The sequence below is a fragment of the Alosa alosa genome, chromosome 14 (genome assembly GCF_017589495.1).
Source record: "Alosa alosa isolate M-15738 ecotype Scorff River chromosome 14, AALO_Geno_1.1, whole genome shotgun sequence".
In the NCBI taxonomy this organism is placed as follows: Eukaryota; Metazoa; Chordata; class Actinopteri; order Clupeiformes; family Clupeidae; genus Alosa; species Alosa alosa.
In genome coordinates, this window is record NC_063202.1 from 21034091 (window position 1) to 21156149 (window position 122059).

General features: G+C 41.8%; 8 protein-coding genes and 1 long non-coding RNA gene across 13 annotated transcripts; 6 read left to right on the plus strand and 3 right to left on the minus strand.

The window, feature by feature from the left end:
- Nucleotides 1–5967: 5967 nt before the first annotated feature.
- LOC125307216 (pre-mRNA-splicing factor RBM22-like) lies at nucleotides 5968–17589 on the plus strand. Its single transcript, XM_048263070.1, has 11 exons — nucleotides 5968–6111; nucleotides 7496–7549; nucleotides 10151–10180; nucleotides 10318–10450; nucleotides 11866–11966; nucleotides 13527–13699; nucleotides 14778–14978; nucleotides 15503–15667; nucleotides 15953–16041; nucleotides 16462–16593; nucleotides 16709–17589. Exons 1-11 carry the CDS (start codon nucleotides 6058–6060, stop codon nucleotides 16846–16848), a joined length of 1272 nt encoding a protein of 423 aa, XP_048119027.1. The 5' UTR covers nucleotides 5968–6057; the 3' UTR covers nucleotides 16849–17589.
- Nucleotides 17527–23848, minus strand: myoz3a (myozenin 3a). The gene is made up of 6 exons (XM_048263072.1): nucleotides 23690–23848; nucleotides 22997–23090; nucleotides 21161–21321; nucleotides 20187–20343; nucleotides 19796–19979; nucleotides 17527–18530 (listed from the first exon to the last, which is right to left on the minus strand). The coding sequence occupies exons 2-6, from the start codon at nucleotides 23082–23084 to the stop codon at nucleotides 18347–18349; spliced, it is 774 nt and encodes a 257-aa protein (XP_048119029.1). The 5' UTR covers nucleotides 23085–23090; nucleotides 23690–23848; the 3' UTR covers nucleotides 17527–18346.
- A 1995-nt stretch (nucleotides 23849–25843) lies between these two features.
- Nucleotides 25844–40629, plus strand: LOC125306720 (soluble guanylate cyclase 88E-like). The gene is made up of 19 exons (XM_048262179.1): nucleotides 25844–25901; nucleotides 26371–26605; nucleotides 27025–27165; nucleotides 27469–27608; nucleotides 28468–28602; nucleotides 28741–28864; nucleotides 28964–29083; nucleotides 29837–29921; nucleotides 30049–30135; nucleotides 30669–30786; nucleotides 31449–31578; nucleotides 32172–32318; nucleotides 32702–32848; nucleotides 33000–33156; nucleotides 33898–34007; nucleotides 34240–34329; nucleotides 35435–35581; nucleotides 36697–36834; nucleotides 39531–40629. Exons 2-19 carry the CDS (start codon nucleotides 26486–26488, stop codon nucleotides 39687–39689), a joined length of 2295 nt encoding a protein of 764 aa, XP_048118136.1. The 5' UTR covers nucleotides 25844–25901; nucleotides 26371–26485; the 3' UTR covers nucleotides 39690–40629.
- A 3919-nt stretch (nucleotides 40630–44548) lies between these two features.
- LOC125307398 (profilin-3-like) lies at nucleotides 44549–45485 on the plus strand. Its single transcript, XM_048263360.1, has 2 exons — nucleotides 44549–44680; nucleotides 45014–45485. The coding sequence occupies exons 1-2, from the start codon at nucleotides 44661–44663 to the stop codon at nucleotides 45432–45434; spliced, it is 441 nt and encodes a 146-aa protein (XP_048119317.1). The 5' UTR covers nucleotides 44549–44660; the 3' UTR covers nucleotides 45435–45485.
- A 221-nt stretch (nucleotides 45486–45706) lies between these two features.
- LOC125307402 (ADP-ribosylation factor-like protein 3) lies at nucleotides 45707–51978 on the minus strand. Its single transcript, XM_048263367.1, has 6 exons — nucleotides 51713–51978; nucleotides 50292–50435; nucleotides 48098–48214; nucleotides 47789–47839; nucleotides 47293–47478; nucleotides 45707–46248 (listed from the first exon to the last, which is right to left on the minus strand). The coding sequence occupies exons 1-6, from the start codon at nucleotides 51728–51730 to the stop codon at nucleotides 46201–46203; spliced, it is 564 nt and encodes a 187-aa protein (XP_048119324.1). The 5' UTR covers nucleotides 51731–51978; the 3' UTR covers nucleotides 45707–46200.
- A 2493-nt stretch (nucleotides 51979–54471) lies between these two features.
- Nucleotides 54472–58258, minus strand: LOC125307401. Its single transcript, XM_048263366.1, has 7 exons — nucleotides 58090–58258; nucleotides 57900–57944; nucleotides 57781–57810; nucleotides 56681–56974; nucleotides 56408–56506; nucleotides 55299–55378; nucleotides 54472–55165 (listed from the first exon to the last, which is right to left on the minus strand). Exons 1-6 carry the CDS (start codon nucleotides 58193–58195, stop codon nucleotides 55302–55304), a joined length of 651 nt encoding a protein of 216 aa, XP_048119323.1. The 5' UTR covers nucleotides 58196–58258; the 3' UTR covers nucleotides 54472–55165; nucleotides 55299–55301.
- A 1898-nt stretch (nucleotides 58259–60156) lies between these two features.
- rgs14a (regulator of G protein signaling 14a) lies at nucleotides 60157–81859 on the plus strand. Of its 5 annotated transcripts, none has more exons than XM_048263363.1 (15): nucleotides 60157–60300; nucleotides 60438–60558; nucleotides 63677–63698; nucleotides 64324–64478; nucleotides 64969–65061; nucleotides 66736–66879; nucleotides 67333–67491; nucleotides 67760–67838; nucleotides 76359–76462; nucleotides 76598–76816; nucleotides 77335–77411; nucleotides 77517–77643; nucleotides 79425–79506; nucleotides 80091–80171; nucleotides 80716–81859. In XM_048263363.1, the coding sequence occupies exons 1-15, from the start codon at nucleotides 60296–60298 to the stop codon at nucleotides 80913–80915; spliced, it is 1668 nt and encodes a 555-aa protein (XP_048119320.1). In that variant the 5' UTR covers nucleotides 60157–60295; the 3' UTR covers nucleotides 80916–81859. The 5 variants fall into 5 exon arrangements, with proteins under 5 accessions (XP_048119320.1, XP_048119321.1, XP_048119318.1 ...); XM_048263364.1 differs by having other exon boundaries at nucleotides 60158–60329; XM_048263361.1 differs by lacking the exon at nucleotides 60157–60300 and having other exon boundaries at nucleotides 60359–60558.
- Nucleotides 81860–82497: 638 nt separating this feature from the next.
- On the plus strand, nucleotides 82498–98341 carry LOC125307413. Its single transcript, XR_007195711.1, has 5 exons — nucleotides 82498–82778; nucleotides 88194–88266; nucleotides 88349–88420; nucleotides 88804–88860; nucleotides 98021–98341. It is a non-coding gene; the product is annotated as an uncharacterized LOC125307413 (long non-coding RNA).
- A 5320-nt stretch (nucleotides 98342–103661) lies between these two features.
- slc34a1a (solute carrier family 34 member 1a) lies at nucleotides 103662–115855 on the plus strand. Its single transcript, XM_048263075.1, has 13 exons — nucleotides 103662–103699; nucleotides 104977–105058; nucleotides 105376–105543; nucleotides 106522–106674; nucleotides 107591–107734; nucleotides 109488–109599; nucleotides 110833–111028; nucleotides 111467–111571; nucleotides 111920–112040; nucleotides 112556–112723; nucleotides 112906–113022; nucleotides 113829–113953; nucleotides 114257–115855. The coding sequence occupies exons 2-13, from the start codon at nucleotides 104998–105000 to the stop codon at nucleotides 114827–114829; spliced, it is 2043 nt and encodes a 680-aa protein (XP_048119032.1). The 5' UTR covers nucleotides 103662–103699; nucleotides 104977–104997; the 3' UTR covers nucleotides 114830–115855.
- Nucleotides 115856–122059: the final 6204 nt, after the last annotated feature.

A 122059-nucleotide genomic window follows, 5' to 3' on the forward strand; every position in this document is an offset into this window, starting at 1 on the left:
TTTTTCTCTCTGACAAACACGCTTTGTTTTACCAGGGGCGGGTTGCTACCACAGATTCTGGAGCCCACGTGCCCAGCTTCTAAATCTTTGAAACATAAGCTTCTAGTCTAGACCAGGCAAAGCGTGAGCTTGTAGCCATCTGCATTCGGTAGGCTATATTCACCAGACCCATGGCTACACTGGACATGCAACTGTGTTCTGTGCCTTTCTCTGTCTGTTATCTGCAGCGTTAGGGCCTCCTCTCCGATGAGATTGCTCTCCGCGAATCAGCAAAGTTACAGGCTATGCCCATGCTTCTGTCACACGTCTGATCATTTGCGGCACAAATGAATGACTGGTGGACTATTATAGAACCGCTGGCCGGAAAAAACGTAGCATTTTCCAGATTAGAAAATATTTCTTAATTGTGTGTGATCACATAAAGATGCATAGCCTACAATTGGGGGGGGGGGGGCTCATTCAATGTCTATGTGCGTCTGCGCAAGTGAAACTGAACCTAATCATAAAGACACCTTTCTCAGCAACTTTTCTGTTCAATCAGCAGAATTGGCATTACGATCCACCCGACGTTTCCCTGGTCTACCCCGTTAAACTTCAGGCTCTCGTGTTTTGCTGAATGATATACTCAGCAGATCACCCTAGTAGATAACCAGAATTACCGTCTCTACAATTGTAGGTCAGAATGTAAACTGGGCCACAGATGGTAAGCACAATTGCATTAGCTTAAAACTATCTAGTCGAATATAGCCTAACCTAAAACTAGCTTAATTAAAATGCCACAGCCCATACTATTTTTTTTTTTTAGAATATAGATATTAAGAGAATAAATCATTATGCAAATACTTTTACTTTTAATACTTAAAGTACATTTAAAAGCAGGTACTTTTTACTTTTACTTGTTGTCATTGTGGTACTTTTACTTTTACTAAAGTAAATATTTCTCTGTGTATTTGTACTTTTACTTAAGTACTGAGATTCAGTACTTCCTCCACCACTGGCCTCCATCACTCAACTAACTCTAATGGTAACATTACCTAGGTCCTTATTGATATTATAAGATTAACGTACCTGCAGTAAAAACCAAGCATGTCCGATAAACATCCTCAGATTTATTTCGGCTTCAAGAAGAGATGGAAATTACATTTCATGTGCACATCATCCTATCCTTATTAGACGTTCTCTGCGGTAAACTACACTCCTTGTATGAAGCGTCTATTGTTTTTCTAACCCACTTTTAACTTCCAACAAAATTACGTCTCACTGCAACGACGCGCCATCTAGTGGACAAACGACTACTTATCGCAAAAAAATGCGAATGGAAATGCAGCCATGATGATGATGATGAATATTTATTTTGGCTTTCTTTTAATCCTACTGAATTTGTAATTATGTATCGGCTGTTCTAATACCGATAGTATGGGGGTGCCTGTGTGTGTGTGTGCATGTGTATATGTGTGCACCGCCATCTATAGGCCAATGAGTGTCCAGTCACTAAATGTACACATAACCTAATTTTTTTAGACCCCCATGGATGAAATTCTACGAAACTTGGCATACCCCCAGAGAATGCCAGGGGGGGGGGTGCAAATCACAAATGAGTGATTATGGGCCAGATTGATGTGGGCCCTTGAGACCAACATACCAGAAAAGATTCTTCATCCTCAGTGCCACGGTTCAGGTAGTTATTTAGGAAAAACTGCTTTTTTTGCGGTTCGGGGGGCCCAGCACGGGGGAGTGGCCCCCGGGGACGAAACAAAATTTTTCCGTAAAAGTCTAGTGGGGCTACATACCCACCAAATTTCATGTGCCCCAGTGGTTCGGTGTCCCGGGTATCGTTGACCAAAAATTCAGGAAGTAGATGACGGAAAAAAAAAAAAAAAAAAAAAAAAAAAAAAAAAACTTTGACAATCCCTATATGACCGCTTCGCTAGCGGCGGTCATAATAATTTAGCAAAAAATGCTTCAGAAATAATCTCATATAAAACCTTTGAATGGAAGTGGAGCAGTGTAATCATAGAAACATGCATATTTCCTTGCATATCTTTCATTAGTACATTAACACATTTGAATAAAAACCCAATAGTTCACCAAGGTTATCACCAAGGATCAAGGATATGCATTTTCAATTGAGCAGTATGCCCTACCACATACCCATAAAATGGCTCTGTCCCAAGATCATGAAGTGTCCTAGATGGTTTAGTTTACAGGCACTGTCTGCAGTCCTCGGAGAATCCCCACCTGAGAAAGGGAGAGAGAGAGAGAGAAAATTCATTCTGTGGACACTGATAATTAGGCCTAGTTGTGAAGAAATTTGGAACATCCAACTGCTGGGAATAAGTGTCACACATGCCCTCTGGTGGCATAAAAAACGCAGACATCCATAAAACATTTAGTGAGCTTCTCCCAATGCAATCCATTTAAAAATCACAGTATATTCAGTTTAAGCTGCATTCAGTGTTGTTCATCAAGCTATACCAGAACTTTGTATCTTAGTGAAAGAGATCAATATGTGAATGACAGCAATATTACCAGGAATATGTTAGAACGAGCTATTCTGCTTTGAGGGGGTTATTATGGTGATGCAGATTCGTTCGTATGGGTTAGGCTTATTGGTCTGCAGTCTGTATGAAACATTTTAGTAGTGGACTGATGGTTTAGCGCAATTTATTACCATACATACAGTAACAGCTAGGCTAGCTGAAGCAGAGCCAAGAAAATCAAGGGGCTATTAATTAGGCCTACATGACTTCCTTGGCTCTGCTAGCTGTTACCAGAGACTTTGTAATGAGGAGAGGACTCAAAAATCCTGCATAGTGCATGGGGTTAGTTTGTAACACCAATATAGGCCTATCCCACCCCTTCAGTGGCAAAAAAGTCGACTTGTGTAGGCCTACATTGTGCCAATCACGTTGCAGGCCTATGTTGTGAAGACATCGTGGCAATCATGTGCTGTGATCTCGCCGCTGGACCAAGGTTGGTGTCGTGAACCCTTACGCACGAGCATTTAAATAAGTGCCCAAAAAGCGTTGCAATATGGCCGCCGAATGGAGGGACTAGCCTAAAAGGACTTTGCCTAGGCTATGTACTGTAACATTACTCAGCACCTGCAAACTACCTGACTAAAACAGCCTACCAAAGCATGCCTTGCTGCCTTAGCCTAAATGACAGGTCAGCTGTCAGATCATTAATTTTGAGTCAGATGGCAGAGAGCCAGGTTGAACAATAGTTGCCTTTCATACAAAATCAAATCACTGACGGCAGTATAAGGCTATGCCCCCTTGGCTACAGTTGCTCAAATGATACATCATTCAACTTTTTTGCTCATTATGACTGTTAAATTGTTATTTTGTCGTTGTCAGAACTGACAACTTACAACTTTGTAAGAAGACACATTCTGGGAAACTGATTCAGCGAGTAGCCTGTTGAATGTAATATAATGCTTACCCAGACAGTAAAAGATATTACCATGCCATTCTGTTTGCTTGTGTAGGCCATAGACATAATATACATAGACGCCGCATCGACCACTACTCCTTACTAGCGCTGACGAGATTTGGAGCCGCCATCTTGGACCGGTCATCCACTCCACTCAGTGTAATCTGTTTGGCCTGTGAGATGAGCTGTCAGCGCACTTAATTAATCATATCTCACTGAATACCGAACAGATTCTCACTCGGTTTTTTTTGCTGCAAAGGTCATACATGTAGCTATGATACAGGACACATGATTTAGCGTATTTTAATATTCATAGTGGGTTTAACAGTAATAGAATATTCTGATATATGATATAAAGTGACCTGACGTCCGATATCAAAACTGGGAACATAATCCATGTTTGACAGCATAGACAAAACTAGTTTGATACAAGTTTAATGAGTTAAATATAGTTCACAGTTGACAGAAAAGTTCCATCAACAGCATTATTCACAGAAAGGTTCTATAAACATTTAAGTGAGATCAGTGCCATTCAGACATCTGAGGGGTATTCCAAGTAGGCCTATGTGGTTTAGTGACAAACTTGGGTAAATTGACAGAATAAGTTGTAAACCTTCCAGTAGAAAAGCTGTATACAGGAAACATGGTTGTGTGTATTTTAATATTCATAGTGGGCTTAATAGTAATAGAATATTCTCATATATGATATATTATAAAGTGATGACATCCAATATAAACACTGGGAACATAACTAATCTATGTTTGACAGCATAGACAGAAACTGGTTTGATACAAGTTTTAATGGGTTAAATTAACAGAAAAAAATCCATTAACATTTTCAGTTCAGTGCCATCAAAAATAAAGTTTGATGAACAGACATTGGTGTGGCATAAGTAAAGGAAATGGAGTAACTGGGTTCAATATCAACAGCATTTGTTAGACAAGTTCCATAAATATTGTCAAGTGCAAGTTTGTAGGTTTGTTTCTGATCCTTAAAAAACAGACATTGGTTTGGCATAGTAAGTGTAACTTCATCAATTCAAGACAAAAAGGTGACTTGTCACTTGTACAGTGTCAATGGGTTCATCAACAGCATCTGTTATTTACAGTTCACAGAAAGCTTTCAGCCCCAATGAAGAGATTAAATAAATAAGAATTAAGAAACATTTTAGAAACTGCTAAGATCAGCCCCGCTTCATTGCAATCAGTAAAGAATCGGGAGTGTCTTCACAGGCTCAGTGAGACAGAGGTTACTGTCATGCAGTTGGTTCTATGATTTCGATAACTGGTGCATGCAATTTTGTATGTTCCCACCTTGCTAAAATTGCTTGGGTACACTTTGGCTAAGAAAAAAGTGCTTCAGACAGCAGGTTGGCAAATAAGATAGCAGTACATAGTGAAACTGGGTAAACTCCCTAAAAGAGGACCGAGTCAACCAGACGATGGGGAAATGGGACACAGAGTGGTGAATACAGGTGATGAAGGTGGAGCTCATAAATCAAATATTCAGTCACAGTGTAGCAGATGCCCTCCAATACTGCAATGAAGAGCTGCACCTTCCTCAGTTCCAGGGATGTGAGGAGACTATTCAGTTCATTCACAGTCTCCTTGAGCAAGGCAGTTGTTCTGGGGAGATATAAAATAAATAAATGAATAAAATGAATAAAGGAATTTGAGAGGCATCTTATTCTTGTTAGGGTAAATGACATGTGAATAATACAGTGTTGGGCAAGCTACTTAGACATTGTAGTGAGCTAAACTATCAGTTACTCTGCTATGAATAAAACACTACACAATACTACCACCCAGTCAAATGTATTATTAACACAAACACAGCAGTAGGCTAGTTCTCTACATAGGAAGCTACTTTAAATTGTGCCAATTACACATGACAAGAAAAGTGTAGCTTGTGTGGCTAAGCCACTTGATAAATAAAGAAGTTAAGCTATTGAAAAGTTACTTTATTCAGAAAATAGTGAAGCTACCAACACGCTTAGGCTACAAGTAGCAGCTAGCGATTGCCCAATAAAATAGGCTACAGTCTGTGTCACTTGTGTAAAATTCGCCAGCCAAATCTAGTATGATTTATTTCTACAATAGGCTTTTTGTGTCAGTTGTAATCTAAGTCAGTGTTATGGAATATGACTTATTAAGTCTCGGTTCATAGCCAGGTGAACACCGAGTAAACAGCCTAGCTAGCTGGCTACGATTCTCATACAGTAAGATCAAAGATCCTTGCTCCTTCTCAACTCTCTGGTAATATTCTATTCACAAAATACAACCATTAGTACGGTAATGTTAAATCTCACTTGAGAAAAGTAAATCCCCCGAGCCCTGTTTGCGATGGTTCGTCGATTTGAGCAGGAACATGCTGCACAGTACTGGCATCTTGTGTCTTCTGCTGCAACGCAACGAGGAGTATGACCGGTCCAAGATGGCGGCCGCATTTCTCGTTTCCAGCAGCCAATGCGGCGTCTATGTATATTATGTCTATGGTGTAGGCTATCATGACCGAAGTATGGGTGGCAGGTTTTTACCACTACGATTTCCCGTAGTGCGCAAGTTGTGCGCAACCATTCTGCAAGTGAGCGGGAGCTCTGAGCGAGTCGAGAGCTGTGGAAGATGGCGACGTCCTTAGGAGCTAACACATATAACCGACAGAATTGGGAAGATGCGGTATGCTGTCTTAATTTGACTGTTTATTCTTCTATTTTACATGGGCATATATGTTGGTACTCAAACATCCCTTTAGATTAAATCATTACGAAATGCCAGCTAGCAGTACAACTGTTCCCGACCGTAGGCAAGCATGGGAACTCCTGCTTATTGACTGGTTAGCAAGCTAGCTATATCGAAATGTTTTGAACATGGTTATAGAGAAACATCATTCCTTTAACTATGTAGTCTGTATGGTTGTTAAATAGCTATTGCTGTGCTTGCCTGACTTTACAGTCAACAGAAGTTCAACAGCACAGATATCGTTAAGCTAAATTGCTAGCTGTGCTAAATAGCTAGCCCCGGCTGATTAGTGATAGCCGTGTAGTGCTAATTAGTGCCTGAACTAACAACGGTGATAACGTTAACCAGGTAGTAGCTAGCTAGCTAATTATGTCTAGCTCTATGGCTAGTTGTGGTCTGATAAATCTAACACCAAGCTTATAGCTTGCTGGTGCAAACTGGAAATAGATGTCATGTGTGTGGTGTGTTGTGATTTGGCGGACAACGTGTCAGTTAAATTCAGGTAGCAGCTAACGTTAACGTTAATCATTCCAGCTGACTTCCAGCAGGGGTGTAACTAGCAGTGAAATCTTGTAAAGGAAGGTTTTAAATGCGGTTGTTTACTCAATTCCAAAGAAATACATGTCCATGCCAGATTAGCAATTGTATTTGCGTGCCCGTGTTTTAGGGTAATTGGAAACGGGCTTTAATGCCATCTTGGCCAGGCGGACCTGCATAGCAAATCCCGAATATGCCAAAAGTTCGTATGGATATATCCAGGCTAGTAGTCTCTCAGTCTACAGGGAGTTACCCGGTTGCAAAGGGTGAGCGATTTGTAATATCTGCATAGTGAGACTGGAGCCCCAAACTCTTGAGTGCAGAGTGATGTAAGGAGACAGATTATATTTAGTCACACTGATGAGATGGATGTTACTGAAGAACCTACCGGGATAGAACTTGGATTGTAGCCATCCTTGTTACCAGTGGGTATATTGCAGTGTTTCCCATACATTTACTTATTTGTGGCGGCCCACCACAAAATCAACATTGACCACCACACAATGATTTTCCAGGTTTTACTAAATTGTGCTAAAATCTGGTTAGCATCATAACCATGTTGTGCTAATTTGTTAAAAACTGTTGCATTGAAGTTAATTCTGCAAACCAACCACCACAAATGGAATTCAATTCTCTGGGAAACACTGTATTGAGTGGTTGATTATTGGATGAAACATGCAATGAGCTGTTGAGTTTATTTCTTGTTGAGACCTCTTTGAATGTGGATATCATAGTCAACACTTGATTTATTTATGGATTTATTTATTATTTTTTTTCCACACAGGACTTCCCTATCCTCTGTCAGACATGCCTTGGTGAAAACCCATACATTCGAATGGTAAGTGGTTTATGTTTAGGGTCATTCCATGTGAAAACAGCCAATATCGGGGTATCATGTACATGACACCTCTCAGATTTTGCTGCAAAGCGGTAAATATATGCCTTATGTTACCAAACAAAGGAATCTGAAGTTTCAGGTCAATATCTCAAACGGTTTGCCTGTGGCGTCCATTTGAATTTCGGGTGCCACGGCCCTAATTGACACATTGGAATTTCACATTTCATCTTTTGCCATTTTTGGAAGCCCATACCGTCTGTTCTAATAGTGGTAGAGGGCTGGAAACTGGTGTGGTAGTTCATTTTAGCCTGTACTACACAATTCTGGAGGCAGAATCAACATTCCTTACTGTTTGGGTGAGAGGTGGGTCACCAAAGTCCTAAAAAATGTTGAAGGCATGTGTGATTTTTCACTTTTTGGGTGGCCCTAGCACCACAATTAATGATCATATTTATTCTAAACAGGATTATTTGTTATATGTGGGAACCTTGCTCTTGCCAAAATGAATTTGAAGGGTATGGTACCACTGGTGGGGGTTTTATGGGGGTCCAAAAACCCTCTCCGGCAGAGGTTACTCTTTTGGAACCCCATATTTGGACCCCCAAATGACCATGTGGGCACTTGATGATCCCAACGGGATTTATACCAGATAAAGATACATATTTGTTCTTTCTTTTAATTAAATAATTTTTTTGACTATGAAGCTCCGTAATATGCATTTTATTCTTCATAATGCATAATTTTGGACATTGTTTCCAGAAGTCTGGAATGTAGATCAGGGAGAATTTAGTGATGATAAAGCATGAAAACTATTGGAAATAACTTAGTATTATCCTCAGTGATGCCAAACAATTAAATACTGAGACTGTCACGGATTAACCCTTTATCCCCCATGAAAGAGACCCGCCATCAAACTTTTAAAGAACTAAATAACAAGAATGTTACATAGTGTAAGAACACTACAAATAAAAGGGAGTTTTTCCTTGCCCCTGTCACTCTCCAAATAAAATTGAAAATTAAATTGAAGAGTGTCTTTAACTATTATGCAAGAAATTGTGGAAGCAGTGGCATCATTTTGTCATTGGCTTTTGTATTGGTGAGCACTGCGTCCATAGATGTCTGGCACACTGACACAACAGATGATATTTTGTAATGGCACCCAACAGGGGATCTGTCTTTGATCCGATGGCCATGTGAGGATGTTGTTGACACACTTCATGAATTTCACAAAAACGTCACCATGTTCATCTAAACGTTCAACAATGTTTCCAATGAACCAGTCATCATCATAGATACAGGCAATGTATTTGCCTGGTTGGAAAATTGAGTTTTGTGGCTGATCTGACTGCGAGTGTGCCTCCGGGTGTTCTGTATCCAAGTGTTCTGAATCCGATTGTTGTCCTGCATCGACATCTGTGAATATTGTATCCATTAAGAACATTACATTTTCCTTTCTTAACGCAGAAGATATTAAAAAACACGAGGAAACGTATGAACTGGAGAGACGTTACGCCTCGGCCAAAATGATCTGTGGAACACGTTCGCATCATTGCTTTATATCAATTTTGAAGTTCGATAGAGGATCTATTTCATGGGGGATAAGGGGTTAATCTGTTACAGTCTCAAAATTTAATTGTTTGTCATCACTGAGTATAATACTTATTTCTACTATTTTAAGTTATTTCTACTATTTTCATGATTTATCATCACTAAATTCTCCCTGATCTACATTCCAGACTTCTAGAAACAATGTCCAAAATGGTGCATTATGAAGAATAAAATTCATATTATGGAGCTTCATAGTCAAAAATGTTATTTCATTAAAAGAATGAACAAATATGTATCTTTATGTGGTATAAATCCTGTTCCCATTCATCAAGTGCCCACATGGTCATTTGGGGGTCCAAATATGGGGTTCCAAAAGAGTCTCCTCTGCCAGAGAGGGTTTTTGGACCCCCATAAAACCCCCACCAGTGGTACCATACCCTTCAAATTAATTTTGGCAAGAGCAAGGTTTCCACATATAACAAATAATCCTGTTTAGAATAAATATGATCATTAATTGTGGTGCTAGGGCCACCCAAAAAGTGAAAAATCACACATGCCTTCAACATTTTTTAGGACTTTGGTGACCCACCTCTCACCCAAACAGTAAGGAATGTTGATTCTCCAGAATTGTGTAGTACAGGCTACAATGAACTACCACACCAGTTTCCAGCCCTCTACCACTATTAGAACTGACGTTATAGGCTTCCAAAAATGGCAAAAGATGAATTGTGAAATTCCAGTGTGTCAATTAGGGCCGTGGCACCCGAAATTCAAATGGACGCCACAGGCAAACCGTTTGAGATATTGACCTGAAACTTCAGATTCCTTTGTTTGGTAACATAAGGCATATATTCACCGCTTTTCAGCAAAATCTGAGAGGTGTCATATACATGGGCGGCAGAGTTGGCGTGGAATGACCCTTTACTTAAAACAAATGTCTAGACTGAAGAGTATCACGTTTATCCCATGCATGCATGCAGTTTATGTTGTGAATGCAGATTTGTGTTGTCTTTGATACATGTATGGTTGTTAATTTGTGTTGTCGTCTGATAGACCAAAGACAAGTATGGCAAAGAATGCAAGGTAAGAACCGAAACCTGAACTACCTGCATAACGATCACTGTCCCCATTTGGCATTTTACTTTGTTTTTCTACACAATGGTGGTCTGTACAATAAGTGAGTTTGCTTTCATTGTCCATATTTTGATATTTCTCGTCAGATCTGTGCTCGTCCTTTCACGGTGTTCCGCTGGTGTCCTGGCGTCCGTATGCGCTTCAAGAAGACCGAAGTTTGTCAGACGTGCAGCAAGATGAAAAATGTCTGCCAGACCTGTCTGCTGGACCTGGAGTATGGTAAGAATTCATTGGGAATGACAGGGTTCCCACGGGTCATGGAATTTCTGGAATAATTATATGCTTGATGTGTGAATGTGCATTGAAATGTGTGAATAGCTGTCATGGCATACATTTATAAGTTGGGTTTTAGTGCCACCTTGTGGATTATTTTAAATTAGGAAATCAGTCACAAATTTCTATGGTACTTTAATTTGACGTCGAGTCAGTTCAAGTAGAGGTTTGCGCAGGACTGATTTTGCTCCCGTCCGCATCTGTAACATGATGTCCCGCTCCCGCCCGCTAAAGCCCGCATGCAGGAGGGATAGCCTATTCAGTTTTTCTTTCTGTCTCACGAAAGGAGCACACACCTGAGAAAGACTCCAGATGTCTGATTTTAAGTTTCTTGGTTCTGAATGTAGGCTAACAACTAAGGTAGGCCTAGTCTAGTGCCCTCTTCCTCTGTCATGTTTTCGATTTCAAGTTTTGACAATGAGCAGCAGGAACGAATTGAACCCACGTAAACGACAATATAGGCTAGGCCTGCTATCCGTCAGTTATGCTTAAACCCTATTTTTTAATGCTGCCTAACAGAACATCCAGCTGAACTATAGTTATGTACACTACTTTAATCATTTCCATATTTAATTTTACGCACATATTTAATTTGTGGGAGTGCGGAAGTTTGTCCCGCACCCGGGAACGCACCTCTCTCATCCCGCCCACCCCCGCAAAGAGCTTTCAAAAGTTGTCCCGCACCCGCGAACGCGCCTCTCTCATCCCGCCCACCCCCGCAGAGAGCTTTCAAAAGTTGTCCCGCACCGGGAACGCGCCTCTCTCATCCCGCCCACCCCCGCAAAGAGCTTTCAAAAGTTGTCCCGCACCGCGCTCTTTTGCGTCACGACCCGCGGGTCCAGACCTCGAAGTTCAAGTTTAAAGTAAACAAGGAAGTAGTAGCTGACAATCGTTCGAACCACGTTAACGTTAGAATTGAAAGGACACATTTTAATGTACATTTTCTTTTGCATTTATTTGCTGTTTTACAAATTGAAAATCACTGAACTGAGGATTTTTTTAGAAGCCATATATCTACTTCTGTCTCAGACGTTATGAATATGTTAGCAGTCTGTCTAGTTGGGCAAACGGTCGCGCAATAAGGACAGAACAATAGCCATCATCAGTTATATCACAACACCACTCAGAAACAGTGACCGCAGCCCCCAAAAAATGTTGTTCTACTTTTAAAATAAGTTCTGTTTTATGAGCTGCTAATGATGTCATATTCCGAGGCCTTTGACACTGTAAGGAACTTCAGCAGCTCCCACAGAATACCAAGCGTGTCATTAGCGCCCCGGCAGGTCTCATTATCTCTGGGATCGTTTGATGGACCCCATCATGACCTGAAGTCATTTAAACATTCTTCTCTTGATTAACAGGCCTGCCAATTCAGGTTCGAGACACTGGCCTGGCCGTTAAGGACGACATGCCGAAGTCGGACGTGAACAAGGAGTATTACACGCAGAACATGGAGCGAGAGGTAACTTGAAACCAAGTACTACTCACCATGATTGTAATTTTGATACCACAGATGAATGAAGACCCAGTCCTACCAATTGTAGGAAAAATCAGGAACAGAGTTTTATTTACAATTGATAAGCATCAGAGTAGAGACAGAATGACTTCACCTAAAGATCTATCAGCTGCTCTAACTAGACAAACAGTTAGGGTTTAAGTATCCTTCCAGGCTGACGGGAGATGCTGTTGGTCATCCCATCTTACGTGGACTACACTGAATCAGACTACGATTAGTGGCTACCTGGCATTCCGGAGCAGGCAGCTACTGACATAGCCATGCAGACATAATATTTCCGCTTATCTCTACTAACACCTATCTCTCTAACACTTACATATACACAGGAACAGTACAGGAACAGAATGAAATAACAACAGTCATCTCATATGTGGTAGAACACATAGCAGAAACATCAGGACATAAACCACTTATGAATATAAAAATCATAAGTTCTGAATCCGGTAATCTCAACCAGCATGTGGTTCTTTGATGGAGCTTGCCTATGCGGTTCTGTGGATGTTCTAACACTTTTAGCAAGCTATTATGTGAGCTATTTTATGTGGTTAAGAATTGTGGAATATTTTTTATCAGAATACTGCCGTGTGTTCTAGTGCAAGCTGCTGTATTGAAGGTGGTATAATTGAGGAATACTCTGTGGAAAATGTAAATGTCTTGATGGTACTGTAGTCAATAGTATCAATGCCAACAGCTTTATTACTTGTAATGGGTGTGTGGTACACCCAAAGCAAGCAGCCACATTGTTGCTAATAGGCATTTGGAATAAGAGGAATACTGCAGTGTCTCTGCAGGCTGCTCCGTTGCCTCTGATGCTTTAACTGGCTCGGCACAGTCCCACGGTCAGTGCTCGGCCATCTCTATTGCAGCTCCACCTGTTCACTGGGATCTGGTTTTATGTGCACGGATTTTCAAGCCTCTCCTCTTGCACCTCTGCAATGTCTTAGATTATTAGCTCTTCAGAAAAGCAGTTTCATTAAGAAGGAGAATGTCTCATGCACTAAGTATAGCACCACTTACAACAAGTCTTGCTGATCCTAGCACTTACCACCCGTCTTGAACTGACACTCAACTGTTTGAAAACAGCACTCACTGATGCACTTGTTCTTACTGTACTCTACCGTTTTTAAATTGTCCTAAAATTGTTGAGAGCATTGCTTTAAAACTTAAACTGTTCACCATGTTGTTAGTCGCTTTGGTTAAAAATGCGTCAGCCAAATGTAATGTAATGTAAAAGTATATCTGTTATGCGTGGGTCAGCTGTTTTTCACTGGACTCAACTTTAGTAGCAGTGTAGGATAGTGTTGACTTTTCAGTAGCCCTTTTTGCCCTGCCTGCTCGAAGTGGGGTTATGGTGAATCTCTATTGCCATGGCATTCCGTAGGAAACATACTCATGCTCGCTCACACTCACTCTCACACTCACTTTACTCTCCTTATATTTTTATCAATGTAAATATATTCATTGATATGAGATAATGTATTCATTACCTATTGGTGCTTCCCTCAGATCCAGGGCTCTGATGGCACCCGTCCGGTGGGCTTGCTGGGCAAGGCCCCGGGCCACAGTGACATGCTGCTGAAGTTGGCGCGCACCACGCCCTACTACAAGAGGAATCGGCCACACATCTGCTCCTTCTGGGTGAAGGGAGAGTGCAAGAGAGGAGAGGAGTGCCCCTACAGGTCAGAGAGGGGAACACTTGGCCCCGCTACAAAATCTGTTTTTTTTTTTTTTTTTTTTTTAATGCCTAGAGTTACTGACACTGAAGATCTGAAATGTTGGGGGCCCCTGTGTCAAAATGAGCCATTTGAGATGAAAGTTAAACGATTGTGTTGTGTTGCATGTATATTCAGTAATCCTAGCTGTGAGTTTTATTGAGGTTGTTCAGAAGCACATGTATTCTTTTACACAAACATACGCCACAGACCACTTGAAGGTGCAAACAATATCAGAGTTTTGGTTGATTTGACCATCCGTTAACTTTGCACCAGGCATTTTAATTTGGATAGACAATAGCAATACATCATAGGAGTAATTAACGTCAAAAAATCTAGACTGGAGTAACTTAACATTTGACACCTCCGATATGTTTAGTGTTCTAAAGATGTCAAATAACCGCTATAGTTACCAAATTCATAGCCAAGGAGCCAGAAGTGAACACGCATGGATGGCTATAAAAACTGTGCTTTCATTATACAACTAAACACGACAAATTACTTTTATAACCCTTGAGCCAGCTCCTTATATGTGATCTCAATGGCAATGCAGCGTTTGTTTGCACCTCCAACAGCATGGCGTACCTGGTTACCGCCCAAAAACGCCCTTAAAGGCCCACAAATACCCGTATGTTTGTGTGAAAGAATATTTGGCCTGTTGAGTTGTAGTTTCCTGGAACATGAGCTAGGTGGCAGACTTGAACAAGATTTGACAGGACTCATAGGGCTATACAGACACAAGTACTATATCAGTATCCTGATTTTCACTGTTACACACAGTATTTACCTCTCACACACCTTACACAGTATTTACCTCTCACACTTGAGAAAAACTTGCATTTTTGTAAGTATGGTATGGTGCCCCACAATCACCCATAAACCCCCTTGTAGGCTGCTGCTGTGATTCATCTGTATTTTTGTAAAAAATAATCTCATATTTGTCCTATGTATACCAAGTGTCATATTTGTCCTATGTATACCAAGTGTTGCACATTTAAATGGTTGCTGGTTCTCATGGGTTTCTGATGTGCTGATGTGTCCTTAGGCACGAGAAACCCACAGATCCAGATGACCCCCTGGCGGATCAGAACATCAAGGACCGCTACTATGGGTTAAACGACCCGGTGGCAGACAAACTCCTGAAGCGAGCGTCTGCCATGCCGAGGCTAGACACGCCAGACGACAAGTCCATCACCACCCTCTACATAGGAGGCCTGGGAGACAACATCACCGACTCCGAGCTCAGGTGGGGAAATTGTTTTGAATTGAATTTTTTCAATATTTATGCCTTGAGGTAATGCATTATGTACAAAGTGATGTATTGAAGGCATATTCTATATTCTTGTATATTTCTTCTGCATGGGCTTTTGAGGATTTAGGTCTTCAATATTCAGAGGGAGATTGATATGCTTACATATTAAGTTTAAAAACAAATCAATTGGGAAGAAAGAGTGAGCAGATGTGTTTTTATGTTGAGATTATCTACAAAAATGTAATACCCTCATCTGTATAATGCTATCTCTCTCTCCTATCTCTTTTTATCTATCTATCTATCTATCTATCTATCTATCTCTATCTATATATCTCTCTCTGTCTCTATCTCTTTCTTGCTCTCTCTATCTATCTATCTATCTATCTATCTATCTATCTATCTATCTCTTTCTCCATCTCTTTCTATCTCTATCTATCTCTTTCTCTATCTCTTTCTGTCTCTCTCTCTATATATAAAATGTTGTGAATCACTCATTCTCTTCCATTGGCCTCCTGCAGGAACCATTTCTACCAGTTTGGCGAGATCCGCACCATCACAGTGGTGCAGAGGCAGCAGTGTGCCTTCATCCAGTTTGCCGCACGGCAGGCAGCAGAGCTCGCTGCGGAGAAGTCCTTCAACAAGCTCATCATTGGTGGACGCAGGCTCACCGTCAAATGGGGCAGGTCAGTTCGGAGCAGCAGAGCAGCCTGTTATGTGCGTTAAATGTGGTGCTTTGTGATGAGTGGAGCCACTATGCTTGTTGATGTGCTTTAAATGTGCTACTTTCTGGGAGTCAATGTGCTGGGGTTGTTTTAATGCGCTATAAATGTGGTGTTTTGTGGAAATAAATCAGTTGGCTTATGTGGCACGTGCCAGTGGGGAGTTCTGCCTCTTAACTGTGTGTGTCACTGTGTGGGTGTGTGTGTCTGTGTGTGTGTGTGTGTGTGTGTGTCGTGCTGCTTATTCAGGTCCCAGGGAGCCAGAGGGAGAGAGAAGGACCAAGATGGGGTCAGCGAGATGGGAAACAGGCTCGAGCCCGTACCAGGACTCCCTGGAGGTAATTGTGTGTTTTTGAGAGAGAGGGAGACCACAAAACAGAGTGTGTGTGTGTGTCTGTCTGTTTGAGAGAGAGAGGGAGACAATGAAACTGCGTGTGTGCGCACCACTGCATCTGTATGAGGATGTTTATATATTTATGTACAGTATGTGTGTTTGTACATTTGTGAGGGCAAGGGTAGAAAAATCATAGTCAAAGTTCAATCAAAGGTTGAATTGCATGTTTGTTTTTGTGTGATCTTTGGAAAACACTTATAAACACAAATAAAAGTGCCTTGCTCTGATTACGACTCACTCGTGGCTGTGCGTGCTCGTGATCAGTTCCACTCTGAGTCTTGAGAGGAAGCACAGAAGCAGTGTCGGATAAGGACACTGACCTCCATATGCATTGGTATTAATGGGGTATTTTGTGCCTCCTCAGCCCTTCCCCCACCCCCTGCCCAGGAGGAGGAGGTGCCTACCAACTACTTCAACCTGGACCCAAATACCTCATCGGCAGTCATGAACATGGCCATGCCCCCTCCCCCTGGCATACCCAACCCCCCACCTCCCGGTGCGCAGCTCCGTCCAGCCTACTATTACCTTTTTATCAGATTTGATCTGCATTTAGATGTGGACAGGGCTGATTTGACCTATTGCTTTGTGTGTGTGTCTGTCTGTCTGTCTAGGTTTCGGACCGCCGTTATTCCATCCCATGGGGCCGCCCCCGCCTCCACCCATGGGCCTCAGACCTCCAGGCCACATCCACTACCCTTCCCAGGATCCTCAGCGCATGGGCACCCATGCCACTCGCCACGCGGCAGAGTAACGCCCTGCTCCATCTACCTCAGCCAGCTCGCTAAGTGCCAGCTTCGCACCGACCTGATCAAAGGAGTGTTCTCAGTCTGGTGCCATTTCTTCAGCTTCGTAGCACTTTCTCTGAGAGTGGAACACTTGGTGAGGGGAAAAATGCTCATCAAAGACTGAGTGGGTTGAGGTGAATCCTCATACTCGTAGTCTCTACTTGCCATATAGTCCATGGATGTGAGCAACACCGGCCAAATGGCTGCTGAATAGACTTCCATAGTAATAACTGTTGCTTACCCGACAGTTATAATGTATTGGTTTAACAAGAGATATCTGTTTTCACTTCTGCCACTGTCATCTTTGGACTGTTATTATTAGTATTAGTATTTTATGTATTATGTTTTATTTTTATTTTTTTTATGTTTACTTAAGTTTTTAATGGTATGTGCAGCTGCTATAAGTTGCTGTATGGATAACCTATGAGTAATTTTTCTTCTCAAATCACATCATGAATTAATACTCAAAATTGAGCAGTTGATCTTTGATGATTTGACCTTCAAATCAGCTCAGAATTGTTTAAGGTCCAAACCATTTTGATCTGTTTTTTTAAGCGAACACAGTACCAACATGTTTCAGCTGATTCACAACATGGATTTCCCCACTGTAAGTCAGGACAACAATTCACAAATGTAGACTCAGATCACACCAGTTACAGTCCATTTTAAACAATAAAATATTCCTTTCTATTTGGCAATCCAGCATATTTTTGTTGTCTCTATTTGGCAATCCATATGTTTGGTGTCTCTTTATCAGGATACTGATATGATATTCTGACAGAATACCATATTTCACAAAAATAAATAATGTAAAATTAAAGTGCCTTATATTCGTGTCGATGACCTGTAATGCATAGCATCAGTCCAGTGTGTCACACTTGCTGCCTCCTTGCTAACAATAAATTATCTCTTGAAACGCAACACAAAGGAAGCTTTAGGCGTCCACCTTGCACGGTGGTCCCAGATAGTGGTAGAGTCCGGAGCAGAACTGGGCATCTGAGCCAAGTGGGAATTCCAAGTGTATGGTTTAGTGACAAATGTGGGTAAGATAAATGTATTAGCTTATTTGCCGTCTACCCCGGAGTTGGATAAGGGTATGCATATCGTTCTGTTCTGTAGGTGCAATAATCAGTCTGTCTGCATTAGCTTACTGTATGCATCCTCATATCATACTCTGAGGATGACGGCAAATAAGCTTCTCAACAAGTTGTCGTGTTAACTTACCCAGCTTTGCCACTAAACCACTTGGAAATGCCCCCCAGATCCGCCCCCGAGTCACATGCTATCTGGTTGGCCTAAACTGATTGCATAGGCCCAGTCTCATCCAACTCACACACATCCAACACATCAGTGGCCAGTAGTGAGAAAATGCAAGCGCAGGTACGAGCCAATCTCAGTCTCTCTCGCCCCAGGACAGACGCCCCCTGGGGGTTGGCTGGCGTATTGTGACTGCTGTCTGGCCCATCACAGATCTGAGGACTCCGGGGTGTAGTCCATGCCCCATCCCCGGGGCGCCCGGTTGAAGTTGGGCCGCGAGGCCATGCGTTCCAGCACGGAGCCTGGCAGGTTCTGAGAGTCAACCTGCTCGAAGTTGATCACGGGGATGACCCGCTTGCTCGCCATTTGGCCGCCAAATGGCATCGCCGCTCTGCAAGAGTGAAAGACAGAGAGAAGATGGAAAACGGAAAAAACCCAAGGTAAGTTTGCATGCCAATACATGTCTTTAATGCCTGTTGCCATGAGCCTACTCCTGGAGGCACAGGCCTCATTGTCAAAGCAAAGACCCTTTGCTTTTCCTTGAGACAATAGCAATGAATGGAGATGCTATGTAAAAAAATAGCATTGACCATTATTTCATAAGAGAAAAATATAGCTTGAGGGTGATATAAGTTGTGTTATGAGTCAATAGTATATGTGTCACAGCACAAGGCCCTTGGTCAGTTGGACTTGAGAAGCCCATCCTCATCCCCAAGTAGCCTATATTGCTTAATATGCTATGCAGAGGAAAAACGGAATGAGTCTCCAAGGCTTCGTTTTATGAATCTCAAAAAAAAAATTGTCAGGGTCTCCTTTTGTGTGGCTGTATTGGGTCACTGGAGTGACGCAATTCGGCGTGTCAGGGAAACTGGATCTGTGTACGCAACCAGACTTGAGGGGCTGACAGGCATGCGATGGGGGCTCCTATGGGTCATCTTTCCACAGTGGCCCCTTGCATAGCTGTGGATGACGCTAGTTGCCAGGACCCAGATCTGCTTTCAAGCAGGAAGAGGGAATGGAAACAGGGCGTGGTGCCACAATGCTAATTTAAGAGATAATGGTGATTATAATATGATAGTCGTATTCGGTCATCATCAGATCTATTTCAGGGGGATGGCCATGAGTGTGTCTTAATATGCCCAGAGCCTGTACTTGAACCATGGCCACGGCACTTAGACCACGACCAGTCTGGCTTTTGTTACTGGAGAGAAGACCCATGCAACTGTGATCATTAGCACTTGTTTTATTATTAGGCTGTCTTCTGAAGCTGATATTAAATGCTTTGACCTTAAATGTCCTTTGCCTTGATCTCCATACTAATGTATTATCAAAGCACTCAAAGGGATTCATGAGTTGGCAAGAAAGGAGGTGCAGGCCGTAGCCACTGCTGTTTAATTTAGCCATCAAGTACAGTACCTTCCCTGAGGACCTCCAGAGCAGCAACTGGACACATCTAAAAGTGTGTCTAAAGCTTTAGCTTTGTTGGCTACACTATTTATCGGATACTAAAATTTTAGTAGTAGGTCATCTAATATTATGCTATGTTATGTATTCTATTGGGTTCATTACTTTTGGAATACTTTTGGAAATTGATGGTTTTAACTTTTGAACAGCACGTAATGTTTTAATGACATGTCTGTTGGCAGTTGCTCTTACCTGTTGAAACACCTGTAGTTGGAGGGTGGGAGTTTCTGTGGGGGCTCTGGGAGCTGGGAGCTTAGGGAGGCCACCAGGTTGTCGGTGCTCCCCAGGGCTTCCCTCCATGGGGAACAGTAGGACTTTGGGATCACAGTGGCGTTGAACTTCTCAGTGGGGATTTCCCTCAGAGGGCCAGAATATCCTGTAGGTAGCACAGTGAAGGTTGGAAAGCTTAGCTTGAGAAGGCGATAAAAAAAAAATTCCCTTTTAAATGTACTGTTGATTTTAATGATGGGGAATGTTGACAGGTTAAGGGAACGTAGAACTTCACTGAATGTGTGTCTATTTCCAACTCTCTGTGGAAAACATGCTCTCCATTATAGGATTCCTCGAGCACACGGTCCAGTACCTGGAGCAAGGACGTTTGGACATCCTTTCTTGGCCACCGTCATCTTGAGGGTGTTGACAAGGCTGGTTTTGCCAGGTATGATGTAGGTGAGATTCTCCTTCCCCATCTCTGGCGGGTTCTGTGTCTGGTTCTCTGCGGGGGTCATTTCAGGCTGGTCCTGCAGAATCAGACAGCTAATGTTGATGAGGCATGTATCTAGTCAGCCTTGCATAATGTTGCCGACACTGAGGTGTGTGTCCTACAGAGAAATATAGAGACGTCTTCATCTCGACACTATATTGACAGTTTCTTCTTAATGAAATGTGTGTTTTCTTTAAAATATTAAATATTTGTGTTCAGTTGCAATGTGAGAAGCTTTAGCAGAATGCTAAGCTCCTGCTTCCTAGCCACTGTGCCACTGTTATCCGTAGGTTTCAGCTCATAAATACATAGTAGGAAAACAGTGAGGGAGGATGGATGTGGAGAGTCTCTCCGCCATTAGTCCCATAAACTGAGGCTGTCATTTCTCCCGTGGGTCCTCTCATTCAGTCCCCCTGAAGGCCCCTACTGTGCTCAGCCATGCAGAGCAGCAGCTCACAGCAGAAAGTGAGAGCACAGGAGTCAGGATTTCATAGCTCGTCACGAGCCATAAAGCCAGTCCTCATAAATCTGGCTGACGTGCTAAGTAGGGGTTACGCAATATGTTCTGACAGGAGTTGACTGGATATCTGTAAGTCATGGTCCAAAAGAGTAATCTGATGAAAATCTACTGCATGTTGTGTCGTTTGCATTGTGTTTATTGTTGTATCAGTAGGATGAAAAAAACCAGCAGGTGCCACACCACAGCTACTCTGTTCATTCTCAGAATTATTAAAGAGTGTGAATTCTAAATTCTCTTTATTAGTGCATACGCAAACTTATTTTTGATTGGCTCTCATTGACACAAGCAAACAGCAAGTCTGTGAAGGGAAATGTGATATAATGTCATATCTTACGTATGTGAAGGGGTTGCTGTTGACAGTATTCTCCAGGGTGAATTTCTCAACTCGTTTTAGTCTCTCTTGAAACATTCGGGATCCTCTGTTTGAATTCAAATGCAGTTCTTCCATCTGAACATCCTTAGGGGTACTAATTTTCTTCCCTAGGTTCAGCCTCTCTGACACACACACACACACACACACACACACACACAGATGTGAAAGTAATTTAAGGTCACAGCATCAGACAGTTTTATTGAGAAGACACTGATATAGATAATGGAGACCACCCAACATGGAGGGCTGTCTCTCTCCTCACCCCTGAGACCACTTATTAGCGGACACTCCTGATATACTCTACCCCTTAAAAAGATCAAAAGTTCATAGCATGTTAAGTGGTGTCCCCCTTGGGTCAGGCCACAGGACTCCTTAAATTTAAAACTGTATGTGTGTTGTAATATTTGGATTAAGAGGTTCAACACTCTGGCACTCTGTTGAAATGAGAGGATGCGGCTGAGTGCTCTTCGAGGTTTGTTGTGGACATCCTACCGCATGGATGACAGACGTGCTTATAAATAGGTTGTTTAGGAAAAAAACAACATCTGAGGAGGAGCTGTCCAGTCCCTGTCTGTAAGTTCCAGTGTCATGCCAGGGCACGTGGCGGGATGGGCCCTGAACTCAGCTGGATAAAATTCCCCCTCCCTTGGGAGAGCGGTCATATTTAGCTGAGTTCGGGTCGCCTCAGTATAACACACACACACACACACACACACACACACACACACACACACACACACACACACACACACACTGGTCACTACATGGTTGAGGTCATTGTAAAATAAACATACAAATAAACAAACACACAAACAAAAAGCCTTGGACGCCATCCGAAGGGAATGCTCAGACGGTGGGCGGTGAGTATGGTCTCTGCTCACTCGGACAGGACGATCCCGGGGTTTTACAGCCTCAGCTGGCAACAGGGGAGAAAGCCTTTGATGTGTCTCCCACGGCTCATGTCACAGGTAATTTTAGACACTCACGGTGGGTGCCAACAAAACCGCTTCAGACCACTACACCACACTGGAAGAAAGGAGCATTCCTTGGACTGATCTCTTCATCAAACATGCTGTGTGTGACTTAGCTAAGGCTATTGTGGGTTTAGTTGTGTATTATGTGTCTTTACTACAGTGGAAGTTGGTAGTGATATGATATTTTCATCACTGAAGTACTGGTAGTTACAATTTCTAAACTTTACTGACTTAAATCCTCACGAATGAAGTAGAATGGCATTCCATTAACAGCTTGCATGCATTAAAATAAGAAGCCGTTTGAAGACCGCAGTTAAAAGCAAATTGCACTTTAAACACACTTAATAAAAGTGATATCCAAGGCAAAGAAGACTTTTTTTCATCACATTTGTTTTTGACAGAATTATCTTGGTATAGCTAATGCCTACTCCAAGCATTTCAACACTACTCATCACTGTTCTTTACTGATATTGCAGCACCATTACCACCAAGTTAGCATGCTGCCTCTATGTCTTTATTATTGAGCCAATAATCATCTGTTGCTATAAAACGTTTGGACCTCCAGTCGTTCTCTCTTCACCAAAGCTACTTTGGTGTTCTTTCTCACACACACACAAACATTTGATTTTAATGTTTGAGTTATTATTACAATTACTTTATTTGTGTTGCTGCCAATACATGAAATGTGACACACCATGACTGTGTAAAAGTGCAAAGCTTAGCAAATATAAAGACATTTTTGACTGTAGATGAGAGTTAGTCATGTAGGATCTAGTCACATTTGTGTGGCTTGTTTAGTCACGTTCGTGTGGCTTGTCCTTACCTCCTCGGACCTCACGGCTCAACGCCATGGCCTGCTGCTGCCGCTGCTTGGCCCAGTCGTCAGGCACTCCGTGCATCATCATCATCATGTTCCTCTGTCAAAACACATTAACACACAAAATGTTAATTTACCCTTTCTGCCCCATATAACGAACGACATAGATAAAAAGAAGTTCTAGGCTAACTGGTGTATCAACTTCCAGTGAGTTATGCTAAGCTCGCTAATGGTCTACAGTCTATATAATGGTTATTGCACACATGATATAAATGGCTTTCCACTATGCATTTGTTGGACACAGCTGCATTCAAACAAGTAAAAAATGTTTGTTTGGGTTTTTCGAGAGGCATTTAAGGTATATGGAGGGACAAACATCCCTTCTGATATTAATTACAGATAAAGAATACTGGCTCATTGTTTCATATTTTTGACTCTGCTTTTGTAATTGACATGACCATACACCTCTGAGTAGTTTGTCACGGTCCCTCACATTTTCCTCTAATCCGTCAGAAATAAACAAGACATATCAGGTCAAGACCAAAGCCCTGGTCTGATGGATTACAGGGGAACAGATACCCCCAACCCTCAACCTCTCCTCTGCGCATAGTCTGTCAACATCCACCCTGGATTAAGTGACTGTCACGTTCACACACTTCCCTCACACAGAAACTCAACTCTGCGCTGTACAGCACTCACCTGTGTGGGAGTCCTGTGGAGCTGATCAACGGGCTGTGGGTCTGGCTGAATCTCTGTGCTTTATCCTGGGCGTGTGTCTCACTGAGCTGTCCCAGAGCCCGTGTCAGAGGTGGCGCTCATCTGCAGCTTGTATAGACAGAGCCTCAGCTCGCCTCTCTTACATCACAAGGGTAATTTTAGCCAAGGGGTGAGGAGGATGACTATGGGGGCTGTGTGTGTGTGTGTGTGGGGGGAGGTTGGATTTACACCCCTGACCCTCCCCTTCATTCCTGATAATAAAAATCTGATCCTGTCACTCTGTGATCTGGCGTGTGTGAATTGCTGAGAACAGCTGCATGCCCAAGCAGGAGTGCAAGACTTTGGGCATCTTGTGTGTGTGTGTGTGTGTGTGTGTGTGTGTGTGTGTTGAGCGTGGAGGAGTGTCTGAGACAGTATGTGCCCAAGAAATCCAAGCAGACAAATGGCAACAGCCATGCACCTTGGCACAGAAGAATGTGTGGAGTGATGTCATGACAAGGTCAAAGGTCTAAACTGGGGTCAGGGGTCACCCATTCTTGTCAATAAGCTCTATCTGAGCCCCACAGCTATAAATTACCTCTAGCCTGAGAGCTATAAACTCGTGCATGCATGCATGCAGTCTTTACAGCAGTCTTGATGCGTGATCTGTTAAAGCCTGTTTTGTTTTCATAGAGGCAAAACAAACATAATTTCAAAATCTATTTCCAACCAGGATGTTTTGCAGACAGACAGATGTATGTCTGTCTCAGTAGCATCTTGAGACAGAATCAGTGCTCTAGCAACAGCAAAACACTCTATAGCAGTGGTACTTAAACCCTTCAAGCTCAGGGCACCCCTATACATAATTATTTTATCCACTGAAGTTAAATTCTTCCTTTTTCACTCTCAGCATCTTAATATACTGTATATCTGCCATATTGAAAATAATTTTAGACTTGACATTTAAACTGATATACAATTGTTTTTCTAAGTGACACTGATGAATTCAAAATATGATGAAAAGACTTCCACAGCACCCCTAGACTGGCGTCACAGCACCCACTTTGAGAAACCCTACTCTATAGATCCAGCAGAGTAGATGATAGATTTATAGTGTAGATTCCTTATATAGTTTATTTTTGCCGATGATCAAAATTACTGCCTAGTCACCATTTGGGTAATATGTCTATGCAAGGCAGCGCTGCGACCATCGACTTCAGGGCACCTAACCCTAACCTTAAGCCTTCCATGCAGCGCTGCCTGGAAGACGACATTGGGGACTTAAAAACCATTGAGCTGAAAGATCATGAAAAGGGGAAAAGTATTATACTTGGCCAGAGAACATTGAACACAAAAGTGGGAGTTCAGTCTTCAAGATGCTTTACTCCAGTTGTCAATATTTAATTTCCCTGTATGATACCCATAAAGGTTATCTTTATTTAGATGCCTATCAGCATGAAACAGGGCATAACACACATTGTATTTTTGGTGTATTATAGCTGCAGCCCTGCATCTTCCTTTGTGCCATAGAATTTTACTGTCACACAGTATACATACTTTAGATACAAACAGTACACACACAGACACACAGAGAGAGAGAGAGAAAGAGAAAGAGAGAGAGAGAGAAAGTACAGGACTATCTGTGAGGGCTGTCTGGATGAATCCAACGGTGATTGTGGCACAGCTTAATTATGCCTCTTGCATGTTCTGATTATTGGGTAAGCCTACCAAAAGTACCAAATGATCTGCAAGACAAAAGCACATCCCAGCACACAAACCTAAATGGCAGCTGTGTGTGATGAGTCTGGAACATTATGGAACTGGAACTTTATTGTCGTCATGCAGAGTACAAGTACAAAGACAACAAAATGCAGTAGAAGACGAGTCCCAAAACAGGTTAATTCCTGAGACCGCCAGGTCTCACCTCAACGATCGGTCTCTGCCCGGGTCTCGCAGGAAGGAAGCTCTCACCTGGTGAGCATGTGCGTCTGAGAGCTGACCAGCGCTGGTCTGTTCCTGTCACCTCTGGGCTTCTTCAGCGCGGGGCCAGTCTCTCAGTCACCTGGCCTTGACAGGTGTCAGCAGGACAATAGCTCCCCTCTGATGCTCAAGGGTTTGTGTAAGTAGAGGGCCTTTTAAAAAAACAGTGTAGGGTCACTCTAGAGAAGTCACCACTCTGTCACACACGGGGCAAGGAAGGTAGAGGCTGGAACCGGTCAGGCAAAATGGGTTTTTCCTTTGCTCTTTACATGGCTGTCTTTTCACTTCTAGCATCAAATGGTCTGTCTGTCCGCTGTTTATGTCTGTCTGTTTTGTCCTATGTGTATCTGAATGTCTGTTCTGTTTATGTCTGTTCTGTCTAATGTGTGTCTAAATGTCTGTTCTGTTTATGTCTGTCTGTTTTGTCTTATATGTATCTAAATGTACTGCACTCCATGTAGTGCCTGCACTATATGTATATTTGTTTAAAATGTGTGTGCACTTTACTGTTGTCCTGTCAGCACTTTGTTTTCTATATAGCACCATGTCATGGTCCCGGTGACATGCTGTTTCATTTTTACCGTGTACAGTATATGGTCGAAATGACAATAACACCTTCTTGACTTGACTTGAAATTGCTGCTCTTGAGTGAATTCACTGCTCTTGTTCACAATCTTCATCTTAGCTCTGCCTTTATCAAACAGCTTGACCTGACCCTGAGTGCACCTCAGAGGACCATTGTGTGCGACCCAGCCACGCATTGACCTGGACGTCTGCTGGTCCTGCTTCTGAGGAAGAGGAAGAGGGAGAGGAAGCGAGATGTACGGGCTGCTGTGCGAGAGCCTGCACGACTTCATCAAGGAGTCGTATGGGGACGACGTGTGGAAGCTGGTGCGCGAGCGCGCCGACGTGCGCCTCCACTCTTTCGTCACACACCAGGTGAGAGAGATTAGGTGGGCATTAATGCCCCCTGCCCTCCCACATCTGATCTGCACTTCGCTAACAGACCCCCATGGACAGATTAGCAGCTCCTGTCAACACCCTGAGGCGTGGAGCGCGCTCAGTTAACACCACCATTAATGTGAACTGAGGGTGTTCCAGGGCTCTTCAGTTTTCAGCTCAGGTCTCTATAATCCCTTCTTGACGTATTTATAGCCAATGCAGTCAGGGACAAATATTGTAATGAAATGTAATAATGAAAAGTAAACAGATATCTGCCGGATTGGGGCCAGAGTAAGTTAGTGTGTGTGCGTGTGTGTGTTTGGCTGTGTGTGTGTGTGTGTGTGTGTGTGTGTGTGTGTGAGTGTGTGTGTGTGTGTGTGTGTGTTTGTGTGTGTGTTTGGCTGTGTGTGTTGCAGGTCTACAGTGAGAGTGTGATCCCCCGGATTGCCAAAGCTGCCAGTGGAGTGACAGGGACACCCTACAATGAGCTCATGAACTCCTGGGGCGTCTACTTCCTGGGCTTCGTCGGGAAGTACGGCTATGACAGAATCTTAAAGGTGTGACAGACAGTAAATATAAACAGCTGTTTTCTTCTAACTCTACCAAGGATGTCTGAGGACATTTTAAATTGCTACACTATTTGTACACTATATTAACATAGTTTCTGCTTATCTGTATGAATCCTACTTGTGATGTCTTACAAATTGTCAGGACTTGTAATGGCAGCTTGGTGTGTGTGTGTGTGTGTGTGTGTGTGTGTGTGTGTGTGTGTGTGTGTGTGTGTGTGTGTGTGTGTGTGTGTGTGTGTGTGTGTGTGTGTGTGTGTGTGCGTGTGCGTGTGTCTGTGTGTGTGTGTGCAGGTGCTGGGTCGGCATGTGCGTGACTTTGTGAATGGTTTGGATAATCTCCATGAGTATCTGCGCTTCAGCTACCCCAAAGTGCAGCCTCCCACCTTCTTCTGTCAGGAGGAGTCGGCCACAGGGGTCACCCTGCACTACAGGTCAGAGAAGCCCGGCGCACTAGAGGGGAAAATAGCACACAGAGAGCGGTTAACTCTGGAACTGACCAGAGAGCGGTCAACTCTGGAACTGACCTGGCCCTGATCAGAGTCCAGTCAGGGTGGAATTCCAGAATCCTCTAGTGTTTATAAATATATGTTTTACCTACCTCATTTTCAGTTTGTTTTTTAGATACTATGTGTGTTTTGTGATTTATGTGAATTGTTCATGCAGCACTGAAATTTCCCATTGGGGATCATCAATCAATCAATCAATCCGTCCATCCATCTACAGTTGTGCTCATAAGTTTACATACCCTTAGCATACATATGCTAAAGTTGACTAAAACAAGGAATAAAAAATCATCTTTTCATTATTCATACATTCTTTTGTGAATGAATAATGTATCGTAAATAAATAAATGTTCTTCCTTAAAATACAGGTGCTCATAAGTATACATACCTCTATGTTAAATTCCCATAGAGGCAGGCAGATTTCTACCTTTTTTTCTTTTTTCTCAAACCAGCTAACTGAAATAAAACAATGTCAATCTCTAGGTATGGTGAAGGGTATGCGATGATGTGGGGCTATTTTAATTACAAAGGCCAAGGGAACTTCATCAGGATGCAATTCAGGATGCAATTTCCAAAAGATGATTTTTTATTTCTCTTTTTGGTCAACTTTAGCATGTGTATGCTAAGGGTATGTAAACTTCTGGTTTCAACTGTATCCATCTATCTATCTCTCTATCCATCCATCCATCCATCCATCTAAAGTGTAGGTGCTGATCCATAGAAGGTACAATTATTGAGTTACTGACACTGTGTTACTGATGTTTCCTTTTGGCTCCTCTCTCTGCAGGAGCAAAAGAAAGGGCTACCTTCACTACGCCATGGGTCAGCTGAGGCAGATGGGCAAGCAATTCTATGACACAGACATTCATGTGGAGGTGCTGTCCGAGCAGCTGGTGGGAGACTACTCCCACGTCACCATGAGGTCCGGCCCACTGTTTATACGCAATGCTATACCGAATTCACTGCTTGTTTGTTTTATTTGTTGTTGTTGTTGTTCCATGCTAGAAAAGCCGTGAGCTGAAATTTGTTTGTGGTTTGTTTGTTTGTATGTTTGTCACAGGTTGAACTTTGACAACTCTGCCTACCGCTACATCCAGAAAGAAGATGAGGAAGAGCAGGAGATCTTACCGATAACCAGCGATTTCTTTTTTGAAGTGTTCCCCTTCAACATTGTTTTCAGACAGGTATTATAGACTCTTCTTCTCTTCTTCTCTCGTTTTCCTCTCTTGTCGCTTTGTTGTTTAGCAGCCCTGCATGTCACTCACACATTCTACCCACCACAGGACATGGTGGTGCACAATGTGGGTTCTGGCCTGGCCACAGTCTTCCCTGACCTGGATGGGAAGAAGATCAATGATGCCTTCCTGCTGGCTCGCCCCCTGGTGGAGTTTACCTGGAACATGGCAAGTCATGCAGGGACACGAGTGACCAGAGCATAGAGTGCAGAGAGAAGGGTGTTATGACCAGGCGCACTGGCCACAACATGAAATGACAGAAAAGTAAATTGGGCTCATTTGCCTAGGGGTTTATTAAACAATTTGATAAATAACAAAATGGGATATAAACAGCAAAGTAAGGAAACCGCAGGAAGGCCAACAACAGGCACGGTAGCCAGAACCAAAGTGGCCCCTGAAGCCAAGGGCTGGCGTGCTTTTAAAGGGCCGGCTCTGCCCACCCACAACAGGTCTCACCTGTACACAATTAAAGAACAAAACATACTGCCCAGCAGCCACACATCGAAAGGGGGAAACAGCACCACCAAAGGTAGTGGAGGACATAACAAAGGGTTACGTTTGAGATGGACAATTAAGGCTACAGTAGTTACTGCATTAAGTAACGTTAAGTCAGCTGTATAACAGACCTCAACAATTTTTTTTTTTAAATTTGAAATAGTCTGACATAAAGTATCAAAATAGTATAATGATTTTTCAGTGACAAAAATTTAACTCAATTTATGCGGGGCAATGGTGCTGTTGTGAAATGCCATGCCAGATAGGTAACTGTCTTTCAAATGGGTCTGACACTCATTATGCTTTTACAGTATAGAGGGTGAATAAATCTGAACAGGCCATGTCTGGATGTTATTTTCTGTTGTTAACACAGTAGTGGGCCGGTCAGGAAAGGGGTTTTGACCCCATACTCTTCTCTTTACACAGATCATCTCTCATCCAAACAATCTGTTTGAGATCATGTCCAAAGAGCCGGTGAAGAGAGAGAGAAACCTGCACAACCGCGTTCAGAGTGAGTGCTGTCTCTGACTCTGCAATGAGCTCACTCACATACCATTCGCCCTTTTAAAAGAAGACCTTTACTGTTATTTAAAGAACTAATAAGTGTGTGTGTGTGTGTGTGTTGTGTGTGTGTGTAGATTCGGACTATGAGAATGCCAACCGCACAGCCGATGTGGATGTGGAGCTCATGGCCTTCCAGTCCATCATTGGTGACGACTACAAAGGTCACTAACCCCTGCTTTGACCTCTGACCCCTCACCTTTGACCCTCTCTCCTCTCCTTGATACTTTCCAATGTGTTTAACTTAGCAGAGCTCAGGGGAAGCCCTCTTATTAGGAAACTGTGATATAACCTGCTGTGCCCTATTTTTAGTTGTTGCTAGGTCCAGTTTCCCTCTCACAGTAGCCTTACCAGTGGACAGCTACCAGAGAAGCACATTGTCCCATTACGTTCAGGCCCACACTCAGAGTAGAGGAGCTGTGACAGTGTTTGCTGTCCTCTGGCTGTGTTGATCTGCCTTTGTTCCCCCTCCATACTGTGCTGGGTTGGGGCACACTGGCCTGTTATTAATGGGCCTGTTATTAATGCCCGCTGTGTGTGTGTGTGTGTGTGTGTGTGTGTGTGTGTGTGTGTGTGTGTGTGTGTGTGTGTGTGTGTGTGTGTGTGTGTGTGTGTGTGAGTGTGTGTGTGTGTGTGAGTGAGTGAGTGTGTGTGTGTGTGTGTGTGTGTGTGTGGGGGTTGATTTGCCCTCTGCCAGATGGGAACAGTGCGAACGCCATGGAGAGCTGGGGCGACGGCAGTCGCTGCCTCAAACTGAAGGGCCAGATGAGATACATGCCCGAGTGGGAGTCCATCATCTTCCTCGGCACGCCTGTGTAAGAGTCACGCTGCAGGAACAGAGCCTCATTATCCGTCTGCCAAAACAAATCTATTTCTCATTTCCTTTCATTTCCATCTCCATCTCTCTGGCCCACTTCAGCAATCCCTTCTGAGTCACAGTCACCTTTCATATTTTACACAGATAACATGCCATGTGCTCACAGACAGACTGCCCTTTACATATCTTCAATACATACACATGTACATGAACATAAAATAAGAAATCATATACAAACATATACATGAAATATTGACCTTTTATCACTATTACAGGCATCTGTCCTCTTGGTAGAATCTCATTCTATTTAAGCTGGATTTGCGTCATGCCATCCATAACACATGTAATGTCCTGCATTGTGGTCTATGTGTGAGTGGGGCCATCCAAAACACATTTAATGTCCTGCATTGTGGTCTATGTGTGAGTGGGGCCATCCATAACATATGTAATGTCCTGCAATGTGGTCTATGTGTGAGTGGAGCCATCCATAACACATGTAATGTCCTGCATTGGGGTCTATGTGTGAGTGGGGCCATCCATAACACATGTAATGTCCTGCATTGTGGTCTATGTGTGAGTGGGCCATCCAAAACACATGTAATGTCCTGCATTGTGGTCTGTGTGTGAGTGGGGCCTGTGTGTCCTGTGCTGTGTGTTCAGGATGGAGAGCCTGAGCGCCATGTTTAAGACAGGTCTGTACATCAATGACCTGAGCATGCACGACTCCAGCAGAGACCTGGTGCTGGCAGGCACTCAGCAGTCAGAGGAGCTGAAGAGAGCTCTCATTCAGGTGCAGTGATCTGTGTGTGTGTGTATTAGTGTGTGTGTGTGTGTGTGTGCAGATACAATTCTGCTTGACTTTGTCTATTAAGAGCAGAAGAAAAGTAATAGTTCAACTGAAGGATTCAGCTCTAATCAAATATGTTCTTATTAGCACAATGTGTTCTCACCAGGAACGATAACTATAAAATGACTATAACTATAAGAATAGAAGCATTCACACTGACCAATGATTAGGAAAGTCTCTTCTCGTGTTGATGAATGTGATGGCTAAAATTGGATTGATTGGCTGTTAGCTTTTAACCGTTCTCTAAATCGCTCAGAAAGTGATCCCCAACGATATTGTTCTTTATATCGTTGTTGTTTATGAGTGGATGTCGACATTTATAATTAGCTAGAACAAACTTTTTTAAACACTTTTTTGCCGTGTTTTTGGTGTTCGTGGCCTTATGAATCTTTTCAGTTCATTCTGTCAACATGGAAGGCAGAGACACCATTCTACTTCTGTAGACCTTTTTTGTTTTGTGAACAGCTGCTCTTTTATGAGTATTTCTAGCAATCCTCCTCTTCTAATTTGCTCCTCCTCTCCCCTATGTCTTTCAGGAGCAAAAGAAGTCCAGTAAGCTGGAGGAGAGCATGAAGATGCTGGACTACGAGATGAAGAAGACAGATGACCTTCTCTACAGGATGATACCTAAGCCTGTGGCCAAGAGACTGCGCAAAGGAGAGCCAGCCGTCAATACCTGTGAGGTCAGCACGCTACAACCATGTCGGAATGCTCACAGTAATCAAAACTCTGATTGGCTCTCTTGCGACATATTTTAGTAATGACTGAATATTTGTATACACTTAAGAAAAACTCCATAACTGTGTGTCCACAAAACTCCAAAAGAATGCAAACAATTGTCTGTGTGCAACTGCCAACAACTTGTAGCTCAGCATTATCTTAAGAAGGTGAAATAGGTAGTCCTGAAGGGCAGTGTTTGTGAAGGTGCATTCTGTTATCAACTCCAAGGATACCATACATACTAAACATATCATACCAGCCACATGCCTAGGGCTCACCCATTTTAGTAAAGAATATCATGAGAGGCTTGAGTTGAAGTGACCAGTTGACTTTGCCCGTGTGCCAGGTGTTTCCTGACGTGACCATCTTGTTCAGCGATGTGGTGGGCTTCACACGAATCTGCAGTCACATCACACCCATGCAGGTGGTGTCCATGCTCAACACCATGTACACACTCTTCGACACGCTCAGCGAGAAGCACCGTGTCTTCAAGGTCTGACACCACGCACACACACACACACACACACACACACACACACACACACACACACACCCATGCACACAAACACACACACACACAATCCAATTCAAGACATAAGTGATGAAGATATAAAAGAGCCCCCTGCTCTGTGTATTCATTGCAGGTGGAGACTATTGGTGATGCTTACATGGTTGTAGCTGGGGCCCCTGAGAAGACCAAGTACCATGCCCACAACATCTGTGACATGGCTCTGGACATGGTGCGCTCCATCGACCACCTGAAGGACCCATCCAATGGAAACAACATTCAGATCAGAGTGGGTGAGTAGGCTAGTCTCACTGAAGAGAAGCTCATTGAGCAATAGGAAGGTCTCACCCTTAATGGTATCCAAAGCAGTTTTGGGTAATCTGGTGACTCATGAGCTCCTCCTAGAGAGAATATTTATAATTTACTTTGCCGCTGAAAATACTTCTGTTGGCTTGAGCACTTCCTCCTGAACACCTGCACAATACATGTGCGTTTATTTTGGAGCCAAAGGACTAGCAACAGGTGAAGACAATCTCCAAAGAGCTATATCTACTGACCAGTTAATATTTCACGATTCTCGCGAGATGTCTCCGTCTTGCCATCAGCCAAACTGCATGGCTGGTTTTCCGCCTGCAGGGCGCTGCCAGCTATGCTAGGTGCACGATTCTCCCTTTTACAAGTTTGTTTACCATCAGAATGACTGATTAAAAAACTTCCATAGTGCTGCTTTAAAACTGTAGAGTCACAGCATACCCAGTAACACATCTAACCAACAACAGCTAACACAGTGTACCAGTGTATGTGGTGAGTGAGCAGATCTGTTTGTATAGCAGAAATGTTACCTACAGTTTTTACACTATAGTCCTAATAAATTATATATAATTTCCTATATCATATCTTGATGTGGACAGGAGAGAAGAAATGCAGCAATACATGATGGACTGTCATGAGAAGACTGCCCGAAAACCACACTGAGGGGAAAGCCTCTCCTCTGTGAGGCTGGGGGAAAAAATGTGACTTTGTTGTAATTTCAGGCATCCACTCTGGGATGGTGGTGGCTGGTGTTGTTGGTCATAAGATGCCGCGGTATGGTCTCCATGGTGATACGGTTCACACTGCGTCTGCTATGGAGAGTAATGGAAAGGTGTGGTGCGAGCTCCATGCACAACAATGAAATGATAGATAAATAGATAGATAGATAGATAGATAGATAGATAGATAGATACTATAATTGGTCACCAGGGAAATTCCATCTCTGCATTTTACCCATCTGTGGTGATCACACACACACACACACACACAGCACACAGGGAGCAGTGAACATACACAGACCCAGTGCAATGGGCACTGACTGCCGTTGTGTCCTTGGCCCTCAGGAGATGCACATCCAGCTGAGTAGCGCCACCTACGAGCACCTCAAGGGCAGCCACTTCATCTTCGAGAGGCGCGGCACCATCACCATCAAGGTCAGTCTGTCACAGTTACAAAAATCACCCTCAGCCACCAACCACAGTCAAGGGCCACACATGTCTTTTAAAGGAACAGGCCAAAACAGGATATACTTATCTTTTCTTTGTGTTCAATAACCCAGTCTGGCACTGTTAGCCTAGCGTAGCATAATTAACTGGAAGTGGGTTAGAGAGCAGTTAGCCTATAGCTAGCTAGTGTTACCCACTTCCAGTGAAGTGGGCAAATGGTGAAGCAGACTGGGTTACGTTAATGATGTCACACTGGGTTATTCTTATTTGCTGGGTAGACTGGAAATAAGATTATTTCCAAAGGAATTGGTGTGTTCACTGGTCACTGTAGCCTCTAGACAAATAACAGAGAATATCTCAGTGGCCATTTTATCCCTTTTTGAGTGTCACAACCCACATCTTTAGCAAATCCTCAGCACTGGCTGTTTCAACCCAGTGCTGACGTTCCCGGGTCATTTCCTGTTCTGAATGCCCCACAGTCTCTGCTTTGCTGAATTAAAAAAAAAAAAAAAAAAAACTTCTGTGTGACAAAACCCTCAGTCAAGCTTACTGCAGCATGTGCCAGCTTTGACAGCCAAAATGACACCATAGGGTTGTTTGTTGGAGTAGCATGACATCCATGTGGTCCATGGCAGTCCTTCTGAACTCATGCCTTGTGAGATGAGTAGGTCTGCCACTCACATGGTCATTACGGGACATTCTTTGCCGCATCTTGTGTGGCAAAGGTCCACTCTCGCTATTAATTTCCACAACATTAACCTTTGCAGACCTGCAGGGAGTCATGCATCAGGGATAGACTTTGATCCACTAATGATCCCGGAGATATTTCCGTGGCTAATAGTACTCCTTGATATACAGACTATAGAGAATATTGTGGCACCTGATCGGGATTAGTGTGTGTCAATACCTGGATGAGTACATTTTTGTTTTCTGTCTTGTTTGTGTGTTTGTAAAGTTAATACAACTACAAAAGCACTGCATAACAGTATGCTTGGACTGTATGCAAAATCACTTGAATCAACGGGACTGTGTGTGTGTGTGTATATGTGTGTGTGTGTGTGTGTCTGTCTGTCTGTCTGGTGTGTTCCTACAGGGCAATGTGGAGATTGAGACATACTGGCTGAAGGGGAAGAGAGACAAAGACGGGAATGCTCAGGCAGCCTGCCCCCAGTTTGAGACACAGACCATCAGCAAGGCCACCATTTCTGCCTCAGATCCTCCTATTAGCGAGGAGGTGCTGGTACGTACTAGGATAAGCTTTTATGTTTGTGTTTGTAGATGACATAACAGTAAGCCGGTATGGTATTTCCGATCAAGTGCTACACATGTTGCTACCCCATTTCTGTCAACCCACACTCTAGCAGTTGAAGTTCAATACATAAAACATACTGCATAAAAGTCATGGCAAAGCAGATCCTTTGCAAGACAGCAATGTTTCTTAAAAGTATCCAATACAGTTTTGGGGGTTTGTTTTTTTTGCTACTGGGCTCCCCCTACGTTAATGGAGTATTTGTATTTTACACAACTGTCGTAAATACTACCCATGGCTTACAACCTTCCCCCCTGGACACAGTACATGTGGATTTTGTTAACAAACTGGCAAAGACAATCTCCAAAAAGCCATTTCGACTGGCAAGGTAATTTTACACAATTTCATACTAATAGTAGGCTATTGCACAATTTCCGTAAAGCAATTTGTGATTATCCGGGTCGGGGGAGAGCAAGTTGCAAGGCTGTTTTTCCGTAGATGGGTAGACTGGGAAGGCGCACCATTCTCCCTATTAGTTTACAGGCAGTCAGTTAGTTAGTTTACCATTAAATTGACTTAGAAACTAGCCCCAGCAGTGGCGCGACTGGCTGGGGCACCTGCACTGTACACCGGCGACCCGGGTTCAATTCCCACCCCGTGGTCCTTTCCGGATCCCACCCCGACTCTCACTTCCTGTCAATCTCTACTATCCTATCTGATTAAAGGCATAAAAAGCCCAAAAAATATATATAAAAAAATTGATTTTGAAACTGTTGTATTAACTGAACTGAACTGAAGAAATTCAAGTGCTCATCAAAATGATATAAAGGAACGGTGACAGACATACACCTTGATATTATTGGTTTCCACTAAATATGCATCTGTAAGCGTCACCTATGCTACTGCACTAGAGATTGTGAGTTAGAGATCTTACCGCATTAGAGTTTGTTTTTTGTATTCTCCTCACAGCTGTCTTCTACTGAGCTGGTCTTTGCAATAGGTCAGTGGCTAACCTGTTTGTATAAGAGGTCAGTCCAGCTGCTTCAGTCGTTTCTAAGGTGACCGCACGGAAAGGGCTCATCGATCCCTCTCCTCGTCTCCTACAGGTTTTCCCCTCTGTGGCCGGCGAGGATGAGGAGGAGGTCAAGTCCATCCGCTCGCACCGCATCAAAATGGAAGCCTCTGGAAACTCTCTGGAGGAGTCCATGGAAGAGTGCAGGGTGGAGGAGATGTCCATGAGTAAGGTGAGAGTAGATGTCCTTTAGATGCCCTTTAGCCAGGTGAGAGTAGATGCCCTTTAGCCAGGTGAGAGAAGATGCCCTTTAGCCAGGTGAGAGAAGATGCCGTTTAGCCAGGTGAGAGTAGATGCCCTTTAGCCAGGTGAGAGTAGATGCCCTTTAGCCAGGTGAGAGAAGATGCCCTTTAGCCAGGTGAGAGTAGATGCCGTTTAGCCAGGTAAGAGTAGATGCCCTTTAGCCAGGTGAGAGCAGCTGCCTTTTAGTCAGGTGAGAGTAGATGCCCTTTAGCCAGGTGAGAGTACTGTAGCTGTGTACTAGTACAAGTGGATACTTTGATCTCCGGCACACTATGATTTTTGCTACCCCAGAGCTAACTTTCAATGCAACTTGCCATTAAAGAAGCCCTATGCAACAATTTTAGCAAAAATGACCTTAATTATGCAGGTTGAGAATCATTCTGATGGTTCTACAACACTTTCTGGGTTGTTTGGTGGGTGCTTCGTCTCCCCCTATCTCTTATCCGCAGAAAAAACAAATATGCAACTTTCTGAACCCGGTCCGGGTAAATCCGGATGTGACTCAGCGGAAGTATCCAATCGCGCCTCGAAAATGTAGTCAGATTGTAGTTTCTAAGAAGACTGCAAAACAGACGCCGACTTGGCTTTGTTGCTGTTGAAATTGTAAGTAGCCTACCCTTGGGTGAACTTCGTTTTTGTAATGTGGTTTGATAGTCTCTTGAACAATGTGTTTGCTCGACCGTTTTATTGTGAGCCCTGTATGTGTTTAGCTTGGTTTCTTGATGGCTAGCTCGCTAGCTAGTGGGGGTTTAGCATAGCAGTCACTTGCTACCGAAGCTGCAGGGGGAGCTATGTCGTGAAAAATGCGAGCCCAAATCTGGCGAAAACCCGGAAACAGCGAAGGAATAATCAGACCAGCACAGGGCTTCTTTAAGTTAGTTAGCAAGTTAGCTCTGGGGTAGCAAAAATCTAAGTTTGCCATCTTAACGCACCAATGATCACAGGAGCCACTTGAAGGCAGAGGACAAGAGTGTGTTCAGGAAAACGTACATTTCAGACTTTTTCGTTGCCGCGAGAGTTAAACAGGTGTGACAATTTAAAATCCCCATGTTATTTTCCCATAGGAAAAATCGCCAGATACCGGATCTCAAAAAATTGTAGCTTTTTTGTAGGCGAACCTCAGAGGTCTAACGGTGGCCGACAGGTGAAAACGACGTCCAATTTATGACAACAGATGCAAATCAACAAAACACGTGCAAATAGACAAAACACATGCAAATAGACAAAACACAAACAACTTAAGAAAACATTTTCATCTTCATTTGACAACACATGCATCATTTAGAAAACGTGCTGCAAATTCAGAAAACATTTACATTTCAGAAACGAGCTGCCAATTCACAACAAGTGTAACGGAGGCAGACTGAGCTAGCGTGCTAGTTGCCCATGTAAATCCTCACAGCCCTAACCTTAAGAACGCTTCTAACCGCTGAGTTGTATGTCAAGTGTGTGTGTGTCAAGGTGGCGGGTTCGAGGCCCGTGAGCGGCGAACGAACCGACCTTGTGACACAAGCAATTAAGAAACGTGCTGCAAGAAATCATAACACAACGGAAGTGTTTCCGGAGGGCACATAAAAGTGATTAACACCTCTGAATAGGTGGCGAATTATATACGTACAGACAGTAAAGGAGAGGTGTTCATCACATTTAAGGGCCATTAAAATGTTAGATAAACCCAAATACGTACATTTCAAGCCAGATTTCTTTAAACAGGAGCTGTCGTCACTTTTAAATGTCCCCCGGAAACACATCTGTTGTGTTATGAATTTCATAGCGCGTTTTTGAAATGTAAATGTCTGAATTTGCAACGCGTTTTCTAAACGCTGTGCACGTGTGGTCAAATGAAGATGAAGATGTTTTCTTAAGTTGGTTTTGTTTTATCTATTTGCACGTGTTTTGTTGATTTGCATCTGTTGACATAAGTTGCACGTTGTTTGCACCTGTCAGCCACCGTAGAGGTCTATTTGGAGAGAGTGTTTGTTAGTAAGGTTAAATGTATTGTGTGAGTGAGTAAGGTGAAAGTCATCGTCCTTGAGTAAGGTGAAGGAAGATGTCATTGGGTAAAATATATAGTGTTGTTCGTGAGTAGGGTTAAAGGAAACGTGTGACATTAACATGAAAAACTTTGTCTTAGGGTAAAGTGATGAATGTGTCTAATGTGAGTAAAATAAACAGTGATCTGGATGATAAAAGAAAGATTGCTGTGAGTGTACTTTTATAGGAGATTTCTTTTGGAAAGTTGTGAGGAAATGTCAGTGAGTAAGATAAGATGTGTGCAAGTAAGGTAAGATGATGGTGCAGTGTTATCGTTTGGTTGTGTGTGGTTGTGTGTGTGTGTGTGTGTGTGTGTGTGTGACTACTTTTTAGATATCTTTTTCCTTCCTCCTTTTAGTGTTGATGTGAGGCAAGAGATGAAATATGGAACATGTCTGGTCTGGCTTTCGTGTCATGTGAGAAAGGCTTTATGAGTGTGACAGTTTGGCCTTTCCATGACATTCAACTCTAACCGTGATAAGAGAACCTTTGAGAGGTTTTACTTTACTTTTTGCTCTCTAAACCATAAGCACACTTCCGCTCTTTCTCATTCTCTTTCCCTCCCCCTCTTTCTCCTCTCCTCCGCCTCAGTCTCATTATAAAGATGCGCTTCAGGACGGCAGTCAACAAGACCCTCGCATAGAGCTCGACTCCCCTGACTTCGACGGGAGGGATTCCATCTTGGAGTCTCCCGACGGTTCGTGTGACTCCTGCAGCTCGGAGAAGAGTGCCATGTGCACGGTGTCATGAACCGCAGACCTGACGTCAATTTGAAGCTATCGCCGCGCAGCGCAGACCTGCAGTCAATTTGAAGCTAATGCTACAGCTTTTGTGCACAGCTTTAACTGAACTTTCTAACCTGTGTGTGGATACAAGCTTTTTGTATGTCATCACCTCTGGCTGACTGCTGTTCTCAAGGCTTGATTGTGCATATTAAATGTATACAATAACAGTTATTTCTAAGACATAAATGTAGTTCTAATTGAATTAATATTAAATGTATACACTAACAGTTATTTCTAAGACATATAGTAGTTTTCTTACTCGAAAGCATGAATACAATCCCAGCTGCTATAGCGAGTAAGTTATTGTTTTGTAAATGTCCAGAGTGCGTTGCACATGTCTGGTGTTTCAGTGAATCCATCATTATCTTTTTGTTCTATTCCTTTGTATGTTTTGTTCCATGTTATTCGACTCATAAACATGTTAGGTAGCACAGAGTAGTAGAATATCTGTGGGATTACAAGTGAAGGGTCCTTTGCGGTAGAAATCTCCACTTAAAGCCACTTGTTAGCCTTCAGTCAATACGTATTGATTCATTCCACTGCTGCTTTCAGAACGAATGTTTGTCCTGTGCTCACCAATCTGACCCTATTGAATGGAAACAGCACGACTTGCACCCACACTTGTGTTGTTGTTGATTGCTGTCACCCATATGAAGCACTTAGTGCTTTTGTTTTGTTTTGGAGTGTTTACACACTTTTGGACCTGCATGATTCTATGAAGCTGCTTGTGTGTGCTGTGTTCTCACTGGTTGGACAATGTGTGTGTGTGTGTGTGTGTGTGTGTGTGCGTGCATGCGTGTGTGTGTGTGTGCTCGTGGTCATGTGCTTGTGTGCGTGTGAGTGTGTGCATGTGGGTGTATGATTATATGGTCAGCGTGCCGTGATAATAAATTAAGATGACGGAACAGCTGGAGCAGATCATTTGATTGTTTTTCAGAAACACACGGGTGAGCAATTACACCATAGCAGAAAACAACACCATGCAATCACACGAAACAAGACCACTGGAAACATGCTTTTGCTCACCACACCAGAACTAGTCGAACATCTGTGAAGGAAAGATCAATCACCAGCTACTGACAACATAATGCACATCCAACAACTTGATGATTATTTATGATTAGGCTTATTAAAATGCACAGTTGTTTATGTTGTTCTTGTATTAGTTATAAAGACACAATACTGACAATATTATGCTGTAGCAGCCCCGTGAGGGCAGTGGAATGGTTTACAAAACTCACTATTCTACTCACAATACTATTGTATACAATACTGTATGTAGTACATACTGTACATTGGTCATTGCAAGTTACTGCATAATTCTCATAACCTTAACTGACATATGACCCTTACTGACTGAAAGATATGGAAATCCTCATTTGAAAGAAAACTCAGATTAACATGGTTAGCTGGTTAAATAGAGCCTGCATACCTGCACAAGTAATCGCTTAAATGACCAAACCAGTTATAAAGACAACTCTCTAAAAGGTTCAGTCTGAAGAGACCCCCAGTGGGTTCATGTACTTATGTTAACTTTAAAGGTTCAGTCTGAATTGCCCCCCATGTGGGTTCTTGAGTTTGATTTGTGAGTGTTCATTAGCGTTGCTAGATGAGTATGTCAGTGCCTGTGGTCCACAGTAACATGTCTCTCCCTCATGTGCTCATATGGTGTTGCCTAGCGAGGGGCAGGAGGAAGTGCGTCTGAAGGTGGCGTCCTCGCGCTCCAGGGTGAACGCCGCTCCCTGGCTGCCATCTTTGGGAGAATCCCTGAGCGTGCAGTGGAAACAGAAGGCGTAGAAGAAGGCCACCAGAAGCAGGAAGCAGACGGTGCAGAAGATGATGACGATGAGGATGGTGTGTATGTGCAGGTAGACATCACCTAAGGAGATGTCAGCGGAGACGCTCGGAGCCAGAGGGGGCACGGTGACAGGTGCCCTGCTGGAGTGGAGATATGGGACAACCGTCATGGGTGTGGACCTTCTGCGGATCTTCTCTCTTGCCTGTTACTTCTTCAGACTCTTCAGAGGTTATTAATGTTTACCTGAAGTAGGACAAAAACACAAACATCATAGTGTACTTGTGTTTTTCAGACCAAATTGCTACTCACATACTACCAAATACTGTCTTACTCATAATTTTTTTTATTATTTAACCTTTATTTTGCCAGGAAGGTCCCATTGAGACACAATGTCTCTTCTGCCAGGGAGTCCTGGTCGAGACGGCAGCAATGATTTAATTTAGAAAGACAGTAAATGGACAACATGGGACTTGGACACAGTCCAAAGACACCAATAACTAACATTAACACTAACACAGAAGACATAGAGACAAAGGCTAAGGAGAACTAAAAGACTAAATTAAAATAAAATAGAACTCTATGAGCAGTGACACTGGTCACTGTAAGCTAACTTTAAAGAATTTTTAAAAACACTTAAAGAAAGGAGTCCAAGTTGAGCGTGTGTTGAAGCTCATTCCAGGCATGTGGATAAGGATGAAAAGGCAGATTTCCCCAGTTTTATTTGTGATATTGAAGACTGTAGGAGGAGCTTGTTTGAAGAACGGGTGCTATATGTAGTAGGGCGAAAAACAGAAGACTGCAAATATAACAGGGAAGTTTGCCCATTAAGGCCTTTGCTATAAAGATTAAAATATGAATTTTACGAAGCTTGTCAAAGTGACATTTCAGCCACTATCTGCAACAGGTGCTTATACAGTATGTCATGTTTGCTTAAAGGTGCAGCCAACCCCAGAAATGCTGACAGAAGAAGAAACCCAGCACTTGATTTAAAAACACAAATGTTAACAACTTTGTTCTCTTATAAATGGAAGCACTGACAGCTAAAGTTTCATCAGGACCGTTTAACAACAACAACAACAACAACAACAACAACAACAAATATAGTTGCAAGCAGCAATGAGGAAGCAGAAAAGCTAGAGTTGCCATGCCAACAACAACAACAACAACAACATATGAAGCAAGAAAAAAACCCAGCTGACCTTCGATCGTCTCACGCTTGTCTCACAGTGGAGTCTGTCCCTGAGCCTTTTGAAAAGAGTCTTCAGCGTCTTCTTTGTGACAGAGAGAATGCAGTGGAATAACGGACTAGGTATGAGAGGAGAAGACGGGAGAGGAGGGGAGGGGAGAGGGGAAGGGAGGGGAGAGAGGGATGGAGTACTGTCTTAAACAGGGACAGGTTTCCATGACAACCTTCTCTAGAAGCATGCACAGGAGCAGCATCACTTGGGTGGTTAGTGGTGATAGGAGGAGGAGAATAAAAAGAGTACAAAACAATAGGTGTAGACTAATCACAGAGTGTAGGCCTACTATGTATGCTATAATTATCAATGGATTTTCAGGCTTGAGTGGGTCTTAGATCGTGGGTTTCCATATGATGAATCGACTGCAGTATGGTATAGGCTACATTTCGTCTTTTGTCTGTGTCATTATGTTTTATATTATGTTTGTTTTAAAATTTGCATGTTATTGTATAGCATATTATTGTTTAGGCTCTTCACAACCCAGTATGTTGCCAGTACTGTAAAAACTCCACATCACTGAGCACGAGCAGGAGGATTGTTAACAAAACTATCCCTCTATCGTCTCATGACCATGGCTGCGACTGTGGAGTCAGCTATGGACTAAGATGCTCAATCCAGTGTTCTTTTAGAATGGAATATCAATGCTGGAATATGAATGTGAAACTAATTTTCACAGTTTTATTGCAGGTGATCCACTGCTTGTGAATAAAACCATCTTTATCTTTAAGGAGGAAAGCAGTGTCAGGTTAGCCTGACGAGCCAGACCCACATTAAAATGTAGGGTCTGGGCACTCACCGTTCGCAGTGCTCAGTCCGAGGGGCGGGATTATAAGTTGTCTTTCAAATTCCCTCTGCACACAATAGGACAGCGGCAGCGCTATGAGTCCCATGCGTTTCCCACCAGCGGAGCTAGTTGGCTAGTTCAAACGTTTGCCAACTTAATAAAAGCTTAACTCGTGTCACACTGTTCGCCAGCAGCAACATCCATCTTATTTGTTTTCAAGTAGCAGGGAATTCAAGCCAAACCGTTGCAACTCTGCCATCAATCATTATGTTAAGCCCACCTAACGACTCTATACACGATTTCATTGGCCTGATTAAGTTTCGATTTCTGGAGCTCACAAGCCAACGGAGAGTTGCTAGACTAGCCCTGGCAGCCGCTAGGGGCGTGTCTAGATTTCTAGGCTAGTGTCAGGTTCTATTTGGTCATGGTTTAGGAGCAGAGAATACACCCAATAAACACTAATATAACCAGCACTACTTGAACCATAGACTGTAAATAATATAAAAAAATGTTCTTCCTCTTTTGTCTCTATTCTTCCACACACAACATATCATACATCAAAATAATATTTTATTTTCTTTCTTTTGTAGAATTCTGGGGTATTCTCACTGTATTCTTATGTAATCATATGTTACTTCTGTGTGTAGTATACAGTACAATGGAGACAGGCCCATACCATTGTACATGATTCCTTCAATACAGACATTAGAACTAAAACACAACGCAACACTTTTCTTTTTTTTCTAAAGAGCCTATTGGCAGGGAATATAATACAGGTGGGTTCTATGAGCGATTACATGATTGTAATCTATGAGGGCACGATGAGGTAGCTTTAGAGACTCTCCTGCCATCTGCTGGATCTGAGTGGGGAAACAAAGAAGATGATGTAATTTGGAATACTGGAGGTATGCAAACAACCTTTTGTTACATCAACAACTGAAGTGTTTGTTGCCTTGGTAATAGGGAATGTTTACAGTTGTGGAATTAGATCTGAACAATTGAAACAAAGATAAGAATGTGAGTGTTGTTTCATCATAGGTCATGTGGAAACCTCTGTTCTAGAATCTTTGGTGGAAACTGCCTGATCCAAGAGCAAAAGAATAGATCTGTCTCATGTCAACTGCAATATTGCTGTATGTTGTCATAGTTTTCATGTCAATCTTTAAATTGTACCTAATTCTCTTTGTTCTAGCGATAGTTTGGGGATTTTTTTTTTTTTTTAAGTTTAAAACATTTTAAGTCTCCTTACAGAGTCATGGTTTGCATTTGTTTATGGTTACTGGTATTATGATTATTGTAAATTGTAATGATGTTTAGTGATTATTGTACATCACTTTAGAAAAAAGTGTCAGTTCAGAACCATCAACCTAATCTAACTGCCAAGAAGACTGGTTCATAAATCATGCTATTCTGTTTTATTTCCTAATTTAACTAATGAAATAATTGTTTTTTGTTTTTTAATTCAGTGGGATGTCAGACTGGGCAGATTATATCAAAGCCATCCTTAAGGACAAGCTGACAGAGGATGCAGCTTTGGTTGGTTTTTACAACAAAGCAGTGTTGGCCTCCAAGCCTGGAGGCTTCATGGCAGCTATCTCCCCCCCAGAGCTGGAGGCCCTGATGGGAAGAGATCGAGGGAATCTGCTGGAGATGGGAACTACCATCGGAGGACGGAAGGTCCTGGTCATCCGAGACGGCATGATCAGCGGCGATATGGAACTTCGCTTCATGGACCTCCGAACGAAAGGCGTTGATGGGAAGGCCATCACAGTGGTGAAGACGCACAAGATTCTGGTGTTTTTGATGGGGAAGAGAGGAGTGCATGCTGGATTTATACACAAGAGGGCCTGTGCTATTGCCTCTTATCTAAAGGAGCATGGGGTATGACAAGCTTGAGACAAATGGAGTTAAAGTTAGAGAAGCAAAAACTCTCTGAAATCCTACAACATTACTTGTGTGTTCATTGACTAGTTTAGTGTTACTTAAACAGTCTACGTTATGGTTTTATTTAAACTATCCAGAATCGTATCACAGGCGATCAGGATCAACTCTAGATTCATCTGGATCCTGGGTTGACCTCTTCCTTTATTAGCTCCCGTCTGTAATTGGACTCCCTTGCAGCAAGCAATTTCTACAGACAAGAAATCAATGACTACAAGTTTTTATAATGTCAAAAGTTTAATACACCACAGAAGACCAGTCACTTGCTGTACATTATTACAGTAGCCTACTGCATCTACCTCTATGTGAAGACAGTAATGACAAAGACATATGAAAGGTCTAACGGAGATCCTTTCTGCTTTTCGTCCTCCTCTGCCCTGGGTTAACGTTAGACACTGGCAGGAACCATTCTCAGTCAAGGGAAAGAGGATTGTATGTTTGTTTCAAATACATTTACATTTACAAACATTTTCCTTTTCCCTTCAATCAGTTACAAAGCTCCCTTTAAGATTCACAACCACCATCTCATTGGGTGTTGAAAGTTGTTCTAAGATGACACATACAAAAAAAACCCGCATACACAAATACATGGTGCAAAATGTAAATAGCTCATGTTATATGCAAATCAAGGGAGGATAACCACATGTTAAGGACTGGGCATTAGAGGGTTTGAACTTCTCTTCTCCAGAACTCGTTAAACAACTCAGCAGGCTCATTTTTTCCGATTGACAAGGTTATTACAGATCCAATTCATGCCATCCTGTGGAGGAGAAGGAAGGGAACAGCAAGCTGACATTAAACCAAACAATTCCACCCCAAACAACCTCTCAGTATGACCATAAGATGTACACTCTTCAAAATGAATGTGTTGAAAACAACACAACTTGTCTTTTTTTAACACATCTCTGTGTCCAGATAGGGACAACACAGTTTGTGTTGTTTCCTTTTTTTATTTGTTACACAATATGTGTTGTAAATAACACAACTCACATTGTTTGTTAACACATCTCTGTGTCCAGATAGGGACAACACATTTGTTTTAAGAGTGTAGCTCTGTATTTTCTTTCAAATTAACAAACTGCCTTCTCAAGCAATCACACATGAGAACCAAATAGTTTGAGATCTGACATATTTCTGCATGTATCAGGTGGAAGTTCACCATTGTCTTTATCATCTCTGTTCATTATGCCCTGTATAACATCAACAACAAGAAGACATTTAAGGTTTGTCCACAGCATCCAGATAGCACACACATACCTCATGGCACTTTACATTTAATCATTTAGCAGACATTTTTATCCCCAAGCGACTTACATGTCTACTATATTACAAGCACTATTCTCCCCAGAGCAACTCGGGGATAAGTGCCTTGCTCAAGGGCACAACAGTGGAAGCCGGAAATAGAACCTACAACTTTTCAGGCTACTGCAATCTGGTCCTAAGAGTGGGGCCAGAACTGAGCGGTTAGCTGCTATCTTAGCAGTCCTAGATCAGTGTATTCATTCAGTCCGAGAGGTGGAGAAGTGACCTAACGGGTTTAGTTTCTGATCCCTCTTAGGTCACAAAACGCAGTAACACAAACATCCTCAGCTGCCCTGGACTAGTTCTACATCTGTCACATGCCTCGGTCCGTAGCACTTGTGGAATTTATCATTCTCCAGCAACTTTTTTGTGTCAAAGAAACATTCCACATTTAGTGATTATAGTTATACCGACTATAATGTATGTGTCCATGTGCACTGGGAGGTGGTGTATTCACTTCTATATTCCATGTGTCTAATAATTTGTGATTTGTGATGTGTACCTGCACTCCTTCTCCAGACACCGCCGAGCAGGCCTGGATCTGCCAGACCCGGTCCCGGTACGTGTGCAGGTTTAGCCCCTCAGCTATCTCACTGGCAGGGGACGCAGTGGCCAGGTCCTGCTTGTTGGCAAAGATAAGTACTGGAACTCCCTTCAGGTTCTCCTCATCGATCAGCTCAGCTAGCTCCTGTAAATGCAAATAGAGAATTAAGTGTGTGTGCGCACACACACACACACACACACACACACAAAGCGAGAGAAAGAGAGAGAGAAAACATCATTAAAAGACCCATAAAACACCCATACAAAATCAAATAAAAATGGGTGTGACAATTCACCTTCTGTTACCCTGGCTGTTGTTTTCTCATGTGTACAATCATGCAAATGAAAAGCACACAGCCAACACAGTTAATGTCTAGGTGTGCTGTCCTAAACAAATACCGACAAAAGCAGCCTGACACATTTGCCAAATGAAAACATCTTGTTTACAGTCTTACCAGTCCTGTCTCCTCAAATCGCTTTTTGTCAGCACTATCTATGACGTAGATCTAAAGAAAACAAAATAAATTTTAAGATAATCCATGTCATATTTCTCATGCATTAACTGAGAGACACAGCATCAAGTAAACATGTTTATGCAATTGTTTATATATATATATATATATATATATATATATATATATATATATATATATATATATATATACTGTATATAGCAAAACTCTTGTAGAGAGCTGCATACAAAGTCAAGATATACAAGTTGACATCCAGGAAAAGACAAATCAAGATTAAGACAAGCTTCTAACCAGTAAATCTGTGTTCTCTAGGTATTTTTTCCAGAAGGTCCTGATTTTTCTTTGCCCTCCGATGTCCCAGACATTCAGTTTCATTCCATGAGAGGCCACACTCTTTATGTTGAAACCCTGAGGATAATACATAGGCCACAGCATATCCCACTTTGATTTTAATGCGCTAATAACAAACATACATTTTGACAGGGAAAAAGAGAATTTATGAACAGAGTATTATTGTAGGACTGTTCTCATATGCATCTCACAGAAGTTTGATGTGATCAAAAACTATATGTGAGAATAATAGCATCAAGTTGGTGGATTTTGTTGATCTGAATCTGAGCCAACAAAATGATCAAGGACTAATTATTTATGCATGTAAAACAATGCACACACACACACACACACACACACACACACACACACACACACACACACACTTAGATAGCTAGATAGTATCATTAATTAATTTTGTTCAGATCACTGGTAGACCATGATGTGCTGGTCTATTTTAAGAATCTGTAATCTGCTTGTCAATGTACTTCCCTGACTTGATAAATATTTAATCTCCAAAAGACCCTTGGATTATAATTCACACCCCATCTGAGCCAATACTGCTTCCTCCTTTTACAATGTTACAAGTCAATGGTGGTAACAGATAAATCATATGTGTAAGTCTATGTTGAGAGGATCTTGCATCAGTGCGATGAGGCAAAGCATGAGACTTTGGGTGAGCTTCTGCTTCCTGTCATGCTCGTCATGGTAATGATGCATATGGGCATGTGGCTGCTTACTAAGCACATAGGCAGGGTGCACAGATGTCATGTAGTGTACAGCTTTAAAACACATCTACTCAGAGCCCGGCAGGCAATGAAATTCACAGCTCTTAGTCCCATGCAATCAGTAAAAGCAACTAGTAAGTAACTAAGGTTAACTAAGGCCTTCTATACATGCTTTACTAGTTTACCCACATGCTCAAAATAAATGCCATTCTAGCCTCCACACCTTCAGCGTATCCATACCTATTACAACAATTCTGGTCCAAATGTCATTTTGTGCCGCTAACATATAAAGTTGGTGTTTGCTTATAGAAGGATTAATCATAGAAAAAACATGAAATGTTTATATTGGTAGGCCTACTCTGCATGATTCAGTGATGACCTCAGATGAACCTCAACAGTTTGACATATTATGTCCTTTTGGGCCCCTGCCGTCGACTTCAAGGGAGTGCTGCCTGGAAGGCACTAGAGTTAGGCGAGGGTTAGGGTTAGGGTTAACGTTAGGGTTAGGGTTACCGTAATTTACCAACTATTAGCCGCAGTTAATACATTGATTTTGCTAAATTTATTCAGCCATGAGGTTAATACATGGGGGCAGTTAATATGGTATTAATATGGTTTTGTTTGTTTTTTTAACAGGCATAAAACACTGTCCTGCGGCTTATACACAATGCAGCTAATACACAGGAAATTACTGTAGGTGTCTTAAAGTCGACGGCTGCAGCGCTGCCTTGAAGTCGACGGTGGGGGCCCAAAAGACCATCAAGCCAACAGTTTCATTCACAATCATGGTGATAACCCTACTCCTTACATGTTCATTCAGGTTGGCTGAAAGTGTGGTTGAAATAAGCGCTAATGTGCAATGTGCATTGTTCTCTCTCTCTTATCTGCATGGATGTAATGGTACTAACCTATGTGGGTGTAATGGTACTAACCTGCATGTGTGTAATGGTACTAACCTGCATGTGTGTAATGGTACTAACCTGTGTGTGTGTAATGGTACTAACCTGCTGATTTTAAGAGTCTGTAAAGATTATAATACTAACCTATCAAAAAGCAAGTCAATACTCGAATTAACATAAATTACAAGAATGAGCCCAGTAGGGGAGTCTCTTAATGAAAATGATGCTACAGGATGGATACATCATTGAGTCACACTTAAGAATTTTTGGTTAGGCGGTTGTGATTTTTGGTTAGACGCTCCGGACACCAACTGGAACTACCAAAGAATGACACAAGTGCGACTGCCCAGGGGCAGTAGTGCAAACGACCAAACTTTGCGTCCTTGTTTGCGATTGAGAGTTCAAACTACAATTTCTAGAAACACCAAATCCAAGAACGACGGAGCGACCTACCAAGGTTGTGACGCAAGTTATCCCCCCCTGCTTGGGTGTAATGGTACTAACCTGTGTGGGTATAATGGTACTAACCTGTGTGGGTGTAATGGTACTGACGTCCTCAGATGCGAGGCTCTTGAGTAAGGTGGTTTTACCAGCATTGTCCAAACCCAGAAGAACTATCCTCAGCTCCTGCTCTGTGCTCCCCTTCAGTTTCTGTAGAACTGAGAGCAAGCCCTGGAATGAAGGGAGATTTGTCTGGATAAATAACAAATGAAATCCTATCCTTTCTCCAAATAAACGATTTTGATTTATTTGGCCGTTTGGATCGGTTGGTAATCTGTGCAGGAGCACATCCATTTTCCATGATAAAGGGGCACGAGAGAAAACCAGGGAGTGAATTAGCCCACAAACAGACTTGCCTTTTTGCCTTTTTCCTAACAGAATCTACACTGCAACTGGCAATGGCAATAAACAGCTAGTCATCGTTGCTAACTGATCTACTTTAGCAACTTATTCAGCCACTGGTGTTATAAAAGTGGGTCTGGAGCAAAATACTGCACAATCAACAGGCAAAGCAGTTAGAATGCACGTGTGTGACTTGATCATGTATCAAAAAATCGGTTTGAGGATGTTGAGAAACTAGTTATCTACACACACAGGCCTCCCATAAAAAAGATAAAAGAATGTTTTAAAAACTTCCTTTCTTTAAAAGTTCCTTCCCTTGCGTGCCAAGAATTGTAGGTCTGTTTATCTCCAAGTGACTACCAGGACAGTCTTTCTGAAAAGGGCAAAATGGCAGCTATTTTACAGTAGCTTTCAGTGTTTACAGAGGTCAAGCTTCAGACTGTTTTTCTCTGTCATTCAGTAACTCGGTGACCCAGTCATATATGTTCAAGTAGAGGTATCTATTTCCTTCAAAATGGGCTCTGTGGCTTGTTCCGGGTCCTTCATTGCCAACAGTGGACATGGATGTTCACCTTCTTTGTCTGAGTTGTTGAGTAACTGAGTCTGCCTGTCCTTTATAAGGCTTAACCGGCCTTCATTTGGAATAGCACTGGCACCTATTCATGCCTCATTCATGTAACAACTGATTACAGTAATTAGATTAATGGCAAGGCACAAGCCATTCTGTCTTCAACTGGTCCCTTTTCCTTTATATAATGTAACATCCACACATTTTGCAGAGTCCAACAAGTAACAGAAACTGCACACAGTTTAGAGAAAAGGGCTGACTTGGATGGATTCACAGTGCTTCGTCACCACTATTTTCAGTTTGTCTAGTTTTTAGTTGATATACATTTCATAATATGGTATACAGATTTTACAAGAACACTGTGAATGTCAAGTCAATGAACTCAGTACCCGCAGTACCAGTGCTAGAACAGAGTTATGACCATATACACAAGTGAAGGCCAGATGGTTGAAAATATAGGCTTGTACAGTTGGGATGTTTAAGAAAAACACAGTATCATCAAGCTCAAGGAATGAACCAGAGGGATATGTAAACGTACCTTTGGAGCTTCTCCCATGGTGTTGTCTGGTCCGCCGTGAATTCTAGAACGGGGCAGCTACATTCTCATGCAAACCCCACAGGTGAGAGGGACTGTGTGCTCGCGAGGTTACCAGTGAATGAGGCTAAACAGCACTACAGCACCGATGACGAACACCTCAAGAGTGTTGTGTATGTGTGTGTGAGTGTGTGGGGGAATCTGTAGGTGTGTATGGTTGTGCCTAATGAGTACTCCACGTTGTGATCAGGTTTGGTTGTTCCTTCTCTCGGTCATGGAATGGGCATGATGGCGGGGGTGGAGCGTGCCAGGATTAAGGGTCCAGAATTAGCCATAGTCTTCCTCTCTCTGTGTAGCCTATGCTGGGGCTTTACCTGGATTATCCTTACACCAGCTGCTACTGAGCAGAAGCACACAAGTGAAGTTGCACTACACTGCACCAGCACCGTGGAGTGTCATGGAGCGTGTGTTGTGGTGCTGTTTGTTTGTGGATTAGACCAGAATAAGGGCTACATGACAAATGTACTTCTGCTTTTCTTAATTATGCAACAATGCAATAAAACAGTGCAATAAAACAGTACTACAAACATTATGCAATAAAAAAGAGGTCTCTATATTGTTATGCAGTACATGAATGCCTTAGTATATCATATTTTGCCCAGTCTATTTGTGTATGAAAAATCATTTTTAAGCCTGTCAACTGAGACATCCTGTTGTAATGTGGGGCTCTGAAAGTCTGTGAAATCTTTCCATGTCCCCAGATTTGCCATGTTTCATGTTTCATGTTTCAAACTTCATGCCAGCGATGAGCATTTACATGGTCTGACCTGCATGAGCATTTAAGCGTTACTTCTCAAAATCTTTGAGTGAGACTGTCCCATATAGTATAGTTTTTTTTTAGAGAAAAGGTTTACTTTTCACACTGCAAAAACTGTGTATCTAACCAAGTCTTATTAATCTTATATTAAGATCAAAAATGTAGTTGGTACTGTTTTTTGTATAAAGAGACTAACCTAGCGTTTTTTCGTCATTTTTACATAATATTATAGTAGAATTTGACTTATTTTAAGACGTCTTATCAAATTTGCTTAATGCACTGGCAGCCAAATTTCTAAATCAATTGTATGCACCACATTGCTATGTAGCATAGTAATGTTATACACCATTTCAAAGCTTTGGCTCTTGGGAATCCAAACATGACCATTTTGTTCATGTACAATCTGTATAGTGCTTTACATTCTCAGATTAATTTGATTATGTCTCAATTAAATTTTATCCAAAATGCCCCCCTCCCCCGCTTTTGGTGCTACCCTGACTTCTGGCTGCAGTGTAGCTGCAGCACAATAAGTAGATGCAACATATTGGGTACTGAAATATATTCACAAGAATCCATAGAAATTGAATCTTCATGTTGTATTATCCAATATTAGTTGTACAGATCACTCACTGAACCAACAAAGTAAATGCAAAAATAGAGACTTTTTGTAATTATTCCATATTTTGTGTAGCCAGTCTATATCAGAACACCTGACATACCATCTAAATAGTCCACAAGAACCCTCAAAGTGTTACATTTCATTTGAGACCAGGATTATGCTTCTACACAAAGGGGTTCATGTGCAGTAAGCATTTGAGTATCAGTATGCATTTTGGATAACAACAAGTCCTATGGGGAGTTTCCATAGGCATTTTACAAAACGTAAATACCTTGGCAAATAATGGTCTAAAGCACTCATATTTTCATTCTGTATTGATCTACTTTTGCACACAACTTCACAAGACCTGGTGCTAGGGCTCAGTTGTCTAAGGGATATCAAGTGACCTAGAGGGCTGAAATGTGGTCAGTTCAGAGATGCTTGTAATCTGGCAGAAAGAAAAAACTATATTCTAGCCTCTGTAACCAGAGACTTTCTAATGAGGAGACACAGCACTCAAAAAATCTCCATAGAAATGCATGGGGCTAGTTTGTAACGTACATACTGTATCACACCCCTTCCTCGGCAAAACGTCGACATGTGAATACATTGAGCCAATCATGTGGTGTGATGTGAATACATTGAGCCAATCATATGGTGTGTTGAGAAGACATCGTGCCAATCATGTGTTGTGAACTCGCAGCTGGAGCAAGATTGGTGTCGTGAAGCCTTGCTTACGCGCATTTCTGCCGAAGAGGATGTCCGGTGAGTGCCCAAAAAGCGTTGCAATATGGCCGCCGAGTGGAGGGACTTGCCTAAAAGGACTTTGCTGTAACTCTGTGTTAGTACATTACACTGTATTTTACAGGTTCTCAGCTTTCTATAGAGGTCCAACATTTCATGGTAGGCCCCAAAAGAGATGGGAACAATGCCCTTGTAAATAGGCACAGTGCAATTTGTATTGAGATTCATGTGTAAAAACAATCAGCCACTACCATAATGTCAACCACCATAGCAACCAACATTATTACCCTAGCAACTAGCATAGCAACCGCTTTATTTACCAAATCTACCCTAGAAACCCCCTAGCAACTATCTTTGTGCTAGCATTATCTGTAACTATAACTGATATTTTTAATAGCAATAAAATATATTATTTTGTTTGCATGCACTAATAATTCCTTGGAATTGCATTTCTAGTTAATTTTGTCAAACAATTAATGGTACTGTACATTACATGACAGAACATTAAGTAGCCTAAATAACAAGACTGAAGATGAACAGAAGATAGAAAATAAGAGAATATAAGATAAGAAGATAAAGGCAAATATATGTGAGGCATACTGGTATATCAAAATTACATATTTACACGGGAGATCAAATACATAATGAGGAGGAATACACTGTCAGTCTCAACAGTAATGAATGTGTTCAGACATGAACATAAATAACAAAGCAAGGCACATGAACGCCCACAGCCTCTACTGACTTGTTTTTGCTGGAAGAGCTTGGGTTTGAACTGTGATATCTCTTCAACATCTGAAAGTCAAAGGACATTCTATGAAGAGTTCCTGATTCATTCTAAATTAGGGACAATGCACAAAATAAGGGGATATTCAAAACATACAAAAATAAAAGAGGAAATAATGCTATAGGATGCATGCAATGTGGTATTGTGGGGCAATTTTGCACAAAACTGTCTCATCCATAATGCCAACACAATTGCCCTGTGATAGGATTAGAAGTACTGTGGGGGCAGCTGTGGCCTACTGGTTAAGGCTTCGGACTTGGAACCAAAGGGGAAGTAGTTGAGCACTGCTCTCCCATGGCCACATCCACGGCTGAAGGATCTCTAATGGTCTCACACAAGCAGGCAGGCCAGCTTACAATGCATTGCAATAGTCCAGTTTGGAAAGAACCATGGCCTGTACAAGAAGCTGTGCGGCAATGTGGCATATTGTGTTGGATAAGGTCTGATCTTCTGAGTACTGTATAGGATAATGTGGCATATTGTGTTGGATAAGGTCTGATCTTCTGAGTACTGTATAGGATAAACAAACAGGACTTTCTGACTCAGTCTACATGTTCAGAGATGATACAAACAGTGCTAATTGATAAGGTCATGTATTTAGCAGGTGGTAAATATTGATATGTGTTACACGTGGTAAGCAGACCTTTCATTCAGACGTGCTAGTAGTTGTAGTAGTAGCGTGGTTTGTGACATTGTTTTGCCTCTTTCTGATCTGCCTCTGAGCTGGAAAGAAGAAAGAAATGTAAATTATGACAAATATTCACTCCTGACATGAAATGTGATAGCTTGGTAGCCAGCCCGAATTTATTTCGCCCACCAAATTTGAGTTCAGGAAATTTGGTCTATAGTCACTCCATGGAGAAGTCTAAATGCCGGGCCAAAATGGCATTCAGACTTCTCAAGGCATTTTCAGGCCAATCAAATCATTTGGGACGGACAGATGAGCAACATTGATGTACAGTAGTCATCCACGTCACCTGAGTGCACTTTGTTGATTTTGATTACAACAAAAAGGTTGCTGCTGGAGAAGCAAGATGTTTAGATTTTGCTATCCCATCTGTTATACAAGATATTGACAACCGATAACTGTAAAAGATAAAGTAAAAACAGCATAAGGCATTTGTCCAGAAGAAGGGTGTTTTTGCTGTTCTCCCTGATGGATTCACATATTGCATTGCTCTGATTGGTTAGGTCTATCCAATTGTATGCAGAGGTATTTTTCCCCTGTATAGGCTATCTGTTGAAACACGTCCCATAATCAAATTGAAATGGCATGTTACCACCAGACTCAATTTCTGATAAGAATTTGACTCTGGCTACGCCAGGCTAAAAATGTGATTGATTGGGGAAAAAAGGTGGGGCGTGGAGACATGGTTGTATTAATTCATTACTGTGACCAAGCTGAAAGTGTTTATGCTTTTTGACTCCGTTATTGAACTGCATTGTGAGATGGATTTGTGATGAAACTTGGGTTTTTAGCGAATGACATTCACTGTATTAAAACAAAATGCTCAAACAATGTTTTAGGCTTTCTTGCTTGCTATATTTGTTAATTACTGCATAAAAGCAATCAACTACTTAGTTTGATAAGTAATTTTCTTTGCGCTTATACACTCTAGACCATGTCATATTATTTAAGTAACAGATTAAAGCTGACTAGTTGCTTGTTGACCTAAACTTCAGAAGATTTTAGAGACTACACAACAGATCACTATGATCGCCTAGTCTGAAACAAAAGAATCTGATCTTTACCAATATCCCTCTTGAGAAGAAGCTTCATGCCCAAAGTGAAAATAAGAATAAGGAAAACAGCAGCCCCTCCGCAAATAAACAGGATCCACAGGCTGTTGTCTGGAGTTCCCAGCGATCCATATTGGGAAACAAGAAAGGCAGACATAACAGACATGATAGTTTTCACATACTGTACATGTTTTTGTATAACATGGACAGACATACTACAAGATACACTGTTAACTTGAATGTAGAGTTGAACCACTCGTGGCAATAATAAGTGACAATGCTAACCTGTAACAGTGATATTCAGGGTGTCCGAGGTGAAGTTACCACATCGACTGTGTATTTTGCAGGTGATGTTGAAATCACTGAATTGGTCGTCAAGGGTCAGCTGGCTTGCTTTTTTACAAGGAAAACTGTCCTTTAGGTTCACCTGGGTTGTGTTTTCGCAAGGTAAAGTTTTATTGTCCTGAAGCCAAATAAATTCTTTGATGTTGTCTAGAGTGAGGTTGTGCTCACAGCTGACACTGACAGGGTCCCCCGCATTGATCTTCATTGAAGAGGCTTTCAACTGCAGTGGAAAATCTGATGAAGATTGAGATAAGACAAATGTATTTCTCCAAAAAAGGCGAACAATGTACTGTGGTCAGACGACATGTACGCACTTGTGTGCTTCATTGCTCTGATATCCTTGTAGGAAAAAAAAAACTTCAGTAAAAGATTGTAAACTACATATGAATTCCTAATAAACCAAGTTAATTTAATGAAGGTTCTGGGATTGCTGAATGACTATTTGATAGGTGGATGCAATGCAAAATGCAGAAGGCATTCATTTATTTATTATCAGGAAGCATTGAGTTATATAAACAGTCACAATCTGACCCCATGGTCTGAATGGTTGCTAATGTGTTGTTGATGTAAACATTTGTTTGGTAATTTGCATCAGAGTCACATGGCCCCAACCCGCCCCTCCCAGTCTCCTTCTCAACTTCTTTTTAGTACATAAATAAAGTAAGTAAAACTTTTGTGTAAAGCACATTTAAAATACAGTTTACACTGACCAAATTGCCGTAGTGCAATAAGCAGATAAAAGATATTATGTCCACACATTGTAGCTAAGTTACAGAAAAGGACAATACATGAGTACAGATCTAACAATATCAACAATGAATAAAAGGGCGGGAAAAACCAGGGAGAAGCGATGGGTTTTGAGCCTGGATTTAAAACTAGTGATGGATGAATGGCTTGTTCATGAGTGATATCATGATACAAAAATGGTGTTCATAATCCTACAAGGGCTTCTACTGATTTGACAGCCTACAATTAAATGAAGTTGATTCTAGAACATTTGATCAAGCAGGAAGACGCATAACTGAAACAGATTGGTTTACCTTTTATGCAGGTTGAATTAGGCCTTAATCCTGAAAGAGAAACACTACAGCATGTCAGTTTTGAGAAAGAAAGTACTGACAAAGTAACTATCGATAAAATAAAGTTGAGGATCACCTACCGCTGATGCATGTATTGGTACTCTTACACTCCCCAAGACAAGCCTCTGAAAAATCAATAAAATCACATGCACACAAACACACACACGCACACACACTGTACTCTATCCATACATAAAAATTCAAAGTAATTTCTGGCGATACTTTGTTCATAAAATAAATGGAAAAATAACAACTAAATGGGTCTCTTACTATCTAAGCTGTCCTTTTGAATGTGGCTGCTGTTACAGTTCAAACATATCACTGGCATGCAATCCTGTGCCATGGCAACCACCCCTATATCAAAACAAATACCCATCAAATATAATCAGGCCATGACAAGGTCCCTCCATACATGAACTCAGATATTGAATGGTTTCTTACCCAGCAGTGACATGCTGCTAATGAGATAATGACAGATATCCATGACAAGCATGCACCTATGAAAAGAGACTCATGAAATAACACAGCAATTTCACAATTACATGAAAGCAGCACAAGGAAGTTCTTTTACCTTACAATAAAGGCTTCCAACTCATTTTGATAGTACAATTACTTATTCATGTATTCATGCATTAATTAATTCATAATTTATGCATTACTTCATTCCTTACTGTAATATCTCATGAATCATCAGGAATTCACATGAGTTTGTAGTCTTTCATTCGTGACCTCATACATGAACAGCACATCACCTAAAGCATTAGGTATTGTGGGCATATCATTATGAATTATGATTTATTAAGCATGATCATGATTATTTCTTTTTCTGCCAAAAAGGTGGTCCTCATTGCTCAAATTCTGATTTGAACACAACTTTGCAGTTCTCTAAACACATGTTATTATTCAACACTTTAGTTTAGGGGCCACAGACATGATGAGCTCATGAGTAATTAACCTTAAATTCATGTAATCATGATGATCATGTTGGCACAGAATTCTTGATAATTCATGTACCCTACCGTAAAGTGTTACCTGAATGTTGATGGGGCATAAGTATAAATTCTTCCATGGTGTTGCTTTAATTCACATTTATCTAAACATTCTTTCCTGTTCTGTTCCTTTTTACACTCCTCTCATCCAAAAGTAGATTGGTCCCTTGGTCATATATAAGTAGCCTATATGTCCCCTATAACTCTATTTGGCAATGGCACTTCATCCACTGTGCACCACAAAGGTTCAGTAAAAAAAGTTCATCAATAATTGTAATGTTTCTTTAGACTTAACATCTCGATATACTGAAGGCCTATGTATGTGAGAATACAGATTTTTTTAAGAACACCAAAGCTCTTAAATATTCAACACATATATTATTCACACACATACATTACATCTTCAGAGGAAGTATTTGCTATCATTGTATTCATAACATATAGTATACATTACATCTTATAGGGAGTATTTGCTATCATTGTATTTAATTAGAAGCATGTTACCTGTTCTAAGTGTTTCCCCGAGGCCTTTCCAGTTGAACAGAAAAAAGAAAGTTAACCAGGAGCCAGCTTAAGCAAGCCCTCAGCACAGGAAGCAGAGAGAACAGAGTAGAGTGTGACAGTGGGATATACAACACAGATAAGAATGCAAATGATGATCCAAATAGGGGCCTTGATGAAGAGGGAAATTCTTGGAATCCATCAGTGATGTTCTATTATTCCATATACAGTAGTGTGCAGCAGCAGCAGCTTTATTGACCTGGGTGGGCACTGGACAGGGTGAGCTGTACTGTAAATCACCATTTTCTAAAGCTGCAAACGTCTAAATGGTACAGATAGATGGCTCACTTCACACATCATTGGTTTAAATGTATCTCATAAAATTATGTTTTTCTGTTATATATTATGTTAATGTCTTCCTTTCTGTTTGTGCAATTGTTGTTGGTGTTTTGTTGCTGCTGTTGTTTTTTTTTTAAGAGTGATGTAGCGGCTACATTATAGCCTATACATAAGGGAAATAGCACCTTTTGAGCTACATTGCTACAAAGCTATATTCCCAAAGGATTTCTCTTCAAACAATCCTTTCAATATTTTATTTTAGGCTAGAGTTTACATCTCTTCTGCAAAGTGGGTTGAAAAGTGATTTTTTGATTTGACAGTTCATTCCGATACATACAGGCAATTAATCTATGGCCACCAGGTGACACGTTTGAGTCTGTTGAATTTAACATCTTCAAAAAACATTCTGGTTTTCTCGTCAGCCATAAGTGAAATAAGGAAACTATAGAACCATATTGTAAAGTAGGCTAAAATCCTCGCACTAGGCCTACAGCAGATATTCATGTTGGCCTATAGTTAGTGCGCCCGAAGAAGAATAATTCATCTACATTGCCATTTACCATTCTCAAACATTGGCACAACTGGCCAGTCGGTAAAGCCCAACCCCCTGACTGACGAACGGTTTACCTGCATGACGTGTGGTGGAAATGAGGTGTGACATTAGTATTAGTAATAGCCTAGGTGAGCACGAGTTGGTGCCTAAAGAAAAATTGCATGATGTACGCTTATGTTATTGTACAGTTTGGTCTTACATATTTTGTTTACTATGCTTGTTCGTGTTTTTAACAGAATGGTTGCTCTGCAAGGCGTCAGCAAACTCTTACCTCGCTTGAAACTGCTGTATCGAAAATTTGGTGAATGCAGACCAAACACTTGTGTCCGAAAAAGATCCACAGCTTCTGACACCAGGGTAAGAGAAATTGCGTTTTAGACATACTTCAGAGACGTTGGTTGGTGCTTGTTGAGCAGTTAGCGTTGGTTTAATTTTAACTGGGACAGCAGTTTGGGTTAAATTGTGCACATGTTGAGGCATGCGTGCATCTGACCCTCAACGGGTATAGGCATGTTTAATAGCCTACTAAAGAAATCGGTCATGCGAAAAATGCCAATGGCACTAAACTACATTTATTTATTGGCAATCCAAATCCAAAGTGCAATAGCCTATCTGATGTTTTCAAGAAGAATCTCAAGACAGGCTACCTTTTAACGTAGTTTTCTCCTGATATACTTTATTTTCCCTACTCTTAATCCCTTGTTATTTCAATTACTGAAATGAGCTCATTACTAACAAAATCATTGTCATTCTATTGATATGCTTATATGAGTGCTTCATGTATGTATGTATGTATGTATGTGTGTGTGTATGTATGTATGTATGTATGTATGTATGTATGTTTGATAATTGTATGTAGACTTTGCTTGCACTTGTGTAACTACCTCCACCACCCTACTCAGCCAGCCCCAGGCAGGGAACCCTCCCCACCTCCTATGAGCCGAGACTCTGCTCAGGGTTTCTTCCTAAAAGGGAAGGGTGTTTTTCCTTGCCCCTGTCACGTTAATGTTTGTCCTAGGGGGCTGTGGTCTCAGGGCTCTGTTAAGTGCCCCAAAACACTGGTTTATTGCAGTGCAACAATGATATTGAATGAGATGAACTGAACTGATCGGAACATCACTGTGATGTACCTTGTATTACAACCTTGTACGAAAGGTGCTATACAAATAAAGCTTGATTGATTGATTGATTGATTGATTGATCTGTAAGAAATCAAAAATATTCATTTCATATTATATAATGAACAAAATATATCAGTAGCACAACAGCTGTCGGCTAATATTTTCAATCTTAATTGATCAATTTTAATTTACACAAAAAGAAAAGAGATGTCCATCAGCTGTAGCACAGCTTTTCTTTGGTCTCTTTAGCATAGCTTTTCTTTGGTTTCTTTGGCATTTTAACACTTTTAACACTACATGCATTGATTGTGAAATTTTGGGCCGATATTGGTACCAATGTATAAATCAACAATTTGGCTGATAGCGGATGCTGGTTTCTTTGTTTACTTAGTTTTGTTGTTAATTATACATTTTAAAATATTAATTAAAACCAATCAATTAGCTTAGGTACAGACCATTATGCTGGAAGGGCATTACCACACTTAATGTGACCAGTAGTTGGACTCGACTGGATTGGACTGGGCTGGGTTGGGTTGGGTTGGGTTGGGTTGGGTTGGGTTGGGTTGGGTAGTCATTTAGGGTTCTTGCTCTTTTTTCCCCTGGATGTGGCTCTACATTTGGGAACCACTGAAATATTGTAATAAACTGATGAGGGAGACAGGCAAGCTACTGCTCTACCTTGAGCCTGGTTCAGAGCACAGGTGTGTATGTGTGTACCACTTTGATAGAGCTGGAGTCGGGCATGAATGTGTCCCACATCAGGTATGGGTCTGTTGTGTGCTAGGCTGCCAACCAGAACCGAGCCATCACTGGGCCCACTGCCAACAGCACAGGGAAACTGGCGATGGACGATCCGTATACCCATTGTGATGTCGCTGAATGCTGTCCTCAAAATAATCAATTTATTGGCTAATAAAAACAACGTCCCGGGGTATAAGGACCGTCTACCGACGGACGCCATACATAGCTGCTGTGCTGCTCCGATTCCCTCTGAAAACTCAGGCGAGTGGGTTTCTGCCAGAGTAACCGCACTTCCTCTTGTGTGTTGCAAACAGGAAGTCAGGCAGGAAGTGACTTGAGATGATCTCTGCGAGGGTGTGAGAGCATATTGATACAGGGTGTGTCTCGGCTGGAGTTAGTGTTTGGATACTTCATGTGATACAGCTGGTATGTCAAAGACCATGAAAAGCCTTGAAGTTCCACCTGGGAATATGGTGAGTTCAACATTCCTTTGAGGGGATGTTTAGATGGGTGCCAGAGTGTACCAGAGGTACCAGAGGTACCAGAGTGGCTCTGGTATACTGTAGTCATTTGATCAGCAGCACTTAGTTCACGTGTTTTCCCACTAGGGACTATCTGCTTTTCATTTATCTGCCACTGATGAAATGTAAAGCTCTGCTATTTCAATATCAAATGAAAAAAAGAGATATGTGACAGGAAATCAATGATGTGGAGTTGACAGGCTGTGACAGCTCATCTGCATATATGGGAGCTGTAGTAGAATCCTAGTGGTCTATATACAAAGAGGTATAATGATTTCCCCTTTGGCGTGTCATTAGTCTGTTGTTTGTCCTTGGTTGTTCTACTTTAAGATACTGCATTGGCTGCCACCTTTCCAGCAGAGTCTTTGTTTAAATTGTTTACGTTGGGCAACTTGGCAAAGTTCAGCATCAGAAGTAAAATGTGAAGTTAGCCAAAATGATGTAAAAAATAAAAATCCATCCCTCCAAATCCATCATATGTGGCCAATACCTTTGAAGTGAATTTGCAACAGTCTTATTCATGCCCACTGTCTGGTCACTGTACAGTACCGTTGCGGAGATACTGCCATGTACCACAGGATGCATTGTGGCCACAGTTACTGTATTTATGGTAATGGTTTGATGACCCTTGTGTAATGCAGTAGTGTTTGCTTCATAATACATCAAATGTGTTATCGTCCTGGTCATGTCTATCAGCATGTGTTTTCTGTAATATATTAATAGCAGAACTAACTGCAATTGTAAACAAAATGCATTTTCTCATTAAGTTAGTTAAAAACCATATGGCTAATGGCATATGCAGCTGTTTAACAAAACACACCACCTTCAAAGATGCAATGTCTCCAAACCTGAATGAAACATGTTTGCAGAAGCACACCTGTTTCCTGTGTTCAACAGTCACTCTTACTTGAACGTGTCAATTGTGTAGCGGTTTTAAAAAAAAAAGTCCTCTCAATCAAAATATCATGCTGCTAGTAAGCACAAATCTTCTGTGTGGACCCTTGCTCTAATGTGATTTTCTGCTGTCTTTGTGATGGTGGCTTTGGGCGTGTGCTGTGGGGTATGATGCCTGTCTCTGTTTTATTTTGGCAGACCCAGGCTGTGTCGGATGGAGGTAAGACCACAGCTGTGTGTGTGTGTGTGTGTGTGTGTGTGTGTGTGTGTGTGTGTGAGAAAGAGAGAGGGGGGGGGGGGGTGACCGTTACAGCCACCACAAACGGTTACTACATAACAGGATGACCAAAACAACATACTTTGTGGAAATGTTAAAAGCCAGATGTCATGTAAGGTGAACATTGACACAGGTGGCAGTTGACTGGGTTTTACCTCTGCTTTTAGACATGCCTTATCTCTAACCAGTGGATAAAAACTTCAGTCAGCATACATGATCATGCATCACAACATACATATGACAATACATCCTTTTTCTTATACTTTTGAGGGAGGAGGGAGAGGGGGAGACAGAGAGATACTGACTGTACGTATGTGTTTACTGGGGGACGCTGAAATCGGTTACTCTGGACCATATGAAAAAGTAGTCTATTCCCCTGTTTTCCCTGTCAGATGGTTATCAGATCAGATTGATCACATCCTGTCAAAAAAAAGAGAAATAATGTGAATGTATTATGTATAGGGAAGCCCCTCTATGTCTCTCATGCTGTCTCTCTCTCTCTTTGGCTGTATCTCTCTCTCTCTCTCTCTCTCTCTCTGTTCATGTCTGACCCTCTCGGCCTCATAAGAGCTGAACATGTCGAAGTTGTCAAGCAGAGGCAGCAGCCACAGCCTCGGCACCTCGGGGGTTCAGAGCAGTGACGGGTCTGCCAGCCAAGTGGTCAGCTGGGCCGTGGGCTTTGAGAAGCTCCTGGAGGACCCGACGGGGATCGAGTACTTCACGGTAAGGAAGCTACTTTAGGATATCATATATGTGTGTTTGTGTGTGTGTGTGTGTGTGCACATTGGTTACACATACATGTGTGTTTGTAGAATGATCCCTTGTCACATGACTCCCATGAATCCCATGTTACAAATTCTAAATACATTTAGGTTTATTCATTCATCAAAAACAACTTACACACACACACACATGTGTATAAACTGGTGTTCAGGATCACCCTCAAGACATACCGGAACCTCACACTTCACCATCAGCTAATGGTGACTAAGAGGGATGTCACTGTGACTCAATTCTGGGGATTGTACAACTCCCATGTTACTCACAGTCTGTGTGTTCCAGCTCAGCGTTTTGCCCTGTCAGTGGTGCAATAGTGGGCTGATAAGAGACATGTGCAAGCAGCTACACATATTTTCGTTGACTTCAAATTAAACTCATGACTGCCCATGATTTGGCCTGCTTTGTCTCACACACGTGTCATTGTCTCCGGCAGGCTTTTCTGAAGTCCGAAGTGAGTGCAGAGAACATCCTGTTTTGGCAAGCCTGCGAGAAGTTCCGGCTAATCCCACAGAGCCAGGTGGATGAGGTAGGGGACTGGAAATGCACCTCAAAAACAGCACGTATCAAGAAGAAAGGTGATCCAGGCACACATGGATAATTTTTATATAGAAAAAAAGACGTTACCGGCTGCACAGCATCATGCTTTTATGTATGGTCATAAATCAGTTTTTTTTTTTTGTGGTGGTGCGCATGTGTACAGTATTCTATATAAATGCCTATCAGATGAAAAGTGATATGGTGGAGTGTTGGTGGACAAGTGTACTGGTAAGCCTGAGAGTTCCTCAGATTTGATTTAAAGTTTAACAAAATGAACAGAGACTGTAAGATTAAACTAATGCGGTAAGGTAAAAAACAGAGACTGGCCTGTGGAGAAATGTGTCATTTGGGAGACTGGCCTTTGTCACAGCAGGGAAGGGAGAAGTTAGTGCATTTTGACATTGTCAATGCGTCTGTCACCAGTGCACAGACATCAGTGTTTTTTCCACTCATCTATGGTTCTGCACAATTTGGTTTGACAGTGCCGTATCACACTGTGTGAACATCTTGGAAAGGATTAACCCTTGTAAGGTGTTCATATGTTTGTTACGCAACCAATGTTCCCGGGTCTGGTGGACCCACCACATTATTAGGCTTTTAAATCAATACAGCCATTTATGTAAAAACAACAATTACAACAATTTATGTAAAATTACTCAATTAGCAATGATATAGACATCATTAATGGTTCAAATTTGCCATTTACCCCTGTGAGATCACATTTATGATCATTTGATCATTTTTGTTGTTTTTTTTGTGAGAAAACGAGGACATTCCATTATAGAAAAGGTAAAACAATATTTTTGATCGTTATTGGTGCTTATTTCTTAGAACTTAATCAGAACAGGTGAATGTGCTTGAAATGTAACAATTTTGTAACTTTGTGTGGCAATAGCAGGTGCAGAAAGACAATATTCCGGCACACAGACACCTACACTCAGACAAGCACACATACAGACTCACAGACACACACAGAGACGCACAGACACACACACACACACACACACACACACAGCAGGCTCAGTTAGGAGGAGGACACAGTTAAGGTACATAGCACCTACAATTATTACATTCGGGTCCAGTAGACCTGAACACCTCATATAATTATGTGAAAAGGGGTGTGCTGTGTGCAGTCATTGAAAATAAGTTATTTGTTATGTTCTACACAGAAAATGAGCTAAGGCCAATGAATTAGAAGAAATAATACATTTTTCTTTTATTTTAGAAAACATTGAAAATGGGTCCAACTGACCCAAACACCTTACAATGATTAAAGGAAAACCTAATCACAAACCATATCTTATTGGTCTTATAAGCATTTGCACAAATTATGCTCTGCCTTCGCATTGGTGTCTTCTTGAGCAATACAGAACCAGATGAACATAACCATATAACTTTATGATCCATTTGAAGGCCCCATATGCCCATAATTGGTGTCCGCGCATCAGTAATGGGCCATTTTAAAGCCTGAAAAATAGACCAGTTGCATAAAAAACATATTCCCACGTCACTCAAATTTATATCCGTCAAACCTACTTAGGAGTGCAACGCAAACAGGATTCTGAAAATGTGAGCTTGCTGTTCATGTGAGAACTGTAAGTGGGTTAACCTCCACAATGATGGTGTCTGCTGCTTTTGACCCTGTGTTTCCTCTTTTCTGCAGCTGAAGAAGGAAGCCCGTTTGATCTACGACACTTATCTCGTAGACACTTCCTTTCATGCTGTCAACATCGATGACACGGCCCGCGTAGACGAGAGTGCCTTGGACTGCCCAACAACAGCCATGTTTCAAAAAGCCCAAGACCAGGTGCACACATGTCGATCACCTGAAAATAACATAATACAGTATGAGACTCCGTAGGCACTTTACACTTTGGCCGTCATTCAAATTAGGATTTCTTATCAGCAGTCATGAATAGACAAGTTCATGTGTGGTGAAAGTGGGAATCCCATCAGCTACTTGTTCATGGCGGTATCACAGTGTGTGTTTGTGTGTGTGAGCATGCTTGTGCATGTGTTGGAATGTCATTCTACGGCTCTCTCTCTCTCGCTCTCTCACTCACCTCTCTCTGTCTCTCTCTCGCTCTCTCTCTCTCTCTGTCTCTCTCTCTCGCTCTCTGTCTCTCTCTCTGTCTCTCTCACTGTCTCTTTTTTTCTCTCACTGTGTACGTGCTTGTCTGTGTGCATGTGTGTCACTGGCCTTGTTTTCGTTGGAGAGTTTACCGTAAGCACTGCTCTTTTTGGTTCCTTTCTTGGTCAGATTTTTAAGCTGATGAAGATGGATAGCTATGCACGGTTCGTCCGCTCGCCACTCTACCAGGGCTGCATGCTGGCCTGTGTTGAGGGGAAACCGCTGCCTTCATTGGACAACAGCAAGGGTTCCCGAGAGTGCATCACACCAATCAGCAACAGGAAGAAGGTAAACACCCAAGGCCCTGCAGATGACCCAGCGGACACACTATGCAGTGGACACCCTATGTCTATGTGTTTCTGCAGGTCTACCAGTGTTTTTGTCATGTGTGATTTGTTGTGCGGGCTTGAACTCTCCATATTGTGACACGGACAGTTTAACACCAGATGTGTCATGTACGCTGCTTTTTTACCAAGAGCTCATTAGTAAAGCAGGTTAAATCAGGAGACAGACAGACAGATTTAGCCCACTGTGAACAATGTGACTTTGTGTGCAGGAGCTGGACACGCGACTGACCTCCTCGGACAGTAAGGCCAACAGGAGGAAGAGGCTGGAGAAAAGAGGATCATGGGGAGGTACACACTACAGTGGGGACATGAATGTGCTTTTGTGCTGCCATTTGTTCCTATAAATCTTACCACAGGTAGCCAAAAGCTAACAGTGTGGTATGTGTAGTAGTGTGTGGTGGCTAGCCATTTCACTGATTTAGGTCCCACAGCTGTCAGTTTTTATGTCATTAGTTTAGTAGAAAATGTCACACTACTTGTCCGGTCTTTTAAATACTGCTACATCCTCCTGCATTTTTCATATTCATTTAAATAGTGTGTCCATGAGAGGACCAGACGGGGGTGACACATGCTACGTCACCGATTTTGATGAAACTTGGACAGTTTGAAGGGTCCACCTAAAAACTCAAAAAGCCAAAATAGTACAACATTTGAAACAACCCAGGGGGAGTTAGGCCCCCGTCCTTGTTTTAGGCCAAAAAACCTCAAAAAAAGGCCCAAAATTGCATAAAATGCAGATTTAAACACAGCAAAGTAACAATCCATGCCATCAAAGGTCCATCCAAGGTTAGTTTAAAACTGGAGTTACAAGGCGTAAGGTGTGACTGGTGTCAGTCCAGGACTGCACGTATCCACTATGTCACATGCCTTTTGGCGAATACCCAAAAAATAGCAATATTCAGACCTGAATATCTCCGATGAGCAACCTCCATTTATCAAAATTCTTTCTGCACATGAAGGGGCCATATGTGGACTTCATAAATCAAAAGAAAAATGCTCGGCCTTTTTATTATTTTTGTCGTTGTAACCGCCTAAATAGTGTGATCCAGCCAGTGATTTCAAATACATATCTATTTTAATTATTGGTTGAACCATAATGTTTAGGTCATTTATGGTGGACAAATGGAGATATATTATCATCAATTATGTCTACTGATCAAATCCAAGCTAGATTTAATGTCCTAAGTGAAATATATTCCTTAAGGTAGCTCAAAATGACATCATTGGGTGACATACACCAGTATACCCGTAGGTCCAATATTTGCAAATGTGATATCTCCAACATATCTCAGGGCTAGAAACAGTCACTTGGATTCAAATAATAATTTGTAACATTTTGGTAGCCAAAGGTCAAGGTCAATGTATATCCCTTTGTGGTGGATAAATCTCAAAAAATCCCTGACATAATTTCATATGTGATACAAATATTCACTTTGACTCACAGATAACAAATATTTGAATCTGGTGGTCAAAGGTCGAGGTCAAGGACCTTGCATTCTTGAGAAAATTGTATATCATAAATGCCTGTAGGGATGTTTTTTCAAATTTGGTACAAATATTCACTTGCACTTTTGTCTTCGTCATTCATCGGTGACCTCCAGAAGGCTCAACAGTGGTATCTGGCATCTCAGACCCAGCTCCCTCCACACTCATGATAGGTTGTCTACCAACCAATACCGACACATTTTTTGGTAATTTGTCTTCTTTGCTGTGGCCGTTTATGATCCGATCAGCAACACAACCAAGCAAACTGCAGTCCCTTGATGTGGGCACCCACAAATACCAACAAATTCTTCAGTTAATCATCTTTTTTGCTGTGGCCATTTATGATCCCATCAGCAACTATACAACAAACAAAACCCCAACCCTTAATGAGGGCACCAAGAAGTACCACCAAAGTCTTTGGTCATTCCTCTTCTTTGCTCCCACAGTTTCTGATCCAATCAGCAACATAACCAGACCAACTGTAAGCCCTTGATGTGGGCACCCACAAATACCTACACATTCTTCAGTCAATCCTCTTCATTGCTTTGGTGGTTTATTATCTGATCATTAACATACCCAGTCAAACCGCAAGCCTTTGATGCAGACACCAACAAATACCAACAGATATTTAGATACCAACTACCAACCATTGTCACAAATTCTTCAGTCTTTCCTGTTTTTTGCTATGGCCATTTATGATCCGATCAGCAACATACCAACATACCAAGCAATATCATAAATTCTCCAGTCATTCCTCTTCATTACTGTGGACACTTATGATCTGATCAACAACATACACAGCCGCCCGACACGCCCCCCTTGATGTAGGCACCAACAACTACCACTCCAGAAACACAGCAGCAGCGTCTCAGAGTCAATTCAGGTTACAACATGACCCCAAATAGCATGTGAGTGCCATAGCCATTGGCTTGCCTTTTCAGCAGCCTCCAATATTTGTTACAGCTTCTTTCAGTGACCGTCCTCAAAAAAAGTCTAACAGAAGTTTTGTGGCTGATTATATTTGTGAACTATTTCACTATTCACAAAAAAATATTTTTACAACTTGAACATGATATCCTGGAAACACAGAGTATTGTTATTATTGTTATTATCACATGATAATAACATTGTTATTTTTCATGTGATAAATGGTTTTAACATTGGAAAATGTTAATCTAGCTTGGCATTACTCCATTAGCACTGTTCCATTAGCCCAACACAGCAGACAGCGGTCATATGCAGGAATTAAAGTGGGAGGAACGCAGTTCCGCCACCTCGGATAATTTAATAATAAATATATTCTTTCATACCAACGATACAGTGCGATTATATTGTTAAAATAATTGGGGAGTTAATTTTCGTGTTTACAGAGGTGACCCGAAAAGCTATCAATTCTTGTCTAAAAAGTATTGCTACACCACGATACTCAATATGTTGTCCAACGGTGAGTCATTTTTCCCCGTTGCACCGACACTGGATTTTAGGGTTCCCCCACCTGCCAAATCCCACTTTAACCACTGGCCATGTGGCATGCAATGGAAACAGATTCACAAGTAATGTACATTATCATGTTTTCAATGTTTCAGACAGATTTCCTTGTGGGACCCTAACATGAAGCTAGGTGGTTATACCATATCAGAGTCTCTGCTTTAAAACAACTTGTACTAATAAGCAGGGTCTACAGACATGTTTTTACGATGGATGGACATCGAGGTACAATAGGCTACAAAACAAGTAAAGCCCAGGAGAGTACTGACTGACTTGCTATATACGAACACCCAATACCCATCCATAGTAATCATCATGTCCTTGTCCACGGGGTAACCATCATGTCCTTGTCCACGGGGGCAGCCGTGGCCTACTGGTTAGTGCTTCGGCCGAAGGGTTGCCGGTTCGAACCCCGATCAGTAGGAACGGCTGAAGTGCCCTTGAGCAAGACACCTAACCCCTCACTGCTCCCCGAGCGCCGCTGTAGCAGGCAGCCCACTGCGTCGGGATTAGTGTGTGCTTCACCTCACTGTTATGTGTGTTCACTGTGTGCTGTGTGTGTGTTTCACTAATTCACGGATTGGGATAAATGCAGCGACAAAATTTCCCTCACGGGATCAAAAGAGTATATATACGTATATACTTGTTTGTAAAAATCTCCATTTTGGATGTCCACAGATCCAAGTAAACCAGCATTCTCTTTAGAAGGTTTTAAAAAAAATATCTGTGTGGGCTAAAACACTGTTTATGTGTGGACAATAGACCCAAACATATAAAATATCTGGTTATGTGTGTACAGGGCCTGAGTTGTGCTAAATTTGAAATAACTCCCTCAAGGTGTTTTCAGGATATTGTAAAAATACAGTAGGCCCATGTTGTTTTTTTGAGAGGTCACAGTAACATTGACCACTCAAATCTAATCAGTTCATCTTTGAGTGTAAGTGACTGTGTGTGCCGAATTTGAAAGAAAAAAAAAACTTCCTATAGGCATTCCTCACAAGAATGTGAGGTCACAATGACCCTGACCTATGACCTTTGACCATCAAATTCAAATTAATTTGTTATCTGTGAGTGAAAGGCCCTTTCCGAAACTAGCTACACTCTCTCCCTAGCCACTTGCACTCCTAACCAAGTGTTAAAGGAACACGCCAACATTTTGGGAAATTATCTTATTGTCTCTGCCAGAGTTAGATAAGATGATACATACCCTTCTCATCTGTGTGTGTGCAGTACCTCAGTCTGAAGCACCCACTGTTAGCATAGGTTATCATAGTTCATTGAGGTGAGCAGTTCCAACTAGCCTATAGCACCCAAAAGTGATAAAAGAACGCAAACATTTTCCCATTTACATGGAGAACTCGATTTACTTGTAAGGGTGATTCCCACCTGGGTGCACACCGTAACTTAGGGGAGTTGGTAGGGATTGGTTTCAGAAAGGGCCAGTGTGAATGTTTGTATCACATTTGCAATTATGTCAGGGATTTTTAGAGGTTTATTCACCACAATGGGATGTACATAAGGTCACAGTGACCTTGACCTTTGACCTTTGACTATCAAAATGTTACAAGTTATTATTTGAGTCCCAGTGACTGTTTCTAGCCCAGAGATATGTTGAAGATATCACATTTGCAAAAACTAGATGTACCGCATAGCGGTACAAAATATGACCGCCGCTCAGTCCTGTACATCCATTCTGCGAAAATAAATCACACTTCAATTTGTCTCCATATTTTACTCCATCCTCCACTCTTGAAACTTTTGTGTATGCTTGTTTGGCATGCCTGAGTGTGTGTGTGCGGCTGCACAGAAAGTAGCCTACTGGTGCTGAAAAGGTGAATAGATTGTAGAATAGCCAAAGAAGATGTAGCATTGTTATAAAACCTTTAAAATCTCTAAACAATCACAAGTAGGGCAGTTCATCACAGTTCATCCATTGCAACTGGATTGATGAAAGGTCACTTACACCTGCTACATTGTATTTGGGAAAAGCAAAAGGTATCAGCATAATGTTATTTATTTTATTTATTTATTTATTTTTTATGTATTTATAAACAAAAACATCTCTGTCAGTTCCATGCCGTTTTCAACAGCTATCAAAAACAAAGGTCATTTTTGGATGGATGGATTTTTTGTGAATGTTTCTTCTTCTACATAAGATTTTAGTCATCTTTAGTTCATGTAATACTTTATTGTCAATGCACAAATTAAGTAACAGTAGTCTGAAACGTAATTGTTAATGCACAAATTAAGTAACAGTAGTCTGAAACGAAATGCTGTTTTACATCTAACCAGTGGTGCAAATAACTGACATGTCCAAATGGGCCTTGATGAAATGCGTCGCTAGACTGTTCATACACATTTTAACGGGCCAAAGTTGAAGAGCTTTTGTCCGTTATTGTTCGTGCAAATATAGGCTGATTCATGTTCCCTTGCATTGTGTAACTGAGGTCCATGGCTAGTCTGGCTTTCATCAGACCAAGCTCAATCTTTTAAGAAATCAAAAAATAAATAGCGGGCAGATCAGGCTGGGTTCACACAGCCTAGTCCATAGGCACCCAATATTGTTTAATTTTCCGATTGAGATATACACGCTCTGGCTATTCTAAATGCAAAAATGCATTAGGGAGTTATGACAAAACTGTAACTAACAAACTAGATCCTAATAGAAAGCTGTTAGCTTCCCTAAGCTACAGGTAGGATTATAAGGTAGGCCTATGTACAACATAAATTGTCAATAGGCTATGCTGGCGACACAAATAAAATCTCATTTGGAAACCAATGGCTTACGACTTACAGTATCAAGCGGACATAAACTGCCATATCGTGGCAAAGTTGTAATAACATTCACGCAGCTCCATGAGTCAAGGAAAGCGCGAATGAAGTAGCCACTTCTAAATGGGACCCACTACACAGTATCTTAAGGTGTGTTGCTAAAAGCAGGCATAATGAAATGAAGGTGTCATTGTTTGGATACTTCACACACACGTGCTTTTTAATTTCACAGATTACAACTACCAAGCTGGAATCAAAGCACATCGATTCCCCTCTCACACCCTGCACGCACTTAAAACAAAATAAACAGGCGTCTCAGTCTCACGCATGTATAGGCAAAACTGTATCAGGCCGGTGTAACGTTGGTAAATCTTCCATTGCACAGAATGATTTTGTAGCACGCGTGCAATAAATGACAGTCGAAAAGATACAAACAGTGCTGCTATCAATTTGCTTGGTATAACCGCATTTTATAGTTTTCTACAAATGCAATCAATCAAATGGGCCTCCATCACTCAACCAACGCTAACGGTAACATGACCTAGGTCCTTATTGATATTACAAGATTAACGCATTCCTGCAGTAAAACCAAGCATGTCCGATAAAACATCCTCAGATTTATTTCGCTTCAAGAAGAAATGGGAATTACACTTCATGTGAACATCGTCCTGTCCTTATTAGATGTTAAGCTGCGGTAAATTACAGTCCTTGTAGGAAGTGTCCATTGTTTTTCCCCAACCCACTTTTAACTTCCAACAAAATTACGTCTCACTGCAACGATGCGCCATCTAGTGGACAAACGACTACTTATCGCTTATATACTGAAAATGCAGCCATGATGATGATGATGAATATTTATTTTGGCTTTCTTTTGATTTGTAATTATGTATCGGCCGTTCTAATACCAATAGTATGTGGGTGCCTGTGTGTGTGCATGTTTATATGTGTGCACCGCCATTTACAGGCCAATGAGTGTACAGTCACTAAATGTACACATAACCTAATATTTTTAGACCCCCCCATGGATGAAATTCTACGAAACTTGGCAGACCCCTAGAGAATGCCAGGTCAATCATACACATAAAATTTGGTGCAGTTTTGAACATCTTAACTGAAGATAGGGGCGATTAAAGCAGAATAATATTGCATTTTCATTTTTTACCGGGGGGGTGCAAATCACAAATGAGTGATTATGAGCCAGGTTGATGTGGGCCCTTGAGACCAACATACCATAAAAGAGAACTGTGTCTGCCCACAGAGAACTGTGTCTGCCCTACCCTCCTTTCGGGGGTCCAGTCCAGCAGGGGGCTGCAGATCAAAAACGAAAAAATGACGGTTCCATGCTATCCATGTGGGGTACATGCCCACCAAGTTTTGTGTACCCCGGTCTTTCAGTGTCCCGAATCCTTGTTGGTGTACGCCACTAAATGTACACATAAGTTATTTTATTGTAGGGCCCCCCATTGACCGAAAAGTACACAAAACTTGGCATGCATTCGGAGGGTGTCATAATGATCCTACATTTTTAATTTCGTGCAGTTTTGACCTTGTCAGCCAGAGATATTGTGATGAAAACACCTAATTTTTTGCTTTTTTAATTTTTAACTAGGTGGCTTATACATGAAATAAGTGGTAATGGGATGGGTTGACATGCCCCTTAAGACCAACATACAAAAAAAAGGTGGACCTCCTAGGCCCTCACGGTTCTCGAGATATTCACAGAAAACTGTCTCCGGCCACCTACAGGCCAGTTGGTGTATAGTAACATAAATTAATTTATTGTCTGGCCCCCCATGAACGGAATTCCACAAAACTTGGCGTGCATACAGAGGGTGTCATAATGATCCTACACTTCCAATTTCGTGCAGTTTTGACTATGTTAGGTCACAGATACCTTCAATTACACCACCTCATTTTTACTTTTTTGTGTTTAACTAGGTGGCGCTATACATGAAATGAGTGGTTATGGAATGGGTTGACATGGCCCCTTGAGATCAACATACAAAAAAAAATGGTCCTCCTAAACCCTACGGTTTTCGAGATATTCACAGAAAACTGTATCTGCCCTACCCTCCTTTCGGGGGGTCCAATTCAGCGGGGGGGCTACAGATCAAAACGAAAAACGATGGTTCCATGCTATCCATGTGGGGTTACATGTCCACCAAGTTTCGTGTACCCCGGTCTTTCAGTGTCCCTGGAATCATTGACGGAAAAAAAAAAAAAAAAAAAAAAAAAAAAAAATCTGACTAAACCTATATGACCGCTGCTTCGCTGCGCGGCGGTCATAATTAGACCTACGGGTATACTGGTGTATGTCACCCGATGATATCATTTTGAGCTACCTTAAGGAATATATTACACTCAGGACATTAAATGTAGCTTGGATTTGATCAGCAGACATGATTGATGATAATATATCTCCATTTGTCCACCATAAATGACCTAAGCATTATTTTCAACCAATCATTGAAGTAGATATGTATTTGAAATCACTGGCTGGATCCAACTATTCTGGCGGTTACCACGAAAAAAATAATAAAAAGGCCGAGCATTTTTCTTTTGATTTATGAAGTCCACAGATGGCCCTTTCATGTGCAGAAAGAATTTTGAAAAAAGGAGGTTGCTCATCGGAGATATTCAGGTTTGAATATTGCTATTTTTTGGGTATTCGCCAAAAAGCATGTGACATAGTGGACATGTGCAGTCCTGGACTGACACCCGTCACACCTTACGCCTTGTAACTCCAGTTTTAAACTAACCTTGGATGGACCTTTGATGGCATGGATTGTTACTTTGCTGTGTTTAAATCTGACAGCAGGAGGGATGTCAACATTTTATGCAATTTCGGGCCTTTTTTTGAGGTTTTTTGCCCTAAAACAAGGAGGCGGTCCTAACTCCCCCTGGGTTGTTTCACATTTTGTACTATTTTGGCTTTTTGAGTTTTTAGGTGGACCCTTCAAACTGTCCAAGTTTCATCAAAATCGGTGACGTAGCATGTGTCACCCCCGCCTGGTCCTCTCATGGACACACTCTAATCATGTTTAAATTCTTTGTAAATTTCAGCAGATGTAACCTTCCAACGTGTTGCCCTGAACCGGAACGAGTCCCAGATCTCGGTGAAGTCGACCAGTAGTGTGGAGCTTGGGTACATGCACTGTAAATCCGAGGTGAGATGTCTTCCTCAATCCAAAAACAAACCACACCACTTGTTCATCTTCAAAAAATATTCGTTGTACTGTATGATGGTGCTACCACTGAAGATATTGGTTGATATCTAATGTGTCCTCTATGTTCATGTAAAGAATGGGCGAGCCAGTTTGTGGGATGCGGACCTGATTTCTAGTGGTGGCTCCGGTGTGGGGCGTCCAGAGAAGTACTGCTACGTGCACCTCCCGGATGGCACGGGGAGCCTGGTGCCCACCAAACCGGGCCACCCGCTACGGGATATGCTGGGTGGACTCTGTGACAAACGGGGTTTCCCTCTCAAAGATGTGATCATCTACCTGCACGGCAAAGACAAGGTCAGTGGAAGCTAAGGCAATGGATGCTGTGGCTGTGTCTAGTTTGACTGATGTACTGGTGGAGTTCATAAACATAGACATTTACTCTTTTATTGTGTGTTGAAAAGGGCTGAAACATTCTTAACTTTTAGGTTTTACATTTGTCTGATGTACTTCAGTCTTCATACTCAGGGTGTCACTGTAGTTGCTACAACTAGTCATGTTTTGCTCTCTGAGTGGATATTAATGGTTTGAAATACTATATATCTGTACTCCAGTCATGTTAAAGTTTAGCCAAAACAGAGCATCACAATGTTAAGCATTGAATGTTTATGTGGTTATCAGGCAGATAGGTTCAGAGATCTTGATATTAGATGACACACAGTTGTCCATCCTCAGGTTCATTGAAGACTTATGAATGATATAATGGCATTTACTTTGGTGTGTGTGTGTGTGTGTGTGTGTTTACATTAAAAAGAACCAAACCTCTATTTCCAGTGAACATTTGAGGCAATATCATATTTTTCTTGTTGCCATAGCAACCCCTGTCACTGGAACAGGACAGCTCGGTGCTGAACGATCAGCAGGTGTCTCTGGAAGTCCGGGTGACGCTTGCGTAAGTGTGTCACTCACACACACACACACACACACACACACACACAAAGGTGTCATCATAAAACTGAAATAGCGTTGTGTGGGTTGTTGTTGTTTGTGTTACCAGGGTAGAGGTGAAATCCACTGGTAAAACGGTGGGTATCATTGTAAAGTCCAGCAAAACCTTGCGGGATGCTCTCGCTACACTGTTACAGAAACATGACATCCCCCCCCAGGATGCTCTCGTCACCATGGTGAGATTGTGTGTGTGCGAGAGAGAGAGAGAATGGTGGCATGTAGTTGGATTTTTCAAGATTCAAAGTAAAAAAAAAGTACAATTTTGGTCATGGTGATTACGTAGGTATGAATTTAAACAATTGTGCATATTGTGATGTAACTGACTGGGTCCTCAACCCGTGCCTTCAGGCGCATCACTGCAAACCTCAATCTGATGCAGGTTATGTAGACCAGCCTTTCTCAAACTTCTTTGACCTGAGGCCCAGTCATGGCAGACTTTGGGGCCATAAGGCTCATCTACACGTACCCAACCCCACTCCCTCCAAATCAAATTGTCATTATCATTATCACAATCATTATTATGCCTAGATTGTTATACATGCACTTTCACTTAAATATTTTGTGACATGCACATCAGAGGACTGCTTTAGTAATGTAAGATATAATTAGTTTCATTACTTTTGCATGGTTGCATGATGCTTGCATAAGAAAAGAAATACTTCTCAAAACAGCAACAATTATATGGGTGCTATTGTTTTGGGATGTTTCCCTCGTGCAAGCATCATACATTGGTATGGAGAAAAAAAAAAATATGTTTTTTAATGAAGTTTAATTTGAATGCCTGAATGTAAGGATTCAGGAAACACAATACCAGCTTTTTTGGCGAGCAGATAGGCGTAAATCACTGATCTGTTGATCTTTAACAGATAGAAAGAAGGCTACAATAGCGTTTGGCCACGTTATATTCAAATTTGACTATACAATACTCAGTGCTATATAGTGTATTATACAGTCTCTGCTCTGTTTCTATGGAAGTTCCAAAATCAACGCCGCTTTTATCAAGTGTCGTTAAACAATTAAATAGCATTCAACAGGTTGAAGCCCGAATCTTTGATACCAACGTTATTGATTATTTTCAGTTTCTCTCACAAGAGACGCCTGCATTGAATGAACGCCATACCACCACTTTATTGTATGGCTCCATGTTTAATGACATCGATAGCAGAAACGTTTGTTTTCTTTTTTCTGTCGGCCTGCGGTATCTTTATCAACTTCGCAGCAAATTATCAGACGAAGAACCGGGCCTAATTTCACTCCACGACTCCGGACCATCAGTCTTGCGGACTCATATTTTGAGAAATACTGAATAGACCACAACCAATTTCAATTCTTCAACACGGTCACCGTTAGACTAGAGGTGAGAAGGAATGGGAAAAGATCTGGGCACAGTTCTTCCAGAACTTCGTGCCAAGTAATGAGCGTTGTCGAGATGTTTGTGTGAATGAAACGAAGCGTATAGGCCATAGTGTGACATGCGTAAACCAATGGTGTACAGATGACGCCACAGGGTTTTATTTAAGAGAGCCTACGTTTGTATGTAGGCAATTTATATTCACAATACTTAGGCCTACTAAAATAAATAGTATTTTATTTGTATTGGTTGTTTAGAGTAAAAACAAATCGGTCGGTCTTAACGCAAGTTTACAACCGGCAAGTCGGTCGGACTAAAAGGGGAAAAAATAAATATGTGGGTCGGTTCTAAATTGACAGGGTCGGTCGGGTTACGGCAAACGAAAATATTTTTAAGGATGGCCTCATGTGCACAAAATATGCCTGTAAGGAAATGGCTATTCTGAATTACTTCAGAGAGAGTGTTTGTAATCAGCATTTGAGTGTGGGATAAAACTGTATCAAATGTCCTCTGCTAAGATTGTTTTGTCCATGGTTCTGCTGAATTATACTATGTAAATCCTCATGTCCATCCCAACATTTTTTCCTTCACTTCACTTTACTTCAGAGTGGATCACAGCAACCACTGAAGCTAAACACCAGTGTCTTCCGCCTGGCCAACAAGACGATATGTCTGGACCGAGTCAAAGGTGAACAAAGCCTTCACCCTCCTGTTCTCTTGTGGGCTGTGAATCTACAGTATATCTCTGCATCGTAACCGTACAGAAAATGTTCTGACCGCTTCAGCTTATTCCAATGGGAAAATGTTGTGCTGTTTACATTTGGTATTTTTCTTTTTTTTTTTTATATAACATGGCGACCACTAGTCCAAGTGAATGAAGGGGCATTAAACGGTACCGTTTAGCGAAGCGCGAGTGCCTTAGCACTCCCTCTCTGGGCATGTACTGTAGCTGTGTGCCCGCGCCTGTGTCCTGCCTCCTGGGCAGCCTGTCTGAGTGCGTTTGGGTTGTTGTTGTGCCGTGTCACTATGACTTCAGCGCTCCCAGAGTCCTACTCGCCACGCTGTGACAAAACACCCACTTCGCTTCGGATCAGACTCGGAGCGATCTGAGCTGTTGCGAGCCCGGCCAGGACCTGGCGTCCAGTTCTTCTCTCTGCTCTGAGAAGAGGACATGAAGTCAAAGCCCTCTTTGTCCACTAGTGGTTTAGCGATTTGGTTTCAAGCAGAACGGATTGTTTCAGATCTACTTTTGTTTGCGTGTTGGTTGTTCAGGGAGTGTTGAAGGCCAGAGAGGTCCACAGGCTACTGGCCCGAAAGGCTCCCCGAGAACCAGGAAACCCTACGACATGGACGGTGAGACAGAGTCTGATGTTTATGATCTCACTGCTGATAAGTGAGCTGTGTGAATGATGTCCAGCTAACTGCTGATAAGTGAGCTGTGTGAATGATGTCCAGCTAACTGCTGATAAGTGAGCTGTGTGAATGATGTTCAGCTAACTGCATATTCCTCAGAGTCTTTTCTTCCTCTCTCTTCTTTCACACTTCACAAATCACCCTGCTTTCTTCACTCATTCCCTCACCCTTCCTCTCTTTCAGTCTCCCTCTTTATCTTCTCTTTTTAGTCTGTTTTTCCATCTCCATCTTTTCCTCTATCTCTATCAACACTGCTCTACCCTGTCCTATTCCACTATATTCCTATCCCCTTCGTGCTTACACACACAAACACACAAACACACACACACACACACACACACACACACACAATGAAAATGAAAAATACAGTAAGGAATTAATTTTCTCGAAACTCTCTCTTCCTCCCCTGCCCCTCTACCCCTGCCCCCTACCCCTCTACCTCTTCCCCTGCCCCTGGCCCTGGCCCTGTCCCCCTCTGCCCCAGGTCTGATGGAGGTGCTGTCTCGTGTTCAGAGCAGCCGTGTGGAGGACCAGCGCGGCCTGCTGAGGGCGGAGCACCTGGAGCTGCCTCAGTTCCTGCAGCTCTCCGAGCAGGAGGAGGGCCAGAGACAAGGGCCTGGAGGGGGCGAGGGAGAGGGTGAGGACTGTAAGGTGCCCAGCAAGCCTGCTGACAATGCAGTTTAGTCCACTGCTGACCCTTCAGGGTCATCTGAGTCTTAATAAAAGCAAGAAGGGTATGTGTGGAGGGCGAGGTGGATGATTGGGGGGGTTGTTGAGTGATTGAATGAGGCAGGGCCTTGCCAGTATGTCAGTGTTATGAATTTACACCGCAATCACCTAACTCTAACACTTCAAATTATATGAATAAGTTGTACATTTATGTTTCTATGAAGATGGAAGAGCTTCAAGATGCATAGAAATGCAGGATGTATTTTCTACAATCTATATTTATTGTCCATATGCTGTACAGTTGCATTTGAGGTGACATAGTATTTATTTTGAATATATTTGATGGTTTACATCACTACCAGCTTTGTGTTTAAGCATGTAAAAAATGTAATTATACAATTGATCGTAGTACTTTTTCCCCTTCAGAAGATGGGATAAAGTTTTCATTATTTTTTGATTTATGTATGTGTAATGGTTGTCAAATCAAGTGTGTGTGTGTGTGTGTGTGTGTGTGTGTGTGTGTGTGTGTGTGTGTGTGTGTGTGTGTTCTGTGTGCCATCTGTTTTGAGGCAATATGGTCATTGATGTTCTTTCACCACATTTCCATCATGTCCTGCACTTTGTGTTGTCATGTTCAGTCAGTCAGAAGCACTTCATCTGTCAGAGCTGGGACGAGACCTAGTCTGTGTGTGTGATTGTTATGGGAAAGTGACACTTAATTCTATAAAATGTTTAATTTTTTTAATCAATGGTCTTGAAAACTAAATATATATGATTGCCACTTGGTTGAGATTTAATGTGTGTGTTTAACTGATGCAGTCCTTTTGTATTTGCACTGCTGAGTGCCTTAGTATTTCTGTCTCATTCCGTCTCTGGGCAGATTTAGAATTGTTACTGTCCTCAAGCACAGAACATGCAACAGAAATCAGGACTAATAAAGATGCACATAATCCCTCTGCTTACAGTGTTTTGTGTTCTCCTCGGCCACCTGTCGCTTCTCTGTGATGTCATGAAGAGGTGACCACCTCTGTGTTAGCGAAGGAGAACATGTCATCTTTTCTTGAAAATGATTGGTTCTTTCAGTGGATCTTGGATCAATCTGCCAATTGCAATCAGCGTCATGGGGTAGGACGGTGTGAAGACGTATTGCTGATGCTTTTTGCACAGGACACAATGTTTCAGGTGTCCAGAAGGGTTCCTCCTGTTTCTCTCAGTGGTTTATTATTTTACCTCTGCACCAAAGGTTTGTTTATACAATGTAGAGGTAATTTAACATATTCTTTTATCCAGTATCCAGATGGGATAACTAAGAGTGATGTGTGTTAATGGTTGAGAGAGGTTGCCTTGTAGAAGGACTTCAGTTATTCTTGCCCTGTGAGATACAGAGCCTTGCCCTGTCCATTTATCAAACATTTGTCATGTCAGAGCAGAGAAAACATACCGAGGACCGTCTGATCAGTCACAAGTCCCTAGTCCACATCAGAATTCAAGGTATCTGTCACTTTAGATATGTGTGTGTGTGTGCGCGTTCGTGTGTGCATACAGCAGCAGAGAAGGAATGTATGTTTGTGTGAGATTGTGTGAATGCACGAAATGGTGAAAGAGAGCTAGACTCTGTGTGTGTAGGCAAGCATGCTGGCAGCATTAAATGAGGTCTGCGTCTGTGGGTGTGTCACGTCTGTGAATTTATGAATGGGCAGACGATGTGTGGTACGTGTGGCCGTGGATGTGACGGAGAGACTGTGAGAGGGAGAGAGAGAGGGAGGGAGAAAGAGGGAGGTAGAGAGAGAGCGACACGGAGGACAAGAGCACACACCAGCAGCTCATCCCCATCAAAGCAGAGAGAGGAGAGAGGAGATCGCTAGAATAAAAACAGAGGTAAGTTCCACCTGCTTTTCCTTCTTCTGCATCTGTGTTGTATTAATGCTTACAGACATTCAGCGGCATGCTTGTTGTCTGCCTCACAATTGCCAGGTGGTGTGGGATGGCGAGCCTCACTGAGCCCATAAACAAATGCCAGTTTTTAGTGCAAAGATGCAGTGAGGGTGCCAGTGTTTATGTACCGTGGGGGATCTGAACCATGCAGAAGTCGCTTGTCCCCACCCATGTAGGCACTGGTGGTCTGAGACAATGAGAGACTCCGAATGCAGTGGGGAAATGTCACTGTCAGCACATGAGGCTGCCCACGGGAGTTCCCTCTTCCTGCCTGATGCTTTGTCCTTGCGGTGCATTCACCTGCTGTGAGGGCTTACCTGTCTGTGACACGTGTTTGTATCCTGTCAAGAGGGATGCTGTTGAGGGTATGATGAGGATTTTGAGGACTGATACATACTCTCAAGGGGGTACTGTCTGAACAAGACTCACTGCCAGAGCTTGCATGTGGCTGTGATTGTGTGATCACTCAAATTTGCCTATTAAGTGCAGTGTATTTCATTGCGATGATTTATGTGTGTAGGTGTTTGATGGACTGCTGTCTATGATGCACTGTGACTATGCTCTGAGCAGTGGATGAGAGCATTGAAAAGAAATGCATTTGACTTAATAGGCCAGTTTAGCGCAGGACGTGGTTACATGACTAGGCGGGCGGGTCTCGTAGGCCTATGGGCACTTTGTGGCAGCTTCTCTTTGCAAACTGAGTCTAATGTCTAATTTGTCCTCCCTAACTGCACTTCAAATGGCTCTGATGTTGGGTCTTGTCCTTCATCATTGAAGCATTTAAATGGAATTGATTGCTTTAGTCTTGGCATGAACATGACATTTAGGAATGTCCCAGCTTGCCAGGTATGCCAGTGTAGTAAGTCATCCAAATGATTGTCCCAATGACTAATTCCTACGGTGTTAAAAACAAGGTGAGATTGACACCATCTTAGCTATCCACGCCTACGTGTCTCCGTTATGCGTTTATAGGGAACTGACTCGGTATGTGTTGCCTGGAGATATATTAAGCTTTCTCTGGACATGCGAACCATATATGTCAAGGATGAGCCAGCCAAGACTTAATGCCCTGTGACATGACATTCATATAATCATCTTAGCATTCAGTCAGTTATCCCAGGGGTCATCCCATCTTACCTGACCCATACTATACTCATATGAAAAGAGATGGAGAGATAGACAAAGAAGGAAAAGATAAATGGATAGAATAGAACCTGTGACCATGGATGCCAATGGCCTCTTCATATGAACACACAATTAGATTAGATAAACATATCAGACTTCAGGACTCCTTTTTAGGATGTTAATAGTGTAGTTGGACCTGCATTTGAGTTAAGCAAAGACTATTGCTCATTCAACTGAGAGACCCCCTTCACTTTGGCAGAGGCTTGTGAAGTTGTGTAAGAAGGGAATGGATGGAGGCTGAGGTTATATCACAGGGCTTCTTCGGATGACGCTTTGCAATTACTCCACTGATGTGTGTACTGTACCTCATTTTAATACTTTCCCCTCCTTAAGGGAGAATAAAACCTTATTAACCAACCGTTATACATGATGAGTGTAATAATATTTCATGCATTAGTGATTCTGCTGACTTTGCCTTCCTAAAAGGATTGCCTAAAAGCTAGATGGGCCCATCTCTATTGTGTGCATAGCTGAATAGTGGTGTACCTGCCTAGGGAGGGAATCTGGGAAACAGAGCCGGGACAAAGCCACACACGCTCTCTCCACACTCTCATGGGACACTCCTGCTGCATAACGCAGAGTGCCATCTTTTCACTGGAGCAGGTCTAGCGTGACCAGGGTCTGGCCGGCGTTTGGGCCAGATGCACACCAGATGTGGGGCAAACCTATTTCAGTGTCGTCAGGACATCTATTCATTTAGCAGACATTTTTATCCAATGAGGAATAACATTCAAGCTACAATGCAAAGGAGCTCATAGGGAGCAATTTAATACTACATCAGTCAATACTGTTACCAGAGGATGGATGAGAGTGTGGAAGTGTTAAGTACTTAACAGAGTGTAGTTGAAGTAGTTCATGAACACATACACAAAAAATAACACTCTATAGACAGGGAAGACATATTGTGAAATATTATTAAGTCATATGTCTACACTCAATGAATTTCATGGACATTGATTAAACCTAGTTAAAAGCTGTTTTACAGTGGCAATTCTAAAGTTTTGAATCCGTTGAAGGCTTAGTCCATGTCAGAGAAACTGACCCATGATGTTGGTATGCTCTCCTGCACTCCCATCTCCCTGCCTGTAAAGGTAGGAGGTGTCTGCCCTATACGCAGTATCCAGCATATCCTCATACGCAATCCTGTCCATGAGCAAAATTAGCTCATTTTCAATCTCCATATCAAAGACTGTGTCTGCAGTCATTGTTCCATACACATGGAAATAATTGAGCTGTGATGGGGCCATTCGTTTGCATGTGAAGGGGCGAGGCGTCTATTCTTGCTGGGGTATCCAGCGTGTCCTGGTATGCCACCTTGGTGGTTGTTGCGCTCAGTCATGTGGACTGAATCGATGGGAAGGGTTTTTTCCCGAGCCAAGGGGAGCTCTCTGAAGTTGTCAGCCAGTACTGTCCCACGGAGGAACAAAGTGACGCACATCTCTCTCTCCTCTTATAGTGAAGAGAAAACAAAGCAGAAGAAAAGAAAACAAGGGTGTTTTCTAAGGATGCTGGGATCTATCTGTCCCTGAATCAGGCTTTGAGTTGCTTTTAGCTCAGACAGGCAGAACTTACCAAGCCGTCTCTGGGCGGAATCAACTGGTAGTGTTAGAAAATCATCACAAAATCCACTGTAAACTGTCAGTTATGTCATGTACACACAGAGACTGTGTGTGTGTGTACCAGTAAATGGAGAGAGAGGGTGAGTGTGTGTGTGTGAGAGAGAGAGAGAGAGGCTTTGGTGTGTGTGTGTACCAGTAAATGGACTGTCAACTTCACTTATCTCCTGTGGGTGTCCCTATCGTTTCCATGGTGACATGATCTCTATGTGTTTGTCCTCTGGGTAGAGCATCCTCCCATGCCAGCCCATGCCATGTTCTGTGCCACCCGTGGTGCTTCTGCCAGACGGTCTCAGAATCCATTAGAGACTGGGCACTGCCACAGCCCTTATGAAATCCTCCCAAAAATCCATTCTCTCTTAAACAGTATCAGTTTTAGTCACATCACTGTGCCTAATTCACAATGAAAATTACTATTTTATTCCTCTTTAGTTCGGTGTTGATTATATTTTACATCATAACTGTCTTAGTGGCTGGTAAGGTTCCCCCTTCGCTGTAAAGCGCTTTGGTTGCCTTGATAAAAGTGCTATATACACACTCTTAAAACGAATGTGTTGAAAACAACACAACTTGCGTTGTTTCTAACACATCTCTGTGTCCAGATAGGGACAACACAGTTTGTGTTGTTTCCCACACATTGCTTTTGTTATTTGTTACACAATATGTGTTGACAACAACACAACTGCATTGTTTTTTTAACACATCTCTGTTGTCCAGATAGAGAACACGTTTTAAGAGTGCATGCAAGTTGTTGTGGTTGTTTTCATCCCAAATATTTACACTCTGTTACAGATAGATTCTACTCTGCTGTTAAGTCATAATGGTACAGTGTCTAACTGTGGTCGAGCCGTTCCAGTGCAATGAAGGTCATGGCAGATGGAGTCTTCATCCTAAACATCCACTCCTAATGCCTAATGCCATTGTCTATGACCAGAGAGCATCACATTAAAGACTGAAATGTTTCTCTTCAACATCATCTCAGACTTGATTAAATCCTACTTTCAGTCTCATACTGTATGACCAACCTGTTATGAAACAGTGTGCCTTCCACGGCACACCTACCCCCTCTCCCACCTCCCCCCAAAACATTCTAAATCAATTGTATGCACCATATTGCTATGTAACATAACGGTAGTAATGTAACTTATACACCATTTGAAAGCTTGGACTCTTGGGAATCCATACATGTCAACCCATGTACAATCTGTGCTTTACATTGTCAGATTAATCTTGCTATGTCTCAATTAAATTTAATCAAAAATGCCCTCATCCGCCTTTGGTGCTTCCCTACCTTCTAGCTGCAGTGTGTATCCTTAGCAATAAGTAGATGCAGAATATTGGGTATTACAAATATTCACAGGAATCCATAGAAATTGAATATTCATGTTGTTTTATTCAATATTAGTTGTGCAAATGTATAGTCCATCTAATACAGTACACACCTATTGAACCAACAAAGAAAATGCAAATACAGACTTTTGTGTAATTATTCCATATTTTGTGTAGTCAGTCTATGTCAGAACACCTGACATACAATCCAAATAGTCTACAAGAAACCTCAGAGTGTTACCTTTGAGGATTAGCAGCTATGCTTTTACAGCAAGAGGTTGCCACACAATAAGGCTTTTATTGTCAGTATGCATTTTGGGTAACCGAAAGTCCTATGGGGAGTTTCCAATAGGGCATTTTACAAAACGCATGAGCATACCTTGGCAAATAATGGTCTAAAGTACTCATTTTCATTCTATATTGATCTACTATCTACTAGAGGGCTGAAATGTGGTCAGTTCAGAGATGCTTGTTATCCGGCAGAAAGAAAAAGACAATATTCTAGCCTCTGTAACTCTGTGCCAGTACTTCACACAAGCATTTGATGGTAGGCCAAAAGAGGTGGGAACAGTGCTATCTGAAGTAGACTCAGTGCCATTTCGAGGGAATAAGACAAAAATGTCACATTCCATAGGAAGTTAAAGAACCTATAGAAAATACATTTTCCATGTAAGTAATGTCGGGGTGGGCTGAATCGAGCTGTAGTCTCATCCCATGCCCACGCTGATGCATATTGCATGGCTAGACTGCTGGCAGCAGGTGTGAGAGAGAGAGGAGAGAGGGCAGCCTCCAACGCAGAACAGCAGGCCAAGCCTGCTGACATCACTCCTCATCCACAAGGTTTCCCCTAAGGGACTATTCCAGATCAGGAAACGTGGGGTCATCCCCAAGATAGCATAACAGATCGAGTAAGAAAAAAAACCCTTGCATAGAGGTTCCAAGATAAAATTATCTCTCAGCCTCAGCACAATGTATATTGATTTAAATTGAATAGATTTTTTAATTATTAACATTTAATTATTGATTTCTACAGTGGTTTCGACATGATGTTGTACTGTTATTAATATTCAAACACGCCATGGCATATTGTTGCTTAATCAGGATACTGTATTTTACCTTATAGATCAAAGCTGCCATCTAGTGGTCAGTTGTGGACATTGACATGAGATCGTGCTTCTTCTGACTTAACGGAATAACTTTTTAATGTATTCACTTTTTACCAAACTAGACCAGACCACTGACCTCACACCAACCCTTTGAACATCACCATCAAACACTCCAGCGCAGCCATGGAACAGAAGGTACTCCACATCTCTCTTCTGCACTCATAGCGACGCCATGTTCTGTATGAGCTCTGTTAAACAGGTCTGTCTTCCTCTCCAGTCCAGCTCCCCCCAGAGGCATCCTGTGAAGAGCAGATCCAAGTCCACAGAGGAGATCCAGCAAGCCAAGAAGGTAAACACCCCCAACAGCCAGCGACGACACACAGTACACTACTATAATGGCCTTACTGCACAGATACACAGTGACATGCCGTTATGGACAAAATAGACAGATGCATATTATAGTGATTTGGATAAGCTCTCTGAAATTGTTCTGACACTTGAATTGCTGGGGGTTATGATATGTCAGGGCTGATGATGAACACATAAGGTGTTATGCAATGCCTATACAGACTCAGAATCGGAACCAGAAATAGGTCGATTGCCAAGAAGGTTTCCTTGTATAAAAAGTGTGCCTTGGTTGTGTGGCGTATTCTGCTGATAGGTCAATAGAGTGTTATGTAATGGCTTGTGCTGAGAGTCGTTTGCATTTTTATCCTCGTCTGTACATTCCAGGCCTTCCACACTCCTCAGAAGTCCCTTCCTGGACGGTCGGACCTAGAAAAAGTGAAGGTGAGAGTTTGGACCGATGACCTGAACATGAAGCTTTATAGGCCAAATGAAAACTGCCTATAAAAAGTATTACCCCTCTTGGATATTTCCCCTTTTATTGCTTAAATAAATGGAATCTTTGTCAATTGAATTAGGCCTTTTTTTAGAATAATTAGCAAAAATACCCTCTTTAATGTCAAAGTGAAAGCAAATTACTAAAATGTAATGTGAAATAATTAAAAATATATAATGCAAAAAAGGGATTTCGAAAACGAAAAATGAAAATGAACACAATTTTTGGATGAATGTAACTGAAAACGGGAACAAAACCAACTTCAACACTATTTTCAATTTTAGATAATCGGTTAACAATAGTATTTATCATTCCAATGAACCTTTCTTTGAAAGTTAAAAGTCCAAAGGCAAAGTCACCTGCCCACACAGTGTTTCCCAGACCCCTTATAGGATACATTTAGTCAGAGTTTATGAATTGGTGTCTTCCCTGTATAATAGGCTAGGCCTACTATGAATTCATAGAATGGATTTTCATATCCAACATTCCTATCCAACCGCCTTTTCCAATTTATAGCCTAAATTACTGAGGCACTGTGTGAAACAACATATCAGAGACGCTAAAAAAATATCTAGGTCTAGTGTCATGCTCATGCAGTTGGCAGCATAGGTCAAAGCTCTATGGGTGAATGGCAAAGCTCTTATTAAATCTGGACTGAAGTACTAAAGTAAAGACATGTGGGAGACTCCAAGGTCAAAAGGAAGAAGGTTTGTTGGTCTGATGAGACCAATAGGGCAGCCATGGCCTACTGGTTAGCACTTCGGACCTATAACCGGAGGGTTGCCGGTTCGAACCCCGACCAGTAGGCACGGCTGAAGTGCCCTTGAGCAAGGCACCTAACCCCTCACTGCTCCCCGAGCGCCGCTGTTAATGCAGGCAGCTCACTGCGCCGGGATTAGTGTGTGCTTCACCTCACTGTGTGTACATGGTGTGCTGTGTCTGTTTCACTAATTTACGGATTGGGAGAAATGCAGAGACCAAATTTCCCTCACTAGATCAAAAGAGTATATATACTTATACTTATACTTATATTTTGCCTTTTGGCCATCAGACTAGATGCTATTTTTGGCGGACACTAAACACTGCACATCACCAGTGTGATTTCTTGAATTTCCCCTGGGGATCAATAAAGTATCTATCTATCTATCTATCTACCAAAAACGCACCATCCCTTATTTGAAGCATGGTGGTGGTAGCATCATGCTGTGGGGATACTACTTGTAAAGGTAAAAGGCTTGTAAAGGTAAAAGTAAAATTAATTCAGTAAAATATATGGAAATCCAGGATGACAATCTGATTCAGTACAAGAGAGCTACGACTGAAGAAGGTTTACTTTTCAATGAGCCGAAGCATACAGCGAAAACTACACAGAAATGGTTTAAAGACAAGGTGAATGTTCTGGAGAGGCTGAAAGGCTCAAAGCCCAGACCTCAATCCTATTGCAAATCTGTGGCTGGACTTGAAAGGGGTTCACACCTTATCCCCTTCCAACCTGACAGAGCTGGAGCAGTTTTGCAAAGAAAAATGGAGTAAAGCTGGCTCTGTTGTTGGCATTGAGCTGGAGTCACTCACAACAACTGCAGAGAAACGGCCCATGAGCAGGATGCTGGCGATCATGGACAATGACCGCCACACACTACACAGCACACTCAATAAACAGAGCATGTTCAGTGGCAGACTTCTGTCAGTGTCATGCTCAACAGATAGGTTGAGGAGGTCCTTTGTCCCCATGTCCATCTAACTTTTAAATGCCACAAAAGGGGAGGGGAGAAATAGACTTTTCAGCATGAGTCTGTCTCTCTGTCAGCCCCTACCATCATATCACTTTGTCTGCTGCCCACCTGATTGTTTTACAGGCTACATTAGCCCTCCTACACAATCTGCACTGTGGTCATAATATACATCTGTAATGTACATGATGTATTTCCTGTTTTATATTGTTCTTAATTGTCACAGCTAAACCTAGCTTCTGTAATCTTCAACCAAGGTTAGGAGCAGGGGTGTCTCTAGACCCTTTTTACTGGGACACATGCCCTACTGCTGTGCCCCAGTAAAATCTCAAGTCCAGATTCAACTAAATTGCTCGTATAGTACTCATCACACAGCTATCATACAGCACATCACCTGAACAAGCGGAATCAACGCTTTCCAATGATATTAGTGCCAAGTTGCTGTGATAAATAGTTAGCGAGAAGATTACCATTGAACTTACATGAAATTTAATACGGAGTGTCTATTTACACCCCTGGTACAAATAGCCTTGGTCACACAGCTGAGCTATTCACACCCTGTGACATAACAACAAAAAGATATTTGTACCAGACAGGGTACTAATAGGACACATTGCTGTGTGCACGAGTGCGAATAGCATACATTGATATTTGTACCAGACAGGGTATTAATAGAACACATAGCTGTGTGCACGAGTGCGAATAGCATCCACTTCTAACTATACATTGATGCAAACAGCATACCTTATTCAGAGTGTCTATTACACAGCTGAGCTATTCACACCCTGTGACATAACAACAAAAACATGTTGCTTGTTTTTTTATTTTATTATTATTACATTGTGTGATCAATATGCCAGAATAAATGCACAGGGGTGCAAATAGCATACACTGATATTTGTACCAGACAGGGTACTAATAGGACACATTGCTGTGTGCACGAGTGCGAATAGCATACATTGATATTTGTACCAGACAGGGTACTAATAGGACACATTGCTGTGTGCACGAGTGCGAATAGCATACATTGATATTTGTACCAGACAGGGTACTAATAGGACACATTGCTGTGTGCACGGGTACGAAATAGCATCCACTTCTAACTATACATTGATGCAAACAGCATACCTTATTCGAGTGTCTATAACACAGCTGAGCTATTCACGCCCTGTTACATAACAACAAAAAAACATGTTGCTTGTTTTTTTTTATTATTATTATTACATTGTGTGATCAATATGCCAGAATAAATGCACAGGGGTGCAAATAGCATACACTGATATTTGTACCAGACGGGGTATTAACAGAACACATTGCTGTGTGCACCGGGGTACGAATAGCATACATTGATATTTGTACCAGACAGGGTACTAATAGGACACATTGCTGTGTGCACTGGGGTACGAATAGAATTCAATTCTAATTGCACCAGGGTACGAATAGCATACACTGCTAATTGTACCAGGGGTACAAATAGCCTTACCCAATTTAATATTTGCATTCTGCACACCACTCTGCACACCCATTACTCTCTGTGAAATATCTCACCAAGTCTTTACTCAACACATGGCAAACCGTATAGCAATAAACAGCAGACCTTACCAAATATAAAGCACACATCTGTACAATAAGCGGTTATAATGTATTCTCATGTAAACTATTTATGTCAGTAATTTTTTTTTTGTAAATTGCTTAGCCAGTATTCCACCATCACCATCATCAAACGGAAGTTTTGATTGCAACAATTAGCTACAGTAGTTCATGCACCAGGGTGTAAATAGCATACAGTACTATATACACCAGGGTACGAATAGCATCCACTTCTAACTATACATTGATGCAAACAGCATACCTTATTCAGAGTGTCTATTACACAGCTGAGCTATTCACGCCCTGTTACGTAACAACAAAAAAACATGTTGCTTGTTTTTTTATTTTATTATTATTACATTGTGTGATCAATATGCCAGAATAAATGCACAGGGGTGCAAATAGCATACACTGATATTTGTACCAGACAGGGTATTAATAGAACACATAGCTGTGTGCACCGGGGTACGAATAGCATACATTGATATTTGTACCAGACAGGGTACTAATAGGACACATTGCTGTGTGCACCGGGGTACGAATAGAATTCAATTCTAATTGCACCAGGGTACGAATAGCATACACTGCTAATTGTACCAGGGGTACAAATAGCCTTACCAATTTAATATTTGCATTCTGCACACCGCTCTGCACACCCATTACTCTCTGTGAAATATCTTTACTCAACACATGGCAAACCGTATAGCAATAAACAGCAGACCTTACCAAATATAAAGCACACATCTGTACAATAAGCGGTTATAATGTATTCTCATGTAAACTATTTATGTCAGTAAACATTTTTTTGTAAATTGCTTAGCCAGTATTCCACCATCATGGTTCTTATATTGCCAGATTCCAGACAATCCCACTTACACATATGAATATATATTTCTACTGGCATGCTTCCTAGTGACATTAATGCAAAAATATGAAGAAAAAAATCGCAGAGACGCAAATCATTTCTTTCTTGATATAAAGGCTGACATAACACATGCAAATATTATCATATCGTATTTTCCCAGATATGGGTAGCCCAGACTCCTGAAAAAGGAAGATATAGTGTGTATAGATGGCCATTTCCATGACCAAGATAACTTAGATTAATTTATTATCTTAGATTAATTTATGAACTCATTATCTGTGATTAACTAGCTGAACAACACAGGTGACCACTACTGCATAATTTCATTAAGTGCTGAAATGTATACTATTTTTGACCATTTCTGAACTGTGAAACTCAGCAAATATGCTTTGTGGTTATGAACTTATTGCAGTATCATCATAACTATTCCACCTGTGTGGGCATGGTTAAAATCCTGAAATGCAAAATAGTTTAGGCTACAGCACAAATATTTCCATCCATAGATAAAAACTAGATGTACCGCATAGCGGTACAAAATATGACCACCGCTCAGTCCTGTACACACTTCAATTTGTCCTGAAGTTCACACTTCAATTTGTCTCCATATTTTACTCCATCCCCCACTCTTGAAACTTTTGTGTATGCTTGTTTGGCATGCCTGAGTGTGTGTGTGCGTCTGCACAGAAAGTAGCCAACTGGTGCTGAAAAGGTGAATAGATTGTAGAATAGCCAAAGAAGATGTAGCATTGTTATAAAACCTTTAAAATCTCTAATCAATCACAAGTAGGGCAGTTCATCACAGTTCATCCATTGCAACTGGATTGATGAAAGGTCACTTACACCTGTAGGCTACATTGTATTTGGGAAAAGCAAAAGGTATCAGCATAATGTTATTTATTTATTTATTTATAAACAAAAACATCTGTCAGTTCCATGCCGTTTTCAACAGCTATCAAAAACAAAGGTCATTTTTGGATGGATGGATTTTTTGTGAATGTTTCTTCTTCTACATAAGATTTTAGTCATCTTTAGTTCATGTTGTGGAAATTGCAGTAAATAGCAAGAGACAATTTCTCACTGTTGAGCACACAAATGCGTGTGTCGTTTATTTTGATAGGGAAAACACTGAAAACTAAAATGGCGCTGTCCAGCAACAAAACAGGCATGGGGCTACACGTCATCACACATTCATAACATTTAAAGAGACCACGATCCCTGAACAGTTATACTTACATGAAGTAACTACAGACAGAACAAAGTGCTGTGTTTAATATGAACGGTGTGTAGAACCACACTTAATAACAAAGGTGAATTATGCCGGTCACATTCACTACAATGTAATACTTTATTGTCAATGCACAAATTAAGTAACAGTAGTCGGAAACGTTATTGTTAATGCATAAATTAAGTAACAGTAGTCTGAAACGAAATGCTGTTTTACATCTAACCAGTGGTGCAAATAACTGACATGTCCAAATGGGCCTTGATGAAATGCGTCGCTAGACTGATTGAGATATCCACGCTCTGGCTATTCTAAATGCAAAAAATGCATCAGGGAGTTATGACAACTGTAACTAACAAACTAGATCCTAACAGAAAGCTGTTATCTTCCCTAAGCTACAGGTAGGCTTATAAGGTAGGCCTATTTACAACATAAATTGTCAATAGGCTATGGTGGCGACACAAATAAAATCTCCTTTGGAAACCAATGGCTTACGCCTTATCAAGCGGACTTAAACTGCCATATCATGGCGAAAAGTTGTAATAAAATTACGCAGCTCCATGAGTCAAGGAAAGCGCGAATGAAGTAGCCACTTCTAAATGGGACCCACTACACAGTAGCTTAAGGTGTGTTGCTAAAGCAGCCATAATGAAACGAAGGTGTCATTGTTTGGATACTTCACACACACGTGCTTTTTAATTTCACAGACTACAACTACTAAACTGGAATCAAAGCACATCATCGATTCCCCTCTCACACCCTGCGCGCACTTAACAAAATAAACAGGCGTCTCACACATGTATAGGCAAAACTGTATCAGACCGGTGTAACGTTGGTAAATCTTCCATTGCACGGAATGATTTTTGTAGCACGTGCAACAAATGACAGTCGAAAGATACAAACAGTGCTGCTATACATTTGCTTGGTATAACCGCATTTATAGTTTTCTACAAATGCAATCAATCAAATTGGCCTCCATCACTCAACCAACGCTAACGGCAACATTATAGGTCCTTATTGATATTATAAGATTAACGTACCTGCAGTAAAAACCAAGCATGTCCGATTAACATCCTCAGATTTATTTCGGCTTAAAGAAGAAATGGGAATTACATGTGAACATCGTCCTATCCTTATTAGACGTTCTCTGCGGTACAGTCCTTGTAGGAAGCGTCCATTGTTTTTCCAACCCACTTTTAACTTCCAACAAAATTACGTCTCACTGCAACGATGCGCCATCTAGTGGACAAACGACTACTTATCGCCAATACTGGAAATGCAGCCATGATGATGATGATGAATATTTATTTTGGCTTTCTTTTAATCCTACTGAATTTGTAATTATGCATCGGCCGTTCTAATACCGATAGTATGTGGGTGCCTGTGTGTGTGTGCATGTGTATATGTGTGCACCGCCATTTACAGGCCAATGAGTGTACAGTCACTAAATGTACACATAACCTATTTTTTTTATTAACCTATTTTTTAGACCCCCCCATGGATGAAATTCTAAGAAACTTGGCATACCCCCAGAGAATGCCAGGTCAATCATACACATACAATTTGGTGCAGTTCTGAACATCTTAACTGAAGACAGGGGCGATTAAAGCAGAATAATATTGCATTTTCATTTTTTTACCTGGGCAAATCACAAATGAGTGATTATGGGCCAGGTTGAATTGGGCCCTTGAGACCAACATACCATAAAAGATTCTTCATCCTCAGTGCCACGGTTCAGGTAGTTATTTAGGAAAAACTGCTTTTTTTGCAGTTCAGGGGCCCAGCACAGGAGGGGGGGGGGGGGGGGAGGGCCCCAGGACCTAAAACGAAAATTTTCCCTGTAAAAGTCTAGTGGGGCTACATACCCACCAAATTTCATGTGCCCCGGAGGTTCGGGTGTCCCGGTATCGTTGACCAAAAATTCAGGAAGTAGATGACGGGGAAAAAAAAAAAAAAAAAAAACTTTGACAATCCCTATATGACCGCTTCGCTAGCAGCGGTCATAATAAGCAAGTCTAACCTCGGAATTTATTTTTAAAGTGCACCAGATTGATGCATTTTTAACGTTCAAATATACAACATTTTCTTGCAGGGGAGCATGCCACCAGACCCACCTATTGTGCCCCAGTACAGCTCTAGGTCTAGTGACGCCCCAGGTTAGGAGTCATGTTGATTTTGGGTGTGCAGCACAGATAGTGGCATATAGCACAACAGCATAGAAGTCGCGCTATCTGATAGAATGCTACACTCCCATGTCACTGACTGTTAATTACCTTAAGTTAGCATCTTGCAGTTGCAATAAACAGTGGATCTAAGACATTTTCCTGTTTCTATAATGTATTTGTGAGTGTAGCCTACACAATGCAGAGAAATAAAATATAAACTATGGTGCATTTCCATACTCAGCACTATAAATGTAAAATGCACTTTCCATATTCCACTGTAGCCTCTGTAGTTCCTGGAAATAAGTCCATCACTCATACACAGTAGTTATAAACCAGGACCAAACAGTGACGCCATGCAACCAGGACCAAACAATGAGGCCATGCAAAAAAGGAAGTGAAAGATCTTGTAGGCTTCTTTAAGGCAAATTACTCCATAATACCAACCATTATACTTTTTATTATAGGCCTATAACAGAGCTTTGTCTATTCAGCTCTGAAATAGTGGCAGTATGCAGGATGATGATGTAATGGGTATAGTTTTGGCCTATTCAGCGTAGGCCCTGCAACGGATCTCGAACACACACATGCTACAGTGGAGTGTGAGGGAGCGAGGATTAGGAGCTCTCTGTCTGTTGGCAGCTGTACAATTCTCTTCTGTGTTTGTTCTCCAAAGGCGGCAATATTTCACTAATTCCTGAGTTATTACTCATTAACTAATGTCAGACATATGCCTATAGGGTGGATGTAATTCAAGGTGGGGCAGTAACATAAATAATAGATTTGATATAACCCGGGTAAATTTAACATAAGGTATGCTTAGCTTCTGTTATCTGATGGACAACATTGGCATCTAGTGATCGAACAATGGGTAGGCCACAACATAATTATGTTTGTCTGCACACATTTCTCTCTACCATAGCACCTTAACATGGTCAATGCATCACATGGTCAGTCCATACCAGACCTTTGTAATCAATTCACATGCTCCTTAAATGTATACATTGATGTGAGTGATTTTTATGTATGTGAAATATATGTGTGTGTGTGTGTGTTTGTTGTGTTATGGTTGTATATATTATTATATTATCTATCTATCAATCAGTCTGTCTGTCTGTCTGTCTGTCTGTCTGTCTGTCAAGCCTAACTGAGACCACAGATTCCATGCTTTAATTGTGGCCAAAGGTGCATCTGCTAAATGTTTACTTTAAGGGGGTGAATATTTACGCAATTGCTTATTTTGCATTATATGTTTGTAATTAATTAACTTTGTAGTATTACTTTGTAGAAATCTGCTTTCACTTTGACATTGAAGAGGGGATTTTTGTTGAGTATTGTAAAAAATGGCAAATTAATTTGATCAAGATTCCATTTATAAAAGTAGCAAAAGTGGAAATATCAAAGGGGGGTGAAATGTTGAATATGTTTTATAGGCGCTGTAGTTGGTGAAAAAATACTTGTATATTAGAGCACTCTAACAATTGAATGGTAAAAAAATGCATGATGTTGACTGAGGTGTTTGTTTCTTTCTGACTTTAGGAAGGCCCAGAGGAGTCTGAGACCCCGTCCTCGTCCACTGAGGAGTTTAAGTGACGGGAGCATGAGGGCTATAGCGGAAAGCACACTCATATCTCCTACTTCTCCCTGTCCAAACATGCTCAAAACACACACAACACATAACATATTAGGCAGTTTTTGCAAAGAAAGATTTCTACGATGATAGAGGGCTGTTGGAATCTTGAAAGTATGATAAAAAAAATCCCCTTCCACAGCACACCTGCATATTCATGTGTTGCCATACTATGCTGAGAGGCACATGCCAGCTGAATGTCCATTCATAATAAAGTAGTTATGCTGAGATTGATGCCTCTTTTCTTTTTCAACATTTTATTTTTCAAAAAGATCTCAATCTTTCAACAGCCTTTTTAGTGTCTGATTGAACAGATACTTATGTGACTAATGTTTAATACAAGTAATACTGTAATACTTTTATCTTTAATACTTTTAATCTTTAACCATTAGCTACAATGCAGAGTAGTGAAGTAAGATGAGAGACATGAAAACTATGGATATAATGTTATGCCTTTTGTTTTTTCTCTGTAGAAATGTGCCGTCAGGATGTAACCATTACTTCCAGAACAATATTTACATTGTGGTTTACTGAACTGCAACCATATTGACTCATGTAATGAATCTCAGATGCATGTTTAATGAGAGTGCCCTTACAGATTCCTGATCTATATCACCTGCCTTGTCATTTTCCTCTCCCTTTTGTATTTGGATCTTTTCTAAACATCATTCTTTCTTTCTTACTTCCTTGCTTCCTTCCTCCCTCCTTCCCTGTCTTTCTGTCTTTCTGTCTCTCTCCTCTTCTAAGTCTGCCTCTCTCTGTGTCTCTCCATTTCTCCCCCTAGTCTGCAAGACCTCCATCAACCCAGACCTGGATCACATACACACACACACACACACACACACACACACACACACACACACACACACACACATCCTGTTGTACATGTATACCATGCAGACAGTGGAATTTGGCAGCTCATTTAGCATGAAAATTAAACTCTTTATCGGTTATTTGAGACGCAGGCGACACTGGCTTAATCCACGACTTAGCACGCATGCTGTACTGTATGTCCACACATGCACTGCAGTGTTTGTTTGTCTTTGGAAGCAGCCGTGGCAACGGAACAGAGGCCAGAGCAAACAGCTGGAGAGCCTTGTCTGCATTATCACAGACTTAAAAGGGATTTTGGGCACTCTCCAGCCTCCACTGACGGCCTGCCATGGCTACTGCTGCTGTGGCCACGGGCATTTTTCTCTGTGTGTGTGTGTATGTGTGTGTGTGCATGAAGACTATCAATGCAGAAGACTATCAAATATGATTCATAGCAATGCTGGAAGAATGTGTTCCAGGACTGAAATAGCATAAAACAGCAAACAGCCCCCTTCACACAACAAGGACAGAGGTGTCATGGAGCAAGACTCAGGAATAGTATAATTTCATCTGTCAAAGATCCACTTAAACAGTCATTACATTTTTTAAACAATACAAATACAAAGCTAATTATGATACGGCACACATCTGATGAATACAAGTCAGAACTATACATGGACATTTCGCAAGACTGCTTCTGTTTCTTTTTTTAGCTGTGTAACCACTTCATGTCTTCTGAGGATAAATTGAAGTCAGACTCGCATACATATAAGCCTATTCCATATGGCCTGATCGGACTGATACGCTGAACATTTTGGTAACACTTTACTTGACGGGTGAGTTCATAACACATTCATAGCAGTGAATGTGGAAGACAGAACGACGACAACTTGTCAAAATAAAAGTCCAACAATCGCAAAGCAGCATTGCTGTTTTTGTTCCAAACCTCTTACTGTTCACGTCACTTCTGAGTCAATGGGCTAAATATTTCATTAATATCTTATGACGTCTACATCAACTGTCACTTTACTATATAAGTTGTGAAGTATTCGTAATCACTGAGTTTAACACTGGGAGGTAAACTAGCCTACATTCAGCTGACCCGTATTTGTGTAACCTGGAACGGTTGGACATTCCCAGTAACAAAAGATGAGAAATCATCTGCAAAGGTTACATCATAAAACAAATACATTTTTATGAAACACAAATTATTTGCTTGACCATGTTCTGTCTTTTTGGCACTGGAGTGGTACGACGGAGTATTAGGGCCACACATGAAGAAAAAAAATATTTTTGCCATGGCGAGATTAAACTCGACATGTTGACTTTAAAGTCGACATGTCGACATTAAACTCGACATTTCGAGAATAAAGTTGAAATGTAATGTCAACTTTAATCTCGACGTGTCGACTTTAAAGTCGCCACGTCGACATTAAACTCGACATTTCGAGAATAAAGTTGAAATGTAATGTCAACTTTAATCTCGACGTGTCGACTTTAAAGTCGCCACGTCGACATTAAACTCGACATTTCGACAATAAAGTTGAAATATCATATCTACTTTAATCTTGACGTGTCGACTTTAAAGTCGACATGCTGACATTAAACTCGCAATAGGCCCTACTGTTTAAACATAGCCTACACAGTCTAAGCTATGTAGCCTACACTAATACACAATATGTTACATAAAAGAAAAATGGGCTTCAAATAGGTGTTATTTCAGATAGATTGCTAGATTGCAGATATTCAGATAGATTGCGTCTTGTCTGTTAACTACTCATTGCCGTCATCGTGAAGTGCTGTCTCGCGGTTATGGAAATACCATGCACTATGCCGTTTAGGCTAAATAGCTAGAAAAATATATGTATCCAATGATATAATTTTTCTATACAAAATGTTATTTCACTCTGTTTTACGTGGTTAAGGCCACTGCACATCCAAATAACTGCCCTTCATGACCCACAGGCCGTCACTCTCCAGGATAACATGGCAAAACTCATTTTTTCTAAAACTGCTTTTCCATGTCTCACCTGCAATACGTATAGGAGGCTAGAAACACAGGTATAGCCTAAGCATATATACTATTTTGATCCCGTGAGAGAATATGTGTGCATGCACTTTATTTATGCACTTTGTGTGCATGTAGGCTACTAGCCTACATGGGGTGGTCGGGAGGACAGCTTCATTCGTCCCTCCATAGACATTCAGCAATAGGCTGTTTTGCATCCATTACAAACAAGCAACGTGAAAGTCTAGGATTGGGGAGAGCGCCTATGCCTCTAGTGCATAAGCATGAAGTTGAACCTTTAGATGAAAAACAACACTTTAATAATAGGCCTACAATAAATAAATAAACCGCTATGACGTTTAGGCTACTTTTGACCATCGCATTTATCGCCTGTAACTCCGTGATAAGGACCTAACAGCAAAGTATTTGGCTGTAGCCTGGCGGGCCATCCTATATCATTGAAATGTATAGTCTGGCATCGAACCATTCACCTCGCTTAATCCAAGGGGCGGGCAGAGAATTGTCTTTCAAACTGCCTAGGCATGCAATAGGCCAGCTACTTGACCATATCCGCAGATCCGGGTCGGCAAAACGGCAAATACATCCTTCTTCGAAAGGAATGACTTAAGTGCATTGTGTTGCTCAACTTTCAAAGAAAAGTCCAACTTCTCCAAAGTTGAAGCCAACGCCGATTCAAACAACCGCTCTTCGTTCGCCATAGCCACCTTCCTTGTTGTTCACCGTGGCAGGACTGTCGTTATCCTGTTAAGCCCGCCTTAAGACTTTCTAACAAAATAGAGCTGTAATTGATGAGGTCCACGGCGCAGCCAATAGAAATCCCTATGGTTTGATACTAGACGTACAGGCTGAGCAAATTAATTTGCCGCCGCTAGGGTGCGTCTAGATTTCTAGGCTAATTTGGCTGAGCAACGTAGGTTAATATGTTCTATGTTTTGTCCACATGATATAGGCCTATGTCTAATCATTGTTGCACTCGAACACTCTGAATCATTGTTGCACTTGTTGTATTGTTTCATTCGTCCTCCCTTTCAATCGTCCCGAGCGGTCGTTCTCTCTCCAAACTAACTTTATTCTCAAAATGTTGAGTTTAATGTCGACATCGCCGAGATTAAAGTTCCCACATGATATTTCAACTTTTTATTCTCGAAATGTTGAGTTTAATGTCGACATGGCGACATTAAAGTCGATACGTCGAGATTAAAGTCGATATTACATTTCAACTTTATTCTCGAAATGTCGAGTTTAATGTTGACATGGTGACTTTAAAGTCGACATGTCGAGTTTAATCTCGTCATGGCAAAAATATTTTTTCCTTTATGTGTGGCCCTAATACTCCGTCGTAGGAGTGGCAGAAGGAGAGGAGAGAGAAAAACTGAGAGAGAGGTGTGTGTGTAAGTGTGTGCAGAGGTCAGGGTTTGTCTAGTGTGAGCTGGTACACTGTGGCCTGGGTGAGAAGGGTGCTGATGATGCTGAAGACTCAGCAACTATTAACAGCTGACCTCCCTCACCCCAGTGACTCAGCAGCAGAGCGCGACTAATATCAATCATTACTGGACCAACTCATATCACACCTCTGCATCATGTGCAAGCACACACACACACACACACACACACACACACACATACACAGGTGCATACTGTATACACTCACACAAATAGAGACACATCAGAAGATGCAAACAGCAATGGAGTTCATCATCACTGAGATTAATAGGACAGGAACTGTCATCTCCCTATGAATGTAGATTAAATATTTGCTTCATTTGTACTCGTACAGTATAATACCCAGTAGTGGTCTCTATGCTCCCACAACACTAATAAAGCTGGTATGATGTCAGAAGGCTGGGTAGCCTATATCTCCCTATTCTAAACTTTTCTTGGATTTTTTTCAATTGAGTGGAAAAAGAAAAAAAAAGAAAGAAAGAACACACACACACACACACACACACACAAACACACACACATACACACACAAACACACAAGCACACACACTGTCTTACCTCATTAGTGTCATAGTCCCATATAAACCATAAGGGGGGTGTAAATAGTACATTCTCACATATTTGCTCAGTGATGTTTTGGGACCATCTTGCAGAACACATTACTTATTAACCACCAGTGGCGAACTGTGGTTGAGCACAGGCAAAGAAATAGAGTGGTTGGACAGAAATATGAATAATTCTGCTTCCTCCTGTCCCATGTGGGATGTTGTTATGACCACAGGATTTTATTAGAGTTTGTTTTGAGGCTGGGTCAAAGCTAACATTCTGGAGGAAGAATAGTCTTAACATTCACCAGAGACAGAAACAGCACAGACAGAACAGACAGAAACTGGTTGTGGTGCTACACCCTAAGTCCACTAGGGGTCACATTACTACTGCTATGCAACAGCAGGAGGCATATGAATGTAAAAATGAAATAAATACTGTCCAAATTCAGCATTTTATCCTTAAGAATGAACTATTGCTTTTTACTATTGCTTTTTAAAAGTCTAATTTTTACCTTCAGATTTATCCTCTATGCGTCACCAATTAGGTATTAAGTATTATCAGTCACCTTGTTGTTAATTAACAGTGAGAGTGTCCTAATGGTGAATGGTGAAGGTTATTTAATGAGGACACTTATTTTTCAGACTTTAAACTCTGTTAGGTAGCACACTATAAAACAACAGACCTTGATGCATTATGTTTAACACACAGCTGAAAACTTAAAGTCCATCAGAGCACACCATTCCATGTGGACAAGGTGAGATGAGATAATTTTAACTTAGAGACTGTGTACTGTGTACATGAGGTAATTTTTACTTAAAGACTGTAATTCTCTAGGATCATTAATGATGAGTCGATCGATGAGTGCCATGCACTTTCTTTTGCAACATAAACGTTCAGTCTAGTTGACGTGTACGTTGACATTTAGTAACTAAAAGTGTTTAGTTGTGTTAAGCCTGTTAAGGTCATGCAGTACCGTAAGTGTATGTTGAAAAGTACTCCCACTCCATGGACTTGTATCCTATCAATATGAGGCTGTTACAAGCTTAGAAACAGGGAGAGAGAGAGAGAGAGAGAGAGAGAGAGAGAGGGAGAGAGAAAGGGTGTACAATGAAGGTTTATTTACTTATTTATATTCTGCTCTGCTTGCCCTTACAGTTAGCAACAGACTCTCTGGCCGATGTTAGGGTGTCAGATTATTTATTTATTTTCTTAAAAGAAAAGAAAAGAAAAAGAAAATATTATATTTATCCTGATGTCCTTGCTGACCACTGAATATAAGGTGACTGTATAACCTGTCGTAATATTAAGTTTTGATTTAAAAAGCCACAGAATGTATTGTATGGAAATGTTTGTGAAGGGCCTAAGGGAATTCTTTCAGAATTACAGTAATTGTGACAACCTTCATTCTGTGAGGAAGAAACTGGCGTTGACAGAGGCTCATCATCATCCTTCAGCTGTAACTATTCTGTCGTCCAGGGTTATTTTCCGTGAAGGTTTCACTAGCCAGCCTTCTCCTCTCAGGGTTAGCTAAGTAAAATGTCAGCTTTGGCGTAGAAAAATGCATTTACTTGTTGGAACAAGATGCATTTGAATGCAACTTTAATGGCTGTTGCAAATGAGGCAGATTTAGAAGTCAAGCCGTGTGTCCAGATGTCACATGGCATTGTTCTTTTCTGCCTTGCAATCCATTATCTTGACAAGATTTTATTTACTGATGAAACTTTGAAAAGCAGAAATAAACGTGAACAGTGGGTAATTGCTCTGCTGACAGCTTTGTTGACAATTTGCAAATAGCATCACTCACGCTAATTTGTAATTAAATAAGACCCTTCCTGACATCTTTTCCTAACCTTTTTTTGAACAATTCTTCGTAGGTGGGTGGCTGCCAACAATACCAAGTTTTCCTTTTAAAATGAACAGTCAATTGTGCTACATAACCCTGCAAAACCCAACTGTATCTAAACCAACCATGCAATTAATTGGTCTACATGTATGTGGTATGATTACACTGAGGACAAATGTCCCTTGCAGCCTTTTACTCACAGAGACAGCATGTCATCCCGCCCAATTAGAATCACAACAGCCACTGGAGAGCCGCCAATCAGTCACAAGGGTAAGGAAGTTCACCAGTATTAAAAAAAGAATACTTAACCCTTTGTATTCCAGGGCTCCCCAAGATGCATGGCAATATATATATGGAATATATAGGAAGTCATACTGTATGCATATTCTTTCCTATATGGCAATCTCTGAATTGGTGGTTTAAGTTTCCTTTACTTACTTGGGTTTTAAATCGTATTCACTTGCTACAAATGCCAGCATAATCCAATAAACCAAAAATGACTTTAGCAAATTGTTTTCTATTTTCATATTTTATTTACGTAATGTAAAATTGCTGGTGTGCTCAGTGATTTACAAACCTGTTTGTAGAGGACCACTGGTCAGATGTGAAGAGCAGACCTGCAGATGCTGAGGAAAAGGTGATAGGTCCCACTCTGGACCTTATCAGGAACTGTGAACAAGTCTACAAACCTTCAAACACCAGTTCCGTAGACCTCAAAGAGAAGAAGGATCTGTCAAAGCAGAATGACAGCCCAGGTGAGACTTCTTCTGAATAACATACTCCTTAAATATCTTTAAAAAAGACCTGAAAACATACCTGTATAAGAGAGCCTTTAGTTAACTCATCTTATCTTACTTTTTTGGATACATTTGACTGTTGCCATTAGAGCTGCAGCCATCTAGAAGCAGATGGGCTCCCCCTATTAAGTCATGTTCTGCTCAAGATTTCTTCATGAAATATGGGAGTTTTTCCTTGCCACAGTTGCCATATAGGGGGTTAAGGGTTAAGGCTGCCAGTTTTCCGGTCATTGTGTTCTTAAATGTCTGTAAGTCATATAATCACAGCACATACTAAGGCAAACCGCTTAGAGTCCACATCAATGGGGCCTAAGCATTTGTTAGCCTAAGCATTTGTTAGCAAAGCCTATATGTACTGCTAAGTATTTCTGATATGTTGCTGATTGGATCATAAACGGTGACAGCAACGAAGAGGAATGACTGATTCTTCTCTATTATTGTGTTACATGTTCTTATCTATATTTCTGAAATGTTGCTGATTGGATCATAAACAGCCACAGCAACGAAGAGGAATGACTATTTAATGACTAACTCTTCTCTATTATTGTGTTACATGCTGCAAATGTAAAGCACTTTGAGCTGCATTATGCGTATGAAAGGTGCTATACAAATAAAGCTGTTATTATTATTATTATTATTATTATTATTATTATTATTATTATTATTATTAACGTTGAAGGAACATTTTTGCAATAGCCTTTAAAAAAAAATGTCTAATGAATTTTTATTGTTGTGGCTGTTTTAAGACTTACTTGCTACAAGCATCACATTCAGACTGAATCTTCACTCAAAATGTAACATGTTCACAAATGGAATGCAGATAGACAGGAGAGGGTACAGCTGCATACAAAGGGAGTGGCATCTTCACTCAGTTCAGCTGATCATGTGTTGTTTTTCATCATCATGCCGGCCTTGTGCTCTGTGATTACACTCCAGGGGTGTCCTCATCAGAGTCCAGTGGAGACAGACCAGAGCGGTCCGCGCTGTCGGCTTTCCTGGTCCTCCTGAAGATCCCGCAGCTCCTCGTCCTCCTTTTCCTGTTCGTCTGCTCACTGGACGTCCTTAGCTCAGCGTTCCAGCTAGCCGGGGGTAATTACGCATCAAGTACACCTCTCCATGGGATAAAACATGTGTTCAGGCCTGTACCCTGATTACAACTGAGAATGGAAGCCATCTCCATTACTGGGCGCTGTCTTGTAGCTCATTTAGTCATGGAGGGCTCTGGAAGGTGTTTTCTTCTTTTTGTCCAAAGAAAAAAAGAGCTCAATTTAGAGCTCAGTCTTAATCCTGCGAGAACTAAGAGCAATAATGATGAAGAGCAGCTCTAATGTTGTAATCATGGACTCAATGCAATCATGTAATCGCACATGGGTGCGTGTTCCGCGTTTCTTGGTGTTTTAAGCCCCCAATGTTGTCTTCAAGGCAGCGGTACCTGGAAGGCGCTAGGGTTAGGTATGGGTTAAGGTTAGGGTTAAGGTTAGAGTTAAGGTTAGGGTTAGGATTAGGTGCTTTTAAGTCGACGGTGGCAGCGCTGACTGGAAGACGACGTTGGGGCCTTAAAATACCATTAAATGTGCTGCACTGTGTGTCATATGCTCTTGACCAAGGACATAGTTACAAGTATTGAAATGATTTTACAAGACAAACATCTCTCCTGCATTGCTCTGCATGAGCCGGCCTTAAGCGTACAGTAGTTTCAATCGTTGCAGAGAGTTGTGACCATGTTGTAAATTTTTATGTTTGAACATGTTGTAAGTTTCTATTTGTCATTTGTTTATTGTCAGTAAATGTCATAATTAAACAGGTGGTGTATTATTCGCATAGTGCAAATGTTTGTTAAAAGTAGGCGTTTTAGTTTTGAATAGTTTTGAATTTATGTAATAAGTTATATGTTTTAGAATTAGGCCAAGGGCTTTTCATAGTCTTCCAGATGTGTATTGTATACATGTATACTTAGTAAGACAGTAAACAGCACACTGTGTCACTTGTCTGTTCATGTGAAAAGGTAAGGTGGCGGGGGACATCTTCCAGGACAACGCCATCCTCTCCAACCCTGTGGCAGGTCTGGTGGTGGGGATCCTGGTGACGGTTCTTGTCCAGAGCTCCAGCACTTCCACCTCCATCGTTGTGAGCTTGGTGTCGTCCGGACGTGAGTGAACTTACAGTACAAAACCTACACCGGGTCTTATCACTTGGGTTGAGATTGGAGATTGCCGAAAATCTCAGTCATTGCTCTCCTGATAGTTTCTGTCAAAACTCTCCCAACTCCAACCCAAGCCCTCTGGTGTGCTGGAGTTTGACCAGTGAGTGCTATTGATTAATACAAGTTATTTTGTTATAACAAAGTATATAAAGGGAAAAAGCTATGTTGGAGCTTCCTGGAACCAAACTTGTTTCTAGTTCCCGATCTACAAAAGTGGACCAAAAGTTTTTAAAGAGATAAGGAGTAGAGTAGATACTGATAGAGTTTCTTATCTTAATCCTGAGTTCCTAAAAAAGCACCTGATGTATGTATTGTAGGTTCATAGTCTAGACAGGCTAAGACTCGCTGGTGTCATGAGCAGGTCCAGCACTCAGGGGTGCTGCTGGGGGGATGGGGGTGGGGGGGTTAGGACGATTCCTAGGGCCCAGCACTGACAGGGGGCCCCCAGAGATAATTCTATATACTGTATTAGGGGCCCCGGAATTATTGTCTGTCATAGGGCCCACGTTTTCTAGCAGCGCCCCTGGGTCCAGCACTTACTTCCTCTTCTAAGGCTGGGGCTAATTACTATTCACATCAGTGTTACGCTGCAGCCACAGGGTGTGATAGCAATTACATCTAATCGCTAAAGTAAACGCCAAGTCCAGCAGTGGGCGGCTTAGCATCTCCCGAAACCTGCTCCCATTTCATTCTGTGGCTCCCTGAATGAAAGCCTTTTTCAGTCATCAAACCACTTACAGCGAGAATGATTCATTTCCTTTGAACCGTACGGAAGATATTGTAAGCATTGCATTCTTCATTTTATCACAGTTCCAGCAGCAAATTAAGGGATGTTGATCAAGCAGATGCTACAGATCATCTTTTATTAGATTCAGATGTACTAGACAAGAGTGTATCATCATGCTGTCTATCACAGACTATTTAAGTATGGCTCTTCAAGTGAAAAATTAGCTGTCATATCAGCAAAATGTATGTAATTTAATATGGCATGTTTGTGTAATTGAATTTTCCCTGTGTGTGTGTGTGTGTGTGTGTGTGTGTGTGTGTGTGTGTGTGTGTGTGTGTGTGTGTGTGTGTATGTGTCCACATGCTCTTTGTACTTCTAGTGCCTGTCTGACACCTCATATGTTTGAGCTTCATAACATAATCTTTATGCTTTCACTAACATGGCTACACTCCTGACGTTGTTGTGAGGATAGGTGAGAGGTATTTATTTTGAAATAAGCTGTGCATTTGAAAGAAAAAAACATCTATGACCAAGAACATTACCTATTGACCATTGGTACTGTACTCACAGGGATGGTATTGGGTTATAACTGCAGGTTGCCATTTTTATAACTGGTAACATGGACATACACAGACTGGTTATACGAGTTATATTGGAGCCTTCAACCAGTTAAAAGAAAGATATATAACTGGGAAAGCCCTGGTTGGCTGCAGTGGTCCGCCATTCATGTTAGCCATCTTTAGAATTCTTTTTCATGTTAGCCATCCTTAGAATTATTTTATTTTTCATGTGTACTGCCAATTCAACTTCTATAGTATTTATGCCCTGTCCTTTCTGCTTTGATCAATTTCTTAAAATTTGTAATTGTGTGTGTGTGTGTGTGTGTGTGTGTGTGTGTGTGTGTGTGTGTGTGTGTGTGTGTGTGTGTGTGTGCGCGTGTGTGCATGTGTGCGTGCGTGTGTGTTAATGTAGTGCTTGAGGTGAGTGCAGCTGTTCCTATCATCATGGGCACTAATGTTGGAACATCTGTCACCAACACCATAGTGGCTCTGATGCAGGCTGGTGAGAGAAATGAATTTAAGAGGTGAGATTGTGTGTTTTCACAAACTGTATAACAAGTTAAACATTACACTAGAGGACAATATAATATAGGATGATAATTGTATTAAATAATAATAATAATAAGCTGTATTTGTATAGCACCTTTCATACACAGAATGCAGCTCAAAGTGCTTTACATTTGAAGCATGTAACACAATGATAGTCAGTCAGTCATTATCCATCACTTTTCTTTGCTGTTTATGATCTACTCAGCAACATATCAAAACTATAGAAAATGACGTCATAAGACTGGCAGCCTTAAATAAGCTAACATGGCTACACTCCTGACGTTGTTGTGAGGATAGGTGAGAGGTATTTATTTTGAAATAAGCTGTGCATTTGAAAGAAAAAAACATCTATGACCAAGAACATTACCTATTGACCACTGGTACTGTACTCACAGGGATGGTATTGGGTTATAACTGCAGGTTGCCATTTTTATAACTGGTAACATGGACATACACAGACTGGTTATACGAGTTATATTGGAGCCTTCAACCAGTTAGCTGCAGTGGTTGGCTGCAGTGGTCCGCCATTCATGTTAGCCATCTTTAGAATTCTTTTTCATGTTAGCCATCCTTAGAATTTGAAAAGGTTTGCTGTGGTCTACAATTAAAAGTACTCTCTATTCATAATTCCTTTATGATTACAATTAAAAATATGTTATTAACCGATATAAATGGTGGACATGTTTTTTTCCTATGCCTCAAAAATGATTAGACTGATGGTCGGTGGCAAAACATTAATGTTATTCACCTAATGTCATTTCTGAAGTGTTTTTATTTTATTTATAGATCTGTGTCTGTGACAGCTTTCTGATGTTTTCACTTTTGCACATTAGTTTAGCAGCTCCCTTGATCTTGACTGATGCAGTGAGTGAAGGACGAGATCTGATAAAGCTCTGATAAAAACACAGATGGTCTTGTGATCTTTGGGCCCATGAATCTAAAGTTTAACAGATATGAGTGTCGCCAGCCAGAGATACAAAGACAAGTCCTTGCATACCTCCCTTGACCTGCTGCATTTATACACCCATGATTAGAACTGAAAAAGTCAAGCCTAATCAAAGACTGTGTGAGCTTCTTTGATTGGTTGAAGAGAGGAATAATCAGACAAACTTGAGAAAGGGTATAGCTTTTTGGTGCCTTTCAACACACTTAAAGTGTTGAAATTAGTTATTTTGAATACCAGAGGGTTTGTTTGTGTTTTTTAACAGGGCTTTTGCTGGAGCCACCATACACGACTGCTTTAACTGGCTGTCTGTTCTGGTTCTGTTGCCCCTGGAGGTGGCAACAGGGCTGCTGAGTACCCTGGCCAAGCTCACTGTACGCAGCCTCCACGTCCAGAGTGGAGAAGAAGCTCCTGAGCTGCTCAAAGTCATCACCGAGCCTGTTACTAAACTCATCATTCAGGTGAGTCATCTTTGAGTCTGTTACTAAACTCATCATTCAGGTGAGTCAGTCATTACTGAGCCTGTTACTAAACACATCATTCAGGTGAGAGATACCACAGAGCATGTCAATAAACTCATTTTTCAGGTCAGTGAGTTATCAATTTTATCATTCAACAGAGTACTTATCCACCTAACTTAGAATTAAGCACATAAATCATGTTAATGATCACTAAGTGCAATGTTAAAATCATCATTGAATTTGCCATTGCACTTAGTTAAGTTATTAGAGCCAACTATAGACTTGAGTCATCACTGACGCTGTTAGCTAAACTCATCAGTCAGGTTAGTCATCACCTGTAGCCTACTCCTACGCTCCTCATGGTCTCTCCTAACCCTTTATAGGAGAGTTGTAGTGTATACATTTGAGCTAAACTGGCTACATTTTGTTCTGTTACAGCTGGATAAATCTGTCGTCACAGGCATTGCCATGGGAGACCAGAGTATGAGAAACAGGAGTCTTGTGAAAGTTTGGTGCAAGACAGCCAGCGCTGTCACCACTGTGGTAATGACCTGTTGCTAAATGTACCCCATTGTAGACCACAGCAAACCTTTTCAACTAAACAAGGATTCCTGACTATGCTACATTACTTTGAAAGAATGTTCAATCTTAGGAATTTCATCATGCTTTTACTGATAGATATAAAAAATAATTTATATGTAAATGTTTCCATTGGAATGCAAACACATATGCTGAGGCTATTTTTTCACTAGCTATTCAACAGTGGAGATGTAATGATTGCCTTTGTCTGCCTAGAAGGAAGAACAGTATTGATATGATAATGTTTCACTAGCTGCCATTCAGACATCTTTCCTCTCATTCCCATATTTGTCTCCGTCTTGCTCTCCGTAGAGCTCCTCAAACGTCACCGTAGTCACCGCCAGCAACTGCTCATCTGCTATTGGTTGTTTACAAGAAAGCAATGTCACCTTGACCACAGATAATCTGACCTCCATTGTCAACATTGAGAAATGTGAGTTCCTGTCAGAGAGGAATAACCTAATGAATAACCTTGGTGTATGAATGTAGTGTGGCATATAGACCCTTTCAACAAGGTAAACAAAAACAATGCTTGAACATTCTATTTGGGCCCCAATCTACTTCCTCTGCATTAAGATAACATATTGAATGTTAAAAAGGAAGTCTTGTGGGGCCAACTATGATGCTGCTTTAGAATAGAATAATAATTCTAAAGATGGCTGCTTTAGAATAGAATAATAATTCTAAAGATGGCTGTTCTATGGACCCTCTTGAAAGGGTCCATAGAACAGCTCATATTGTTTACTAGGCAGAATCACTCTCTTTTAGTTGAAAGTACTTTCTGTTGGTCAAAACAAGTCTTCTCATGCTTTCCCCCCTGAATGCTTTTATGCTCTGTACATGTTTTCAGTTTGCCAGGCATGTGAAACATAATACCTTTTGCTGGGGCTGATGGGAATCAGTGCAGACAGAGAGACACTTACTCACTTACTCCCCTCCTCCCCCCAGGCAAGCACGCGTTTATGGACACTCAGCTGTCGGACCTGGCCGTAGGGCTGATCCTGCTGGCCGGCTCCTTAACCATGCTCTGCACCTGCCTGCTGCTGCTTGTTAAGATTCTCAACTCGCTACTCCAGGGTCAAGTGGCAAAGGTCATCCAGGTCATCATCAACACAGGTATGAGCCCATGCATGTCAGGAAGTGCATAGCAGGAAGTGAGCAACAGAATATGAAATGGGAGTTTGAAATGTTCTTCTAATGAAGGAGACATACCAGATTTAGTTTCCTGTCATATATCTGAAACCTTCAAATGAACATGATTGCAGTCAAATTGAATGTGCTTTATCTCTCTTTGGCAGACCCACCTTACCCTTTCGGCTGGTTGACTGGCTACCTGGCCATGTTTGTTGGGGCAGGCATGACATTTATTGTCCAGAGCAGTTCTGTGTTCACCTCTGCGATGACCCCACTAATAGGTCTGTTCAGTGTCCAAGACAGGTCGCCCCTTAGAATTCATTAATCCAGCCAGTTGCTGACTCACCAAAACAGCTTTCATGAAACCAATTACAAGAACTATTACAGACTGCTGTCTTCTTTGCTATTATTGTTTATCAACACTAATTAATCAACACTCATTAAAGTGTTTTTTGAGTATAGAGAATGTCTTTCAGGGCTTTTGAAGAGTCATGAAACAAATGGGTTTGAAAAAAATGTATCTTCATAGTCACTAATGAATTTGCTCATGTTGTTCACTTGGCTCTTCTGGTTAAACGTTTATCAGCAGGTGAGCCTGGGTGTTCAAACGAACATTAACATCAAACGGCAGCCAGCGTAAATGCGTAAATGCTGTCATTTTTTTACAGTCTTTGCAAATGGATGTAAATTATTGACTGAGCGTTTAGAATCCGCTTATTATGCAAATGTGTGTTTTCAGGCATGACTCACTGCCAGCATTCTGCTGAGCTCTTAAAATAGGGATGTCAGGGTGCAGATCTGCGGATCTACCACAGCGTGTCTTTTCTCTCCCAAAGCACAGCGCTAAAACTAATGTTGCAGAAACAATAAATATCAAAAACAATAAAAATCATGTATTTGTCCTTATTAATTTTGACTGATTTGCAACCAGGGCATGCAGTCAGTCTCGCTTTGTAAAGTTTAATGACGTACAGTACTTCATAAGTTTGAAACTTTCCTGAAAATCATATGCATTATAATAAATCGTGGCCACGAAAAGATGAATGGTCCCAGCCCACTCTTAGAGATTAACTCGCTGTTCTCTCAGGTATTGGAGTAATAAGTTTGGAGCGCGCCTATCCTCTCACGCTGGGCTCCAATATTGGCACGACCACTACAGCCATCCTCGCCGCCATGGCCAGCCCAGGGGATAAGCTGCCCGCTGCGTGCCAGGTATGGGGCACTGGGGCAAAGACATATCCCAGTAATATGGTTGTTGTTGTGAGGTGATATGCTGCACTAATGTCTGATGATGCAGAGAGCTGCTTGTTGCGGCTTATTGGATGAAGATTGCAATTAATGGGGAGCAATTTAGGAACAAATGAGAGCAATTAATGAGGAATGAAGAAATGCTGTTTATTATATTTACACTCACAAATGTATTCCCCACTATTTAGCTTTCACTTTTACAAGAAATGTGCCAATAATAATTAGCAGACGGGTAAGACCACATCGTCTCTATGGTATCTCCTGCAGATCGCACTGTGCCACCTGTTCTTCAACGTTTTCGGGATCCTGCTGTGGTACCCAGTGCCTCAGACGCGACTGCCCATCCGCATGGCGTCCATGCTGGGCGAGAGGACGGCCAAGTACCGCTGGTTCGCTGTTCTTTACCTGGTGCTGTTCTTCCTGCTGCTGCCCTCGCTGGTCTTCGGCCTGTCGCTGGCGGGCTGGCGGGTGATGGTGGGCGTGGGGGCGCCCTTCCTCGGGGTCATGCTCTTCATCGGCCTGGTCAACCTGCTCCAGGCCCGCAGCCCCGGTCACCTGCCCGCGGTCCTGCAGAGCTGGGACTTCCTGCCCCGTTGGATGCACTCGCTCAAGCCCCTGGACCGCGCCATCACCAAGGCGACCGTGTGCTGCAGCCCCGCTAGGGCAGACTTGGAGGCGGTCGTCACGGTGACGTCAGAGCTTAAAACACCAGCGGAACAGCACAGGAGCTCACCGGTGGCCTACGACAACCCTGCACTCTCATACTTGGAAGAGGTGCCCTCTCACCCGCGTGTGTTTAAACTACGAGGCCTGGAGAGATGCAATAGCACCCCTCTGTAGAGATGACCCCACACGCTGACTCAGAGCAGGAGGCCTCACCAGTGGCACTGAAGATTGCTTTATTTTTCTGCTAGAATAGGAATTTAATGATCAGGGAACACAAATGTACTGTGGATGCTTTTATAGAATCTGTGTCTGGGGACCCACTGGCTTTGCTGAGTGGTGCTCTGATGAGTTTGTTTGTTATAAAAAAGGCAATGTGCATAATGTTGTTTCAACTGTTTAGTTAACATAGGCATTGCACTTTGTTATACTGTCAGTGTTATACTGTAAGCAAACTGCACTAAAATATTTTCTTATAAAGGCAATTTTGTATTTTTATAGTTTGCCAGAACATTCCTGAAAATGCAATTTATTTGATAAGTATCACCATGAGATAATTGTGCTTGAAAGTAATTATTTTACTATGTTTTCCAATTATATGTCTTATGCTGTTTGAAGACTCCATATACAGTATTGCTTCCCAGAGTCATCCATCGTGATGTGTTTCTATCACACAAAAGAACACAATGTAATAATGAAAGAATCAAAAGCTTAAGATGTAAAATTTTGACCGCAAGAGCTAATGATTTTACAAATACCCACAGAGACCTAAAGGGCACAGACAATAGAAGCGTGTAAAGATCAACAAATGTTTAAAGTCGCACAAATGCTCAAAAGCTTTGTCCCCTTTTGCCAGCCAGGATTTAATTGATCTCAACTCAACCCTAATGTTTCTGTCAGTGTCAACTTGTCTGTAATAACCACTGACACATAAAAACCACTGACTTGTGGTAGCAAATCCCCTAGGCTAATGGTTTTGAGTCATAGGCTACTGCCTCTGCTTCAACTCTCATTTTTTAAACATGTGTGATAATGCATCGCAAAGTGCTTTGTTCATACACTAATTGTCAAATGAGGCCTTGAGCCTGGTACCTCACTTTGACAGGGATGATCAATGTCTTTTTTTCCAAAATGTTCTTTGAATTTCTTCTTTTTGACCGTAAATACTGCCGTGGCTATGTGACTGGATACAAAATATCACTGTCTTTGTGAATTGTAATTTGCACCTTCTAGTCCAGCCTCTTTCTCTCTCATTACCACAGACACACACACACACACACACACAGAGAAAGAACATTGTTTCAAGAAAGAAAACCTTTGATTAAAAATTTAATTATATTTCTAATCCATACTCTCTAAATGTTTCATGTTTGCAGTATAATAAATGGCTTAAGTATGTTTGGAATTAAATTAATGCCACCAAGATCCACCAGCATTCTTATGGCAATCTTCACATAATAAATCTCTGTAATATTCTACATGATGAAACAATACATCTTTCACGAAAAATAATTCAGTGGAAATGCATGGATTCCAGTTTCTTCCAGTAGCAGCAACTGGAATCCATGCATTTCCACAGAATTATTTTTGGAATCTGATCCCTTATCATACCTGTTCATTCTTACTCGTCGCTCGACTTATCGTGACTAAATTCAAGATGGCTGCAAACGCTAAACTTCGTGAAGATACTGTCTGTATAAATCGTCTTGTAAGTAAACTACCAGTGCTTTTCTCAATGCTTTTCTCGTTTTAAATGTCAGGACCCTCGGAAGTCTACCAATGAAGTGTGGAGATGCATTGAGCCTCATAAATGGTGTAAAACAATGATTTATTTGCATGGCTAGCCCGATGCCGAAGCACCACCATTGAAAAAGCTGTTGGTAGCATCGGCTAACTAGCGCCAGATTTTGGAGTGCAGGGGACAAGCCAAGATGGGCTATGAGACATAGGTTCACACTCGGTATCATGTTTCAACACACTTTAGGTCAATATGACACCGGAATTCTCCTTTAAAGGTGCGATTTGTAGGATTGTTACCGAACGTTCTGGCCAAAATCAAAACACTGGTGAACGTTCTCAAGACTACCAGACGCTGAAAATTCTTTGGGTTGCCAGATGTAATGAAGACTTAGCTAACGTTAGTTGACCTGCAGCTGCTTTAACGTTTCTCCAACCATGACCCAGCTACACATTACGGAAACAGTGAAACAAAAATACCTCTCTAACCAACGTAACATATTTAGCTGAAGTTAAGCGATGCAGATGAAGTTTAGCATAGGCTACCTGTTGTGGAGAAATATGGCCAGTTCTGCGTCAGACTTGATATTCTTCGTTTCACAAAGACGTCACCATCTCAGGAAGCTCCTCCGATGTCCACTTAATTTGTTTCTTGTTTTAATTTAGGAAATTTGCCTGCCTCTTGTAGGCGTTCATGACTACAACTGACAGCTGTTGACAGTTGGCCTTTGCTAATTTGGCCACCCAAATAAGAGGACGCGCTAGCCCATTATTAATACGCTATTCTAGAATGAATCGTTCAAAACATAAACAAAAATTCCAAGAGATTCCGCTCCATAACTCTTTTTTTTTTTTTTCATTGGTTTTACAGGGTTTTACAGGTTAGAGTAATGTTGTCAAATAAGCCATTACTTTAATTCATTGTGTTTCCTTACTCTCTGACACCATATGGTGATCATTTTTGAAATGGTTACAGTTTATTTTCCATTATTTCCTACATACTGGTCCTTTGACTAGGATGAAGATATTGACTGTGATTATTAGACTGATTTCTCTATAGCTTATCCCTCCTGTGTGCGTTGTTGAGGTATAAGCCTGAGGAAGTGAGTAACCCTACGCGAAAACGTGACAAGCTTGCTGAGGATCGCCATGTTTCAACCACAGGTACTTCAAGCTTTAGTAACAGCCTGAAGAGGTTCTTTGTCGAGTAGTGGATCAATTCACCACAAACGCTACACAAAACAGCAAAGGTGAACACGTGTCTGATTCCTGTGAGGGACTACATCTAGCCTGTTTCTTGACCCAACCAAATTAGTGGTTCTTCATTGTTTCCCGCTATACTGACCTACAATCTAAATACAACATTACTGATTTCACTCCCACTTTCCATGAAGTGAAGTAAAAAATGCAATATGCCTCAATGCCACGGATGTTACAAGTTTCAAGGAAGTGTGAAACTGCCATAATCACTGCAAGGATATCCACCAGAGTGGTTGCCTGTTAACTGGATGTACAGGTGAAGTGCTCACAAATGCTGAACATTTTTGAACAAATAAACATTTTGTATCTATAGAAGAATTCGTACATCTTTTACTTCATCTCATGAGAAATAGGAGCAAAATCTAACATGCTGTTAGATTTTTGTTCAATATATATTCACCTTGGCATTGTGTTGGCCTTCAGCTCTGTGATTACTTGGCCCTTTCCATAACACATGAATTCTGATACATAACTAAGTAACATCCCAACTGAGAACAAAACAAAAAAGACACCCCTGACAGGTAGACCGTGTTTCAGTCCATAACAACTCTCAGACACAAGGACTCCTCTCCCCCTGAAACTAATTACTTTGCTCCTGGTCCAAACATGCTCCTCAGATGACTCAGATTCTGGTCAATATACTGGCCAATGGTTTCATGCCCGTCAGACCCATACAAGAGTTAAGATCTCACTCAGACTGACAATGCAGAGAGAAGAAAGTCTGTCAACCTGTATATTTACTTTAAGAGTCAAGTGTATGTGTATGCATGTAAGATTGTGTGCATCTATGCATGTGTATGTGTAAGTGCATTTGTGTGTATGTACAGTATGTGTGTGAGTGTGCTTGTGTGCATCTATGCATGTGTACAGTATGTGTAAGTGCATTTGTATGTGTGTGTGTGTTAGTGTGATTGTGTGCATCTAAGCATGTGTATGTGTAAGTGCATTTGTGTGTGTGTGTGTTAGTGTGATTGTGTGCATCTAAGCATGTGTATGTGTAAGTGCATTTGTGTGTGTGTGTGTGTATTGTATGCCTTGTTCCGTTTCATTCTCCATGCCTAGATCTGTCTAGAGTTTCCTGCTGTGGGTGAAGTGGTTGCTGAGCTTTAGCTCCTCTTCTCTCCCTGTGTGCTCACTACTCACCTTTTAAAAAAAGTGTGTAAACAACCATCCCCACTCCAGTCACCTTCCCCACCGTGCTCATAAAAGCCCCCTGTAGCAGCAGAGTGAGGCCCGCTGTGCAGGTAACTCACTGTCTAACACTAACTCAAGTGTTTCTACACGCCAGGGCCAGTGGTTGGAATACAAAACAGGTTGAGATGCCAGTGGTTAATCTCTGAGTATCCAAAGAAACTACACATTGTTTTTTTTGTTTAGAGTTGTAACACTTGATTTTGGGATTCATACACAGAACGTATAACCTTGGTTGAGAACAAGATGTTTTAACCAGTGGGAGTTCACCTCTGGTGACGTCATCGAACTAAATCTCCAATCACCAGTCTTAGGGGAATATTTTGCATGCTTTATCCTATATAAGACCGTGTCTGCAATAGATTTTTCCTCTTTCCATTCTTCAGTGCCTCAAGCATCTCAAACCTGCAAAGAATTGCCTCGATCCTGCCTCTCGTGAAGTTCAATCTCAATCGCTGGACAGAAGCCCCCCTAAGCCTCGCCAAGGCCAGTTTACCCTGTCTAAAAAGAACTTTTAAAGGTGGCAAATGCATTCAATTTTACCCCAGCTCACAGCGACCGTCACCAAGGCGTCCTCTCTCCCCAGGGTGCAATGGCAATATTTTGTAATTATACTTATACTTGTCAATGGAAATTAACCAAAACTGGTTCTATTCTGGTTCGGTTTGTATGAAGCACCTCCCACACAATACCTGAGCAGAGCACCACAACGCAGCCTCCTACAGCTCCTCCGGCGACGACGATGGCTCAGCGGCTCCGCACTCGTAGATGCACTGCACCGAGACCAAAGGCTCTGCCTACCCATCTTGCCCCCCACCTAACCTAACTGGTTGAGAGGGAATCGACGGCAACGCTCCAAATCTGCGTCTCAGGGCTCTGCACAAGCTCGTTCCTGCCCTCTTGTGTCAGCACAAATATCCGCCCACTCCTTCTCTGGCACAGACATGTCTTCCCGATCTAAGCATGGCTCTCCTTGCCAGTCATGCCTCTCCAATTAGTGAACTCAACTGAAAGAGAACAGGAGATGTTCAATTCTACCAGAAAGACTCAGTAGACAGAATAGAATCAGTTAACGATTTAATTAGTAAAGGAACGGCTTGGATGCAAGCATGATAGAGTCCTGAATAGGTAAATAGTCTTTGGCGAGGGGCCCGCCTCGATCCGGCCCAGCGATGAGCGGATCTCGCCTCCCGCCGATGGATGAAGGCAGGGCGGGAGCCTACCCCCAAAAGGATGAGTGATGACCGCCAGGGCGGTGACTCAGTAATCTGGTTCTGAGAGGAGCAGAGACATTAGTATACATACAAGATGAATTAAACAGCATGACTGGGCCAGGGTGAAGACGTTGTGCCAGGACGCCGACAGAATTTTAAAGTAGCTAGGTGTTAACCATAAACCTAGGGTTGTAGTGGGCCCGCGCAGCATGCTTTCGCTTTAGTGGGATTTAGGAGCTTGACGAAAGCTGGCAACCAGCCGCCTAGGGCAACCTAGACCACGCGCGGGGGCAACCGGGCCCCAGGGCAACCTGACCATAAGCACTTCACGATCTGGCTTCCAGTGACTAGCGAAGCTAGCTACATCGCGGACGAGCCAGGCCACCGCATCCAGAGCAACCTGGACTTTAGTGCTTATGCGAAGCTAACAACCAGCCGCCTAGGGCAACCTAGACCACGGTGACGCAAGCCGGGCTACCGGGCCCAAGGCAACCTGACCATTAGCTGGCAAACCAGCCGCCTAGGGCAATCCAGACGAAATGCCATGAGCCGGGCAACCGGGCGCATTTACGCGACCTGAACCATGAGCTGGGTAACCAGCGCCTAGGGCAACCTAGACAGACATGACGGCCGGCAACCGCATCCAGGGCCACCTGGACCAAACTGGCAACCAGCCGCCTAGGGCAACCTAGACGAAGGCCATGAGTCGGGCAACCGGCGCCCAAGGCAACCTGACAGTGAGCTGGCAACCAGCGCCTAGGACAACCTAGACCAACGCGGACGCCGGGCGACCGCATCCAGGGCAACCTGGACCGAACTGGTCAACCAGCCGCCTAGGGCAACCTAGACGAAGGCCACGAGCCGGCAACCGGGCGGTGCGACCTGAACCATGAGCTGGTCAACCAGCCGATAGGGCAACCTAGACCGATGTGATGGCCGGGCTAATCGCATCCAGGGCAACCTGACCAAACTGGCAACCAGTGTCTAGGGCAACCTAGACGGTGATCACAAGCCGGGCGAATCGGGCGGGCGAAGTGACCTGAACCATAAGCCGAACGAAAGCTGGGCAATCAGTGAAAGGGCAACATGCCCATGGCTGAGACTAAATCACCACAAGCTACCGCATGCTGGGGCCCAATATGTTTCAGCAATTAGTGCAAGGCTTAATGCCAGAATTTAACCACCACCACCAGGATTTGTGAAGGTAAAATGAGGTACCTGAGTTAACATGGGAGAGCAACTTCTGAGCATCGAAAAATGTCAAGAGGAGTTAGTTTGATGCATCCTGATGGATGACGGGATAGCCCCTTTGGGTCGGGTAGTCTTGGCTGCGCTCGATGAATGAGTGAGAAGTGAACCCTTTGAAGAGAGGTTACATTTAAGCAGCACGCTAGCTAGATGGCTGCTGAAAATCGGGTAAAGTGTGAGACGAGTTTAAGGTAGTGAACGGGACCAGGGAAACAAAACATGGTTAGGGGTTAAAAGGTTAAACATGATGTACCTGTGGATCAATGCAGGGGAATAGAGCTTGTGGTTGCAGATGCTTGGGACCGGAGCAATGAGTTAGTTGATATGGGTGCTTGAGCATATCCAAGATCAAGTCATGTGGTTTAATATTTAGGATAGATAAGCATTATGACTAGTTTTGTAGAAGACTAGTGCTTGTGGAAGCCAGATGTGTGTTCTGGTTCGACAGCTCACCTGCAGCGCTAGAGTGAGATGAATGCATTGAGCTGCAGACCCAAGGCCAGGATGGATGCGCGTGAGCTACACCTTAGCACCTGTTCTGGAAAGCCCCCAAAATAAGATGAGCAGCATCAGTAATGCGAGGGAAGCATGACCTGCGACGAGACAAAGGACTTCGACAATTCATGCCTGTATGTGACAGGAGGAAGAAACATATGTTACTGAAATATGACGAGACAACGAACAGATGAGTGCTGGGGTACCACCATGGTGCTTATGCATCTCAGAGTGCAGAGGAGCTCTGAGAATGACTTAACGC

Coding starts and splice junctions, on each gene's coding strand:
- rgs14a (XM_048263361.1), top strand. CDS start 60,376: ATGTTATTGTACAGTTTGGTCTTACATATTTTGTTTACTATGCTTGTT. Junction 77,412..77,516: donor GAAGTCCGGGTGACGCTTGC/GTAAGTGTGTCA, acceptor TTGTGTTACCAG/GGTAGAGGTGAAATCCACTG. Junction 79,507..80,090: donor ATGTCTGGACCGAGTCAAAG/GTGAACAAAGCC, acceptor TTGGTTGTTCAG/GGAGTGTTGAAGGCCAGAGA.
- LOC125307398 (XM_048263360.1), top strand. CDS start 44,661: ATGTCAACTGCAATATTGCT. Junction 44,681..45,013: donor ATGTCAACTGCAATATTGCT/GTATGTTGTCAT, acceptor TTTTTAATTCAG/TGGGATGTCAGACTGGGCAG.
- LOC125307216 (XM_048263070.1), top strand. CDS start 6,058: ATGGCGACGTCCTTAGGAGCTAACACATATAACCGACAGAATTGGGAA. Junction 16,042..16,461: donor CGTACCAGGACTCCCTGGAG/GTAATTGTGTGT, acceptor GTGCCTCCTCAG/CCCTTCCCCCACCCCCTGCC. Junction 16,594..16,708: donor ACCCAACCCCCCACCTCCCG/GTGCGCAGCTCC, acceptor CTGTCTGTCTAG/GTTTCGGACCGCCGTTATTC.
- LOC125306720 (XM_048262179.1), top strand. CDS start 26,486: ATGTACGGGCTGCTGTGCGAGAGCCTGCACGACTTCATCAAGGAGTCG. Junction 29,084..29,836: donor TGGAGTTTACCTGGAACATG/GCAAGTCATGCA, acceptor CTCTTTACACAG/ATCATCTCTCATCCAAACAA. Junction 33,157..33,897: donor CAACATTCAGATCAGAGTGG/GTGAGTAGGCTA, acceptor TTGTAATTTCAG/GCATCCACTCTGGGATGGTG.
- LOC125307402 (XM_048263367.1), bottom strand. Junction 47,840..48,097: donor TAGAGAACACAGATTTACTG/GTTAGAAGCTTG, acceptor TGTTTTCTTTAG/ATCTACGTCATAGATAGTGC. Junction 46,249..47,292: donor TGTCTGGAGAAGGAGTGCAG/GTACACATCACA, acceptor TCTCCTCCACAG/GATGGCATGAATTGGATCTG.
- LOC125307401 (XM_048263366.1), bottom strand. CDS start 58,195: ATGGGTATTTGTTTTGATATAGGGGTGGTTGCCATGGCACAGGATTGC. Junction 57,945..58,089: donor TCAAAAGGACAGCTTAGATA/GTAAGAGACCCA, acceptor TTGATTTTTCAG/AGGCTTGTCTTGGGGAGTGT. Junction 55,379..56,407: donor TCTTCTCAAGAGGGATATTG/GTAAAGATCAGA, acceptor TCTTCTTTCCAG/CTCAGAGGCAGATCAGAAAG.
- myoz3a (XM_048263072.1), bottom strand. CDS start 23,084: ATGATGATGATGATGCACGGAGTGCCTGACGACTGGGCCAAGCAGCGG. Junction 19,980..20,186: donor TCCAAACGTCCTTGCTCCAG/GTACTGGACCGT, acceptor TGCTACCTACAG/GATATTCTGGCCCTCTGAGG. Junction 18,531..19,795: donor AACTACAGGTGTTTCAACAG/GTAAGAGCAACT, acceptor TCACTCTTGCAG/AGCGGCGATGCCATTTGGCG.
- slc34a1a (XM_048263075.1), top strand. CDS start 104,998: ATGTCATCCCGCCCAATTAGAATCACAACAGCCACTGGAGAGCCGCCA. Junction 105,544..106,521: donor AAAGCAGAATGACAGCCCAG/GTGAGACTTCTT, acceptor ATTACACTCCAG/GGGTGTCCTCATCAGAGTCC. Junction 113,023..113,828: donor TGCGATGACCCCACTAATAG/GTCTGTTCAGTG, acceptor CTGTTCTCTCAG/GTATTGGAGTAATAAGTTTG.